Genomic DNA, 127,088 nt, shown 5'->3' on the forward strand with positions numbered 1-127,088 from the left:
GGGGGACTCTCTCTCAGTAACACAGGAAGATGGACACCAGCAGCAGCCGCAGGAGTCGGTGCTGCTCTCCTGGTTTTAATACTTCTCACTGTTGTCTTGTGGATCAGGTGAGCATCACTTCGCTTTGTTTCAGAGTCCTGACATTCACCCTCTAACCTGGCATCACCTATTGATTTTTACATTCATTCCACTATACAGAAGGAAGAGGTCTTCCAGTCAATCTCCCAGAACTGAAACATCATCCAACATGGAACAGGTAAAGTTGGATCACAGAAACACAAATAGGAGGAACACAATCCTTTAAGTGCAGAATGATGTCGAGTTATTTGTTTCGTCTCCTCAGCAGCTAAACCCTGGTTCAGTGTATGAGGAGATCTCAGCTCATCCTACAGAGCAGGATGATCTTCATTACAGCAGTGTTCACTACTCAAAGAACCACACAGATCCTCTCTACTCCACCGTCCAGCCACATCAGACCCAAGATCAGGAGCATGTTCTGTATGCTGCTGTCAACGTTAGTTAAAACTAAACACCTGAGTGAACATCTGTTATAATAATGAATGATTCAGAAAACTGTAAACTTCTTCATAAACATTGAGAGTAATATAGTGTGTTAAGTTCACTCATGTGCAGTGATGATAGCGGCCTTTGGTGGAGTCAGGTGCTCCTATGCACTCCTCATCAGTGCACTATTGTCTCTCATAGCATGTATTAGTTTCATGTTTAATATTTCATGTCTAAGTTAGACTTGTAGTTTTTAGTTTCATATTTAATGTTTCATGCTTGTACATAGAGAGCGAAGTTAAACCAAAGTCTAATTCCTTGTCTTTGTACATACCTGGCCAATAAAGCTGCTTCTGGTGTTTTAATGCTGATTTATTCAAGTTATTTTCAAGAATCTAATGTTGGTCAGCTCAAACAATCGGGATATGACGATCCACGTATACTACATGCATACTTCCTGAAAAGGTTACAATCTTCTCTGAATGTAGTGAAAGTGATTGTAGTGCCTCATTTAGACAAACACATTTTTATCTAAACAGACACTAACATTGAGGTGCGAGTTGTGGAAGTTTCGGACGTGTGCTCAAAGTGCCAAAGTAACAGATTGAATGTCCACATATTCCTTCCATTTGGATATCACATCCAATTATTAAACACGTTTTCTTGAACCACAATGTCCAATAATCCGTCCAATATTCCGGGATAATGCACACAAGCGGACACGGTTAAACGTTCCCAAGTTAACACGACACGGCACGGTCAAAAACTGTTTGCTTCAATACACACCTGCCCACAATCACCTGAAGCCTTGGCTATATACAGAACAAGGCTCCACCTAGTGTTCAGTTACCAAATTACAAATAGATACAGAACGATCTAAGTAACAGGAAATCTCAGGGCAGGAGAAATTAAAGACAAAATAAAAAGCACATTTTGGCTCCAACAGGGATCATCTCGAAGTTTTTCATATAATAAATGTCTGTTAAGTCCCTCTGTATCTCCAAATGAGGTAACACAAAGGTGATTGAACCGATGGTAGAGATAGACCGATATGGTTTTTTCAGGGCCGACACCGATACCGATTATTAGTAGTCCAGGAGGCCGATAACCGATATTTGGAGCCGATATTCATTTGCAGTAAAAGTGAAAATATTGGCGTCAAAATTTTGAATAATACAAACTCCAACACTTAACTTTGTTTAAATGCCTTTAAGCATATGTTTATTAAACAAACAAAAAGCGCAGGGAGTTCCCAGGGTCAGCAGCATCTCTTATAAAGTTAACTGAAAATTTAAATAAATAAATAAATAACTTCCTGAAGTTTTATAAAGTAAATAAAACAAAGTTAAATAAAATTTGCAAAGACATTAACTTTTTCTCCTCTCCGCCGTGTGTGTGAGCACTCTGCATGCACAGCTTTCACTGCTGATTGGCTGTTACCCGTGCCATGGCTAGGCGTGTAACCAATCAGTGCTGTGGGTGGGACAATGCTGGAGACAGAGTAGTGACTGCAGACAGAGAGGCGCGGCTGCATCGGAGCCAAAATAACCCAGTTTTAAATTGATCTCTTATCGGCCGTCGGATTAAAAAAACTAAAAACTAAAATTAAAAAAAATATATATTAAAAAAAAAAAAAAAAAAAAAAAAAAGGCAGATGCCGATATGCGTCAAAATGCCAATATGCGCCCGGCCGATAATCGGCTCGGCTGATAATCGGTCTATCCCTAACCGATGGCCCACTGATGAAAGCCTTTGCACTTGCAGTATACAGTGTTGTCATTTCTTCTTGTCAAGTCAAGTCAAGTCAAGTCACAGGTTATGTCAAGTCAAGTCGAGTCCTTAGTTAAGGCAAGTCAAGCCCCGAATGAAGTCACTTTTTTTCCACCCAAGATACAGCACTCTTGAAGAGACAAGGTATTTTATAACCTATAATTTATATTACCTGGTCAAAAAGTATGACAGTGAATTGTATCTGTATTATCTTGGCACAGACGCAGCCATGATGACGGTCTGGTCTGAGACCGTACTGAGTGGTAAAGAGTACGACTGATGAGGCTTCTCTTTGAGAAAAGACCATCAGGTAACGGCGGGCTTTGATGTAGCGTGTTGCCATAGCGAGGAGCTTGACTGACAGCCAGTCATCCAGTCATGACAATCACATACCGGGGAGCTTTTTGAGCCGTCCAATCATGATTCCCAGTTTGCGCTGCATACATACTTGATAGACAGAAACTTGACAACATTGAATTTTATCATTCTATATTTCACAGCTAACATTAAAACTTATGAACACAAGTCAGGTGAGTCATCATGCCTCAAGTCAAGTCAAGTCTCAAGTCAATTATTTTTTGTCAAGTCGCAAGTCATCAAAACAGTGACTCGAGTCGACTCAAGTCCAAGTCGCCATGACTCAAGTCCATATCTCTGGTATATAGAATTATTATAGACTGGGTGTCTGTGGGAAAAAAATCACCCATAGCCACGCAAAGCCTGCCTCTTAGTCACTGCACGCACGCACGCACACACACACACACACACACACACACGGCTGTGAAGTTCTAAGCAGCTACAATGGTCGGCTATACCATAAACCAAAAATCCATGCATTATCTCACACGTTGTAACTGTTATGAACACCATACATTTATGAACACTGTCTTTTGAATTTTCCTCATCTGATAAAACTGTGAAATTGAGATCAACTGGGCTTGAAGGGGGAGAGTTTCAGTCACATGTCCCATTAATAGCCTCACATCAGCAAACAAATACCAATCTAACTGGATACATACTACTTTGCAAGGGTGCTGAGAAAGGATGATCACCTGTTATACTCTGAGTTTCTCCCACTGACTGCACAATCACCTGCTGTGGTCATGTGCTATGATGATAGCGCCCTCTGGAGGTCAAGACAGAAGGTTGGTTACATTATAATAAGTGCAAACAAGCTGAAGGTTTAAATACTTATTTAAATACAGTTTAGAGATGATGAAGTGTTCACATAAATAGAAAAGAGGAAGGAAGTGTGCTTTCAGTTTCAGGGGTTTTAACGTCTCAAATGTAAACCCACAGACATTCTGCCCCCTCCTCCCTTTACTTCCTGACAGGGAGCTGCTGTTAGGTTTGGTCAGTGATATTTCATGTCCATTTTTTGGATACGTTTGTTTTGACTAAACTGTCGCGATAAGGCTGATACAAACACTTTATACTTCAGGATTACAAGGCGGAGGATCACTACAGCCATGTTTTTGGCAGAAATTGGATTTGTGTTAACGGGACTCATCCTGTGCATCACAGGTATGTCTGACTATTTCTGTTTTCTTTGAAGAAGATAAGGAACTATAAATACAACATGTAGCAATTATTACTTTGAACTGAGAAAAAAACAAAATGCCACAGACTAACTTAAGTGTAGTAGTACAATTGTAGAAAACTGTTTTTAGCTGTTAAACTTACAAGGCAGCCTTCAAGATTGTTACCATAACATTACTATTATTATTATCATTATCATTATTATTATTATTATTATCATTATTATTATTATTATTATTATTATTATCCACGTATGTTGTATAAAAGCACAATCTAAAAATGTATAAACCTGCCCTGATGTTTCCTTCTGTTAAAGGGGTTCTGGGACAAACAAACAGCATCTGTGCTTTAAAAGGTTCGTCAGTGACTCTGCCCTGCTCAGCTGAAAATCCCACGTCGAGTATGAGATGGTACACTGTACACTCGGATGGATATAAGGTTGAACAGAGTGAGATCTCAGATGGAAATCATGTATCGTACAACATGTCTGAAGAGAATCGGCCGACTCTGACAATCAAAGATGTGAGGGACAGCGATGAAAACGAGTATTGCTGCAGTGAGAATACTAAACAGCCACGCCTCTGTTGGATCAACAGAATTCAGCTCCAGGTTGCAGGTACAGTGTGGTTACTAAGTGGCTAATTTATAATATATTATATTTTCTAATTGATTCATAATATATTTTTATTTAAGGGCACGAGTTCTTACTTTACACATCATCATGTCAGACCTGCAGGTGAAGGTGATTCCTGCCACAGAGGGACAGACAGTAACACTGATGTGTAGCCTCAGCTGTCCTCTGACTGAAACCCCTGCAGCCTACGTCTGGTACAAGAACAGAGAGTATCTGTATGAGGACTGGTCTCACTGGTACCAACAGCTGGTCAGCAGTGATGAAGCAGTCAGATACTCCTGTGCTATCAAAGGCTACGAAGATCTCAGAGCCCCTGAAGTCTCAGTGGGTGAGTGACAGCATTTAGCTTCTTATCATGTTATGCAACATCTGTCACATTCAGAGTTTTCACAAAAAGGCAGAGGGCCCAGATGCAGACTCTGCAGATTGATTTCAACAAAAAGTCAAAATCCAAAAGGCAGATGAAAAGGCTTTCTTTGTAATTGAGTCCAGGTAAATCAAAATCCAAAAGGAAATGATAAGGTCCAACTTAAAGTCAAATTACACGGGTGAAAAAAAGAAAGGCAAGAAAGGGCTGACGAAAGGGTTGACAAAAGTTGACGAAGACGAACTGGCAAAGAAACAGGGGAAGACAAGGACTAGCTGTACAGTGCGTTTAAATGTTATTTATTTCATAGTCATTGCCTGTTTTAAAACTCACCATGAGAAAAAGTTTAATGCAACTGCATTTCGGCAAAATGTAAAATACAATTTGGCAAACATGAAATAAAATATAAAGTGAATCCCCCTATTATGGTCAGATCTTGATAATTCTGTCAGGAGGCAGAGAGAGAGCAGCTTAAGTGAAGAGGTAAAGCTGTCTCTCTCTTTCATTCGATTTCTGCCTGGACAACATTATACAACCAGTAGTACCAGACATTATATTTTTTGTTTTCATTTACAAATAAAGACACTTCCATCACAAACTGGGGCCTAAAATAAACCACAAATACAGGAAATAAAGGTTTTGACACTCAAAATTTCCTGGGGGAGACCCCCCAACATACAAGCACACACTATATTTCCTTATCAATATTGAAGTATTCATTATTATTATTGTTAAATAATGAGAGCTCTGTATAAAAGTTATTAGTGCTGTTGTAAAAAGGATTTAGCCTAATTGTATTTTCTTTATTTGATTTGACAGAAGTTCAGAATGTATACATGTATGGTACTATCAGAACGCAGGTCAGACATTATGATGTTCCGGACCTTTGCCTGAGAAAAATAATCTCAAACTGGCCCTCTTTCAAGTTTAATTGAGTTCCCCTGGTCCTTCGGGTCGAAAGCAGCACTGAGATCTAACAGGACGAGTACAGAGAGTCTGAAGCAAAAAGTAGTTCATTTAACTCTCACAAGGGCTGTCTCAGTGCTGTGGTGGACTCTAAATCCTGACTGAAAGTCCTCAAATAAACTGTTGTTTCGAAGAAAGTCACATAATTGATTAGCGACTGCTTTCTTGAGGATCTTTGAAATAAAAGATAAAGCGAGCTGGGTCGTGAAAGGAAACGAAAATAGGTTTGTTTGTAAGTGACATTTAGTTCATCACTTATGTGGTTATTTATTAAAGGCTTTAAGAGATGTTTATGTTTTTGTGACTTTTTTTAGTTTGCTAAAATATGTAAACACTGTAATGTAAGACAAACAAAAACATACTGCAGGTCGGCATTTTTTGTTCTTTCTTGTTCCAGGGCAACTTGTGATGCCATCATAGTCAATCAATCAAATTTTATGTGTATAGTGCCAAATCATAACAACAGTGACAAAGTAAAACAGGAAATGAGGACTGAAGTACATAACTAAACAAGAATAGTTATGAGAATTCATGATGTCTTAATACTTTCAAGAGGAAGTTCAGTTTCATGCCCTTGAACTGGCACTTCACTTTATAAAGCTCACGTATTGGGTTACGTGCAATATATGTTTGTGGTTTTTCACTGGCATGTTCTCTTGTCTACATGTGGATTGTGTTTTGTCTTTAATTTACTGATCCTACTGTATTGGCAGTGAAGTGTGTGCAGCATTGGAGTCCAAGACAAATTTCCTTAAGGGGACAATAAAGTGTATCATATCGTATCGTATCACTGTATACAACAGCAAAAATCCTGTGTCTTTTTGTTGTCCAGATTCTGTCACATCCACCTGCTTCAGTGTGACCTACGCTAAAGGGAGAATGTGTTCTTATAAGCAGAGATCAGTGGATGAGCCCTGCTCCATCACATACCCCAGAGGTTACGTTTTCTCAAACCTTCACACACAAACGCACAAACACTCCTCTCACCCTCACACCTCTGATGCTTTTAAGTTTTTTTCATATAAGAGATGTGTAAGCTTGATCATGTCTTAACTTTTTAAATCTATTTTTACCTGCTCAATGGATCAGTGAGGTCTGTTCTATAAAATAAAAATTACATCAACAAGATGAATAATGAGCAATTTATGTTTTTGATCCATTAAGTAAAATATTTTAACACGTTACTGTAACTGATGAAAAGGATTTTTTAAATATCCTTACAGAACTACAAGTTCAAAAGACGGATGGAGACAGAACTTACTTAGTCTTACTGACATGTCACACCAGCTGCCCTTTGAATGACTCCAAGACTTCCTACACCTGGTACAAAGATGGATACTCAGTTAACACAAACAGCTTAACTCAACTTTATGTTTACGACTTTTATGAAGGAGTCACCTGTGCTGTCAAAGGCCATGAGGATCTGCTCTCTGCTGAATTCTGTGAGTAGAAACTCACTTATGCTCTGTTGTAACTTTGACAAAATAAAAACATAATATGGATAATGGTCAAACATCAAAAGTAGAACAATGATTAACATTGTTTGATTTGTGACTACACTACCAGAGGGGTTGATACAATTTGGTTTTCATTTGAGGCTACAGTTTGTGATTATTAAATATCTTGCTAGCTGTGTCATTGGGTGATGGAGGTGAACGCAGGAAACCGCATGCTCTGATTGGTGTTCGTCTAGATATGACTATCATGCAGCTTTTTCTTCATTTAGAGTGTTTCGTATCCCTACCATATCCGTTCAATTGCTGTAATATTTTGTGGATAATTCAGTGTGTAGCATTGTTCCCATACAGCACTTGAAATGTAGCTACTGCCATCTTGCGCCATTTGTTTGTTAGTACAAAATACAGTTTTGGTGAGAGTTGAGTACAAGTTGACTGCATTGTCTGAATGAACCAGGAACCGCAATAAGAAGCCTTGTGAATGACGCTATCTACCAAACAACTTCCTAGAAATGTAAATAATAAAGTAAAAAAAGAAATGCTAAACAGCTACCCCTGAAACACTTCAAAATAAAAGCATTGTGAACAAATGAGGGGAGTCATAACGCTGGATTGGAGAGATATCAATATTGCTGTCAGAGATCAAGATATTACAATTTCATATTGAAGGCTAGAGCTATATTTTTTTTTATTTTTCATCCTTAAATTTACTTGAAATTGTTCAGTTTGCACTAAAGTTCTCAATAAATAAGAACATACTCAGTACTTTCTATTTGTCAAGTATTTAATTCACACAAGATTATCCAAAAAAGACCATGTGGTTATTTCATATAGACTAAATATTTGTTAAATTACCAGGAAACAATCTATATTGTGGTAAATATCATTATCGAGATATGAAAACTCACATATCATGATATTGCTTTTTTTTTAATAGCCAGCTCAAGCGTGATTGGTCGATACTTCTCTGACTAAAAACAGAAACAAGAGTGCTAACAACAATAAACTCTTGTCCTCCATCTACAGATCCTGCATTTATATTCAGATATCTGTTTAGAGATTATTTTCCTCAACTCAAGCCATTGTTTCACGTTATTGTTATACAGTTATCACCAAAGTAATGGATGATTTTAACCAAGTTTTCTTTTGATCATAATCTGTGCTTTATTTGTTTATTTTTTTAACGATTTATCAGAACGCTAAGAATTATACTTTGTATGTGAAAATAAAAACATTCAAACTTTATTGTTATCGAATGTTTTACTGATTTTACATGGCCATATATTTTCAACAGACATGGTTGCTGCTCTGATTCTGTATTTCAGGTCCTGACTGGTACTGTTGGAGAGTCAATTATGTCAGCAGGAGAATCTGTGCACTGGAAGGCTCTTCAGTGAGAATAGTAAGTGAATATTTGCATCCTAACGACCAGAAACCAACTAAATTTTGGTACAGAACAAAGAAAGGTAGAGTGGAAAATGTTGAAGAGCTGACTGAGGCTGCAGGACGAGTGGAGTATCAGGACAACATGAAGAACCAACACGTGCTCAAAATTACAAACCTGAAGAAGAATGACTCGGCAGAATACAGATTCACACTCCAACAATTCAACCCACGACGGGGGAAGGCCAATATACCCGGAGTAACTGTTGTCGTCACAGGTAACTGAAAAAGTGTTGCTTCCACACAGCTCCTCACTATACACGGCAACGACAGCTGAAAGGTGAAAGCTTGAAATCTGTCATCAAGCCCTTAAAAAACTGCTAACTACCAATCTGCCATTTTCAGATCTGAGAGTGAAGATTACTCCTTCTGCAGTGGTGACAGAGGGCCAGAATGTCACACTGACCTGCAGTACCAGCTGTCCTCTGACTGACGACACAAACTACATTTGGTATCTGAACAGACGACCTCTGACCCCGCCGGAGTACCAAAACAAACACCTGGTTATAGACAAAGTTAGAATACAGCATGCAGGAAACTACTCCTGTGCTGTCACCACCCAGAGAGACATCAGATCTCATGAAAAGACTCTCACTGTCTCTAACGGGGGACTCTCTCTCAGTAACACAGGAAGATGGACACCAGCAGCAGCCGCAGGAGTCGGTGCTGCTCTCCTGGTTTTAATACTTCTCACTGTTGTCTTGTGGATCAGGTGAGCATCACTTTGCTTTGTTTCAGAGTCCTGACATTCACCCTCTAACCTGGCATCACCTATTGATTTTTACATTCATTCCACTATACAGAAGGAAGAGGTCTTCCAGTCAATCTCCTGGAACTGAAACATCATCCAACATGGAACAGGTAAAGTTGGATCACAGAAACACAAATAGGAGGAACACAATCCTTTAAGTGCAGAATGATGTTGAGTTATTTGTTTCGTCTCCTCAGCAGCTAAACCCTGGTTCAGTGTATGAGGAGATCTCAGCTCATCCTACAGAGCAGGATGATCTTCTGTACAGCACTGTTCACTACTCAAAGAACCACACAGATCCTCTCTACTCCACCGTCCAGCCACATCAGACCCAAGATCAGGAGCATGTTCTGTATGCTGCTGTCAACTTTAGGTAAAACTAAACACCTGAGTGAACATCTGTTATAATAATGAATGATTCAGAAAACTGTAAACTTCTTCATAAACACTGAGAGTAATATAGTGTGTTAAGTTCACTCATGTGCAGTGATGATAGCGGCCTTTGGTGGAGTCAGGTGCTCCTATGCACTCCTCATCAGTGCACTATTGTCTCTCATAGCATGTATTAGTTTCATGTTTAATATTTCATGTCTAAGTTAGACTTGTAGTTTTTAGTTTCATATTTAATGTTTCATGCTTGTACATAGAGAGCGAAGTTAAACCAAAGTCTAATTCCTTGTCTTTGTACATACCTGGCCAATAAAGCTGCTTCTGGTGTTTTAATGCTGATTTATTCAAGTTATTATCAAGAATCTAATGTTGGTCAGCTCAAACAATCGGGATATGACGATCCACGTATACTACATGCATACTTCCTGAAAAGGTTACAATCTTCTCTGAATGTAGTGAAAGTGATTGTAGTGCCTCATTTAGACAAACACATTTTTATCTAAACAGACACTAACATTGAGGTGCGAGTTGTGGAAGTTTCGGACGTGTGCTCAAAGTGCCAAAGTAACAGATTGAATGTCCACATATTCCTTCCATTTGGATATCACATCCAATTATTAAACACGTTTTCATGAACCACAATGTCCAATAATCCGTCCAATATTCCGGGATAATGCACACAAGCGACCACGGTTAAACGTTCCCAAGTTAACACGACACGGCACGGTCAAAAACTGTTTGCTTCAATACACACCTGCCCACAATCACCTGAAGCCTTGGCTATATACAGAACAAGGCTCCACCTAGTGTTCAGTTACCAAATTACAAATAAATACAGAACGATCTAAGTAACAGGAAATCTCAGGGCAGGAGAAATTAAAGACAAAATAAAAAGCACATTTTGGCTCCAACAGGGATCATCTCGAAGTTTTTCATATAATAAATGTCTGTTAAGTCCCTCTGTATCTCCAAATGAGGTAACACAAAGGTGATTGAACCGATGGTAGAGATAGACCGATATGGTTTTTTCAGGGCCGACACCGATACCGATTATTAGTAGTCCAGGAGGCCGATAACCGATATTTGGAGCCGATATTCATTTGCAGTAAAAGTGAAAATATTGGCGTCAAAATTTTGAATAATACAAACTCCAACACTTCACTTTGTTTAAATGCCTTTAAGCATATGTTTATTAAACAAACAAAAAGCGCAGGGAGTTCCCAGGGTCAGCAGCATCTCTTATAAAGTTAACTGAAAATTTAAATAAATAAATAAATAACTTCCTGAAGTTTTATAAAGTAAATAAAACAAAGTTAAATAAAATTTGCAAAGACATTAACTTTTTCTCCTCTCCGCCGTGTGTGTGAGCACTGCATGCACAGCTTTCACTGCTGATTGGCTGTTACCCGTGCCATGGCTAGGCGTGTAACCAATCAGTGCTGTGGGTGGGACAATGCTGGAGACAGAGTAGTGACTGCAGACAGAGAGGCGCGGCTGCATCGGAGCCAAAATAACCCAGTTTTAAATTGATCTCTTATCGGCCGTCGGATTAAAAAAACTAAAAACTAAAATTAAAAAAAATATATATTAAAAAAAAAAAAAAAAAAAAAAAAAAAGGCAGATGCCGATATGCGTCAAAATGCCAATATGCGCCCGGCCGATAATCGGCTCGGCTGATAATCGGTCTATCCCTAACCGATGGCCCACTGATGAAAGCCTTTGCACTTGCAGTACACAGTGTTGTCATTTCTTCTTGTCAAGTCAAGTCAAGTCAAGTCACAGGTTATGTCAAGTCAAGTCGAGTCCTTAGTTAAGGCAAGTCAAGCCCCGAATGAAGTCACTTTTTTTCCACCCAAGATACAGCACTCTTGAAGAGACAAGGTATTTTATAACCTATAATTTATATTACCTGGTCAAAAAGTATGACAGTGAATTGTATCTGTATTATCTTGGCACAGACGCAGCCATGATGACGGTCTGGTCTGAGACCGTACTGAGTGGTAAAGAGTACGACTGATGAGGCTTCTCTTTGAGAAAAGACCATCAGGTAACGGCGGGCTTTGATGTAGCGTGTTGCCATAGCGAGGAGCTTGACTGACAGCCAGTCATCCAGTCATGACAATCACATACCGGGGAGCTTTTTGAGCCGTCCAATCATGATTCCCAGTTTGCGCTGCATACATACTTGATAGACAGAAACTTGACAACATTGAATTTTATCATTCTATATTTCACAGCTAACATTAAAACTTATGAACACAAGTCAGGTGAGTCATCATGCCTCAAGTCAAGTCAAGTCTCAAGTCAATTATTTTTTGTCAAGTCGCAAGTCATCAAAACAGTGACTCGAGTCGACTCAAGTCCAAGTCGCCATGACTCAAGTCCATATCTCTGGTATATAGAATTATTATAGACTGGGTGTCTGTGGGAAAAAAATCACCCATAGCCACGCAAAGCCTGCCTCTTAGTCACTGCACGCACGCACGCACACACACACACACACACACACACACGGCTGTGAAGTTCTAAGCAGCTACAATGGTCGGCTATACCATAAACCAAAAATCCATGCATTATCTCACACGTTGTTACTGTTATGAACACCATACATTTATGAACACTGTCTTTTGAATTTTCCTCATCTGATAAAACTGTGAAATTGAGATCAACTGGGCTTGAAGGGGGAGAGTTTCAGTCACATGTCCCATTAATAGCCTCACATCAGCAAACAAATACCAATCTAACTGGATACATACTACTTTGCAAGGGTGCTGAGAAAGGATGATCACCTGTTATACTCTGAGTTTCTCCCACTGACTGCACAATCACCTGCTGTGGTCATGTGCTATGATGATAGCGCCCTCTGGAGGACAACACAGAAGGTTGGTTACATTATAATAAGTGCAAACAAGCTGAAGGTTTAAATACTTTTTAAATACAGTTTAGAGATGATGAAGTGTTCACATAAATAAAAGAGGAAGGAGGTGTGCTTTCAGTTTCAGGGGTTTTAACGTCTCAAATGTAAACCCACAGACATTCTGCCCCCTCCTCCCTTTACTTCCTGACAGGGAGCTGCTGTTAGGTTTGATCAGTGATATTTCATGTCCATTTTTTGGATACGTTTGTTTTGACTAAACTGTCGTGATAAGGCTGATACAAACACTTTATACTTCAGGATTACAAGGCGGAGGATCACTACAGCCATGTTTTTGGCAGAAATTGGATTTGTGTTAACGGGACTCATCCTGTGCATCACAGGTATGTCTGACTATTTATGTTTTCTTTGAAGAAGATAAGGAACTATAAATACAACATGTAGCAATTATTACTTTGAACTGAGAAAAAAACAAAATGCCACAGACTAACTTAAGTGTAGTAGTACAATTGTAGAAAACTGTTTTTAACTGTTAAACTTAAATTAACTTGATTAATTAAAGTGATAAACAAAAATGAAGGGTTACATGTCAGCCTTCAAGATGGTTGTATTGCAACATACCAGAATTATCCACGTATGTTGTATAAAAGCACAATCTAAAAATGTATAAACCTGCCCTGATGTTTCCTTCTGTTAAAGGGGTTCTGGGACAAACAAACAGCATCTGTGCTTTAAAAGGTTCGTCAGTGAATCTGCCCTGCTCAGCTGAAAATCCCACTTCGAGTACAAAATGGTACACTGTACACTGGAAAGGATATAGGTATGAACAGAAAGAGATCTCTGCAGGTGGAAATCATGTCACTTACAACATGTCTGAAGAGAATCGGCCGACTCTGACAATCAAAGATGTGAGGGACAGCGATGAAAACGAGTATTGTTGCAGTGAGAATACTAAACAGCCACGCCTCTGTTACAACAACAGAATTCAGCTCCAGGTTGCAGGTACAGTGATGGTTACTAAGTGGCTAATTTATAACATATTATATTTTCTAATTTACTCATAATATATTTTTATTTAAGGGCACGAGTTCTTACTTTACACATCATCATGTCAGACCTGCAGGTGAAGGTGATTCCTGCCACAGAGGGACAGACAGTAACACTGATGTGTAACATCAGCTGTCCTCTGACTGAAACCCCTGCAGCCTACGTCTGGTACAAGAACAGAGAGTATCTGTATGAGGACTGGTCTCACTGGTACCAACAGCTGGTCAGCAGTGATGAAGCAGTCAGATACTCCTGTGCTATCAAAGGCTACGAAGATCTCAGAGCCCCTGAAGTCTCAGTGGGTGAGTGACAGCATTTAGCTTCTTATCATGTTATGCAACATCTGTCACATTCAGAGTTTTCACAAAAAGGCAGAGGGCCCAGATGCAGACTCTGCAGATTGATTTCAACAAAAAGTCAAAATCCAAAAGGCAGATGAAAAGGCTTTCTTTGTAATTGAGTCCAGGTAAATCAAAATCCAAAAGGAAATGATAAGGTCCAACTTAAAGTCAAATTACACGGGTGAAAAAAAGAAAGGGAAGAAAGGGATGAGATACATATATAAATTTACATATATTTATTAAAGTGGTATTCAAGTTTGAAAAAAAAAAAAAAAACTAAAAGTAGATAAAGCGAGCTGGGAGGTGAAAGGAACTGAAAATAGGTTTGTTTGTAAGTGACATTTAGTTCATCACGTATGTGGTTATTTATTAAAGGCTTTAAGAGATGTTTATGTTTTTGTGACTTTTTATAGTTTGCTAAAATATGTAAACACTGTTCTTTTTTTTTTTTTATTGCGCATCTTGTTCAAGGGCAACTTGTGATGTCATCATAGTCAATCAATCAAATTTTATGTGTATAGTGCCAAATCACAATCAAAGTTATCTCAAGACACTTTACAAGAAGATCAGGTCTAGACTCTACTCTTTGTTCTGTTACTTAGAGAGAGACCCAACATGAATCCACCACGAGTAGCACTTAGCAACATTCTGCACTCACACGTTGGGATTAGACCAAAGTGACAACAGTGACAAAGTAAAACAGGAAATGAGGACTGAAGTACATAACCAAACAAGAATAGTTATGAGAATTCATGACGTCTTAATACTTTCAAGAGGAAGTTCAGTTTCATGCCCTTGAACTGGCACTTCACTTTATAAAGCTCACGTATTGGGTTACGTGCAATATATGTTTGTGGTTTTTCACTGGCATGTTCTCTTGTCTACATGTGGATTGTGTTTTGTCTTTAATTTACTGATCCTACTGTATTGGCAGTGAAGTGTGTGCAGCATTGGAGTCCAAGACAAATTTCCTTAAGGGGACAATAAAGTGTATCATATCGTATCGTATCACTGTATACAAAAACAAAAATCCTGTGTCTTTTTGTTGTCCAGATTCTGTCACATCCACCTGCTTCAGTGTGACCTACGCTAAAGGGAGAATGTGTTCTTATAAGCAGAGATCAGTGGATGAGCCCTGCTCCATCACATACCCCAGAGGTTACGTTTTCTCAAACCTTCACACACAAACGCACAAACACTCCTCTCACCCTCACACCTCTGATGCTTTTAAGTTTTTTTCATATAAGAGATGTGTAAGCTTGATCATGTCTTAACTTTTTAAATCTATTTTTACCTGCTCAATGGATCAGTGAGGTCTGTTCTATAAAATAAAAATTACATCAACAAGATGAATAATGAGCAATTTATGTTTTTGATCCATTAAGTAAAATATTTTAACACGTTACTGTAACTGATGAAAAGGATTTTTTAAATATCCTTACAGAACTACAAGTTCAAAAGCCGGATGGAGACAGAACAGTCTTACTGACATGTCACACCAGCTGCCCTTTGAATGACTCCAAGACTTTCTACACCTGGTACAGAGATGGATACTCAGTTTACCCAGACATCTTAACTCAGCGTGTTAATGTTAACAACTTCTTTAATAAAGGAGTCACCTGTGCTGTCAAAGGCCATGAGGATCTGCTCTCTGCTGAATTCTGTGAGTAGAAACTCACTTATGCTCTGTTGTAACTTTGACAAAATGACATAATATGGATAATGGTCAAACATCAAAAGTAGAACAATGATTAACATTGTTTGATTTGTGACTATACTACCAGAGGGGTTGATACAATTTGGTTTTCATTTGAGGCTACAGTTTGTGATTATTAAATATCTTGCTAGCTGTGTCATTGGGTGATGGAGGTGAACGCAGGAAACCGCATGCTCTGATTGGTGTTCGTCTAGATATGACTATCATGCAGCTTTTTCTTTGATCTCCTTTCATTGTTTACAGTCTGACTAGCAACTTGAGACGTCTAAATGGGTTTGTAGTTGAGAGATTACATCTACAGCCAGATTGTTATCTGCACTCAGATACGCAGATATCTGTTTGTTTAGAGATTTCTAAGTTAAATGGTCGTTAAATAATAGTGGATGAGTCACAGGAATACTTTATGACCAATGCATTCTGCTTCAGCTGCATTACGATTTTTCTCTGCGTGCAGCCGAAGCCAGCTCAAGCGTGATTGGTCGATACTTCTCTGACTAAAAACAGAAACAAGAGTGCTAACAACAATAAACTCTTGTCCTTCATCTACAGATCCTGCATTTATATTAAGATATCTGTTTAGAGATTATTTTCCTCAACTCAAGCCATTGTTTTACGTTATTGTTATACAGTTATCACCAAAGTAATGGATGATTTTAACCAAGTTTTCTTTTGATCATAATCTGTGCTTTATTTGTTTATTTTTTTAACGATTTATCAGAACGCTAAGAATTATACTTTGCATGTGAAAATAAAATCATTCAAACTTTATTGTTATCGAATGTTTTACTGATTTTACATGGCCATATATTTTCAACAGACATGGTTGCTGCTCTGATTCTGTATTTCAGGTCCTGGGTGGTACTGTTGGAGAGTCAATTATGTCAGCAGGAGAATCTGTGCACTGGAAGGCTCTTCAGTGACAATAGTAAGTGAATATTTGCATCCTTACAACCAGAAACCAACGTATACATTTTGGTACAGAACAAAGAAAGGTAGAGTGGAAAATGTTGAAGAGCTGACTGAGGCTGCAGGACGAGTGGAGTATCAGGACATGAAGAACCAACACGTGCTCAAAATTACAAACCTGAAGAAGAATGACTCGGCAGAATACAGATTCACACTCCAACAATTCAACCCAGGACGGAGGAAGGCCAATATACCCGGAGTAACTGTTGTCGTCACAGGTAACTGAAAATGTGTTGCTTCCACACAGCTCCTCACTATACACGGCAACGACAGCTGAAAGGTGAAAGCTTGAAATCTGTCATCAAGCCCTTAAAAAACTGCTAACTACCAATCTGCCATTTTCAGATCTGAGAGTGAAGATTACTCCTTCTGCAGTGGTGACAGAGGGCCAGAATGTCACACTGACCTGCAGTACCAGCTGTCCTCTGACTGACGACACAAACTACACTTGGTATCTGAACAGACGACCTCTGACCCCGCCGGAGTACCAAAACAAACACCTGGTTATAGACAAAGTTAGAATACAGCATGCAGGAAACTACTCCTGTGCTGCCACCACCCAGAGAGACATCAGATCTCATGAAAAGACTCTCACTGTCTCTAACGGGGGACTCTCTCTCAGTAACACAGGAAGATGGACACCAGCAGCAGCCGCAGGAGTCGGTGCTGCTCTCCTGGTTTTAATACTTCTCACTGTTGTCTTGTGGATTAGGTGAGCATCACTTTGCTTTGTTTCAGAGTCCTGACATTCACCCTCTAACCTGGCATCACCTATTGATTTTTACATTCATTCCACTATACAGAAGGAAGAGGTCTTCCAGTCAATCTCCTGGAACTGAAACATCATCCAACATGGAACAGGTAAAGTTGGATCACAGAAACACAAATAGGAGGAACACAATCCTTTAAGTGCAGAATGATGTCGAGTTATTTGTTTCGTCTCCTCATCAGCTAAACCCTGGTTCAGTGTATGAGGAGATCTCAGCTCATCCTACAGAGCAGGATGATCTTCATTACAGCACTGTTCACTACTCAAAGAACCACACAGATCCTCTCTACTCCACCGTCCAGCCACATCAGACCCAAGATCAGGAGCATGTTCTGTATGCTGCTGTCAACTTTAGGCAAAACTAAACACCTGAGTGAACATCTGTTATAATAATGAATGATTCAGAAAACTGTAAACTTCTTCATAAACATTGAGAGTAATATAGTGTGTTAAGTTCACTCATGTGTAGTGATGATAGCAGCCTTTGGTGGAGTCAGGTGCTCCTATGCAAACCTCATCAGTGCACTATTGTCTCTCATAGCATGTATTAGTTTCATGTTTAATATTTCATGTCTAAGTTAGACTTGTAGTTTTTAGTTTCATATTTAATGTTTCATGCTTGTACATAGAGAGCGAAGTTAAACCAAAGTCTAATTCCTTGTCTTTGTACATACCTGGCCAATAAAGCTGCTTCTGGTGTTTTAATGCTGATTTATTCAAGTTATTATCAAGAATCTAATGTTGGTCAGCTCAAACAATCGGGATATGAAGATCCACGTATACTACATGCATACTTCCTGAAAAGGTTACAATCTTCTCTGAATGTAGTGAAAGTGATTGTAGTGCCTCATTTAGACAAACACATTTTTATCTAAACAGACACTAACATTGAGGTGCGAGTTGTGGAAGTTTCGGACGTGTGCTCAAAGTGCCAAAGTAACAGATTGAATGTCCACATATTCCTTCCATTTGGATATCACATCCAATTATTAAACACGTTTTCATGAACCACAATGTCCAATAATCCGTCCAATATTCCGGGATAATGCACACAAGCGACCACGGTTAAACGTTCCCAAGTTAACACGACACGGCACGGTCAAAAACTGTTTGCTTCAATACACACCTGCCCACAATCACCTGAAGCCTTGGCTATATACAGAACAAGGCTCCACCTAGTGTTCAGTTACCAAATTACAAATAAATACAGAACGATCTAAGTAACAGGAAATCTCAGGGCAGGAGAAATTAAAGACAAAATAAAAAGCACATTTTGGCTCCAACAGGGATCATCTCGAAGTTTTTCATATAATAAATGTCTGTTAAGTCCCTCTGTATCTCCAAATGAGGTAACACAAAGGTGATTGAACCGATGGTAGAGATAGACCGATATGGTTTTTTCAGGGCCGACACCGATACCGATTATTAGTAGTCCAGGAGGCCGATAACCGATATTTGGAGCCGATATTCATTTGCAGTAAAAGTGAAAATATTGGCGTCAAAATTTTGAATAATACAAACTCCAACACTTCACTTTGTTTAAATGCCTTTAAGCATATGTTTATTAAACAAACAAAAAGCGCAGGGAGTTCCCAGGGTCAGCAGCATCTCTTATAAAGTTAACTGAAAATTTAAATAAATAAATAAATAACTTCCTGAAGTTTTATAAAGTAAATAAAACAAAGTTAAATAAAATTTGCAAAGAAATTAACTTTTTCTCCTCTCCGCCGTGTGTGTGAGCACTCTGCATGCACAGCTTTCACTGCTGATTGGCTGTTACCCGTGCCATGGCTAGGCGTGTAACCAATCAGTGCTGTGGGTGGGACAATGCTGGAGACAGAGTAGTGACTGCAGACAGAGAGGCGCGGCTGCATCGGAGCCAAAATAACCCAGTTTTAAATTGATCTCTTATCGGCCGTCGGATTAAAAAAACTGAAAATTAAAAACTAAAATTTAAAAAAATATATATATATATAAAAAAATAAAAAATAAAAAAAAGGCAGATGCCGAAATGCCTCAAAATGCCGAATATCGGCGCCAATAATCGGCCCGGCCGATAATCAGCCCGGCCAATAATCAGCCCGGCCGATAATCGGTCTATCCCTAACCGATGGCCCACTGATGAAAGCCTTTGCACTTGCAGTATACAGTGTTGTCATTTCTTCTTGTCAAGTCAAGTCAAGTCACAGGTTATGTCAAGTCAAGTCGAGTCCTTAGTTAAGGCAAGTCAAGCCCCGAATGAAGTCACCTTTTTTCCACCCAAGATACAGCACTCTTGAAGAGACAAGGTATTTTATAACCTATAATTTATATAACCTGGTCAAAAAGTATGACAGTGAATTGTATCTGTATTATCTTGGCACAGACGCAGCCATGATGACGGTCTGGTCTGAGACCGTACTGAGTGGTAAAGAGTACGACTGATGAGGCTTCTCTTTGGGAAAAGAACATCAGGTAACGGCGGGCTTTGATGTAGCGTGTTGCCATAGCGAGGAGCTTGACTGACAGCCAGTCATCCAATCATGACAATCACATACCGGGGAGCTTTTTGAGCCGTCCAATCATGATTCCCAGTTTGCGCTGCATACATACTTGATAGACAGAAACTTGACAACATTGAATTTTATCATTCTATATTTCACAGCTAACATTAAAACTTATGAACACACACAAGTCATGCGAGTCATCATGCCTCAAGTCAAGTCAAGTCTCAAGTCAATTATTTTTTGTCAAGTCGCACAACATCAAAACAGTGACTCGAGTCGACTCAAGTCCAAGTCGCCATGACTCAAGTCCATATCTCTGGTATATAGAATTATTATAGACTGGGTGCCTGTGGGAAAAAAATCACCCATAGCCACGCAAAGCCTGCCTCTTAGTCACTGCACGCACGCACGCACACACTCTCACAGACACGCACGCACGCACACACTCTCACAGACAGACACACACACACACACACACACACACACACACACACACACGGCTGTGAAGTTCTAAGCAGCTACAATGGTCGGCTATACCATAAACCAAAAATCCATGCATTATCTCACACGTTGTAACTGTTATGAACACCATACATTTATGAACACTGTCTTTTGAATTTTCCTCATCTGATAAAACTGTGAAATTGAGATCAACTGGGCTTGAAGGGGGAGAGTTTCAGTCACATGTCCCATTAATAGCCTCACATCAGCAAACAAATACCAATCTAACTGGATACATACTACTTTGCAAGGGTGCTGAGAAAGGATGATCACCTGTTATACTCTGAGTTTCTCCCACTGACTGCACAATCACCTGCTGTGGTCATGTGCTATGATGATAGCGCCCTCTGGAGGTCAAGACAGAAGGTTGGTTACATTATAATAAGTGCAAACAAGCTGAAGGTTTAAATACTTATTTAAATACAGTTTAGAGATGATGAAGTGTTCACATAAATAGAAAAGAGGAAGGAAGTGTGCTTTCAGTTTCAGGGGTTTTAACGTCTCAAATGTAAACCCACAGACATTCTGCCCCCTCCTCCCTTTACTTCCTGACAGGGAGCTGCTGTTAGGTTTGATCAGTGATATTTCATGTCCATTTTTTGGATACCTTTGTTTTGACTAAACTGTCGCGATAAGGCTGATACAAACACTTTATACTTCAGGATTACAAGGCGGAGGATCACTACAGCCATGTTTTTGGCAGAAATTGGATTTGTGTTAACGGGACTCATCCTGTGCATCACAGGTATGTCTGACTATTTCTGTTTTCTTTGAAGAAGATAAGGAACTATAAATACAACATGTAGCAATTATTACTTTGAACTGAGAAAAACACAAAATGCCACAGACTAACTTAAGTGTAGTAGTACAATTGTAGAAAACTGTTTTTAGCTGTTAAACTTACAAGGCAGCCTTCAAGATTGTTACCATAACATTACTATTATTATTATTCTTATTATTATTATCCACGTATGTTGTATAAAAGCACAATCTAAAAATGTATAAACCTGCCCTGATGTTTCCTTCTGTTAAAGGGGTTCTGGGACAAACAAACAGCATCTGTGCTTTAAAAGGTTCGTCAGTGACTCTGCCCTGCTCAGCTGAAAATCCCACGTCGAGTATGAGATGGTACACTGTACACTCGGATGGATATAAGGTTGAACAGAGTGAGATCTCAGATGGAAATCATGTATCGTACAACATGTCTGAAGAGAATCGGCCGACTCTGACAATCAAAGATGTGAGGGACAGCGATGAAAACGAGTATTGCTGCAGTGAGAATACTAAACAGCCACGCCTCTGTTGGATCAACAGAATTCAGCTCCAGGTTGCAGGTACAGTGTGGTTACTAAGTGGCTAATTTATAATATATTATATTTTCTAATTGATTCATAATATATTTTTATTTAAGGGCACGAGTTCTTACTTTACACATCATCATGTCAGACCTGCAGGTGAAGGTGATTCCTGCCACAGAGGGACAGACAGTAACACTGATGTGTAGCCTCAGCTGTCCTCTGACTGAAACCCCTGCAGCCTACGTCTGGTACAAGAACAGAGAGTATCTGTATGAGGACTGGTCTCACTGGTACCAACAGCTGGTCAGCAGTGATGAAGCAGTCAGATACTCCTGTGCTATCAAAGGCTACGAAGATCTCAGAGCCCCTGAAGTCTCAGTGGGTGAGTGACAGCATTTAGCTTCTTATCATGTTATGCAACATCTGTCACATTCAGAGTTTTCACAAAAAGGCAGAGGGCCCAGATGCAGACTCTGCAGATTGATTTCAACAAAAAGTCAAAATCCAAAAGGCAGATGAAAAGGCTTTCTTTGTAATTGAGTCCAGGTAAATCAAAATCCAAAAGGAAATGATAAGGTCCAACTTAAAGTCAAATTACACGGGTGAAAAAAAGAAAGGCAAGAAAGGGCTGACGAAAGGGTTGACAAAAGTTGACGAAGACGAACTGGCAAAGAAACAGGGGAAGACAAGGACTAGCTGTACAGTGCGTTTAAATGTTATTTATTTCATAGTCATTGCCTGTTTTAAAACTCACCATGAGAAAAAGTTTAATGCAACTGCATTTCGGCAAAATGTAAAATACAATTTGGCAAACATGAAATAAAATATAAAGTGAATCCCCCTATTATGGTCAGATCTTGATAATTCTGTCAGGAGGCAGAGAGAGAGCAGCTTAAGTGAAGAGGTAAAGCTGTCTCTCTCTTTCATTCGATTTCTGCCTGGACAACATTATACAACCAGTAGTACCAGACATTATATTTTTTGTTTTCATTTACAAATACAGACACTTCCATCACAAACTGGGGCCTAAAATAAACCACAAATACAGGAAATAAAGGTTTTGACACTCAAAATTTCCTGGGGGAGACCCCCCAACACACAAGCACACACTATATTTCCTTATCAATATTGAAGTATTCATTATTATTATTGTTAAATAATGAGAGCTCTGTATAAAAGTTATTAGTGCTGTTGTAAAAAGGATTTAGCCTAATTGTATTTTCTTTATTTGATTTGACAGAAGTTCAGAATGTATACATGTATGGTACTATCAGAACGCAGGTCAGACATTATGATGTTCCGGACCTTTGCCTGAGAAAAATAATCTCAAACTGGCCCTCTTTCAAGTTTAATTGAGTTCCCCTGGTCCTTCGGGTCGAAAGCAGCACTGAGATCTAACAGGACGAGTACAGAGAGTCTGAAGCAAAAAGTAGTTCATTTAACTCTCACAAGGGCTGTCTCAGTGCTGTGGTGGACTCTAAATCCTGACTGAAAGTCCTCAAATAAACTGTTGTTTTGAAGAAAGTCACATAATTGATTAGCGACTGCTTTCTTGAGGATCTTTGAAATAAAAGGAAGGTTAGAAATACGTCTATAGTTAGCTAAGGTGCCTGAATCAAGGGTAGGCTTTTTAAGAAGTGGCTTAATTAAAGCTAGTTTGAAAGACTGTGGTACATAGCCAGTCGATAAAGATGCATTGATCATATTGTGTAGAAAAGCGCTAATAGACTTCCTTAAGCAGCTTGGTTGGAATCGGGTCTAAAATACAGGTTGATGGTTTAGACGAAGAGATCAGAGAATTTTGCTCAGGAAGGTCAATTGGAGAAAAACAGTCAAGGCCAAAGACACATCTGCACCAGTTAAGGGCAAGAGGTTACAGATTCTGTCTCCAATCTTTAGGATTTTGTCATTAAAGAAGCTCATGAAATCATCACTGCTGAGGGCTATAGGGATACATGGCTCAGTGGAGCTCTGGCTCTCTGTCAGCCTGGCTACAGTGCTGAAAAGGTGCCTGGGATTTTTTTATTTTCTTCTATAAGGGAGGAGTAGTAGACACCTCGAGCATGCCGTAGGGCCTTCCTGTATTTATTAAGACTATTTTGCCAGAGTAAACGAGACTCTTCTGTTTTGGTGGAGCGCCATTTGCTTCAGGTTAAGAGTTTCTGAGTCATACCATGGAGCTAGCCTCTGTCGTGTAATAACCTTCTTTTTTATGTGGGCAATTGGATCTAGAGTACTTCTCAGCGAAGCTGCAGTACTATCAACAAACTGATCAAGCTGAGAAGGACTAGCATTAGCATAAGAGCTTTCTGTAGTAAACAGATGTGGTAAAGAATTAAAAGCAGCTGGCACTGCTTCCTTAAATTCAGCTACAGCCCAACAGACAAACATCTTGTGAGTACATTTTTGTTAACTGGAGAGTAGTTGGTTAATAGGACATCGATTGTTACTAAAAAGTGATCTGATAAAAGAGGATTTTGTGTACAGACAATTAAGTTTCCGGTTTCAAGGCCATAAGCTAGAACAAGGTCGAGGATGTGGTTAAAGCGGTGAGTAGGCTGGTTTACACTTTGAGTGAAACCAATAGAGTCCAAAGGGGACATAAACACCATGCTAAGACCATCATTATCAACATCTACATGAATATTGAAGTCACCTACAATAATTATTTTATCTGAACTCAGGACAAAATCTGATAAAAACTCTGAGAATTCAGTTAGAAAATGGGCCAGGATATATATATATATATACATATATTTTTTAAAGTGGTATTCAAGTTTGAAAATAAATAAATAAATGTAAATAAAGCGAGCAGGGAGGTGAAAGGAAACGAAAATAGGTTTGTTTGTAAGTGACATTTAGTTCATCACTTATGTGGTTATTTATTAAAGGCTTTAAGAGATGTTTATGTTTTTGTGACTTTTTTTAGTTTGCTAAAATATGTAAACACTGTAATGTAAGACAAACAAAAACATACTGCAGGTCTGCATTTTTTGTTCTTTCTTGTTCCAGGGCAACTTGTGATGCCATCATAGTCAATCAATCAAATCAAATCAATCAAATTTTATGTGTATAGTGCCAAATCATAACAACAGTGACAAAGTAAAACAGGAAATGAGGACTGAAGTACATAACTAAACAAGAATAGTTATGAGAATTCATGATGTCTTAATACTTTCAAGAGGAAGTTCAGTTTCATGCCCTTGAACTGGCACTTCACTTTATAAAGCTCACGTATTGGGTTACGTGCAATATATGTTTGTGGTTTTTCACTGGCATGTTCTCTTGTCTACATGTGGATTGTGTTTTGTCTTTAATTTACTGATCCTACTGTATTGGCAGTGAAGTGTGTGCAGCATTGGAGTCCAAGACAAATTTCCTTAAGGGGACAATAAAGTGTATCATATCGTATCGTATCACTGTATACAAAAACAAAAATCCTGTGTCTTTTTTTGTCCAGATTCTGTCACATCCACCTGCTTCAGTGTGACCTACGCTAAAGGGAGAATGTGTTCTTATAAGCAGAGATCAGTGGATGAGCCCTGCTCCATCACGTACCCCAGAGGTTACGTTTTCTCAAACCTTCACACACAAACGCACAAACACTCCTCTCACCCTCACACCTCTGATGCTTTTAAGTTTTTTTCATATAAGAGACGTGTAAGCTTGATCATGTCTTAACTTTTTAAATCTATTTTTACCTGCTCAATGGATCAGTGAGGTCTGTTCTATAAAATAATAATTACATCAACAAGATGAATAATGAGCAATTTATGTTTTTGATCCATTAAGTAAAATATTTTAACACGTTACTGTAACTGATGAAAATGATTTTTTAAATATCCTTACAGAACTACAAGTTCAAAAGCCGGATGGAGTCAGAACTTACTTAGTCTTACTGACATGTCACACCAGCTGCCCTTTGAATGACTCCAAGACTTCCTACACCTGGTACAAAGATGGATACTCAGTTAACACAAACAGCTTAACTCAACTTTATGTTTACGACTTTTATGAAGGAGTCACCTGTGCTGTCAAAGGCCATGAGGATCTGCTCTCTGCTGAATTCTGTGAGTAGAAACTCACTTATGCTCTGTTGTAACTTTGACAAAATAAAAACATAATATGGATAATGGTCAAACATTAAAAGTAGAACAATGATTAACATTGTTTGATTTGTGACTATACTACCAGAGGGGTTGATACAATTTGGTTTTCATTTGAGGCTACAGTTTGTGATTATTAAATATCTTGCTAGCTGTGTCATTGGGTGATGGAGGTGAACGCAGGAAACCGCATGCTCTGATTGGTGTTCGTCTAGATATGACTATCATGCAGCTTTTTCTTCATTTAGAGTGTTTCGTATCCCTACCATATCCGTTCAATTGCTGTAATATTTTGTGGATAATTCAGTGTGTAGCATTGTTCCCATACAGCACTTGAAATGTAGCTACTGCCATCTTGTGCCATTTGTTTGTTAGTACAAAATACAGTTTTGGTGAGAGTTGAGTACAAGTTAACTGCATTATCTGAATGTGGTCTGCAGTATTCAAGACCACCTATTACCTGAAGAAATAGGAAGTGAAAGGAAAACTAACTTGTTACAACTTGTTTCTTTTGTGGGCCTATTGTCTCGTGTCTGATGACGATTTAGCCTCTGGGGCGCAGCCAATATTTCGGAGCTTCCAATAGGGCTGGGCGATATGGCGATATATCTCATCAAAACGATATCAAAATGTCTATCGTATGTGTTTTTCCATTTCGTCTCTATCGTGATGTTGCGAAACCTGCAGCAGATCTGCTGATATATATATATATATATATTGTGATAAATATCATTATCGAGATATGAAAACTCACATATCATGATATCGCCTTTTTTATTATATCGCCCAGCCCTAGCTTCCAAATGAGCCAGAGGATGGTTGGATAACTGGTAACGGATCTCCTTTCATTGTTTACAGTCTGACTAGCAACTTGAGACGTGTAAATGGGTTTGTAGTTGAGAGATTACATCTACAGCCAGATTGTTATCTGCACTCAGATATGCAGATATCTGTTTGTTTAGAGATTTCTAAGTTAAATGGTCGTTAAATAATAGTGGATGAGTCACAGGAATACTTTATGACCAATGCATTCTGCTTCAGCTGCATTACGATTTTTCTCTGCGTGCAGCCGAAGCCAGCTCAAGCGTGATTGGTCGATACTTCTCTGACTAAAAACAGAAACAAGAGTGCTAACAACAATAAACTCTTGTCCTTCATCTACAGATCCTGCATTTATATTAAGATATCTGTTTAGAGATTATTTTCCTCAACTCAAGCCATTGTTTTACGTTATTGTTATACAGTTATCACCAAAGTAATGGATGATTTTAAACAAGTTTTCTTTTGATCATAATCTGTGCTTTATTTGTTTATTTTTTTAACGATTTATCAGAACGCTAAGAATTATACTTTGTATGTGAAAATAAAATCATTCAAACTTTATTGTTATCGAATGTTTTACTGATTTTACATGGCCATATATTTTCAACAGACATGGTTGCTGCTCTGATTCTATATTTCAGGTCCTGGGTGGTACTGTTGGAGAGTCAATTATGTCAGCAGGAGAATCTGTGCACTGGAAGGCTCTTCAGTGAGAATAGTAAGTGAATATTTGCATCCTAACTACCAGAAACCAACTAAATTTTGGCACAGAACAAAGAAAGGTAGAGTGGAAAATGTTGAAGAGCTGACTGAGGCTGCAGGACGAGTGGAGTATCAGGACAACATGAAGAACCAACACGTGCTCAAAATTACAAACCTGAAGAAGAATGACTCGGCAGAATACAGATTCACACTCCAACAATTCAACCCAGGACGGGGGAAGGCCAATATACCCGGAGTAACTGTTGTCGTCACAGGTAACTGAAAAAGTGTTGCTTCCACACAGCTCCTCACTATACACGGCAACGACAGCTGAAAGGTGAAAGCTTGAAATCTGTCATCAAGCCCTTAAAAAACTGCTAACTACCAATCTGCCATTTTCAGATCTGAGAGTGAAGATTACTCCTTCTGCAGTGGTGACAGAGGGCCAGAATGTCACACTGACCTGCAGTACCAGCTGTCCTCTGACTGACGACACAAACTACACTTGGTATCTGAACAGACGACCTCTGACCCTGCCGGAGTACCAAAACAAACACCTGGTTATAGACAAAGTTAGAATACAGCATGCAGGAAACTACTCCTGTGCTGCCACCACCCAGAGAGACATCAGATCTCATGAAAAGACTCTCACTGTCTCTAACGGGGGACTCTCTCTCAGTAACACAGGAAGATGGACACCAGCAGCAGCCGCAGGAGTCGGTGCTGCTCTCCTGGTTTTAATACTTCTCACTGTTGTCTTGTGGATCAGGTGAGCATCACTTTGCTTTGTTTCAGAGTCCTGACATTCACCCTCTAACCTGGCATCACCTATTGATTTTTACATTCATTCCACTATACAGAAGGAAGAGGTCTTCCAGTCAATCTCCTGGAACTGAAACATCATCCAACATGGAACAGGTAAAGTTGGATCACAGAAACACAAATAGGAGGAACACAATCCTTTAAGTGCAGAATGATGTCGAGTTATTCGTTTCGTCTCCTCATCAGCTAAACCCTGGTTCAGTGTATGAGGAGATCTCAGCTCATCCTACAGAGCAGGATGATCTTCATTACAGCACTGTTCACTACTCAAAGAACCACACAGATCCTCTCTACTCCACCGTCCAGCCACATCAGACCCAAGATCAGGAGCATGTTCTGTATGCTGCTGTCAACGTTAGGTAAAACTAAACACCTGAGTGAACATCTGTTATAATAATGAATGATTCAGAAAACTGTAAACTTCTTCATAAACATTGAGAGTAATATAGTGTGTTAAGTTCACTCATGTGCAGTGATGATAGCGGCCTTTGGTGGAGTCAGGTGCTCCTATGCAAACCTCATCATTGCACAATTGTCTGTCATAGCATGTATTAGTTTCATGTTTAATATTTCATGTCTAAGTTAGACTTGTAGTTTTTAGTTTCATATTTAATGTTTCATGCTTGTACATAGAGAGCGAAGTTAAACCAAAGTCTAATTCCTTGTCTTTGTACATACCTGGCCAATAAAGCTGCTTCTGGTGTTTTATATTGGCTCTATGTTAATTAATAACCTAATGTATGCAGATGACTTGGTAATTTTCTGCCCATATAGTGCTGGCCTACAACAGCTATTGAATGTCTGCTCACAATATGGTCTCGACTTTGACATCAAATATAATGCAATTAAGAGTAAGATTATGATCGTTAGAAGCAAAGGTGATAGAAAACTAGTTTTTCCTGAATTCTTTTTATCTGGCATTGCTCTTCATGAATGTAATGAGATCATATATCTCGGCCATCATATTGTAAATGATCTGTCGGACAATAGAGATATTAACAGACAGTGTCGCAAGTTATATGCGCAAGCCAATATGCTCGCACGGAAGTTTAACATGTGCACTGTTAATGTTAAGACAGCTTTATTTAAAGCATTTTGTACCCCTATGTATACTGCCCACTTGTGGCGTGTTTGTAGCAAAAGCAACATGCAAAGACTCAACGTGGCCTATAATGATGGCATGAGAATGCTTTTAAAACTTCCAAGATGGTGCAGTGCTAGTGAAATGTTTGTAAATGTTGGGGTGCCGAACTGCTCTGCTGTGATATGTAATCTTATGTACAGGTTCATGTGCAGGTTGTCAGCTTCAGGTAATGGTATTTTAATGTATTTGAGTAACTGTGAGAGGAGCTCAGTGCGGTTCTCGTCGAGATTGTGGAGCCACTGGCGCTCAAGTCTGTACATACACACAGCTACCTAATGTATGTACCTTTGTGTCATAATCTAGTTGATGCCTCACTTGATGTACTTGTTTATGTATTGCTGTATGTATTATCTGTTATGTTTTATATATATATATTTTTTTTAGTGCTATGGACCTCATGCTGTGTCCTTAAAAAAGTCTTATTAGGGCCCGAGCACCGAAGGCGGTGCGAGAACCTCTTGAAATTGAAGGAATTATTATTCTTTCTTTGTTTGTTTGTTTGTTTGTTTGTTTGTTTGTTTGTTTGTTTGTTTCTGGTGCCAAATGAATTGCATATTTGGCGGCTTTAACATGCCCCAAAACTCATCAAATTTGGACTGTGCATCAGGGCTGGTGAAAAATTTGATATTTTGTGGGTTTCGCAGATGACTGTTGCAAAATGGCTCCATAGCGCCCCCTAGAAATTTTCAAAAACGCCTCCCCATAGAGGTTACTTTCACCTAGGTGTATGAAATTTGGTAAGCATATTGAACAGCCCAAGACGCACTAAAAAGCCTCATGCACCCATACCTCAAATCAAACAGGAAGTCAGCCATTTTGCTTTGAATTTCAAAATAAGACGTGTTTTTGGCGATTTCCAGGGGTCATACTTTAACGAACTCCTCCTAGGGACTTCCTCCCAGACTTTTCAAAGTCACTCAGTTTATTGACAACACATTGAAGATTAAAAGTTATCAAAAGCTTGAGTTTTTGAGAATGGGCGTGGCCTTGGCTGGGGGTCAAAGTCTGATGTTTTTTGGGCAAAATGCCAAAAAATGAAAATCACTGTTACTCTCACATACAGTCTTCTATCCTCTTCATATTTCACATGTATGACAAGAATCCCAGCCCCAACACAATTACATGAAAATATTTCCCATCAGGCCTAGCGCCCGCTACTGGAAACAGGAAGTGACATGTTTTACTCTACAAGCCCCTCCTCCAAGGTGGTAAAACATATTAACCTCAAATTCATGTCAGGAAACTCTTAAGACCTTGATTAAGGTCTGTGAGAAAACTTGGTGAGGTTACAACAGAGGGCGTGACCCTGGCGGCGCCACGAATATAACCTTCGCCATGATGCCTCGCCATAACATTTAGGCATTGATAACTCGTCCGTACTTCATTCTGTCTGCACCAAATTTCACATGCTTGATCAGAGTCCCGCCCTGAACAGATCTACACACTCCTTTCCTTACCAATCCTATAGCGCCACCCACTGGTGACAGCCTGTATCAACTCTCATATACATTGTCCAATCTCCACCAAATTTCACAAGTTTCATGAGGGTACCGCCCTGAACACATCTACATATACATTTCTCACTCATAGTCATAGCGCCACCTACTGGGCAGAGCCTGTATAAAGTGTCATATACATTGTCCAATCTCCACCAAATTTCACAGGTTTGATGAGGGTACCGCCCTGAACACATCTACATATACATTTCTCACTCATAGTCATAGCGCCACCCACTGGTGACAGCCTGTATCAACTCTCATATACATTGTCCAATCTCCTCCAAATTTCACAGGTTTCATGAGCGTACTGCCCTGAACACATAGGCATATTACTTTTTCGCTCATACTCTTAGCGCCACCTACTGGGCAGAGCCAGTACTAACTCTCAAATAGATTGTCCGATCAGCTCCTAATTTCACATGCATGATTATAGTCCCGGCCTGAACAGATCTATATATACATTTTTCACTCATAGTCATAGCGCCACCTACTGGGCAGAGCCTGTATCAACTCTCATATATATTGTCCAATCTCCTCCAAATTTCACAGGTTTCATGAGCGTACTGCCCTGAACACATAGGCATATTACTTTTTCGCTCATTCTCTTAGCGCCACCTACTGGGCAGAGCCAGTACTAACTCTCAAATAGATTGTCCAATCAGCTCCTAATTGCACATGCATGATTATAGTCCCGGCCTGGACAGATCTATATATACATTTTTCACTCATAGTCATAGCGCCACCTACTGGGCAGAGCCTGAATAAACTCTCATATACATTGTCTAATCTCCTCCAAATTTCACAGGTGTCATGAGGGTACTGCCCTGAACAGATCTCCATAGGATTTTGGGTGATGCTGATAGCACCACCTACTAGTGCACATCCCCTGGCTGCAGCACATGCTGTGGCTGATTCACACTCTGCTGCTGCAGCCGTGACCGCGACACGCCCCAACGTGGCCACGGGTGCGAGGGCCCGTTCATCGCCGCTTGCGGCTTTAATTATTATTATTATTATTAGGGCCCGAGCACCGAAGGCGGTGCGAGGACCTCTTGAAATTGAAGGAATTATTATTCTTTCTTTGTTTGTTTGTTTGTTTGTTTCTGGTGCCAAATGAATCGCATATTTGGCGGCTTTAACATGCCCCAAAACTCATCAAATTTGGACTGTGCATCAGGTCTGGTGAAAAATTGTCCGATCAGCTCCTAATTTCACATGCATGATAACAGTCTCGGCCTGCACAGGTCTAGATAATCATTTTTCGCTCATACTCATAGCGCCACCTACTGGCAAGAGTCAGTACTACCTGTCACATACAATGTTATATCAGCTTCAAATTTCACATGCATGATTATAGTCTCGGCCTGAACAGATCTACACACTCCTTTTTTTGACAATGCTATAGCGGCACCCACTGGTGAGAGCTGGAATCAACTCTCACATACATTGTCCAATCTCCACCAAATTTCACAGGTTTGATGAGGGTACTGCCCTGAACACATCTACATATACATTTTTCACTCATAGACATAGCGCCACCTCCTGGGCAGAGCCTGTATCAACTCTCATATACATTGTCCAATCTCCACCAAATTTCACAGGTTTGATGAGGGTACCACCCTGAACACATCTACATAATCATTTTTCGCTCTTACTCATAGCGCCACCTACTGGTAAGAGCCAGTAGTAACTCTAATATGCAATGTCCAATCAGCTTGAAATTTCCCATGTATGATTACAGTTTCAGACTAAACAGTTCTACATAATCATTTTTCGCTCATAGTAATAGCGCCACCTACTGGGCAGAGCCAGTACTAACTCTCACATACATGGTCCGATCAGCTCCTAATTTCACATGCATGATGACAGTCCTGGCCTGAACAGATCTCCATAGGAATTTTGGGTGATGCTGACCAAGCCCCTACTGGTGGACAGCCTGTGGCTACAGCACATCCTGTGCTTCATGCACACCCCGCGTCTGAGGTGCACCCCGTGTCTGCAGCACACCCCGCGGCCGCGACAAGCACCAACGTGGCCACAGGTGCGAGGGCCCGTTCATCGCCGCTTGCGGCTTTAATTATTATTATTATTATATGCTGATTTATTCAAGTTATTATCAAGAATCTAATGTTGGTCAGCTCAAACAATCGGGATATGAAGATCCACGTATACTACATGCATACTTCCTGAAAAGGTAACAATCTTCTCTGAATGTAGTGAAAGTGATTGTAGTGCCTCATTTAGACAAACACATTTTTATCTAAACAGACACTAACATTGAGGTGCGAGTTGTGGAAGTTTCGGACGTGTGCTCAAAGTGCCAAAGTAACAGATTGAATGTCCACATATTCCTTCCATTTGAATATCACATCCAATTATTAAACACGTTTTCATGAACCACAATGTCCAATAATCCGTCCAATATTCCGGGATAATGCACACAAGCGGACACGGTTAAACGTTCCCAAGTTAACACGACACGGCACGGTCAAAAACTGTTTGCTTCAATACACACCTGCCCACAATCACCTGAAGCCTTGGCTATATACAGAACAAGGCTCCACCTAGTGTTCAGTTACCAAATTACAAATAAATACAGAACGATCTAAGTAACAGGAAATCTCAGGGCAGGAGAAATTAAAGACAAAATAAAAAGCACATTTTGGCTCCAACAGGGATCATCTCGAAGTTTTTCATATAATAAATGTCTGTTAAGTCCCTCTGTATCTCCAAATGAGGTAACACAAAGGTGATTGAACCGATGGTAGAGATAGACCGATATGGTTTTTTCAGGGCCGATACCGATACCGATTATTAGTAGTCCAGGAGGCCGATAACCGATATTTGGAGCCAATATTCATTTGCAGTAAAAGTGAAAATATTGGCGTCAAAATTTTGAATAATACAAACTCCAACACTTCACTTTGTTTAAATGCCTTTAAGCATATGTTTATTAAACAAACAAAAAGCGCAGGGAGTTCCCAGGGTCAGTGGCATCTCTTATAAAGTTAACTGAAAATTTAAATAAATAAATAAATAACTTCCTGAAGTTTTATAAAGTAAATAAAACAAAGTTAAATAAAATTTGCAAAGACATTAACTTTTTCTCCTCTCCGCCGTGTGTGTGAGCACTCTGCATGCACAGCTTTCACTGCTGATTGGCTGTTACCCGTGCCATGGCTAGGCGTGTAACCAATCAGTGCTGTGGGTGGGACAATGCTAGAGACAGAGTAGTGACTGCAGACAGAGAGGCGCGGCTGCATCGGAGCCAAAATAACCCAGTTTTAAATTGATCTCTTATCGACCGTCGGATTAAAAAAACTAAAAACTAAAAACTAAAATTTTTTAAAAAATATATATATAAAAAAAATAAAAAATAAAAAAAAGGCAGATGCCGAAATGCCTCAAAATGCCGAATATCGGCGCCGATAATCGGTCCGGCCGATAATCAGCCCGGCCAATAATCAGCCCGGCCGATAATCGGTCTATCCCTAACCGATGGCCCACTGATGAAAGCCTTTGCACTTGCAGTATACAGTGTTGTCATTTCTTCTTGTCAAGTCAAGTCAAGTCACAGGTTATGTCAAGTCAAGTCGAGTCCTTAGTTAAGGCAAGTCAAGCCCAGAATGAAGTCACCTTTTTTCCACCCAAGATACAGCACTCTTGAAGAGACAAGGTATTTTATAACCTATAATTTATATAACCTGGTCAAAAAGTATGACAGTGAATTGTATCTGTATTATCTTGGCACAGACGCAGCCATGATGACGGTCTGGTCTGAGACCGTACTGAGTGGTAAAGAGTACGACTGATGAGGCTTCTCTTTGGGAAAAGAACATCAGGTAACGGCGGGCTTTGATGTAGCGTGTTGCCATAGCGAGGAGCTTGACTGACAGCCAGTCATCCAATCATGACAATCACATACCGGGGAGCTTTTTGAGCCGTCCAATCATGATTCCCAGTTTGCGCTGCATACATACTTGATAGACAGAAACTTGACAACATTGAATTTTATCATTCTATATTTCACAGCTAACATTAAAACTTATGAACACAAGTCATGCGAGTCATCATGCCTCAAGTCAAGTCTCAAGTCAATTATTTTTTGTCAAGTCGCAAGTCATCAAAACAGTGACTCGAGTCGACTCAAGTCCAAGTCGCCATGACTCAAGTCCATATCTCTGGTATATAGAATTATTATAGACTGGGTGCCTGTGGGAAAAAAATCACCCATAGCCACGCAAAGCCTGCCTCTTAGTCACTGCACGCACGCACGCACACACTCTCACAGACACACACACACACGGCTGTGAAGTTCTAAGCAGCTACAATGGTCGGCTATACCATAAACCAAAAATCCATGCATTATCTCACACGTTGTTACTGTTATGAACACCATACATTTATGAACACTGTCTTTTGAATTTTCCTCATCTGATAAAACTGTGAAACTGAGATCAACTGGGCTTGAAGGGGGAGAGTTTCAGTCACATGTCCCATTAATAGCCTCACATCAGCAAACAAATACCAATCTAACTGGATACATACTACTTTGCAAGGGTGCTGAGAAAGGATGATCACCTGTTATACTCTGAGTTTCTCCCACTGACTGCACAATCACCTGCTGTGGTCATGTGCTATGATGATAGCGCCCTCTGGAGGTCAAGACAGAAGGTTGGTTACATTATAATAAGTGCAAACAAGCTGAAGGTTTAAATACTTATTTAAATACAGTTTAGAGGTGATGAAGTGTTCACATAAATAGAAAAGAGGAAGGAAGTGTGCTTTCAGTTTCAGGGGTTTTAACGTCTCAAATGTAAACCCAGAGACATTCTGCCCCCTCCTCCCTTTACTTCCTGACAGGGAGCTGCTGTTAGGTTTGATCAGTGATATTTCATGTCCATTTTTTGGATACGTTTGTTTTGACTAAACTGTCGCGATAAGGCTGATACAAACACTTTATACTTCAGGATTACAAGGCGGAGGATCACTACAGCCATGTTTTTGGCAGAAATTGGATTTGTGTTAACGGGACTCATCCTGTGCATCACAGGTATGTCTGACTATTTCTGTTTTCTTTGAAGAAGATAAGGAACTATAAATGCAACATGTAGCAATTATTACTTTGAACTGAGAAAAACACAAAATGCCACAGACTAACTTAAGTGTAGTAGTACAATTGTAGAAAACTGTTTTTAGCTGTTAAACTTACAAGGCAGCCTTCAAGATTGTTACCATAACATTACTATTATTATTATTCTTATTATTATTATCATTATCATTATTATTATTATTATCCACTTATGTTGTATAAAAGCACAATCTAAAAATGTATAAACCTGCCCTGATGTTTCCTTCTGTTAAAGGGGTTCTGGGACAAACAAACAGCATCTGTGCTTTAAAAGGTTCGTCAGTGAATCTGCCCTGCTCAGCTGAAAATCCCACGTCGAGTACAAAATGGTACACTTTACACTGGAAAGGAAATAAGTGTGAACAGAAAGAGATCTCTGCAGGTGGAAATCATGTCACTTACAACATGTCTGAAGAGAATCGGCCGACTCTGACAATCAAAGATGTGAGGGACAGCGATGAAAACGAGTATTGCTGCAGTGAGAATACTAAACAGCCACGCCTCTGTTGGGACAACAGAATTCAGCTCCAGGTTGCAGGTACAGTGTGGTTACTAAGTGGCTAATTTATAACATATTATATTTTCTAATTTACTCATAATATATTTTCATTTAAGGGCACGAGTTCTTACTTTACACATCATCATGTCAGACCTGCAGGTGAAGGTGATTCCTGCCACAGAGGGACAGACAGTAACACTGATGTGTAACATCAGCTGTCCTCTGACTGAAACCCCTGCAGCCTACGTCTGGTACAAGAACAGAGAGTATCTGTATGAGGACTGGTCTCACTGGTACCAACAGCTGGTCAGCAGTGATGAAGCAGTCAGATACTCCTGTGCTATCAAAGGCTACGAAGATCTCAGAGCCCCTGAAGTCTCAGTGGGTGAGTGACAGCATTTTGCTTCTTATCATGTTATGCAACATCTGTCACATTCAGAGTTTTCACAAAAAGGCAGAGGGCCCAGATGCAGACTCTGCAGATTGATTTCAACAAAAAGTCAAAATCCAAAAGGCAGATGAAAAGGCTTTCTTTGTAATTGAGTCCAGGTAAATCAAAATCCAAAAGGAAATGATAAGGTCCAACTTAAAGTCAAATTACACGGGTGAAAAAAAGAAAGGCAAGAAAGGGCTGACGAAAGGGTTGACAAAAGTTGACGAAGACGAACTGGCAAAGAAACAGGGGAAGACAAGGACTAGCTGTACAGTGCGTTTAAATGTTATTTATTTCATAGTCATTGCCTGTTTTAAAACTCACCATGAGAAAAAGTTTAATGCAACTGCATTTCGGCAAAATGTAAAATACAATTTGGCAAACATGAAATAAAATATAAAGTGAATCCCCCTATTATGGTCAGATCTTGATAATTCTGTCAGGAGGCAGAGAGATAGCAGCTTAAGTGAAGAGGTAAAGCTGTCTCTCTCTTTCATTTGATTTCTGCCTGGACAACATTATACAACCAGTAGTACCAGACATTATATTTTTTGTTTTCATTTACAAATAAAGACACTTCCATCACAAACTGGGGCCTAAAATAAACCACAAATACAGGAAATAAAGGTTTTGACACTCAAAATTTCCTGGGGGAGACCCCCCAACATACAAGCACACACTATATTTCCTTATCAATATTGAAGTATTCATTATTATTATTGTTAAATAATGAGAGCTCTGTATAAAAGTTATTAGTGCTGTTGTAAAAAGGATTTAGCCTAATTGTATTTTCTTTATTTGATTTGACAGAAGTTCAGAATGTATACATGTATGGTACTATCAGAACGCAGGTCAGACATTATGATGTTCCGGACCTTTGCCTGAGAAAAATAATCTCAAACTGGCCCTCTTTCAAGTTTAATTGAGTTCCCCTGGTCCTTCGGGTCGAAAGCAGCACTGAGATCTAACAGGACGAGTACAGAGAGTCTGAAGCAAAAAGTAGTTCATTTAACTCTCACAAGGGCTGTCTCAGTGCTGTGGTGGACTCTAAATCCTGACTGAAAGTCCTCAAATAAACTGTTGTTTCGAAGAAAGTCACATAATTGATTAGCGACTGCTTTCTTGAGGATCTTTGAAATAAAAGATAAAGCGAGCTGGGAGGTGAAAGGAAACGAAAATAGGTTTGTTTGTAAGTGACATTTAGTTCATCACTTATGTGGTTATTTATTAAAGGCTTTAAGAGATGTTTATGTTTTTGTGACTTTTTTTAGTTTGCTAAAATATGTAAACACTGTAATGTAAGACAAACAAAAACATACTGCAGGTCGGCATTTTTTGTTCTTTCTTGTTCCAGGGCAACTTGTGATGCCATCATAGTCAATCAATCAAATTTTATGTGTATAGTGCCAAATCATAACAACAGTGACAAAGTAAAACAGGAAATGAGGACTGAAGTACATAACTAAACAAGAATAGTTATGAGAATTCATGATGTCTTAATACTTTCAAGAGGAAGTTCAGTTTCATGCCCTTGAACTGGCACTTCACTTTATAAAGCTCACGTATTGGGTTACGTGCAATATATGTTTGTGGTTTTTCACTGGCATGTTCTCTTTTCTACATGTGGATTGTGTTTTGTCTTTAATTTACTGATCCTACTGTATTGGCAGTGAAGTGTGTGCAGCATTGGAGTCCAAGACAAATTTCCTTAAGGGGACAATAAAGTGTATCATATCGTATCGTATCACTGTATACAAAAACAAAAATCCTGTGTCTTTTTGTTGTCCAGATTCTGTCACATCCACCTGCTTCAGTGTGACCTACGCTAAAGGGAGAATGTGTTCTTATAAGCAGAGATCAGTGGATGAGCCCTGCTCCATCACGTACCCCAGAGGTTACGTTTTCTCAAACCTTCACACACAAACGCACAAACACTCCTCTCACCCTCACACCTCTGACGCTTTTAAGTTTTTTTCATATAAGAGACGTGTAAGCTTGATCATGTCTTAACTTTTTAAATCTATTTTTACCTGCTCAATGGATCAGTGAGGTCTGTTCTATAAAATAAAAATTACATCAACAAGATGAATAATGAGCAATTTATGTTTTTGATCCATTAAGTAAAATATTTTAACACGTTACTGTAACTGATGAAAATGATTTTTTAAATATCCTTACAGAACTACAAGTTCAAAAGCCGGATGGAGTCAGAACTTACTTAGTCTTACTGACATGTCACACCAGCTGCCCTTTGAATGACTCCAAGACTTCCTACACCTGGTACAAAGATGGATACTCAGTTAACACAAACAGCTTAACTCAACTTTATGTTTACGACTTTTATGAAGGAGTCACCTGTGCTGTCAAAGGCCATGAGGATCTGCTCTCTGCTGAATTCTGTGAGTAGAAACTCACTTATGCTCTGTTGTAACTTTGACAAAATAAAAACATAATATGGATAACGGTCAAACATTAAAAGTAGAACAATGATTAACATTGTTTGATTTGTGACTATACTACCAGAGGGGTTGATACAATTTGGTTTTCATTTGAGGCTACAGTTTGTGATTATTAAATATCTTGCTAGCTGTGTCATTGGGTGATGGAGGTGAACGCAGGAAACCGCATGCTCTGATTGGTGTTCGTCTAGATATGACTATCATGCAGCTTTTTCTTCATTTAGAGTGTTTCGTATCCCTACCATATCCGTTCAATTGCTGTAATATTTTGTGGATAATTCAGTGTGTAGCATTGTTCCCATACAGCACTTGAAATGTAGCTACTGCCATCTTGTGCCATTTGTTTGTTAGTACAAAATACAGTTTTGGTGAGAGTTGAGTACAAGTTAACTGCATTATCTGAATGTGGTCTGCAGTATTCAAGACCACCTATTACCTGAAGAAATAGGAAGTGAAAGGAAAACTAACTTGTTACAACTTGTTTCTTTTGTGGGCCTATTGTCTCGTGTCTGATGACGATTTAGCCTCTGGGGCGCAGCCAATATTTCGGAGCTTCCAATAGGGCTGGGCGATATGGCGATATATCTCATCAAAACGATATCAAAATGTCTATCGTATGTGTTTTTCCATTTCGTCTCTATCGTGATGTTGCGAAACCTGCAGCAGATCTGCTGATATATATATATATATATATTGTGATAAATATCATTATCGAGATATGAAAACTCACATATCATGATATCGCCTTTTTTATTATATCGCCCAGCCCTAGCTTCCAAATGAGCCAGAGGATGGTTGGATAACTGGTAACGGATCTCCTTTCATTGTTTACAGTCTGACTAGCAACTTGAGACGTGTAAATGGGTTTGTAGTTGAGAGATTACATCTACAGCCAGATTGTTATCTGCACTCAGATATGCAGATATCTGTTTGTTTAGAGATTTCTAAGTTAAATGGTCGTTAAATAATAGTGGATGAGTCACAGGAATACTTTATGACCAATGCATTCTGCTTCAGCTGCATTACGATTTTTCTCTGCGTGCAGCCGAAGCCAGCTCAAGCGTGATTGGTCGATACTTCTCTGACTAAAAACAGAAACAAGAGTGCTAACAACAATAAACTCTTGTCCTTCATCTACAGATCCTGCATTTATATTAAGATATCTGTTTAGAGATTATTTTCCTCAACTCAAGCCATTGTTTTACGTTATTGTTATACAGTTATCACCAAAGTAATGGATGATTTTAACCAAGTTTTCTTTTGATCATAATCTGTGCTTTATTTGTTTATTTTTTTAACGATTTATCAGAACGCTAAGAATTATACTTTGTATGTGAAAATAAAATCATTCAAACTTTATTGTTATCGAATGTTTTACTGATTTTACATGGCCATATATTTTCAACAGACATGGTTGCTGCTCTGATTCTATATTTCAGGTCCTGGGTGGTACTGTTGGAGAGTCAATTATGTCAGCAGGAGAATCTGTGCACTGGAAGGCTCTTCAGTGAGAATAGTAAGTGAATATTTGCATCCTAACTACCAGAAACCAACTAAATTTTGGCACAGAACAAAGAAAGGTAGAGTGGAAAATGTTGAAGAGCTGACTGAGGCTGCAGGACGAGTGGAGTATCAGGACAACATGAAGAACCAACACGTGCTCAAAATTACAAACCTGAAGAAGAATGACTCGGCAGAATACAGATTCACACTCCAACAATTCAACCCAGGACGGGGGAAGGCCAATATACCCGGAGTAACTGTTGTCGTCACAGGTAACTGAAAAAGTGTTGCTTCCACACAGCTCCTCACTATACACGGCAACGACAGCTGAAAGGTGAAAGCTTGAAATCTGTCATCAAGCCCTTAAAAAACTGCTAACTACCAATCTGCCATTTTCAGATCTGAGAGTGAAGATTACTCCTTCTGCAGTGGTGACAGAGGGCCAGAATGTCACACTGACCTGCAGTACCAGCTGTCCTCTGACTGACGACACAAACTACACTTGGTATCTGAACAGACGACCTCTGACCCTGCCGGAGTACCAAAACAAACACCTGGTTATAGACAAAGTTAGAATACAGCATGCAGGAAACTACTCCTGTGCTGCCACCACCCAGAGAGACATCAGATCTCATGAAAAGACTCTCACTGTCTCTAACGGGGGACTCTCTCTCAGTAACACAGGAAGATGGACACCAGCAGCAGCCGCAGGAGTCGGTGCTGCTCTCCTGGTTTTAATACTTCTCACTGTTGTCTTGTGGATCAGGTGAGCATCACTTTGCTTTGTTTCAGAGTCCTGACATTCACCCTCTAACCTGGCATCACCTATTGATTTTTACATTCATTCCACTATACAGAAGGAAGAGGTCTTCCAGTCAATCTCCTGGAACTGAAACATCATCCAACATGGAACAGGTAAAGTTGGATCACAGAAACACAAATAGGAGGAACACAATCCTTTAAGTGCAGAATGATGTCGAGTTATTCGTTTCGTCTCCTCATCAGCTAAACCCTGGTTCAGTGTATGAGGAGATCTCAGCTCATCCTACAGAGCAGGATGATCTTCATTACAGCACTGTTCACTACTCAAAGAACCACACAGATCCTCTCTACTCCACCGTCCAGCCACATCAGACCCAAGATCAGGAGCATGTTCTGTATGCTGCTGTCAACGTTAGGTAAAACTAAACACCTGAGTGAACATCTGTTATAATAATGAATGATTCAGAAAACTGTAAACTTCTTCATAAACATTGAGAGTAATATAGTGTGTTAAGTTCACTCATGTGCAGTGATGATAGCGGCCTTTGGTGGAGTCAGGTGCTCCTATGCAAACCTCATCATTGCACAATTGTCTGTCATAGCATGTATTAGTTTCATGTTTAATATTTCATGTCTAAGTTAGACTTGTAGTTTTTAGTTTCATATTTAATGTTTCATGCTTGTACATAGAGAGCGAAGTTAAACCAAAGTCTAATTCCTTGTCTTTGTACATACCTGGCCAATAAAGCTGCTTCTGGTGTTTTATATTGGCTCTATGTTAATTAATAACCTAATGTATGCAGATGACTTGGTAATTTTCTGCCCATATAGTGCTGGCCTACAACAGCTATTGAATGTCTGCTCACAATATGGTCTCGACTTTGACATCAAATATAATGCAATTAAGAGTAAGATTATGATCGTTAGAAGCAAAGGTGATAGAAAACTAGTTTTTCCTGAATTCTTTTTATCTGGCATTGCTCTTCATGAATGTAATGAGATCATATATCTCGGCCATCATATTGTAAATGATCTGTCGGACAATAGAGATATTAACAGACAGTGTCGCAAGTTATATGCGCAAGCCAATATGCTCGCACGGAAGTTTAACATGTGCACTGTTAATGTTAAGACAGCTTTATTTAAAGCATTTTGTACCCCTATGTATACTGCCCACTTGTGGCGTGTTTGTAGCAAAAGCAACATGCAAAGACTCAACGTGGCCTATAATGATGGCATGAGAATGCTTTTAAAACTTCCAAGATGGTGCAGTGCTAGTGAAATGTTTGTAAATGTTGGGGTGCCGAACTGCTCTGCTGTGATATGTAATCTTATGTACAGGTTCATGTGCAGGTTGTCAGCTTCAGGTAATGGTATTTTAATGTATTTGAGTAACTGTGAGAGGAGCTCAGTGCGGTTCTCGTCGAGATTGTGGAGCCACTGGCGCTCAAGTCTGTACATACACACAGCTACCTAATGTATGTACCTTTGTGTCATAATCTAGTTGATGCCTCACTTGATGTACTTGTTTATGTATTGCTGTATGTATTATCTGTTATGTTTTATATATATATATTTTTTTTAGTGCTATGGACCTCATGCTGTGTCCTTAAAAAAGTCTTATTAGGGCCCGAGCACCGAAGGCGGTGCGAGAACCTCTTGAAATTGAAGGAATTATTATTCTTTCTTTGTTTGTTTGTTTGTTTGTTTGTTTGTTTGTTTGTTTGTTTGTTTCTGGTGCCAAATGAATTGCATATTTGGCGGCTTTAACATGCCCCAAAACTCATCAAATTTGGACTGTGCATCAGGGCTGGTGAAAAATTTGATATTTTGTGGGTTTCGCAGATGACTGTTGCAAAATGGCTCCATAGCGCCCCCTAGAAATTTTCAAAAACGCCTCCCCATAGAGGTTACTTTCACCTAGGTGTATGAAATTTGGTAAGCATATTGAACAGCCCAAGACGCACTAAAAAGCCTCATGCACCCATACCTCAAATCAAACAGGAAGTCAGCCATTTTGCTTTGAATTTCAAAATAAGACGTGTTTTTGGCGATTTCCAGGGGTCATACTTTAACGAACACCTCCTAGGGACTTCCTCCCAGACTTTTCAAAGTCACTCAGTTTATTGACAACACATTGAAGATTAAAAGTTATCAAAAGCTTGAGTTTTTGAGAATGGGCGTGGCCTTGGCTGGGGGTCAAAGTCTGATGTTTTTTGGGCAAAATGCCAAAAAATGAAAATCACTGTTACTCTCACATACAGTCTTCTATCCTCTTCATATTTCACATGTATGACAAGAATCCCAGCCCCAACACAATTACATGAAAATATTTCCCATCAGGCCTAGCGCCCGCTACTGGAAACAGGAAGTGACATGTTTTACTCTACAAGCCCCTCCTCCAAGGTGGTAAAACATATTAACCTCAAATTCATGTCAGGAAACTCTTAAGACCTTGATTAAGGTCTGTGAGAAAACTTGGTGAGGTAACAACAGAGGGCGTGACCCTGGCGGCGCCACGAATATAACCTTCGCCATGATGCCTCGCCATAACATTTAGGCATTGATAACTCGTCCGTACTTCATTCTGTCTGCACCAAATTTCACATGCTTGATCAGAGTCCCGCCCTGAACAGATCTACACACTCCTTTCCTTACCAATCCTATAGCGCCACCCACTGGTGACAGCCTGTATCAACTCTCATATACATTGTCCAATCTCCACCAAATTTCACAAGTTTCATGAGGGTACCGCCCTGAACACATCTACATATACATTTCTCACTCATAGTCATAGCGCCACCTACTGGGCAGAGCCTGTATAAAGTGTCATATACATTGTCCAATCTCCACCAAATTTCACAGGTTTGATGAGGGTACCGCCCTGAACACATCTACATATACATTTCTCACTCATAGTCATAGCGCCACCCACTGGTGACAGCCTGTATCAACTCTCATATACATTGTCCAATCTCCTCCAAATTTCACAGGTTTCATGAGCGTACTGCCCTGAACACATAGGCATATTACTTTTTCGCTCATACTCTTAGCGCCACCTACTGGGCAGAGCCAGTACTAACTCTCAAATAGATTGTCCGATCAGCTCCTAATTTCACATGCATGATTATAGTCCCGGCCTGAACAGATCTATATATACATTTTTCACTCATAGTCATAGCGCCACCTACTGGGCAGAGCCTGTATCAACTCTCATATATATTGTCCAATCTCCTCCAAATTTCACAGGTTTCATGAGCGTACTGCCCTGAACACATAGGCATATTACTTTTTCGCTCATTCTCTTAGCGCCACCTACTGGGCAGAGCCAGTACTAACTCTCAAATAGATTGTCCAATCAGCTCCTAATTGCACATGCATGATTATAGTCCCGGCCTGGACAGATCTATATATACATTTTTCACTCATAGTCATAGCGCCACCTACTGGGCAGAGCCTGAATAAACTCTCATATACATTGTCTAATCTCCTCCAAATTTCACAGGTGTCATGAGGGTACTGCCCTGAACAGATCTCCATAGGATTTTGGGTGATGCTGATAGCACCACCTACTAGTGCACATCCCCTGGCTGCAGCACATGCTGTGGCTGATTCACACTCTGCTGCTGCAGCCGTGACCGCGACACGCCCCAACGTGGCCACGGGTGCGAGGGCCCGTTCATCGCCGCTTGCGGCTTTAATTATTATTATTATTATTAGGGCCCGAGCACCGAAGGCGGTGCGAGGACCTCTTGAAATTGAAGGAATTATTATTCTTTCTTTGTTTGTTTGTTTGTTTGTTTCTGGTGCCAAATGAATCGCATATTTGGCGGCTTTAACATGCCCCAAAACTCATCAAATTTGGACTGTGCATCAGGTCTGGTGAAAAATTGTCCGATCAGCTCCTAATTTCACATGCATGATAACAGTCTCGGCCTGCACAGGTCTAGATAATCATTTTTCGCTCATACTCATAGCGCCACCTACTGGCAAGAGTCAGTACTACCTGTCACATACAATGTTATATCAGCTTCAAATTTCACATGCATGATTATAGTCTCGGCCTGAACAGATCTACACACTCCTTTTTTTGACAATGCTATAGCGGCACCCACTGGTGAGAGCTGGAATCAACTCTCACATACATTGTCCAATCTCCACCAAATTTCACAGGTTTGATGAGGGTACTGCCCTGAACACATCTACATATACATTTTTCACTCATAGACATAGCGCCACCTCCTGGGCAGAGCCTGTATCAACTCTCATATACATTGTCCAATCTCCACCAAATTTCACAGGTTTGATGAGGGTACCACCCTGAACACATCTACATAATCATTTTTCGCTCTTACTCATAGCGCCACCTACTGGTAAGAGCCAGTAGTAACTCTAATATGCAATGTCCAATCAGCTTGAAATTTCCCATGTATGATTACAGTTTCAGACTAAACAGTTCTACATAATCATTTTTCGCTCATAGTAATAGCGCCACCTACTGGGCAGAGCCAGTACTAACTCTCACATACATGGTCCGATCAGCTCCTAATTTCACATGCATGATGACAGTCCTGGCCTGAACAGATCTCCATAGGAATTTTGGGTGATGCTGACCAAGCCCCTACTGGTGGACAGCCTGTGGCTACAGCACATCCTGTGCTTCATGCACACCCCGCGTCTGAGGTGCACCCCGTGTCTGCAGCACACCCCGCGGCCGCGACAAGCACCAACGTGGCCACAGGTGCGAGGGCCCGTTCATCGCCGCTTGCGGCTTTAATTATTATTATTATTATATGCTGATTTATTCAAGTTATTATCAAGAATCTAATGTTGGTCAGCTCAAACAATCGGGATATGAAGATCCACGTATACTACATGCATACTTCCTGAAAAGGTAACAATCTTCTCTGAATGTAGTGAAAGTGATTGTAGTGCCTCATTTAGACAAACACATTTTTATCTAAACAGACACTAACATTGAGGTGCGAGTTGTGGAAGTTTCGGACGTGTGCTCAAAGTGCCAAAGTAACAGATTGAATGTCCACATATTCCTTCCATTTGAATATCACATCCAATTATTAAACACGTTTTCATGAACCACAATGTCCAATAATCCGTCCAATATTCCGGGATAATGCACACAAGCGGACACGGTTAAACGTTCCCAAGTTAACACGACACGGCACGGTCAAAAACTGTTTGCTTCAATACACACCTGCCCACAATCACCTGAAGCCTTGGCTATATACAGAACAAGGCTCCACCTAGTGTTCAGTTACCAAATTACAAATAAATACAGAACGATCTAAGTAACAGGAAATCTCAGGGCAGGAGAAATTAAAGACAAAATAAAAAGCACATTTTGGCTCCAACAGGGATCATCTCGAAGTTTTTCATATAATAAATGTCTGTTAAGTCCCTCTGTATCTCCAAATGAGGTAACACAAAGGTGATTGAACCGATGGTAGAGATAGACCGATATGGTTTTTTCAGGGCCGACACCGATACCGATTATTAGTAGTCCAGGAGGCCGATAACCGATATTTGGAGCCAATATTCATTTGCAGTAAAAGTGAAAATATTGGCGTCAAAATTTTGAATAATACAAACTCCAACACTTCACTTTGTTTAAATGCCTTTAAGCATATGTTTATTAAACAAACAAAAAGCGCAGGGAGTTCCCAGGGTCAGCAGCATCTCTTATAAAGTTAACTGAAAATTTAAATAAATAAATAAATAACTTCCTGAAGTTTTATAAAGTAAATAAAACAAAGTTAAATAAAATTTGCAAAGACATTAACTTTTTCTCCTCTCCGCCGTGTGTGTGAGCACTCTGCATGCACAGCTTTCACTGCTGATTGGCTGTTACCCGTGCCATGGCTAGGCGTGTAACCAATCAGTGCTGTGGGTGGGACAATGCTGGAGACAGAGTAGTGACTGCAGACAGAGAGGCGCGGCTGCATCGGAGCCAAAATAACCCAGTTTTAAATTGATCTCTTATCGACCGTCGGATTAAAAAAACTAAAAACTAAAAACTAAAATTTTTTAAAAAATATATATATAAAAAAAATAAAAAATAAAAAAAAGGCAGATGCCGAAATGCCTCAAAATGCCGAATATCGGCGCCGATAATCGGTCCGGCCGATAATCAGCCCGGCCAATAATCAGCCCGGCCGATAATCGGTCTATCCCTAACCGATGGCCCACTGATGAAAGCCTTTGCACTTGCAGTATACAGTGTTGTCATTTCTTCTTGTCAAGTCAAGTCAAGTCAAGTCACAGGTTATGTCAAGTCAAGTCGAGTCCTTAGTTAAGGCAAGTCAAGCCCTGAATGAAGTCACCTTTTTTCCACCCAAGATACAGCACTCTTGAAGAGACAAGGTATTTTATAACCTATAATTTATATAACCTGGTCAAAAAGTATGACAGTGAATTGTATCTGTATTATCTTGGCACAGACGCAGCCATGATGACGGTCTGGTCTGAGACCGTACTGAGTGGTAAAGAGTACGACTGATGAGGCTTCTCTTTGGGAAAAGAACATCAGGTAACGGCGGGCTTTGATGTAGCGTGTTGCCATAGCGAGGAGCTTGACTGACAGCCAGTCATCCAATCATGACAATCACATACCGGGGAGCTTTTTGAGCCGTCCAATCATGATTCCCAGTTTGCGCTGCATACATACTTGATAGACAGAAACTTGACAACATTGAATTTTATCATTCTATATTTCACAGCTAACATTAAAACTTATGAACACAAGTCATGCGAGTCATCATGCCTCAAGTCAAGTCTCAAGTCAATTATTTTTTGTCAAGTCGCAAGTCATCAAAACAGTGACTCGAGTCGACTCAAGTCCAAGTCGCCATGACTCAAGTCCATATCTCTGGTATATAGAATTATTATAGACTGGGTGCCTGTGGGAAAAAAATCACCCATAGCCACTCAAAGCCTGCCTCTTAGTCACTGCACGCACGCACACACTCTCACAGACACACTGACACGGCTGTGAAGTTCTAAGCAGCTACAATGGTCGGCTATACCATAAACCAAAAATCCATGCATTATCTCACACGTTGTAACTGTTATGAACACCATACATTTATGAACACTGTCTTTTGAATTTTCCTCATCTGATAAAACTGTGAAACTGAGATCAACTGGGCTTGAAGGGGGAGAGTTTCAGTCACATGTCCCATTAATAGCCTCACATCAGCAAACAAATACCAATCTAACTGGATACATACTACTTTGCAAGGGTGCTGAGAAAGGATGATCACCTGTTATACTCTGAGTTTCTCCCACTGACTGCACAATCACCTGCTGTGGTCATGTGCTATGATGATAGCGCCCTCTGGAGGTCAAGACAGAAGGTTGGTTACATTATAATAAGTGCAAACAAGCTGAAGGTTTAAATACTTATTTAAATACAGTTTAGAGGTGATGAAGTGTTCACATAAATAGAAAAGAGGAAGGAAGTGTGCTTTCAGTTTCAGGGGTTTTAACGTCTCAAATGTAAACCCAGAGACATTCTGCCCCCTCCTCCCTTTACTTCCTGACAGGGAGCTGCTGTTAGGTTTGATCAGTGATATTTCATGTCCATTTTTTGGATACGTTTGTTTTGACTAAACTGTCGCGATAAGGCTGATACAAACACTTTATACTTCAGGATTACAAGGCGGAGGATCACTACAGCCATGTTTTTGGCAGAAATTGGATTTGTGTTAACGGGACTCATCCTGTGCATCACAGGTATGTCTGACTATTTCTGTTTTCTTTGAAGAAGATAAGGAACTATAAATGCAACATGTAGCAATTATTACTTTGAACTGAGAAAAACACAAAATGCCACAGACTAACTTAAGTGTAGTAGTACAATTGTAGAAAACTGTTTTTAGCTGTTAAACTTACAAGGCAGCCTTCAAGATTGTTACCATAACATTACTATTATTATTATTCTTATTATTATTATCATTATCATTATTATTATTATTATCCACTTATGTTGTATAAAAGCACAATCTAAAAATGTATAAACCTGCCCTGATGTTTCCTTCTGTTAAAGGGGTTCTGGGACAAACAAACAGCATCTGTGCTTTAAAAGGTTCGTCAGTGAATCTGCCCTGCTCAGCTGAAAATCCCACGTCGAGTACAAAATGGTACACTTTACACTGGAAAGGAAATAAGTGTGAACAGAAAGAGATCTCTGCAGGTGGAAATCATGTCACTTACAACATGTCTGAAGAGAATCGGCCGACTCTGACAATCAAAGATGTGAGGGACAGCGATGAAAACGAGTATTGCTGCAGTGAGAATACTAAACAGCCACGCCTCTGTTGGGACAACAGAATTCAGCTCCAGGTTGCAGGTACAGTGTGGTTACTAAGTGGCTAATTTATAACATATTATATTTTCTAATTTACTCATAATATATTTTCATTTAAGGGCACGAGTTCTTACTTTACACATCATCATGTCAGACCTGCAGGTGAAGGTGATTCCTGCCACAGAGGGACAGACAGTAACACTGATGTGTAACATCAGCTGTCCTCTGACTGAAACCCCTGCAGCCTACGTCTGGTACAAGAACAGAGAGTATCTGTATGAGGACTGGTCTCACTGGTACCAACAGCTGGTCAGCAGTGATGAAGCAGTCAGATACTCCTGTGCTATCAAAGGCTACGAAGATCTCAGAGCCCCTGAAGTCTCAGTGGGTGAGTGACAGCATTTTGCTTCTTATCATGTTATGCAACATCTGTCACATTCAGAGTTTTCACAAAAAGGCAGAGGGCCCAGATGCAGACTCTGCAGATTGATTTCAACAAAAAGTCAAAATCCAAAAGGCAGATGAAAAGGCTTTCTTTGTAATTGAGTCCAGGTAAATCAAAATCCAAAAGGAAATGATAAGGTCCAACTTAAAGTCAAATTACACGGGTGAAAAAAAGAAAGGCAAGAAAGGGCTGACGAAAGGGTTGACAAAAGTTGACGAAGACGAACTGGCAAAGAAACAGGGGAAGACAAGGACTAGCTGTACAGTGCGTTTAAATGTTATTTATTTCATAGTCATTGCCTGTTTTAAAACTCACCATGAGAAAAAGTGTAATGCAACTGCATTTCGGCAAAACGTAAAATACAATTTGGCAAACATGAAATAAAATATAAAGTGAATCCCCCTATTATGGTCAGATCTTGATAATTCTGTCAGGAGGCAGAGAGATAGCAGCTTAAGTGAAGAGGTAAAGCTGTCTCTCTCTTTCATTCGATTTCTGCCTGGACAACATTATACAACCAGTAGTACCAGACATTATATTTTTTGTTTTCATTTACAAATAAAGACACTTCCATCACAAACTGGGGCCTAAAATAAACCACAAATACAGGAAATAAAGGTTTTGACACTCAAAATTTCCTGGGGGAGACCCCCCAACACACAAGCACACACTATATTTCCTTATCAATATTGAAGTATTCATTATTATTATTGTTAAATAATGAGAGCTCTGTATAAAAGTTATTAGTGCTGTTGTAAAAAGGATTTAGCCTAATTGTATTTTCTTTATTTGATTTGACAGAAGTTCAGAATGTATACATGTATGGTACTATCAGAACGCAGGTCAGACATTATGATGTTCCGGACCTTTGCCTGAGAAAAATAATCTCAAACTGGCCCTCTTTCAAGTTTAATTGAGTTCCCCTGGTCCTTCGGGTCGAAAGCAGCACTGAGATCTAACAGGACGAGTACAGAGAGTCTGAAGCAAAAAGTAGTTCATTTAACTCTCACAAGGGCTGTCTCAGTGCTGTGGTGGACTCTAAATCCTGACTGAAAGTCCTCAAATAAACTGTTGTTTCGAAGAAAGTCACATAATTGATTAGCGACTGCTTTCTTGAGGATCTTTGAAATAAAAGATAAAGCGAGCTGGGAGGTGAAAGGAAACGAAAATAGGTTTGTTTGTAAGTGACATTTAGTTCATCACTTATGTGGTTATTTATTAAAGGCTTTAAGAGATGTTTATGTTTTTGTGACTTTTTTTAGTTTGCTAAAATATGTAAACACTGTAATGTAAGACAAACAAAAACATACTGCAGGTCGGCATTTTTTGTTCTTTCTTGTTCCAGGGCAACTTGTGATGCCATCATAGTCAATCAATCAAATCAAATCAATCAAATTTTATGTGTATAGTGCCAAATCATAACAACAGTGACAAAGTAAAACAGGAAATGAGGACTGAAGTACATAACTAAACAAGAATAGTTATGAGAATTCATGATGTCTTAATACTTTCAAGAGGAAGTTCAGTTTCATGCCCTTGAACTGGCACTTCACTTTATAAAGCTCACGTATTGGGTTACGTGCAATATATGTTTGTGGTTTTTCACTGGCATGTTCTCTTGTCTACATGTGGATTGTGTTTTGTCTTTAATTTACTGATCCTACTGTATTGGCAGTGAAGTGTGTGCAGCATTGGAGTCCAAGACAAATTTCCTTAAGGGGACAATAAAGTGTATCATATCGTATCGTATCACTGTATACAACAGCAAAAATCCTGTGTCTTTTTTTGTCCAGATTCTGTCACATCCACCTGCTTCAGTGTGACCTACGCTAAAGGGAGAATGTGTTCTTATAAGCAGAGATCAGTGGATGAGCCCTGCTCCATCACATACCCCAGAGGTTACGTTTTCTCAAACCTTCACACACAAACGCACAAACACTCCTCTCACCCTCACACCTCTGATGCTTTTAAGTTTTTTTCATATAAGAGACGTGTAAGCTTGATCATGTCTTAACTTTTTAAATCTATTTTTACCTGCTCAATGGATCAGTGAGGTCTGTTCTATAAAATAAAAATTACATCAACAAGATGAATAATGAGCAATTTATGTTTTTGATCCATTAAGTAAAATATTTTAACACGTTACTGTAACTGATGAAAAGGATTTTTTAAATATCCTTACAGAACTACAAGTTCAAAAGACGGATGGAGTCAGAACTTCTCACTCCTTACAGAAAGTCTTCCTGACATGTCACACCAGCTGCCCTTTGAATGACTCCAAGACTTCCTACACCTGGTACAAAGATGGATACTCAGTTAACACAAACAGCTTAACTCAACTTTATGTTTACAACTTTAATAAAGGAGTCACCTGTGCTGTCAAAGGCCATGAGGATCTGCTCTCTGCTGAATTCTGTAAGTAGAAACTCACTTATGCTCTGTTGTAACTTTGACAAAATAAAAACATAATATGGATAACGGTCAAACATTTAGCCGATTTAGCCTCTGGGGCGCAGCCAATATTTCGGAGCTTCCAATAGGGCTGGGCGATATGACGATATATCTCATCAAAACGATATCAAAATGTCTATCGTATGTGTTTTTCCATTGCGTCTCTATCGTGATGTTGCGAAACCTGCAGCAGATCTGCTCTAAGGCAACTGAGCATGACGCTGGGTGCATGTCAACTGATTGTGTGCTGCGGAATCAGCTGGGCTGATCCTGCCAGGCCTGTCTTTCTACATGAGTTTTACCTTAATAAAGGCCATAAACAATTTGTTCACTTTTTATCATTTATATTTATTATATACAGGAAAGAATGAAGAGGCGCCTGCTCAGCCGTATGAGCCGCGACGGAGAGAGAGAGACTGTACCTGAGTTTAGTCCGTAACCTGTAACCAGGAACCGCAATAAGAAGCCTTGTGAATGACGCTATCTACCAAACAACTTCCTAGAAATGTAAATAATAAAGTGAAAAAAATAAATGCTTAACAGCTGCCCCTGAAACACACAGAAAGAAAAGCATTGTGAACTAACGAGGGGAGTCATAATGCTGGATTGGAGAGATATCAATATTGCTGTCAGAGATCAAGATATTACAATTTCATATTGAAGGCTGGAGCTATATTTTTTTTTATTTTTCATCCTTAAATTTACTTGAAATTGTTCAGTTTGCACTAAAGTTCTCAATAAAATATGAACATACTCAGTACTTTCTATTTGTCAAGTATTTAATTCACACAGGATTATCCAAAAAAGACCATGTGGTTATTTCATATAGACTAACTATTTGTTAAATTACCAGGAAACAATCTATATTGTGATAAATATCATTATCGAGATATGAAAACTCACATATCATGATATCGCCTTTTTTATTATATCGCCCAGCCCTAGCTTCCAAATGAGCCAGAGGATGGTTGGATAACTGGTAACGGATCTCCTTTCATTGTTTACAGTCTGACTAGCAACTTGAGACGTGTAAATGGGTTTGTAGTTGAGAGATTACATCTACAGCCAGATTGTTATCTGCACTCAGATATGCAGATATCTGTTTGTTTAGAGATTTCTAAGTTAAATGGTCGTAAAAGAATAGTGGATGAGTCACAGGAATACTTTATGACCAATGCATTCTGCTTCAGCTGCATTACGATTTTTCTCTGCGTGCAGCCAAAGCCAGCTCAAGCGTGATTGGTCGATACTTCTCTGACTAAAAACAGAAACAAGAGTGCTAACAACAATAAACTCTTGTCCTCCATCTACAGATCCTGCATTTATATTCAGATATCTGTTTAGAGATTATTTTCCTCAACTCAAGCCATTGTTTTACGTTATTGTTATACAGTTATCACCAAAGTAATGGATGATTTTAACCAAGTTTTCTTTTGATCATAATCTGTGCTTTATTTGTTTATTTTTTTAACGATTTATCAGAACGCTAAGAATTATACTTTGTATGTGAAAATAAAAACATTCAAACTTTATTGTTATCGAATGTTTTACTGATTTTACATGGCCATATATTTTCAACAGACATGGTTGCTGCTCTGATTCTGTATTTCAGGTCCTGGGTGGTACTGTTGGAGAGTCAATTATGTCAGCAGGAGAATCTGTGCACTGGAAGGCTCTTCAGTGAGAATAGTAAGTGAATATTTGCATCCTAACGACCAGAAACCAACTAAATTTTGGCACAGAACAAAGAAAGGTAGAGTGGAAAATGTTGAAGAGCTGACTGAGGCTGCAGGACGAGTGGAGTATCAGGACAACATGAAGAACCAACACGTGCTCAAAATTACAAACCTGAAGAAGAATGACTCGGCAGAATACAGATTCACACTCCAACAATTCAACCCAGGACGGAGGAAGGCCAATATACCCGGAGTAACTGTTGTCGTCACAGGTAACTGAAAAAGTGTTGCTTCCACACAGCTCCTCACTATACACGGCAACGACAGCTGAAAGGTGAAAGCTTGAAATCTGTCATCAAGCCCTTAAAAAACTGCTAACTACCAATCTGCCATTTTCAGATCTGAGAGTGAAGATTACTCCTTCTGCAGTGGTGACAGAGGGCCAGAATGTCACACTGACCTGCAGTACCAGCTGTCCTCTGACTGACGACACAAACTACACTTGGTATCTGAACAGACGACCTCTGACCCTGCCGGAGTACCAAAACAAACACCTGGTTATAGACAAAGTTAGAATACAGCATGCAGGAAACTACTCCTGTGCTGTCACCACCCAGAGAGACATCAGATCTCATGAAAAGACTCTCACTGTCTCTAACGGGGGACTCTCTCTCAGTAACACAGGAAGATGGACACCAGCAGCAGCCGCAGGAGTCGGTGCTGCTCTCCTGGTTTTAATACTTCTCACTGTTGTCTTGTGGATCAGGTGAGCATCACTTTGCTTTGTTTCAGAGTCCTGACATTCACCCTCTAACCTGGCATCCCCTATTGATTTTTACATTCATTCCACTATACAGAAGGAAGAGGTCTTCCAGTCAATCTCCTGGAACTGAAACATCATCCAACATGGAACAGGTAAAGTTGGATCACAAAACCTCTGCTTTACTCGAGAAACACAAATAAGAGGAACACAATCCTTTAAGTGCAGAATGATGTTGAGTTATTTGTTTTGTCTCCTCATCAGCTAAACCCTGGTCCAGTGTATGAGGAGATCTCAGCTCATCCTACAGAGCAGGATGATCTTCATTACAGCAGTGTTCACTACTCAAAGACAGACCACACAGATCCTCTCTACTCCACCGTCCAGCCACATCAGACCCAAGATCAGGAGCATGTTCTGTATGCTGCTGTCAACGTTAGGTAAAACTAAACACCTGAGTGAACATCTGTTATAATAACACATTTTCAGCCTCTATTGTTGACTTTTTTTTGTAATATAGTGTTTAAAGTTCACTTGTGCAGTGATGATAGTACACTTTGGTGGAGTCAGGTGCTCCTAATGCATTATGCAAATTTATTCAACTCTTTTTTAAGAATCTAATGTTGGTCAGCTCAAACAATCATCATATGGTGATCCATGTATACTACATGCATACTTCCTCAAAAGGTTTCAATCTACTCTGAATGTAAGGATTGTGAGCTAAACAATAGAACTGCCTTGACTGGAAATAGTGCATTTCCTGTATTTCTTCAATAAATACTTTTACTTATAATTAATAAAAGGAACTTCTGTTTATGAGCTTACCTACATCAGCTTACTTTGAAGAGCAGGCAGACATCCAGCATCTGATGGACACTTCAGGAGCACACTTGAGATGTGGGCTTGGACACCTACCGCCAGTTTTGGGAAATGGAATCAGGCCCATTTAGTTAGTGCTCTGATTATCCCATGGTCCAGTCTGTTAAACCATAGCCAAGTGGTGTCGAGTTTTCGAGATTCACTGTGTCAAGAGAGAGGACACTGATACACTATAAACAGCAACCCTTATACATCTAATACATTTAATTTTAATATAAGAACTTCTCTAAGACTATTAATTATTTACCTGAATAATTCGTCCACAACTGCCTCACATCAGCGGGACATTATACATTTCTCCTTTGTAAAATCTCTCAGGAATCCGCTCTGATTCATTATGAACAGGTTCTATTTAGCTTGGACAAACCATTGAAACAAGCCATGAAATGTAATTGTAAATTAGCAGTGAGGGGAAAAAACACTTTCCCATCAAAATCACAACAATAACTGGTTCTTAAAAGTTAGCGTATTAACAAATTGGGAATCTTGTAGTGCATATTCAGTACATCAGCAACTAAGCTAGTAATGACATCTGCTAGCTAGTAAAATTAACGGTTGGTTCGTGAAGTTATGCTAGCAAACGTTGACTATAGCTGATGATTTGCGATCTACTTCTTCCGCTAAAATTATATCAAATAACTTGTAGTGGTATTGATGGTAACGCTTACTTGAGTCACAAGCTCAGGTTACATAATGTTAATTAAAAAAATACTCACGCCACTTGACCATATTGGTTAACGTTGACACCTTCTTATCACTAACGGCTAAGAACATTAGCGTTAGCCAACTGATGGTGGTCTTTAATCCGGAAGTTTTTCCTATTTTTTTTCCCGCTATGTTTTCCTTTTAGGGGAACTTAACTTTATTATTATATATTCTGGCACCCTACATAATGTTATTTCAGTAGCCATAGCAGTAACATTAAAAATGTATAGGTCTACTTACTTGTTGCGTTGGTCTCCTGGCCGCTAGGGGTCTCTGTGATATGATTCAATGTGAAGATACTAAAACCAGTATTATTTCTGTTCAATCATAAGTTACAGATTTATTCATATGTCTGCCGTACAGTGCAATATTTTATAAAATATTTTGTGTTTTGGTGTGTTTATGTATTTGACAGTATCTAAAATTTTGAGCTTTTTTACTGATCTAACTCGACAAACATAGCACAAACATAAAAAAAAAACATTTACACTTTACTCCTGGATTGCATGTCTCACTTAAATGACTCAGTTATGCCTTGCTAAAATGATTGAAAAATAAAACATTGAGGGAGTAAAGAAAATTACAAACCACATATTTAAAGGTGACTGCTGCTACAAAGAAACAAGTCACGGATCGAGTTTAGTCAATATTAATATATTTTATTATCATACCAGTAAAACCGTCAGTTATTAATCCAAATATGAAAAAAAAACATAGGAAATCATTTGCAACATCTAGTTTGTATTGTGCAAGTAGGTCTTCAATTTATTTCTCTTTCAAGTAAGCTGACAATACTAGATTCAAGTCCAGTTTAAACAGTGCATTTTAAATATGGGTGTCACGACAGTTTCACAGACGGAAAAGACAGCAGTTTTAACTGTGCAAGCCACATATAAATGGGTGTGATAAATATGTGTTAAAAGTCAGTGTAAATAACTCAGACAGTGAAGGCATGAAAATGTGTTGTGGTGTTGTGGCGAGAAGACAGGAAAGAGTACAAATGTGGGTTCCAGACACATAAGGCAGCATGGTTTGTCATTTATCACCATCATCCAAGCTGGGCTACAGTAAACTGCAGATTTTTTTTAGGGGTAGTGAAGGGACCCTGGCCTTATAGAGAATGTCAGTATGTTCATAGTCTTTGTAGCTACTTGGTTCAAAATGAAGATCAAGAAAAGTTGGAATGAGGAGTGTTACTCAACAGTTTTATGAAACAATAAGTGGATTCAAACATACTCTGACTGTATTTGTAACCCAACACTATGGAGAGGAGGACTACATACTAGCAGTGTCAGTCAGTCTGTGTTACTTTTAGTTTGATTTGTTTGATACCTCTCCCTTTCAAAACTCTAAGACACTATGTCCTTCAATGGTTTATGTATAAACAATATAGTTAATGATTTATGATAGTGATGAAGTCAGTGATGAGGTCACATAATGCTACATAACTTGCCATTCAACAGGCTATGTTTGGTCAGTTGCTTTCTGGGTCAGTCTCTTGTTCTTTCTCTCATTTCACACATTTGCTAAAGTCATTTTAGCATAAGAATATGTCGTCTTAAATAGTTTCAAGAAAAAGCACACCAACACAGACGTTACAGTCTTGAAACAGACAAATGGCTCTCTACTCTTTGTTGAATCACTCTTGTCTTTGACTCCACATGTGGGACTCTCATCTGCTCTCATTTGCTCCATCCCTTCTGCTCCCACAGTCACATCTTCGCAGCTTCTCCTTGAGATGTTTTTCTTCTTGTGGTATCAGTTGTTCAGGAGCAGCTTCGCCAGAGATTGGAGGTTGTCCCTCTTCTCGTACAGGTACATCTGGGTTTCCCACAGCATGTCCACCAGGATCGCGTCACTCACCTCATCCAGCATCACTTCCTGAGACAACTGGGGACTCAATCTGCATAGAAGACAACAGACACAGTGTTAAAAGAAACTTCAGAAAGAATAAAGCTATGTGAGATAAAAGCTTATTTGACAAAACGCTGATGAGGTAGGAAATATATAAAATACTGTAGAATAGTATTTCAATATTGACTGTAGGGCATAGTAAGGGATTTTTCGTTTTTATACAAGCAGTGTCTTCAACTGAAGAAACTGGAGTGCTTTAAATAATCAGACTGAACTAATGGATTAAAACATGTCAAAGTAAGTGTGTGAGGATATGACAGACAGAAAGTTGTGGGCCAAAGCTGAGATGGACTCTGGCACTGTGTTGTATGGGCGGGAACAAACCTTTTGAAAACAACGACACAGACTTGTCTCCTCCGACCAACATGTTGTACTTTTGTTACTTACATTAACAGTTCCACCTTGTCAGCAGTCCAAATACTCCAACAAATAAATCTCTGGTCTTACTTTTCACTAGGCTTGGGCAGTATTCATTTTTTATACCTTAATACCGGGGTATAAGGTATATGAAGGTATACAGAGCTGCTGGTTGGAGAGGAAGTCGCAGTAACATGTATGCAGAACCGTTGCAAGAGCTGTGCCAAGTGTGAAACGGCACAGGGCCTCGCACCTCCAAAGGGCCTTGCACAGGGTTCACAGCAACACTTCAAAAGTAGCTCAATTCGCATCCTGCATTTTTTTTTTTTCAAGACTGTTGTTGACCCACGATGATTCTGAAATTAAATTCCTGTTTGTCAATTCCATTATGCATACTCAAACATCTAACCTAACAAATCACTCCATTATTGTTTTTGTCATTTTCAATATTGCGGTGTTACGTAATGTGTGCTCCATCTCGCTGCTTTCTGCAAGGACGAAGGAGAAGGGGAAACAATGTCTCACCACAACACATCACCTCTACATAATATCTACATCAGATTAATAGAAAAATGAGTTGACAATCTGGTTCCTGTTTACACCAGTATGTACATGCCTGCTATAAGTGACTGGCCATGTGACCAATCTTGTGCTATGCTTTTTGTGGTAAGGATCCTTGAATCCGTGAAATGCTGCTAAAATACCCATGCAGTCAGCTGACCTGTGGTAGATCGTGTCAATCATTTCACACCAGGCACTGGCTCTGTCCACTGCACACCCATCTGAGTCTGTACACTGTAAAGTAAGAGAGAGATAGTTTAAGAAGAGACAAGAAAAAGACACTTTCACACTATTATCGGTTGTTATGTCCAATATATCAGGAACACTTAAAGACTCCACAATAAGTAGTAAAGGTAACAGAGTAAATTAAAAAACGTGTTGCACTTACTGATTGAACCATTAAAACAAAGTGCTGTGATCACATCATTGATGCTGCAGAAGTACTCACACAGTCCACCAGCATCTTGCCCAGCTCTTTGGCTCCTACGAAGCTCTTGGCCAGCTCCAGAGGGTTGGAGGGCCGGAAGACATCCACAGAGCTCACCACCACCTGAGGGGGTTTACCTGGAGATACACAGGAGCACAAGGTTGACAATCCCGATTACGTGCTGTGTAACCCTTTCCTGTGTTGTTTTGTGGGAAGAGAAAAGTAACAATTTAAAAAAGGCACTCGTACTGCTGCCACGTCTCTTAAGTTATGTGTAAATGCAGGGTTTTATAAATACTCTAGCAATAATGGCATGATGATAGCTCTTTATCCCTTTTGTTATCTGAACAGTCTTTGCCCAGGACATGTTTACCCCAAACAGAAAAAATGAGTGAATCATGACTGGGGATGTAACGATAGCTCGCAATGCAGTTAAAAATCGATACATATACGTGACGTGTCAAATCGATAAGCTGATACTACTTTTTAAACAGCAGAGGGCGCTATCTGCATTTGGCTTCTCTTATTCGACGTCACCACGTCTTTTGCCTCTGTATCTGAATACAGGAGCAAATAATGCAGCCCTGTAATACAATAATGTGCAGCCCTTCATCAGTGCATCAGAGTCTGTAGCTGTGTCCCAATCCAGGGGCTGCACCCTGTTTTGTCACCTGCATGTAAACTTTTTGCACGCGATGCTGCTGCTGTCAGACGCAATGTCGGCTAGGTTACGCTTTCAGGGCTTTTCAGTTACGCGAGGCAGCTTATCAGTGACTGTATCCCCGTTACCAGCGACACCTCGCCCTGGTGTTGGTTAACGCTGTGGCCACATACACGGACCGTCGGCGGAGCGGACGTGCCCGCAGCATACACGGCGTGAGGCGACAGGAAGTAGGAGACTTGAGCCTTCGTTTCCAAAAGTTACCATCACCAGGCTCCTCGTGCTGATTAAACATACATTTGAACGCCGTTAGAAACAGTAGATGAACTGCCTTATAAATAACACAGCTGCAGCCCACAGGTCTGTTTGTATTTATAAAGAAACGTGTCGCTCCATCTGAACTCTCTCTACCGTTATGCGGGTGTCTGAGTTGGTGGCCCAAGAGTGGTAAAAGTAGGGAGGGGGATTTATTTTGTTTGAAGATAACAGACTAAACAGCGTAATAGAACGTATTTTTTCTTGTTAATTGTATATATGGGCATTATGGCATACTGCATTTATCAAATAGGCTATTATTTCCTGTTTTTTTTTTACATTGCAGTAAATACACTATACAACCTCAAAATTAAAATTATTATTTCAATTTATATTTCAATTTATATTGTGAGTAAATCGTGTCGTGAACCCAGAATCGGGATTTGTATCGAATCGGGAGTTGAGTGTATGTTACATCTAATCATGACATTTGGAGTTTTCAGGAAGTGAAAAAAAGGGAAGAAGGGAAAAAAAACATTTGAAAGGGTTTTTTTTAATATAAAATAGAAATTATTTTGAATACAGTACAGAGTTTAGTTCACAAGAAGCACAAAATGAACTATTTGCCATGTTTCGACACAATGCCGTGGCTTACCTGTACCGAGGGAGACCACCATTCCCAACTTCTTGATTTCCCTCTCTTTGCCCTGAGAAGGAGGAGGGTTAAAAGATTTACAAAAGGAGGAAATAGTTAAATAAATGATCTAATGACATATAAAAATAAATACTGGTAAGCATTTGAATGTGAACCTAACGAGGGACAAATGGAGAAGTGATTCTTGGTCTTCTTCTAATATGATGCAGCAGTCAGATTGCCTACCTCTGCTTTTAGGGATTTATTGTACTGATGGATTTCTGACATGGCGTCTAGCGTCGGGTTGTTGGCTAGTAGTCCTCCATCCAGAAAGCGGCCCATTGGTCGGAAGTAGGTGGGGGCAGCACCGCTGGAGCGGGCAGCTCGCCACACAAGTTGTTCTGGTGTAAAGACAAGGACATAGAGCGAAGAGTTTAGAGGGGCATCACACTATTTGTCGGAAAGAAACACAAAGATTGTTAGAACTCACAGAACATTCACACTCAGTTAGTAAAACACAAGAAAAATTCTAAAGGTTACTTATGAACATGTATATTGTTATTTTGTAACGGATGACATTGGTATCGGCCTTCTTTTCAAACTTCCCACAATAAAGCAAATAAAGTCTTTCACAAAATATCAAGCTAATCCTTTAAACATGTTGTAATATGTAAGTAATGTAAGTGAACCTCTCCTCCAAACTTGTATGGTCTTTCATTCACAGACACACACCTTCATCTGCCACCTTCCTACGCTTTCTGGCTGGCTCCTCTGTGTATCCTACTATCAACACATCCTCATCCTCCCATCCTGCAACAACAGCATGGCTGGCACTCAGACTCAACACAGCAGGACTGGACTTTTACATACATACAGGCAAAGGATGACAGAGACTGACTTTTACGGTCTAATTCCTAGAATAAACTTGGTATTCATTCACCGTTGAGGTAACCCAGCCCAAGAATTATAAGCCACTTATATAGGGTTTGAAATCTGTTCATTTGACGCCATCCAGTGGTATCATCAATGCACTGCACTTCCTCGCCAATACTCTCATGAAGTAGGGCAACAACCATATAACTATTTAAGTACCTTGTGGGATGGTGAGGGGCTTGAACGTGGCAGTGGTGGCGTATGGGGGCACTCTGTGGACGGAGGGAGGGTTATAGTTCCTGAAGATGTGCAGCTCGCCTGGATGTCTGTCTGCTAGAACACTGGTCACCATCACCCTGTGCAGAAATACATAAATGAGCAGAAAGAAAAGGACAAAGAGAGCTGAAATGAAGGCAGATTTTGTGCTCAGAATTAAAACATGTTTGACTTCTCTTTAAAACCAGCATTTGCACCAAATTGGATTGTTTTCAGCAGCTGATTCAGTTTTCCCTCAACAAACCAGGACCTCAAAGGGGAGCTATGTTATGCTGATTTAAAGCTTCATATTTCACTCTGTGATACCTGTGAAGTAGCTTCTCATCATTTACAGTTAAAAAACCTCCTCATGTTTCTCACACTGGTGCTCTGTGCAGACCCTCATACAGCCTCTGCCTGAAACGACTCAGTCAGCTCTGTCCCTTTAAAAATTCCCACCCCTACAAGCCCACTTTCTTCTGATAGGCCAGCCAGGGGCGGATCCAGACTTTTTTGACTGGGGTGGCCCAACTGGGGCACTCACTTATGCATTTATTTACCCTTTCTATCTCCGCTCATCTACCTTGACTACTAACATTAAAGTATTTAAAAGATGTTAAAAAAGTAACACAACAGAGCGGCAACATATAAATCTTCTAAGCTGAATTCTTTAAAGACTCAAAAAGAAGACGCATGTTCAGAGCAACAATTTCAAGTATCAACAAAAGGAAATGTGACACTTTAAAATGCAAAGAAAGCTACTAGCAGCCTGTTGAAACACAGCCCAAATTTTAACATAAGCCTGCTGAGGCTGCACTTTGTGACGTCACAAAGTGCAGCGTGCAGAAAAAACTGTGTGCAACCTGGTGTTCACAGCAGCCTGCAGACTGAGCTGAGAAGCCTGGGTATTACTCCAACATACTTTTACCTACAGATTTGAAACTTAACCCACGTCTAGTCTGGATGTCCAACATTGTAACATTATATACATGTCTTAAAATGTGAAACAGCAGAATACCCCCTAAAGTCAGCCATAGAGTATTAAAAGCTTGTTGATGTATTTTTTTCTGACAGCAGACGTACAAGAAAAAAAACTTAAATTACCACAAGAAATTATTGAAAACTAGATTTCAGGAAGTCATTGGCTGCACACAGAATCATTGGGTCTTCACGAGTTTGGGTTTTATATTTTCTTGTTGCACCATAGTGTTTAGTGCTTATCTTCCAGCTAACATGAGAGCATTTTACCATTTTCTGTTACTCTCTGTTTTAGGGTATGGTTTTCTGAATATTGACATTGAATGTTAACAGTTACCTGGGGTATCGGACGTCTGTCATCTTGGTGTTCTCTCCAAACTCTTTCTTCAGGAAGTCCTCCAGCGGTGCTGATTCATAAGGTCGTGACCCCTTAAACACCTGCTCCTTCATCCTAAAGTACAGGCAGCGCAGGTACTCCATGGACTTACCTGCAAACAGGAGAAAAGTCATTATTGTTTTTATGCAAACTGAAATAAAAATCAAGCTAAAATATAAGAGAAAAGAACACACACCATGGACTATAGCGAGGGCCAGGATGCCCCCAGTGCTGGTGCCAGCCACCCAGTCAAAGAGCTCTCTGGTTGGCCGACCGGCCTCCCTCTCCAGGGCGATCAACATCTGGATCAACACCAGGCCTTTGATACCTCCACCGTCCAGACACAGCAGTCTGTCCAGCCTACAGAGGAAAGGAGTGTTTTGTTGTCTCCAGAACTGCATTACTCATAAATAAAAATTGAATATATTCATAAATAAAGAGACATTTTCTTACCTTTTTCCATCCATTTTCATGCCGTCTACTTCAGACGAGCCTCTGCTCATTGCACTGACTGCAGCCCCCATGAACATGATGTCATCAAACCCTGTCAGCCAAGTACAACAGCTATTGGTACGGGATGAACACATTATTAAATTCATGCATAAAGGATAAAAAGAAAGAGGGGTCCCTGGGTTCTCTACAAGCCAAGAGGGAGTCAAAGGAGCATATACAGTAAGTTTGGTTTCACTGTCTGAGAGCATTTTGCATTTGTTTGCAACCACTCAAGGTTCTCCTTCATGCAAAATGCAACTTCACAGCTAGATGAAGTTTTATAGTATTTTAGGGATTGATGTCGAGCTAAATTAGCAAAAACAATACAACTTGTATTGGGTGACTAAAACTTAAAGTTAGGAAAAATAAACGATAACTTGGTGAATCAAAGAAAGACATTTAAATAGAACAAAAGGGGCACAGTGAGGGGAAGGCAGGAGGAGGGATGTTGGTGTTACCTATGCCTGCAGGCTTGGCTGTGTTGGAGATTGGGGGAGGACTGCCGGGGGAGGGTGGGAGGCAGCGCTGGACCCCTACACTACACAGCATGTCCAGCAGTATCTTTCTATTAGGACCTTTCATGTTAAGACAAACACACACACACACACACACATGCAAGCCGACATGTTAGACATGCACACGCACATCACATAAAGCAGAGAGAAAGAAGAGAGGGATAAAAAAGATAGAGGTAGAGAGAGAGAGAGGCAAGAGCTGTTAGCAATTATCATGCATTTTTTAAATCAATAATTGCACTAAACTCCTTTAACCACCACTTCGGATTCAGAGCCTTAAGTATCTGGTTTCGAACACAATCATCTTTATGTGCAAACAACAAACGTGCTAATGAAAGAATCTTGTTTTGCATAAAGACAAAACATCTTCTAATCTTTTTTCAGGGAAATAAAAGTGACATTTTGATCGTTTATCTTTTTAAAGATTGCAATACATATTCAGTTATCTCTATGAGATGCAAAAACACATCATTTATCTCTTTGACAATCTCTTGAGAGTGAATCTGACTATCTGAGAGTAAGCTTGTTTTCACCAAACCACAGACAGAAGAGTCAAAGCAGCTACAAGGAGTCTTGAACCGGTCATGAAACAAGTCTCAATCAAAGACTTTAATACTGATATGACCTTCATGAGCAAACAAGACATGAGCATAAAGTCTGTTCCTTATAATTATTATCAGTGCCTGTCGGGTCAGATTCCCTGTGAACTCAAACGAAGCTTTGCGGCACACAGACCAGAAAACCTTTTGTTTCCCCAGTACTAAAAACCAGTTTGCATTGTTTCACCATTGTCATATAACTGTTATTTATCTATCATGGCCACAAATAAACCCCATCAAGCAGAAAGCTGTTGAGTAAAAAGTACTAAAAAGAAGTTTCCTCTTTCTTTCACTTGCTGCCATTTATTTCTTAATTGGCAGGGGAATGTAAATAACACCAGACAGGTGTGACAGGGTCATTTAAAAAATTCTCCATATACATCTTCCTCTAATTTTATCACTATGTGGCAGTAAAAACGTTCTTATTGCACCTTAAAGACCTTAAAAGACAGTTAAAGCTTTCTATCCTAACTGCTTCCAGGGACTACGGGCGGAAAATAGCAATTTGCTAAAACCTGGGACAATACATCTTTCCTTATTTTATATAAGGTTAATGTTCTTTGTGCATTGTCCCTGCTCAAATAAAGAAAGATAGCATAACATAAGCAGTCTCAAAACAGGATTTAATGGATACAAAACATTTTCATGCATAAGGTTAACCCGCTACATGCATTAAAATGAATACATGCATTAAAAGTTAACATGTTATGATAAAACAGGCCTGTTAGATCAAGCAGATTGAATTCATAAACTCATACTGTTCATCATTTGCCTCCTCTTCCTTTAATTCATCCTCCATACACCCCCTTCCTTACCTCTCATCTCTTCTCCACACAGTTTGAAGCTCTCAGTCCTTTTCTGTCTGTCTTACCTTTGCTGGTGCGAGCAGCGATGAGTCCGGGTGTTTCTCCCAGGTCGTTGTGGATCTCCACATCGGCCCCAAAAACAATCAGCGCTTTGATCAACTCCATGTGGTCCATCTAATGAAAGGAGAGACTCATAAATGATGCAGCCCTTCCACGTTTCCAGTCAGATAAACCAGAGTTGTCTTACCTCTCATAATAAAACAAATGATCCCCTGACATTTCCCTTTTCTATTACAAACATTGTGATTATCTTGAAGGTATTATCTCTACATGTGGGAAACAAGAGCAAGGAGACACACACCTTCATAGCCAGGTGCAGAGCAGTGTTTCCATCCTGGCCCTTCAGGTTGGCGTTCGCCCCGTGGGTCAGCAGCACCATGGCTGCCTCAAAGCGTCCCTTCTTGGTCAGAATATGGAGGGCGCTCTCTCCAGTCTTACTGAGGTAGTTCACTGGACAGCCGTGTTCCAGCAGCATACGACACATCTGGAAATGATAGGAAGATTTATATAAACATCTGCTTCATATTTCCCCTTGTAACATATCTTACTCATGACATGAAAGTCTTGGTTTACAAGCCAGGAGCAACTGAAGCGACCCAATTACAGGAAACAGAATCTCATAAATGTCATAAATCCATCGACAAAATCAAACTTTTACTTTTACTTTTACTTTTAAAGTGTAATGTAATTTAAACAGCTCATTTTGGATTTCTAACCACAGAACAAATTTCACCTCTGCAGTTTTGGCCCAGTGGAGAGGCGATCCTCCATACAAAGAGTCCTCAGCCTGGAGCTGGCCGGAGTCTGCTTTCAGGATCTCCTCCACACAGCTGATAAAATATGACATAAAATATGGATATTTACTACATAATAATTCAAGAACATCATTATATAACTTGTAAACAAACTTGAAAGGAATCCACGACCCATTATAATTGACAAGAGGCTCTTTAACTTCTCAGTTTTACAATCTTGCTCTATAACTTCTGCAGCTTTTCATTGCTTATAAGCAGTGTGGTATTTTGTGGAAGCTTTACAGCCTCACTCAACAGGTCCCTGTCCAACACAGTTACTCAGGCAATGCAGAGACACAATATTACTAAATATCACACAGTATAAGTTAACTTAGGATAGTGTGTCTAGGAGGTACTCTCCAGATTTCTTTATGTGGCTTTTTACCCCAAGTTAATAAACACAGGCTGCAAAAACTTATAAGAGTTTGAGGATTCATCTACAGCTAGAGGTCCATTTAAAACAGTAGATTGTCAATGCAGTAATTACAAACACCCTTCCCATCAGCGATACTATTTTCTTACAGTAACTTTGGACGATGCATAAGGGCCAATAAGCATTAATAGGAAAACTCCTACATTAAGACTAACTGTCCTGGACGGATTAGAGCCCACAGAAACCATTCAAAATCTTTATTCTCATCTTTAACCCTACTCACCCCTTCTCACTGTACTTCATAGCACTGTGAATGGGGTAGCCAGCGCCACCAATGACATCACATTTGGCCCCACCCCCCAGGAGGGCTTTGACGGACTCAACACGTCCCAGACGGCAGGCCACGTGGAGCGGTGTCTCCCCGTTGTTGTTCAGCTCATTCACCCCCGAGCAGAGCCGTGAGCAGAGGACCTGAATGAGGAGGGGAAGTGTGATGGACGAGATCATAAGGAAGAAGGAAAAACCGTCTAACTATATATTTTAGAGGACATGATGGGTTTTTAGATTTTTGAATTCTGATCTGAATCAGTAACGTCTTTATTGGGCCAAAATTTGATCTCATTGAAATGTAACTGTGACTCTTGATGCTGAGTCTCACCTGGATGATTGCAGAAGAGTCCTGCTTGGCGGCACAGTGCATCGGCGTCTCTCCATGGCGGTCTTTGATGTCTGTGCGAGCCTGGCTCTCCTCCAGCAGCTCCGTCACACACATTGAGTCGCCACGCTCGCACGCAAGGTGCAGCGGCGTCTGACCTGAAGCATCCCGAGCATTGATCTGACTGGATACAGAAAGATGATGTGACGGCAGAGATGGTTTCGCATGATTTAGATGGTTTTACAGCTGTTGTTTATTGGATTTCCCTCCCTCAGGACAGCCATTGTTTTCCAGTCCTATCCCTACATTATGAAAGTGAGCTTTAAAAGACTTAATTAATACCCAAGAGTACATTTAGTCCTCTTTATTGGCTAAGAAAGATTTGTTATGTAATGCAGTTCAGGCAGGGACAGTGTCTTATGTTGTAAGCTTATTTAAGTAACTCCAATTTTTAAGATCTGAGACTTTTGATATATTGAAACATCTCAGGTAGCTTCCAAACAAATGCAAACTGATTGTCATGCTGAAACAAGAAACAAATGCTGCATGGCAAATTGATAGGAGTAAAATAGTGACAGTGATCAAAAGATAGTGTCAAATGATTTGCAGTTAGCAGGTCAACACCTGCAAATCAAACAGGTTTTTAGAGCCCCATTGTTACGTATTAATAATAAAAACTGATTTTTTTTTGCACTATATGCATTTAGCTGCCAGTGTCATACTGACTGCCTCACAATCAGTGTTGCCAGAAGTACGATAACTATCGTATTTGCACGATCATTTTGCCCTTTCAAAGAAACCCACAATAACATTCAGAGATGCATCTGTCACTCATTGAATCTCTGCGTGAAAGCGGCTTGCAAGCAGCTTCCCTAAATGTGCGAGGATTTAGTGATATGGTGCTTCTGCTTTGACGGTTAATAACAGAAGGAATGATTGTGTAATGGGCTGCAAATGACTCTGTTGTATGAGGCATACAGTTGCTATCTTACTCAAGGGAGTAGCATACTATTGGGGTTAAAGGACGGGACCTCCCTGTTGTTAGGCCATAGTTTTGCAATTCAGTATGGTATTTTGACCCTTTCTACTAAAGTAATTCTTGAGTCTTTCTTTCTTCCATCATAAAAAAAAAGAATCAATAATACTTTTGACTATTGTTAAACAGTGTAACAATTTTAGTGATTTTCTCTATTGTGTGTCCTTGCTTGTTTAATGAAAATCTTTAGAACTGTTGGTACAGACATTTAAAAACATAATTTTGGACTTAAGTCATAAGCATTAGCACGAAATTAGCCCTTCCCATCATACCTCTGGACATAGTTGTGTTTGAGACACTCTCTCAGGCCTGTCTCCACGGCGATGTGGGCGGAGCTCCAGTCCGGGTGGCTGCGTATGCAGTCCACGATTGGCTGGGTGGTCTCAGCCTTCAGAGGAAGTGTCTCATAGAAGGGGCGAAGCTTGAGGGCGTATTGGGGGAACCAGTTCATGGCGTCTTCCTCTGACCCCACCTGAAACAGCCTGATTTACAGCGTGCGATGGAAACACACAGTCACCTATCACAAGAACCATGAGGGGAAATCTGACTGACACTGCTTCAGATAACAGTTATAATGAATCAGAATGTCATAGGCGATCTTTACATCAAGCATATTAACTATTATATATTAAACATTTGGTTTTAGTTCTGACAAATGTTTAATTCCTAACCTTGCTTTTCAGATCTATAGATGAAGCCAACCCAACGCTGATTACTTCAAGATAAAGGGCTTTGATTTAGATCAGCTGCTTTGTTGGGAAAAGGTTTGGATCAATGGTAATCAAAACTGAATTAGTTATAGTTCTTATAGAACCAAATCTTCAGGCGGTCATAGAGTCCCAACATATCAAAGTCTGCATCCTATAACACATTATTTCAACTGACATGCACATTTAGGCCTCGGTCATTGTCTGTATTACGCTGCAAATGACACACATGACACCACACTTACTTCCTGTGACATGATCAATACTGACCTCAGAGTCATAGTAGGTGTCTCAGGGCACATGAGCAGACAGTCCCATGACTGACACTGTGTGTTTTTGTACAGGACCATGCGTCCCTCCTCTTTCGACAGGACTTTGCCTCCTCCACCATAGTCGGCCAGTGGCACATCCCGGACCCGGTAGGGGTTAGTGAAGAGGGTTGACACAGAGGACACTGTGTCCAACAGCCGGCCCAGGAACTGCATCGTGACAACCTGAAACAAAGAACAGAGAGCTTGGAAAGGGCTCGGACAATCTGTAGCACAGTCTCTTTGAGCTCTTAATGGTATGAACAAGGGTTTGTAGCTCTGCCCTCCTTTGGCTGCTCTGTTTGGCAGCCTGTGGGATTGTTTTCAACATTTATGAATGATTTATTACACCCCAGGAAAGGATGTAACCACTCCATTATAGTAGCAGGTATAACATACCTGATATGTCACATTATAGCTGCTTACTGTCTTATATTTGTGGTGAGATTGTTGGAGTGACTAATGCACTATTAAAATACATTTCCTGCTAGGTAGTGTTATAGATAATTTTTTTAATCGTTGTTACCTTTAGGCTACCACATTAGTAAACTCTGGTCAACTCTCTACGTCCTATTACACTTCAACATCTTCTAGGTTTTATAATAAATGTGTCTGGTCCTTATATAAATGATGAACAAGTGGCTCCATTCATTCTGCTCACGAGTTCATAGTTGTACTGAATCAATGACATGACACCAACGCTAAAAGCCCGAGGCAACCCACGCTGTCAACAAAAATACATTTACTTCATCTTTGAAATACGAAGACATCTCTCTATGCTACCGTATGCTACTTCTCGTGTGTGGCTAATCCCATTAACTCGTATAAAAGCAGCCTGCAGCCGTCTGTCCACGCTTACCTGCTAGCACTCCACTGCGTTGTATGACTTCTGACAGCTACATCAACAACCGCGACACTGCAACCAAACGTGCTACAAATCTTGACGGACGTGAGTTCCTCCAATCAGAATTGAGATAAAAAAGATCGCCTCGGGTAAAAGGGGCGGGGCTTAACACATTAAAGATCTTTGGGGGTGTTTATTTTTTTGACATCGGAAAGTCCCACCAAAGAGAAAGAGAAAACAGAAAACCTGTGATCGTTAGTACCATAAATTCAATGTGACAATGCTTTATATGAATGTTATATAACAATATATTTACATGACTATCTCTGATGATTGATAATTTAATAATAATAATAATAATGATGATAATAATAATAACAATAATAATAATAATAATAATGATGATAATAATATTTTGTATAGCGCTTTAAAGGGTACTCAAAGGCACTTTACATGAAAAAAACAGTACAACAATAACAAAGACATTAAGAGCATATACAGTGGAAAAACAAAGTCCAAGACTTACAGTTTAAATATACTGTATATAAAGAAAAGAAGTTAAGTTAAAATGACATAACTCTCTCACTTACTTTCATTTTATGCAAATGTTTAAACTGCTTTATATCTAATATCTAATATAATATAATATAATATAATATAATATAATATAATATAATATAACATAATATAATATAATAATAATATCCTTGAATTCTCAGCATTAGCCATGATGAAATTGGGGTTATTTTCCCGACATGGGCTAAATAATGTTGATTTGTACACCCTATGACATTAATTTTAATTTAAAAGAACATCACATGTTGAACTACATAGAAACTATATACATTCATAAGTTTAAGCCACTGGTTCTTTCCTGCTAAAAAAGGTTTTGCGCCATTTCTTGCTTTTCCTTATATGTGCAAGAAATCTTAAACTAGGAAGATTTTGAAGCTGTTAACACGGATTGTTCAGAGAATATTTTGATGGGAACAGAATAGTAACAGGAAATTGTCCAGCATAGTCTGCATGTTTTTTTAACTTTCAAGAACTCAAACTGTTTTTATTTTCTAAAGAGAGCAGATAAGTGTGTTAAACTAAACACTAAAGTTGGGTCCTGCCCTTTCCTTTTTGGTTTGTAGTTGTAGACTGCCATCTCAATCAGAGAGCAACGTGTCTGAAAACACAAGGGAGAAAGTTGTTTAGTTACAGATACAGATTCACAGATAACTTTGACATGATACAGTAGAAATAGCACAGGTATTAATAATAATAATAATAATCATCATAATATTTTTTATTTATATAGCGCTTTAAAAAGTACTTAGAGACACTTTACATGTTGAAAACAAAGATAGAATTAACAGTATAAAACAATCAAGGTGCAGTCATTACAGGTAAATATGTACGTATATAAAAGAAAACAATTACAATTATTAAATATTAAAAGTGCAATATATTAAAAAACAAAAAGCTGTGTTGTATCTCTTAGAACTGTATAAATAGAATACAAATAAATGGTCATGGCAATATTTTATATTTTATTCAACTTAACACAAACTCTTAAAGTTCTAATGTGTTAGAGAGGAGCTATCATGGCGCCGCCTGTTATCAAACGGAGAAGATGAGAGCTCAAAGTAGCGCGCGGTTCTTTGCATCCCTCGTGAGTGTCTTCACCGTTGCCAGGACAACCGAAGGGGGCTGACCCCGGCCACGTGACAGCTAACTACTCCGCTGCTGCTCCGCTGCTGCTGTTGTAGCGGTGTGTGTATGTGTGTCTGCTGTCTCTCTCACAGTTTGGCTGTGGTCGGCCCGAGCACACAGCAGAGCTTGACGTCTGGAGGGAGGAAAACACAGACACAGGTAGCTTACTACGGGCATGAAAGATGGAGCTCTCGGCGGTGGGAGATCGCGTTTTCGCCGCGGAAGCCATACTGAAACGCCGCGTTCGTAAGGTGAGCTACAACCGCCGTCGTCCCGCGTGTTTTGACTTCCCGCAGATGTTGGCCGCGGTCAACATAGCACGGCACGGCACTACTCCAGCCCATAGGCTCGAGTTTGCTTTCTTGCGCCTATGCAATGTTATGGAGGCCTTGTTGGCTGGCGGATGCCTTAACCCGAATAGCCAGAGCTAGCTAGTAGCAAACGAGCGAGGCTATCAGTCATGGCTCGTATGTTCAGACATTAGCAGGGTAATAAAAACAGCCACACAAAGAAGGGGCTAGCTGTAGAACAAGGCAGCCGACGGGACGAGGGCTGTGCTATGAAATGGAGGGGCCCGTTTTCTCTGCCAGCTAATGGTAGCTAAAGCTATACGGCCACTGTCTGCATTTTACAGCCTGTGGAGGAGTCTGTAGAAACCACATTAAAGGCTGTTGCAGACTGCTACTTTCTGCTGCAGCTTGTGAAAGGTGTTCCTCAAAACATTAGTGCGTGCACTCATCTTCTGATGATGAAATAAAAAGTAGTGGTTGCCTAAGGACTTCTACTAGTGTGTCATTGTTTAATCACACAACTATGGTTTGTATACTTGTACATACATAAGATATTAACACCATAACCAGTTACTCAGGCTAGAACTTCATAGTCTCACCCTCTTCCTGTGAAATGAAATCCATGCACTTGCACAAAAGCAGGTTTAGGTTTGAGAAAGGCTCCTCACTCAGATGTTAAGTGACTCATCCTTTATGAAGATGATGTCCAAGTCCCTATATAATGTATACAAAAAAAACCTTGAGAAAATGCACAATATCTGACGTTAAATATGGATGATATTATTGGCAGAGATTGTAAGTTACAGAGCCGGGATGAGCTCACATCAAGATAAGAACAGTGAAGGCACTCTAAGCGAATTAGATGAAATCCACAACGATCAGTACAATTTGTTTTTTGAAACATAATCAAATTCAAGAGTGACATTTTCCAGACTGAACAGCAAAAAGGATGACGCTGCTGCCAGTGCATTTTACATTTAAGGGATTTTCTTCTAATAGTTGTCTTGCATGAGCAGTTTTTGGTAATTCACAATCTGTCTTTCTCTTGCAGGGAAGACTTGAATACCTGGTGAAATGGAAAGGATGGGCCATGAAGTAAGTGCTTCTCCTTACTTTGGCTTTAGGCATCTGTTTACTGTCCTCCCTTTCATTATGATGACTATTGGTAAGATCCACCTTGGTGCATATTTTTTCTTGTAGTAAAGTTCCTTATTTGTTTTCCTGATTTTGCTCCATCATGTTTAGGCACAGCACTTGGGAGCCAGAGGAGAATATTCTGGACGATAGGCTGATACTGGGCTTTGAGCAAAAGTAAGTAAAGCCAGTACATAATGAGAGTACATAAACCATGTGCAGCACTATTGTAAAAAGACTAATGTGTGCTCTAAGGATGCCATTGTCTGCTTGTGACTTCTAATGTTTAAAGCATGTCCATTTTGTTAATTTAAATTAATTGTCAACATTTCTACATATCCATATTTTACAACTTACGTGTCTTATACTGCATGTGCTTGCTTGTGCTCTAAATCTTTTAGTGTCTTTACATTCCTCCTCCTCTTCCCTTCCTGATTGTAAAAAACAACCATCTGAGCTGAAGTCCTTTATGTCTGCTTTCAATCCACTTAAAAGCCTGTGCTCCTCACAGAGAGTGAATGTTTACAGTAAATTTAAATGGACAGGAAACAAAAGTTGACACCATCAAACACACAAAACTAAAAAGACACATCAAAAGGAAACTAAAATGGACACGTGCAGACAGAGAATTGTGATGCATTCCAGTGTGGCTTCAAACGTTCCCTGTGCCTGACTGCTCTACTTTCACACAACCACTGCTTTCATCACTGTCTTTTCTTTTGTTTTTTGTATTTGCTCTTGTATATTTGTTCTTTTTATATACTCCTTTAACTTTTGTAGTCTGCATCGCTGTAACTATCTTTTCCTTTTTATAGGGAACGGGAAAGGGAAATGCATGGGCCAAAGAAACGGGGCCCAAAACCCAAAAACTTTGTTATGAAGGTACAGATTTTGATGCTTGTTCTAATGTTTATGTATAACATGAGCCTTTTGATCTCTATTGGTATTCATGGACACTGCAGCACATCAGCAGTGATTGAAAGGTCAATAATGCACAAATGTAAAACTAGCCATCCGGTGGCACACAATGACCATCGTCTTCCATCTTTGATTAGACACACAGCCAGTTACGTTTTCACACAACAATTTGGAGCAGGCACGGTGCCGTCAGGTACATACAGATGACAAATTAAAGGAAAAACCTGAAGGCTTAAGCCCTGCATTGAGAGGATGTGGTGGCTCTGTTATGCTGTGGGGGGCAATTTGCTGGCATAAGTTTAGTCCACTTGTCACCATAAAGGGAATGGTCCCTACAAATATTATGAAGTTGTTCAGTCTGACCAAATTTATCAAATGAGTGGTTTCTTGGGGATGACAATGCCCCCATCCATAGGGTATGATTGCCCAATGAATGATGTAATAAGTAAGTAAATGACGTGAATAATAGGCTATGGCCTTTTCAATCACAAATCTCAACCTGGTTCAAAACCTATGAGAAATTTTGGACCGTTATTTCCGATAATGCTCTCCCACCAAAAGAGGAAGTGTCTTTTGGAAGAATGGAGTTTATCCCTCCAGTATAGTTCAGCGACTTGAAGAGTCAATGCAAAGGTGCATTGAGGCTGTTCTTGGGGCATGTGGTGGCCCAGCACTCTAGATATTTAGAGCCATTTGACTTACAGCATACAAAAGTTCTTTCCAAGTTTAAAACAGTTTTTCTGTCTATCATGATTGTGCCACATTTTTGGAAGCCAATCAATCTCAATAAGAACCTTTGCTCATACTGCAAAGGCATATAGAGACCATTTAGAATCACAACAACAGATATCTTTGGACCTGCAAAATGTCCAAATCGTGCTTTTAAAGTTGACATGGGTATTGTGCATACTTTATTTTCATATTGACAAATTGTACTAATTGTGATGAAGAAGGTAGGTTTATATGCCATTCATATAATTGCATAAAATATTTTCATTTGTTTTTATTTTGTACCATTTCCAGCAGGCCCGTGTCCAAAAAGGGGGGACCAGCAGCCGGGCCTCAAATGCCCGCCAGACCACATCGCGCTCCTCTTCGTCCACTTCCAGCCGAGCAGCTCCTTCCTCCTCCTCCACTGCCTCACCTCATCATTTAGCTTCTACATCCTCCTCTTCCTCAACTGTAGCACCCTCTCCTAAACTCAATTCCCTTGCAGCCACCCACAAGCTGAAGAAAGACATTCACCGTTGCCACCGGATGTCCAGGCGCCCTCTGCCACGCTCAGACCCTATGGCATCAAGTTTCTCCAACCCTGGGGGCTTCCCCGCCCGCCCGCACGTCTCCCCCTTCTCTGAGACCGTCCGCATCCTCAACCGTAGAGTCAAACCACGGGAGGTCAAAAGGGGTCGGATCATCCTCAACCTGAAGGTCATTGACAAGCCAGGTAGGGGTGGCGCAGCTGCAGGAAGCAGGAATGTTACAGGTGGACGCCAAAACATCCCTTCCCGCAATCGCATCATCGGGAAGAAGGGTGAGGCACCCTATAGACCTTTTCAGCCGCCCCTGAAGATGCTTGGTTTTCCAATGTACGGGAAGCCATTTGGGCTGCAGTGTGGAGGCCCTGTACCCTTTCCCTCCCACCCAGGGTCATGCTCCAGCACAGGGGCCAGGGACACCCGCTCCTCTTCCTCCCAGTACCAGTCGCCTCCATCCCCTTCTAGCTCCAGCGGTTCTGAAGGAAAATCTACCACCAAAGCTGCAGCCGTTCAGTCCCAGGCATCTAAACGAGCCTCTCCTTCCACAGAGGGTAAAAAGTCCAGTAGACCTCACACAGAGACCCAGAAGGTCCAGAGCACCAAGTCGCCTGCTCCTGCCCAATCCTCAGATGCTGACCCCACAGCGTCAGGGTCTCCTTTCCTCCCCTCGTCACCCTCTTCTTCCTTAGAGGATGAAGAGGAGGAAGGGGCTCTGGATTCTTCACAGGGAGGCAGGAAGAATCCTCGCCAACACAGGGCTAAGCACCAGCTGCCTGCCACCCCTTCCTCTGCTACCCCTGGGGACCAGAGTTCCGCCCCAACTGAACCCCAAAGGGTCCCCGCTGAAGGAGACCCCGACTGGCACCCCGAAATGGCCCCGAGCTGCAAGGATGTAGTGGTCACTGACGTCACCACCAACCTAGTCACCGTCACCATTAAAGAGTTCCCCTCCCCTGCCTCTTGCCCTGCCTCACCCTCTGCCAGCCCTGAAGAAGCCTCCTCCCCTCCCCCCAGCATAACCTCAGATGACCCATCCCTCCCCAAGCCATAGGAGATCAGATGTTATGAAGTTGATTGCCATTGATGATGAAAAATATCACACCAGTGTTGCCACCTCAGCCCCCCTCATACCTTCCTGAAAGGTGTGTCCATATTTGTCAAATGAAATGTAATGTGACTTAATACCGCCCAGCTATTGAATAGTAAAAAAGAGCATATTTTTTTTAGAGAAGAGTTGTATAAATTCAAAAGGGGGGCAGCTAATACGCCCTTCGTGTCTCTTAAATTGCCATATTTGACCACTTGCACAGCAATGACTCTTTCGAATCAAACTTTGATGGAGATTATGATGATGGAGTATTTGTTATTTTTTAATTGCTTCAGGCATGCTGAGTTTAGCTTGTTCGGTCACCCATCTTCTTTGTTTGGGGAGCTCTTGTCAAGCACACTTGGTGTATTTGAAAGAAACAAATACTTTTTCGGATTCACGTCCACTTGTGGAGGCGGTCATTGACGGCCTTCAGGTGTTTTGCCAATTTTCTGCCCCCTTGTCTCATTGGAGGTCCAGCTTGTTAGTGATAAATGAGGAGATGTGTTCTTGTACTTAACACAGTTGGACTCTCATATATTGCATCAATACAGCGAGGTAATTGCAATGCACTTGACTGCATATAAAAAGACGACCTATGTTATGTAGTTCATCAATTTTTCAAAGGCCTTTTCCTCTTGCTGTCTTGAACGCACATGCATATACATACAGAATGAGTAAGTATTTATATGCACGCACAACCCTAAAAGCTGCAAAATAATATACAAAAACATTAGTTTTAAGCTGTCCTTGCCGTCTTTCCCTGCTTGCCTTGTTTTCTCAGTGACCCACCTCTTTCTTTGACTATGTGATGTCCTCCAAGACTCTAAACTGGCCTGCAATTAGTTGTGAAATTGTTCCTACATGCCAGATAACTTCTCAACTCGTCAAGGTCTAGAAGGTCCATGAGCTGAGCACAGTTCAGGCTGGAAAAAAAAACAACTGCAGCTAAAAATAGCAGTTTGTTGAACCCTTGAGCTACTTGGCAGGTGTTTGAAGGTTGTGGAAAATGTATCCAGGCAGTTTGAGCTTGTAAAAATCAATAGCGCTGGTGAGTTTGTCTGTTTAACTTCCTCTTTGGCAGGAAGTGCAAACTTGTTCACACCCTGTTTTGCTCATTTGGATGTTTCTGCTTCGGCTCTTAATTAACAGTGTAAGCTTTTTTTAAAGTTAATAGAAGCAGCTTATGTAGCATTGGACGGTTTATTTTGCTATCAACAGGGCTAGAGAAACCAAACCAGCCCAAGACTGTGCCAATTTAGGACAAAGGTTGTAACTAACCCTGTTTTAGGCATGGTAATGGGTTACTGTACCAGTTGCTTTTGGATGTGAACAGATATCCAGTTGAAGTGTTGGTATCTCTGAAACTAAGAAGGAAGGAATGTCGTCTTCACACCTGAAATGTAAATGTTTTTGCAGATGATGTGGTTCTGTTAGATTAAATAAACTGTGACCTCCAGCAAGAACTGGGGTGGTGAGCTGCCAAGTAGGAAGCGTTCAGAATACGAGTCAAGCAAGTCTGAGGCCATGGTTCAGTACAGGCAAACGTTTAGGAGTGAGTTACTGTCTCATGTGAAGGAGTTCTTGGGTTCTTGTTCACCAGTAAGGGTCGACTGGATTGTGAGATAGCCTGATGGGTCGGTGCACTGTCAGCATCAATGCAGACGTTATACTGAACCGCCCTGCTGAAGACGGACCTGACCCGTAGGGCAAAGCTTTCGGTTTTCACGTCAATCTATGTTCCAACCCTCACACATGGTCATGGGCTTTGGGTAGCGACCCGAAGGATGAGATTGCAGACCACCAGTCAAGCTACTGTCAATTGTCATCCTCCCATTTTGTAATAACATGCAGATATGCCTTTTCGAAGGTCAGCCAATGTCTGTAGCGATGCTGCTTGTAGCTTCAAACTGTGTCCTATATCTTTGATCTTTGTTCCCAGCCAGCCAACCATGGCCTCCTGAAACAGAAATTCAGAAATTCAAGTAAAATTCAGTAAAACTTTAACTCGCCTTTTGCACTGTGTTTCAGCCACGAGGGCTTGCGTGAATTCATGAAGAGTAACAAGAACTTCACAGAACCAGTCCACTCCGTTGTGTCTATGTATTTTCTGACTCTGTGGGCGAGGCACCATATCTTGGCGTTAGAGCCTGACTTTGAACCTGGTCGCTTCCTGACTTGCAGTTTCAAGGTGCTTGTGATTCGTGAGCATGTGCTGTGGAATCTACAAGGACTTAGACCCAATGTAATTTCTAAAACACAGATATCTGTACATGAATGCTGAATCGGCGAGTTATAAGAGTTTTTGTGTTGATCGCATCTGAGTAGGCTTTGGTTGATGTTTCCAAGAAGTCAATACATTCTGATTTGCAATCTTGGAACCCGTTAGGAACCCACCTGCTAACTGATGTAGATTTAGCTTTATGGTAATTCTGTAAACTCATATCTGCAGAAGAATGCAGATACAAATCCTATTGTTGACGTAGTCTCTCAACTCAGACTTTGCGTCTCCAGCTGCTTAACTATAAAGATTGGCCAAGAAAAAATGAGCAAGTCTTGGCCTGGATTTCTGTTACATGTAATCCTGATGTCTGATGGCAAAACCGGACGCCCAGGAATAGTGTCCAAATGACAAGGGTTCTTAAACTCGTCCCGGGGGTCTATTAATATCCCAGACTCAAACATAAACATTTCAGGCAAATTATATTTGGTCTGTTCCTAATGGGTTGATCCACTCTGTACTTCTCCAGACACTTTAAGTTCAAGTATTATGTTTCCTGCTTTGCTGCTTTTACATTTTTCCGAGGCAAAAACCTACGTGTTGCTTTTTGACTACATGGCAAAGGATGTCGGCACAGTTTTTCTGTTTCTTCAAGTAATCTGGTGGTTAGAGAGAACTCCTGATCTCAAAGTGCAATCAGTCGCCCTCGTGTTCTTGACCATGAAGCTCATCCGAGCTCCTTCACTGTAGGTTGTTTCCAGCTACTTGCCTGAAAGCTTGAAATTGTTGAAAAAAATGTTAAACCTTCAAGTGCGTCTGAAGAAACTAAGCCCTTTATACACCAACTCTGAACCCTTTTCTGGAGCGGCCTGCTCTGTGTACACTTTTCCAGACCATGGCTCTTTCTGTGGTGCACCTTTTTTGTGTTAGAATATATTAAAATCTTCCGCATATGTTGCCTTATAGCTGCTCCATTCAACCCCAGCTGCAATCTAGGTGACGTTTACCTCGTCTTACTCCGCTCTTACATGCTGAAAAATACATTAAACCTCCGTACCTGCCATGACTGCAAAGGTTAAGATGAGAGATCACAGTATCACTAACATTAAAAGCCTTCACGGGCTTCTGATGTCTTATTTTCCATAGTTGCAATCGCAACTTTCTCTGTGTATTTGTTCACTCAGACAAGGAGGATTTCCTCTCCTGTTATGTACTGGATGGTTCTACTCGTTGTTGTCAAACTGTTTCAATACTCTCATAGGTTACACGTGGAAGGATTTATTCCAAAGTGGGACATCCATTATGTGAAGAAAGTGAGTCTCTCTTACGTAATTGGTGGATTTAAATTGAGGTACTTTAAAAATGGTCAGTTCTTAATTTTAATCCTCAGAAGTGAAAAAAAGAAACGAATGAAGTAAAGGATTATTTTCTTCTCTAATGGATGAATGATTTGGAATAGATTTTTTCATCTACTATATCTTTAATATCTTTAAGTGGTGGATAGAAGTGACTCTTGCAGTTGGTAGATGTGTAAGGTATTAGGCTGCTAGGCAATGTGTCCAACAGTTGATAGCAAAATGTCTTTTCTTTTTTTGTTCTCATATGGGGTAGCACAACTCAACTTAGTGGCCTATCTTTCAACCAAATAGGGCTCTTGATTTTATTATTTTACTTTTTTAAGCCTTTTTTCCCTCTTTGAATCGTTTTACATTGATATGTGATGTAATTTCAAGTGCTGCATTTATTTGGCACGAATTGGAAAAAAAGGAAGGATCCTCATTTTAATGTATGGGAAAAGATGCTTAATGAATTGTGCTTTTTAAGGTTGTTTTTCCTTTGTACTGTACTTTAATACTTTTTTTGAAATATGCATAATGATGTTAATATGACGCTGTTTATTTGAACGCCATTTTTTTAAAAAAGTCGATTATGGGTTTGATCAGAAGGCAAACTGATTTTAATGTGTCAAGACTGCAGTGTTGTCTGCTTTAATGCTGATATGAATTATGTACATTGTATTGATGGTAATGAGGAGGAGGTGGAGGATAATGATCACATTCTAATGTATCTGAACTTCTGAAGCATGTTTTGCAAACCCTTATTGTACAGATTATGTATTCAGTGTCATGTTACCTGTAACTATTGTTGCTTTCTGTGTGTGTTTCTTGTACAAAGCTTTTAATTAAAAGCTCTTTAAAAGCATTCGGTCTCGTTGTACTTTTGTGTTGTCTCATATTTTGATGTACAGTGTCGATTTCTTTCTCTTTCGTTGACAAATGTTCCTAACAGTTTGTGTTATTGGTTACTTTTCTGTTTCTGTCTTTCATTTGTATCATGAACAGGTTCAGCCAGAAAGGGAACGTTACACAGTTTGAGGCCGACCTGCATGTAAGTCCAATATTCCCTCTCCTCTTAGCTCTATTGTTCGTCTCCGTTAACTTCCAGGCAACTTGTATATGTTGTAATGGTAAATACATTAAAGAAGCCAGAGGCAAATGTACTCGATATAAAATACTTAATAGTTATTACTCTCCGACAAGGCTCTATAATAATATGGGTCTAATTAAATACGGTTTATGTTGGAAAATACAAGGCGGTATGTACATGCACGCTTTATGGGAATGCCTCTTGCTTTCCCCTTTATGAAGGAGTGTTTTGGATTATGTGGATGAATGGTTGGAATGTGAACTTCCCAGATCACCAAGGTTGAGTCTCCTTGGGGACAAAGCCTTGGTGCCACAGTTAAGTAAATTTGCATTTAGAGTGTTAACAACTGGCTTAATAACCCGTGTTAGACTGATTCTGAGATGTTGGAAAGAACCTGAAACCCCTACACTGAACATGTGGAAGGAACAAATGATGGGAATCGCTGCGTGTTGAGAAGATTGAACTCAAAAAATGATATGATGAAAGAACAGTGGGATAGCTGTAGTGGGTTTATATCTAAAAAGGAGCAGCCTAACCTTATCATGAACCTGGTGGTCCGATACATTACATATGAGTTTGTTGTGAACTATTGCTCGCTGCATTGTTGTAACTAAATGATTGGCCTTCTTATGTGAATGTCTGCTAGGTGTCCTGCCTGGTCCTTTTGTTTGTTAGTTATTCTTTTCTTTTGTCTTAGTTTGTTTATTGTTTTCTTTTTAATTTTGTTGTTGTGGGCTCAGTGTTAGAGTTGGTCGCCTCTCAACTGCTACAGTCACATGTTGAAGTGTCCTTGGGCAAGACACTGAATCCCACGTTGCTCTCTGTGGCGTAGGTATGAATGGGCATAGATCTGATTGGAGATTGCCGCTTAGGCCTTTCCCATCAGTGTGTGAATGTGACATGTGGTGTAAAAGCAGCTTTGAGCAGTCGGAAGACTAGAAAAGTGCTATGTAAGTACAGTCAATTTATCGTTGTTATAAAGCTCAATAAAATCTCAAATTATATTTTAAAAAAACTTCCAGGGAACTCCTGGTGGAAAGATCCGTCTCTAAAGGAGCTAAATGCTCGTCTATGCTTACCATCTAGATGCTAGCTGTGTCTGTTGGCCGTATGATGCTGAGCAGGCATTGTACAGTTGGTTTATCAGAGCTCTCATGCTCATATTATCTGCAGCTTTGTGAGAGACGCATTTCTGCTCCTAGAGATCTCTCAATCGAAATGATAAGACATTTGATGAAGTAGCGTGGGAATAGGAGTTGTTGTCCTCATTCATCCAAAACTGAAAATCAAAAATGACTCTTGCAGGAATCATGTTCAGACGTGGTAATCTTCTTCATGTTATGTTTATTAATGCTGTTTAATTTCACTCTATGAAGTAGCTGAAGGCAACATTAGCTGATGTAAACAGTTCGTCAGCTTCCTCCCTCCCTGACGTATCACCTGATGTTTCCAGTGTTTCCATGGAAGACAGGCGACCGCATGAAATGCCACCTTTCCTTGGGATTATGTAAGTACACAGCTCAATAACTTATATGATACAGGTCTCGTCTTTTGAAGGCACTTGTATTAGGAAATGTTGCATATTTTACATTTTAAAAGTGAACCGAAAATAAAAGAAAACAACAATAAACTGCTAATAGGTAGTCTCCCAAGGTATGTTAGTACTTCTAGTAAGACCTTTCACATTACACATAGTTATTTGATCTATTTTTATTATAAAAATATTGAATACTGCAGTTTTAAAGCCTGAATCTGCAGGCAATGCACAGTGTAGACAGGATTTATAAAAAATATACAACTTTTTAAAACATCCTGGAAAAAAAAAATAGAGTACAAATATTAAAACATTCATTCTTATATTTCTTCTGCTACTCACGATGTAAAACTCCTTGTGTAGTTCCCAGGTGTCCCACAGAGAGGAGCTGTTGAGCCACTGGTGCATCACAGCGACCTGTGTCCGTGTTTTCAGAGGGATTGTGAAGGCTGGGGGTGATTTTGAGGTCATCACGCCCTGGTGTTCATCGCCGAGGGCTTTGATGCTGTGATAAAGACATACATCCAGTTCAAACAGCTTTCTTCTTTGCACAGACGGTGTTTTATTTATTTCTCTTCTGTTCAGATTGCTGTAATGGATGTAAAAAGGCGAGAGTTGACACAGAGAGGTGATAGACAGACAGCCCCTTGTCAGGTTTCCCGTGCTCCCTCTCTTTATCTTTCTGGCAGGGGACCGCTGGGCTTACGAGCCAGATGGAACTGAAATAGTCATCGTGGTTTGAAGCGAGTGGCCCACATCTGTGTGTTTATGCATGAAACATCAGCCACCTCTGGAGATTAATCCACAATCTGGGCTGCTGGTCTCTGCAGGGAGGCCTGACAGGAGTTTAAACCTCTGACTGACCGTGTTAGTTATTGAAGCTTCATTTCAAGCCAGTGATCTGAACATTTTCATGTGCTGTTTTTTCCTTTAGAGCCTGACTTGTATCTAAAAATTTCAAAGACGTAGTCTGACCCTTTTTGCAAATAAGCATGTTCACTTTATTGTCTTTAACAACATAGTTCTATGATCAAATCTCCATAAAGCACCTCAAGTTAACACATCTTGTTTGTAGAATCCATACAGAAACCAAAGCCACCCTAGGCAAAGGTCTCGCCACCCAACTTACCATCCGACTGAGCACGACGTTTTGGGTCATTCATCACCAATGCTTGTTTGGTGATTATGGACAGTAGAAATTGGTTGGCTTAAAAAAAAAATCGCATTGAATAAACATTAGGACTCTCAAACAGGTGTTGCAGCTCTTCACAACATTCTTTCATCATTTAATCTAAAGTTTGGCCTTTTGAAAGAAAGAATAAAAATGCATTATTTTTTATCTTTGTTTTGGGACGACAGTATATTTATATTACAGTACATCAATGCAGAGTTTTAGCTCCCCTGCCATCCACACATTCTTCTGATTTAAGAACTTTGTACAAATGGGAGAGGTTAAGGAGCGCATTCAGAAGCAGTTAGTAATGTAACTGGGGGAGACTTAAGAGAAGGAAAAAAAAAGAAAAGACAAAAGCAAAAACCAACCAAAAATTCAATCACTGAGACTTTCCAAAAAAACACAATATTACAGAGTTATTCAGATGGATAGATACTTCTTTATTGATCCCCGAGGGAAATGTCGGCATCCAGTAGCTTATACAAGACATATGACATCACACATCTGTCACCCCAACCCCCCACACCCCCTTAAACCCGTAAGAAATAATAATTAGAGACTAAATAAAATGGAAATAAAAATAAAGGCTATTAAAATTACAACTAAACACTGCAACATTGAGTAGTGGCTGCATGGAGGTAGTGCACATTTAAACATGATGAGCAGAGTAAGTGCAAAAACAATACGGTGCAAATGTGCATCAAGATTTATAACTAAGTTGGCGTTATATTGTCATAATGCTTTAAGTCCTGGTGTTAATCCACTTTTCAGTCTGTGCGTTGTTTGCTTGCTTCCCCCTTGCCATCACTGAGAGTTGTACAGTCCTATGGCCAGGAGGACAAAAGAGTCAGGAAGCAACCAGCACCTTGTGATCGCTTTACCAGCTGAGATCAAAACACCAGACAGATATTTATCAGGTCGCTCTGCCTGAAAATCCACCCTTCCTTAAAAACATAATGTGAAAAATTGCAAGGGCAGACCAGTGTTAAATACGGTTTCCAGTGCTTTGTGAAATTCTGTCCATAAAGGCCTCATTACTGGGCACCCCCGAAATACATGGCAGTGATTGGCCTCTCGAGATCCACACTGTCTCCAACATTCAGCATCTCCTCCGGCAAAATGAGCCTTCTGTTTTGGTGTGATAAAGAAACAGATAAAACGCTTCCACCCAAACTCCTGCCACATGTGAGAATGTGTGCATACCACTGGAATTTACAAACACCCAAACAATCATTAATGGATATTCAAAGATTCTTTAGAGGCCTTTATACAATATCAAAATGCATTTTTATGATAGATTATGCTTACAAACCAATTACTTGAGACAAGTCTGTAAACTCATTTTAAAAACATGTTAAAGTAAGAAGAAGGAACATGAACCAAACTAAAATAACGGCAGATTTTAGGGTAAAACGCTACAAAAGTATTGAACAATACAGCTGCTAATAATAATTAAAGCAAAGAAATAAGATAAGATAGAGCTTGATTAATCCTGAAGGAACTTCTAGTGCCAGATTGCTCCAAAAATACAGTGCAAGATTAGAGAAATACAAAAAAACCCTCAAATATAAGTGAAAGTATAAGAAATAAAGTGTATGGGTTAATGCAAAAGAGACAGTGCCTAATAGAATATTACAATAGATCATCTAAAAGTAAGAAAGTAATGGTGGCAATTAAATTGACAGTTGTACAGTAGTAAAAACGTATTGCACAAGATTATGAATTGATCAAATGAAAATCTGTCACTTTCTCAATGACTGAACATCCACAAATGTATCATTACAGTTTCATGCCAAGCAGAGCAAGACCGGACTACAAATCTCAGTCCTCATCTTAAGCAGCCCTATGAACATTATCTGACTCACCACTGACCAAAGTACAAGTAGAACATTCCTTTCAAAGACCTTGGAGGGAATAAAGTCAGAAGTAATAAAGATGAAAAGGACTTTTTATTTTGCAGTTTTTTATTCCAGCCTCTTCACTTTAAAAACTCATGTCTCATACTGAAATATTCAGTCTTGTTCACAAGGTTAGGCTGTGTCAGGGAAAAAAAACTAACTCTAAACTTCTAAAACATCAGTCCTTCAAAATCAAACACTGACAGCATCCTTCCAGACTTTAAAAATGGAGAAATGAATCAGAGAAGATGAGGCGAAGTTCTTTACAGCTGGATCAATTGGAAACAAGTGCAATGCAGTCACAAAACATGTACTTCACATTTTCTTTTTAGCCATGTGAGTGAAGCTCTATAGAGAGGTTGGACAGTCCGTTGGCTTGTCCGGATATTACCTCTAGCAAGCTGACTTTGGCGTTTGAAATCAATGTCTCAACAACAATTGCATGAATTGCCATGAAACTTGGTACAGAACAAGTTCTCGAGCAAAGAATGAATTGCACAAAAATGTTGTTGATCCCTTAATTTTTCATCTTGCTCTTGTGCTCGCAATTATTTTTCAATGCCATTATTTTGAGATCACAAATGTATCATTTTATTATCTCCAATAACAAAGCTGTTATCATGAGGAAACAAAAGGTTGTTTCTTCTTATAACAATGATAATCAGAGAAAAGGAGTACCTTGCATAGCAAATGCATATCGACTGATTTAAGCTGAAAACGTCACATCAAAGGCGAGCCACAAAAAATGTGCATTAGGATGTGGTCCCTTTTTAAAGGAGCAATTCACCCCTGGAAAAGGCCGCTGTCAGTCAAAGCTGGTGTTCTCTGTAATCGATAGAAGCAATAATATTTGAAATTGGCGCCATAGCTGTGGGGAAAGTTGTACAAACAGCTCGTGGTTTCACCCATCCTACATTCCTACAACACCCAGCAGGCATTGCGCCCCTCCCTCTGAAAGGAACGGCCCAGCGAAAGATGCTGGAGTGAAATACTACGGTTTCGATGCAGGCAATGGCTCAGAGCGGTACAGAATCCTAAATGCGACCAGAATATGCCGGTGGATCGTCTAAAAAATCGAGACATGACATCAGGGGCGGGCGTCCTAGACTGAGGAAGTGTAGTTTAGCGAGCTCCCTGGCCTCCACCAGATGACGTGTTTTACATAGGCTGGTGGAGGTTTTCCAGGGCCCATTTGAGAAGCAGATAGCGTCCTCCGAAGGCACAGAGGGACACTGCATTTTTGTTTCTAATATAATGGCATTAGCTCCCCATGATAGCATGATGGGACTGATGTTGACAATCAGCGAACTGGCCCTTTAATAAAAGCCTTACAAAGGCAGAAAACTGCATTGTGTCATTTTGTTCAAAACATTCAGAGCAGTCTTTGTCATTTAAGCAGAACAATAGTTATGTATCCTCCAAGTCATGACAGTGATCTTGAGGGAGGAAAACAAAACAGATAGAGAGATAGATAGAAAGATAGAGTACCTTGATGATATCCAAGGGGAAGTTGGGTTGTAGTAGCAGCTTACAGTATCATAACATTATGTTGTTAGCAAGAAAAGGAGCCTTTTGTTGTCTTGAGATAAGAAGATTAATTAACCCGTCTTCATGAGAAAATGAGCTTTGTTTTCTCTTGCCAATGAAATAATTAATTCATGACTATGAGATAATGGCATAAAAAAGTAGCCTAATTGTAATCTCAGCCATGATGTGTATTGATTGTAGGTTCATAATCAAATACCTGAAAAAACTAAAGTCATTCCCATCAGATTCATCCAGACTTTGTGTTCTGTAAAACCTAACAGGCTATCTTAATAAATGAAGTAAAAAAGAAATTTGACGTAACTCACTGAATTAGCAGTAACTCAATAATGATTGTTGTGATACATTATGAGTGATACTTTGGAACAGTTTAAGTTGTAGTAATTGATTACAATTAGTTACATTAACTTAAGAAGTGCAGTAACTAGCAGTAGCTGGCTGCCTACAGTTGCGTTGACTGTTGTAAGTGTGGCAGCTGCAATGGTGATCATGACGGTGAATGTCCATTGACAAAAAAACAAAAAATTGTTCATAAAAATTGTAATATAAAATATTAGCAGCAAGAAAATCCAATGTAATAAGGTGTGCCTAATTTGTCCAAGTGACTATTAACATCTGGCATGTGACATGACATGGAAGCTATTGAAAAAAAAATATGTTTCTATAAATAGATGAAATAAATGTATTAAAAGTGCGTCTTTTACACCAAATTTTACGGTATTTACGTTAAACATTAAAGGTTTAAGGTAATTGGTTTTCTCAATTGAAAAGAGTGTTTTAAGTTGAGATAAACTACTTAACTCAGTTCATCTGACTTAATTGATGAGTTGAAAATACTCATTTTAAGTTCAGTACACTGCATGGCATGGGTACTGTTTACATAATTTAACTAAGTTACCGTAACAATAAATAAAGGAGTTGGTTTCCTCAAATGATTTGAGTTGAACTAACTTGTCAGATTTTACAGTACTTGGACGCATTAAGAGCTCACATCTTTAAAAGAAAAAGTACAGCTTACTCGAACAACGCATGTTCATTCTTAACACATCATCATTTCACGTTAAGTTCTTTTACTTACTTTTCCAGAGGTAATTGGTAATTAGTAAATATAAAAACTCTAATGGTGAAAATGAAAACGGTCATTCCTAAAATTAGCATTGTTATTGTGAGCATTTTAGCATGCTGACATTAGCAGTTAGCTCAACGTAAAGCCTTACAGAGCTGCTAGCATGGAACACAAGGTCCTTTTGTTGTCCGTCAAAGTTGTTGACATGTAGGCTATTGAGGCAAAGTTACGAAGTGAAGTTGTACTTTGTTTTTTGTGTTTTTTGTTTTAAAAGCTAATAAGAAAATATTGTAAGGCTAACAAGCTAACAGTGAACATAGTAGGCTAGCTATTATCCTTAATGTAAGCATGTTATAATTATATTAGGGTTAGGGTTATTATTGCACATTACATCTAGCATGCTGATACTCACAGTTAGCTTAAAGTAGATTCTTGCAGATCTGCTCGCATAACTGTAGACTTGTTTAATCAGAAGCGCTGTGTTAAAATATTGTTAATCAAAGATGTTGAGATATTTTGCTGGAAGCTTACAGAAGTGTAGTCGTGCTGAGTTAAAGGCTGATAAGCAAATATTGAAATGGTAACAAATAACGGGGGTGGTTGTTACTATTATCCCCAACATTAGCATGTGAGCATTATTGTGTAGGCTACATATAGCATACTGCCATTAGCGGTTAGCTCAACGCACAGCCTGACAGAGCTGCTATAGCATGTTTGTTCAGTTAGATACACTCTGCTGTACTGTCATTGATCAACAAAGTTGTTGAGATGCATTGGGAGAAAGTTACGTATGTAGGAGTTACGAGTTATGTAGGTGGGTTGATGCAGAGTTCACCGACTGTAAGTTTTGCACTTCATCACGAAAGAAAAAATTTTGAATTCGTTTAACATCACAGATTCATACTTAAGGTTAGGGGCAGGGGTGTTCTTTTAAAGTCTAAAGTTAATGCGCACATTCACCAACCTAATTGGCAGTACTCCTGTGATACACCTTTTCACGGTGAACCTGTTGCTTAGAAAGATCTGCCGTGCATTGAGAGTCTGTTTTTAATTTGGATTAATATCAAGAGCAAACATTCGAAAAGTGGTTTATCCACTCTTTGAAGACGAGCTTTTGAGTGAGGATGTTTGTTTGTTGAACAAGGCCACAGAGGACTTCTGTGTCAGGGTCGGACCATTTCTGTTGGCGTCAGTGGGAAGTTTTCGTTTGCAGTGTCTCTTGGGCAAAGCTACTTCCTCCCACTCAGTCAGAAGCCTTACAGTCGCAGTTTTCAGTATTTTTCCTTCCTCTTCTTTTTCTCTTCTTCATCTTCTCTTCCTATCTCTAACTCTTACGTGTAAATGTTCTCGTTTTTATTGTTACTTCTGTGAGGACATGCAAGCTGCTGCAGGTATTATATGCTCGAACAGATAAAAGTATTTTAACGCAAGGTATGTTGAACTGTGTCATTGCAGATGTCTGCATGTATTATGCATGAGTGATGGTGTGCGCTGTGCATATAGGACTTGCAAGCTGTTATTTATTTAAGATTTGATGTCTGCATTGATGGCTCAATGATAGATTTTTATGAAGAATCACTAAATAAAGTGTTTTTTATTATCTTTTTTTTTTCTCTAAATCTCTACATTATTTATAAATATAAATATATTTGTATTAAAAATATCGCAAAATCATATAAAACCACTCAAAAATGTAGGCTATGAATGCAAACATGCCTCACAGACAAAAACACACACAACTCTTCCTTTTTACCCTTAACCTTCTTCACTCACCTTCTCTTCCTGTCTCTTTCTTTCTTCCTTACACACACAAACACACACACACACTGCACGCATCGATCCATCACCGCCTTGTTTGTTCACGCTGCTGCTGGAGCTTCACCTCTCGCTCTGGTTGACGCATGCCCACAGCCTCGCTCCTCCTCTCACGCGCGGTCCCCATGGTAACGCACGGAGGAGAGAGCAGCTTAGCAACACCGAGCCGGAGAGGGAGCATCTCTGGTCCAGACAGCGCGGTGCCATCGATATTACACACAGAGGAGAGGGAACCAGCAGCGCCTCAGGCAAACATCCTCTGTAGGTAAGTGCCTCATTTTCACAGCAAAGAACAGCCGTGGTAGTTAATCTGAGCCGTCAGACTGAGTTCAGTTAATCGACTAAGAAGATGGTGTTTAGGTTATGTAGTCCAACACGCTGCTCTCCGAGAAGAAGACATTTTTCTATTTCCAGTTAATGTCAGTTACTCTTATCTGAACCGTAATCCTCTTTATCGATCTCCACAGTCATAATGAAGTTCGTGGTGGTGCTGGTTGGAGCGGGCACCCTCGCCTTTCTCGGCGCGGTCATCTGCATCATCGCCAGCGTTTATCCCCGGAAACGCGCCGCGCCTCTCAGCGACAACGGCACCCTGACATCGGAGGAGCTGCTCCAGCCTCTGGAGCCCGGATCGGTGGCTCACGCCGGGCCGCTGGGCGCTCTGCACGGCTCCGAGTCCTTCGGCGGAGGGAACGGACTCAGTGGCATCGGCCTGGAGGTTCCCACTCTGAACGAGCTGAATCTTGGGGAGGAGACAGGAGGGTCCGCGAAACAGTTCAGCTTCAGCCGGTTGATCTGCACACCTGTACCTGTCGGGGAATGCAAGACGAAAGATTTGAGGCAGCGGAGGGAACAGCAGCAGCAGCAGCAGGCGGATGATCCGTACGCAGCCGGGGATGAAGACTGGACTTATCTCCGGACCACCGCGGAGGAGCTCCGGCAGACGGTCCTGCAGCAGAACGATCAGATCCTCATGGACCACAGGACCATCCGGGAGCTGACGGGGAAGCTGAGTGAGTGCGAGAGCGGCCTGGAGGACGAGAGGAACGTCCCGGAGCGGAGCATCGGGGTCTGGAGCGGCAACCGCCGCGTCATGGCCGGTGATGATGTGAGCTCTTCGGCCGCGGCGCAGCTGCAGACGGCGCGTGCTGTGGAGGAGCTGGCCCGGGCCATCATGGACCTGAAGGACCGCATTGAGAAACTCGAGGTAACTGGAAAGATACTGAGTAGGCTACAGGCTAAAAAAAAACTTTGGCAGAACCTGTTGTCCTCGCTGTTAATCCTCCTGTGTGAGTTTTGTTTAACAGCAGGAGACTTGAGCTGATACCAAAATCATGAATTAGGCAGGTGAGTCAATGTTTCCAGTTAGTTAATTTGGCCTGTTTCTTGTCCATTAATCAGCAAGTCCTCCCATTGTTCTTATCCAAACTGAACTTCAGTTTAATACCTATCTGGTAAAAGCGGAGAAATAATCTGCTCAAAATTTCTCATTAACTCTACCACAAATGAAAATAATCAGATTAGAAAAGTGCCAGAACCCATTGCTGCAGCAGAGATATTGTCATTGATTTAAAGACCTGTGCAGAGGTGTCATTGTTCATCATCTTAGGTGCCTGAATCTTTCTCTCACCTCCCTCCCTCCCCCTCTTTGTCTTTTCCCTCCCTCTTATATCTTCACCTCACCTCTCCTCTGACAAGCAACTCGTGACACAGGCGCTACTCATGTCTTGCGCACACTCCCCCTGCACCCATGGGAAATCTCTCCACCTGCTGGTCCACCCTCTACCTCCGCATAAGACAGCAGGATAGAGACATAAATAAAAGATGAAGCTGGCTGGACAGGAAAGAGGGAGTGGGGGGGGGGAGTCAGGTTCTCAGCTTGTGTGTGCGCTGAGATTGAGACACAGGCAGGCTTATAAACACACACTCACACTGCTGCATCCCTGCCAGCCCTCTCCAAGCACACTCAGTTACAAGGTTGTCTCAGTCAGTGTGAATTTATGTCCCGGACGTCCACATCCACCACTGCCTCAGCAACTCTCTTGATATTATATATCACCCTCCCAGCGTCTCATCCGCACTAAACGAAGCAATCTCTCTCTTTACTGCCGCTTCACCAACACCTTATTTTTCCAACTTCTGCTATGAATACTAATGCTGCCACTGCTGAGTTACTACTATCATCAATACAACACCTCCTGCTGTGTTGCTGATGTATCATTTTCCTCATTTTTATTGACTAACGTGGATAGTAAAATGCTCTTATTTTCGCTAAGAAGACAGAAATGGGCTCTACTCATTGCCTTGTAGGTCCTTTCTGGTGTAACCAGGCAGGAGAAAAATTCCAAACAGTTCAAATCAGTAAGATGAGCATGTATATTTTATTAATACCACAGACTGTGAGAAGTGGATGTAGCCTCTTGGTTTCAGAAGAGAAGCAAACGCAGAACTTCATTACACCTGCACCCCTTTAAAGGCCAGAAGCGGGCGTCTCTACTGGTGGCAAAAAGAAGTCTGACTGTATGAAACCAGTTGAGAAAATGAGCCTATGTGTCAGGTGATTTTAATACTTATTTAAAAAAAACAGTGTTAATTGATTGCTTGACAAGTCGCTACTACAGCAGCCTGTAAACCAATGAGCATCTATCCTGTCATCCAAATATGGTCACTTCTGGTTTAAACAAGAAAAGGTCAAAACCTTGTATGTGGCTGACCGCATCAGGTCAAAGTGTTACAAGGACTGTCCTTATGAGACCGAAGACAACATGTTTGAAAGCAGGTGCACACTGCGGATGTAGGTGAGGACAGCGGACAGCCAGCGGAGGAGCAGCCCCGCCTACTCCCCTGAACAAAGTATCCAGAGCTGTATAGACAGAGAGTCGCGTCAGTGGAGGTCCAACATGCTCCATGATCCGCCATTGCAATGTCACAACTCTCTCTCTCTACGGCTCTGAAAGTACCATCACTCACTCAGTCAGGCAGTCAGTCAGTCACATACAGACCCATCTGTAGGTCCCGGCGGTCAGCCCAAAAAAAACAAGATGGCGATGGAAGAAATGCCACACTTGAGGCTTCAAAAGGGAGCTTCACTTCACTGTGACTGCATCCACTCTTTTTATACAGTGTATGATTACCACTGGCTTACATAAAGCCCCAACTTATTCTCTGCCTTCAGCAAACAGATGTTCCCTTTCTAAGATTATATCGACCCCAGCTCTGCCCATCAATAGTCAATCAGGACAATCTCAACCTTTCAAACAGACTATACTTCATCAGATTAATCAATATCATTGATAGAGAGCACTTGGTCAACATACACTCAGGGAAGGCTGAGCCTAATGTGTGTGTGTGTGTGTGTGTGTGTGTGTGTTGAAGTGGAAGTTTGCTTTTCATCTATTCTAGAGACAGAAAAGGTCGACAAGCTTAAGTCTGATAAAAGTATTTAAATAAAATGCCAAGCTTTTGATCTGGAGATCCTCCTGAGAGCCAAATGATAAAAGGCAATCTCAGAGCTCATAATGACATTTAAAGAGCACACTGTGCTTTCCATACGCTAGGACACATGGGAAATGCAGTTACTAGTACTTCCCAAGATTTAAAGACCCCCTCCATTGAAAATCAAGTGTTTAACGTCACGTGGTGTTCTTCATGTACTACAAGACATATCAGGCACATCAGCAGTCATCTCCATGGCTGGGCCTGTCTGCTTTTAAACTGCCTGTACCAAGGACAGGCTGAGCAACACCTTTTCAGGTTGGCAGGTTTGAGCCAATCCTGTTAAAGGACGGGGTGGCGGCATATCATGATGTGTAACTTATGGCAACCACTTCAGCGATGCACGAGCCAGCTGTAACTGGCATCTTAGTTTTTGCAAACTCATTACTGACTACTAACGTTAACGTTGCTAATTGCTACATTTCAAGCTAGCCAAGTTTCAACAAGTTGCCACTAAACGATGGCAGAGACGTGGTTTCACGCTGGAGGGGACGGTTGGAAATTTGCATAGTGGGCGGGGCCAATGCAGACGGGAGGTAATTGATAGTTTTTTGCAGAAAAAACATCTCAGACACAATTTATTACTTTAAGCAAAGCATTTTATACGTCTTAAAACTTGACTGGAGCTGCTCTTTAATGAATGAACACACGAAGCAACCCGGGAAATCAATAGAAGGCCTATTTTTTTTCCTTCTAGCAGTGTCACAAGCAACAAATAAAAAACAACACAAGATGAACAATCTATGATTGTCCCCTTTACTGAAGTGTGAGTACTTCCTTGAAAACTACAACTACAAAACAAGGCCAACAGCTACCAAAAACAAACTTTGAGCTAAAGGCTAACATCAGCATGCTAACATTCTAAGTATGTGTTAATGGGCTGATATTTAGCAGGAAGTATAATGTTTACCATGTTCACCATGTTAGTTTACTGTTCTAAGTGTAGCTAATAAACAGTAAAGAAGGTAACACCTGGGCTGATGGGAATGTCATTCATTTGGAAGTACTTGATTATTTACCAGAGTGTTAGACTCATTTACATTTTGTCCAGTGAATGACACCAAATGTAAAGGCACAGGGAAACCAAAACTCTTACAATTCAACCTGATAGTGACCTGAACATCTTAAATCCAAAATATCAACCTCTATCACAAGAGTTTTATCTTCTGGGGACCCTGTAGGTCTCTACAGTGTCTAGACCTTCTTCCATCTCCAGCTCTACTCTACTACAAAATCCTTCTATGAAAAGTCAATTCGATTTTCTGCCCAAGCTGCTTCCACTATAGATCTCTGATAAATGGATTAGTTGTTTTCTTCTCTCCACAGCATCTCTTTTATTATCTATCTATCTCTCTTTGAGTGTATAATTCTATAAATCTGATCTTTTCTTCCCTCAATTCCAGGCGGAGATCGGCCCTGCTGCCTTGAACCTCACCGACACACCCGTGGGTACAGGTAGCAGCAGCAACAGCGGTGGCGGCAGCAGTGGCAGCAGCAGCCCAGTTGGAAACACAGGAAAGGCTCCCGCCCCGCCCACCGGCAGTGCCTCCACCCCACCTGTTGCGGCTCCTCCAGGGGGTCGCCGCCCTGCCTCCCCCGCTTCCCCTGCCCCTAAGCCCCCTTCTAAGGCCAACCCCGGGCGCGGAAAGGGCACCTGGAGGGTGGAGGACCTGGAGGGGGAGCTGGAGCGGAAGATAAAGATGCTGGAGAAGGAGCGTCAGGCCATGAGGAAGGAGACGCAGGGCCAACATGAGAAGATCAACCAGGGCATCGACACCGTCAGCCACCGCGTCACTGAGCTGGAACACAGTGAGTCCGGGGGAGAAAGGGGAGGAAGAGGAGGAGTGTGGAGACATGGGCTGGTGGTTTAATAGGTGAAAGAAGGGATGTATGGATGAACTGGCGCACACAGGGAGATAAACAACTGCATTACAAAGCTGACGTACACGAGAGCATGGCACGAGGAAATGAAACTTTAATGAGCGCTGTGGGTGAACTGGGTCATCACAGCAGTAGAGAATAAGCTGTAGATTAAAATAAGATGATTAATGAGTGCTGAAGGTTGTGAAATGTCAAACAGGGCTTGGAGCCATAAATTAGAGTAATACAGCGAGGACTATATTAAATGAACAAGAATTTTTCTAGAACTTTAACTGTAACCTTTAAATCTTCATAATCATGGGGGAATAATAAGCATCCTTATTTTAGGCTTGGTAGGAAGTCCACATTGGTTTTGACTTTTATTTGCTGTGAAAATTCCTCTACTATTAACAATACAGGCATTTGGAAGCTTGCTTATGGTACTGACGGTGAAAAGATACTTGAAACAGGTGAGAGGAGTTTGATAAAAGGAGTGAAAGTCTAGATGAGAGATTGAGAATTCATGAGATGCCAAGAGGAAGGTTAAAAAGCAAAGCAAAACCACTTCTGTATTCTCTTTTTAGTTCTGTCTTTATCCCAATCTCAGTGTCTCTACATCATCTCTGCCTTAAGAGCTGCAGTGTGGCCTCGAGTTAGAGAGGCTGATCATTAACTGTAGTGCTTGAGCTCTTGCCAGACACTGTGTGTGTGCATAAACTGACAGGGACAAGTGAGAGGAGAAATACCAGTGTCTATGTAGAGATCGCTCTGTGGGCCTTCCTCTCCCTCTCCGCCTTATCTGACTTCTTCTCTTCTCTCCTTTATCTGCGCCTTCCAAAGCGCTGACAGAGCCATCGTTCCCTGATGGTTTCGTGCTCTCCTTCCCCATGCGGACCAACTACATGTACGGTCTGGTGAGGAAAGAGATTACAGAGATGTACGCCTTCACCGCCTGCGTGTGGCTGAAGGCTAAAGAGGGAGGCATCGGCACCCCCTTCTCATACTCGGTCCCTGGGCAGCCCAACGAGCTGGTGCTTCTGCAGGGAGTCCACAACCCTGTGGAGCTGCTCATCAATGACAAGGTAAATTTTTCACGTGAAAGGAAATCATTAGCCTAATTTGCTGTTCCAGAGAAAACTGCAAGCTAGTGTTGGTAATTGATTAAAATGAGGGATGAAATCACCTTCATTGTTGTGACAGAACAACCTTGCTGTGATACAGGGGTGGAAAGAAGAACGAATAGTGTTTAAATTATCACAGCAATATGGATTCAAGTTTATATAAGGTTTGGGGTCAATTCTCTGCATGAGTACTGATCATCTCAGCATTACCGTCCATTTAATCATGGGGGGAAAAAAACACGTGTCCTATCTACAGGAAAGAAGGAACCAAAAAAGATGTTGCCCTTGAACAACGCGTTGAATATTCAAAACTACTTAAAGTTAAAACTAAATGTTCCATACATTGATTGAACACAGCATAAATATAACAGTAAAGGACAAAATAAATAATGCTAAATAAAATACCTTCAGTCAAAAGATGCTGAGACCAAGAGAAGCCCGAGTTCTTGCGTTATTTTTGTATTTCTGTGACCCACAGTAAACATACACTATTGTGGTGAGATGGGAACAAGCAACCTTTTTTCAGCTGTGTTTTATGTTGTACAGTAATGCTTACCTTTTATAGAGAGGCGGAGAGGAGTGGGGGTTTACAACTGGGATGAAAGGAAGGCTTGTACTGTCCACTGGGTGCTCTTTTGACACAGCATTGTGGCCACATTCTGCCCTGATTACAGCCCACGCTCGTCCAATATCTGATCATAATTCAAGCTTACAGTGTCATAGATCAGTGAACTTGAAATCTCCCAGTCATCTGTGATTATAAGCTGTAACCTCGGCCCCTGTGTCCTCTGACCTGCAGGTGGCCCAGCTGCCTCTGTCCCTGCCGCAGGACGAGTGGCAGCACATCTGCGTCAGCTGGACCCTGAGGGACGGGGTGTGGAAGGCCTACCAGGGGGGGAAGATGAAGGGGAGGGGAGAGGGACTGGCTGCCTGGCATCCCATCAAACCAGGGGGAGTCCTCATACTGGGACAGGAACAGGTGAGACATAGGGATGAATGGATCTATAAATAAACTGATGGGTGGATGGATGGATGGAGCATCAAAGGATGGATTGACAGCTAGATGGATGGAAAGAGCTGGAGGGATTGGATGGATAAATAGATGGATGATGGACAGAAAGATTGATTCACAGATGGATGGATGAAGAATGGTTGGGTGGATGGATGCCTACGTTAAAGGATGACAGTTGGACTGGTGGATGAATGGACATATGACATGGATGGATTGATTGATGGACAGATAGGTGGGTGGATAGATAGAGAGCTTGTCAAATGGATGGATGGAGTTGATGGATTGATTGACAGAATGATCAATCGATAGTTGGGTAAACAAACCGATGCATCGGGGAATGGTTTGTGATGGATGCACAACTTGATGAATGGATGGAAGATGGATAAATAGATGGAACCATGTCTAGATAGATTGGTGGATGGACAAATAAACGATGGATGGATGGATGGATGGATGGAGTTAATATAAACAGATGGAAGGATGATGGACAAATATATGAATGCATTAATGGATGAATGGACAGATACGTAGATGATGGGTGCTGTTAGATGGAATGACGAGGGATGGATGGTAGATCGATGGATGGATGGATGATAGGTAGAGAGCCGTTGGTATGGATGGATGATGGGTCAATAGATGGATGCATATCTGGATAGACGGATGAAGTGAAAGGTGGATGCATGAACAATGGATGGACTTAAGAATGAGGGTTGGATGTATGATGAATGGATGGCTGCTTGAATAATAGACGAATGTAATGAATGGATGCATCAACTATGAATGGATGAAAAGATGGTGGATGGATGGATGGATGGATGGAAGATAGCCAGCTGTTCATATGAAAGGATGACAGATGGATAGATGGATTAATGGATGGATGGAGGGATGATGGACAAACTGATGGATGGATGACTCTCAGATGGATTCGTGGATAAGGAGAGCTATTTTAAGGCAGCACCATTAGCTTTTCACACGTGAACAGACAGAAACCTAATTGTGTTCATCCTCACGCTGAGCTGTCTCTGTCCTTCATCAGCGAGACACCCGCATTATGTAACCGTTATGAAATCTGACATTATCCTTCCTCCCTGGTGTCAAAAGAACAAGCCAAAGCTCATTCCGCAGCCTGTCGTCCTTTCATTAAGGATGAGAAGCAGCGGCTGGGAGTCCAATTCTACAAGATAGAGCAGTGATGCAACTTGATTTAATGGATATTTTCATAGAGGGAGAGCTACTGCTTTCATAATCTCTGTTGAGGATGTAAGATAAAATGCTGTTGTGTGGATGTGTTGACCAGATTTTATTGGGAAAATCCCAGGACATCCCCTTTACAAGGTTTCTCCTTAAGGGGATAGAGATTTTTAATCTTTTTTACCAGGGAATCATCTGAACACAATATTCCTGTGTAGTCCTTATTTAACTATCAAGTATGAGATTGCAGTCATTTCAGTATGCTACTCGTATTAACCAAAAAAAAAGAGCATATTTTGAATTCTATGTCTAAAATAATCCAGAAGTTGTATGGCTCCCAGTGGTCACAGTGGTCAAAGAAATTGAGTTTCCAATTAGCTGCCATAGTGATAAGGTCTGTTTGAACTTCTGTCAAACGGGATTCCCGTCCCAATCCTCATATTGACACAAGCAATGACTGATGCTTGCTAGCTGGGCTGCCTCTAGCACAATCACTAATAAAGTAATTCCTGGGCCATTGGAAAGTAATACATCTGGAGGCAGGACCTGCAGCCTAGGAACTCAATTTAACCCTTATCTCTGAGGCGCTCAAGTTCCGTAAGAGTTCCTGTAAAATGTTCTTGAAATGGAAAAGTCTTAGTACATAACTATTGAACGCAATCCCAGCAAAGCTTGATCTGTTGGCTATTTATGTTAGCATTCTGACATTCAACCCTTTGTTTTCTCCAACTCCTCTGGCCAAGGATACATTGGGCGGGCACTTTGATGCCTCCCAGGCCCTGGTCGGGGAGCTCTCCCAGTTCAACCTGTGGGATCGGGTCTTGAAGCCGGCAGAGGTGGCCGCCCTGGCTGAATGCAGCTCCTCAGCGCTGGGCAACATTGCCCCCTGGACCGACCTTGATGTAGACGTCTACGGTGGTGCCACCAAGGAGTCCCTGGACCCGTGCCACGCTGCCCAGCGATCCAACCCCTCCAGCCCCAAACAGTGAAGGGTGACTGGGAGAGGTCAGCCAACAATGATTGTGTTTCATAGGTCAATTTAGGAGACGATGTAGACGATAGGATGTATCACATTTGGGTTTACAGTGTATTTGCCGGGGTCGGGAAGCTTGCTGGTGGACAGAAATATGTTGTGGAGCTATTAAGCTGTTAAGAGAGTTATATCTGTTTTGTTTTTAGTGTTGGTGTCCACACTCATGTGTTAACTTTTGCAGTTAGATACAGTGAGTTTAGCCACAGAAGGACCTTAGTGAAGGCTGCATGGGTGGATCAACTCGTGGCATGAACAGAACTCATGAGGAAGTCCTTCAGACTAAACAATGGCTCTGATTGGGAACCACCAACTAGTATTAACTTTAGATAATACTAGGTAATATGTTGGAGCAGTAAACCACACATGGTTACTTTGGCTTTGATGGGTTTGAAAACAGTAATGAAATGAATTGATGTCGGATATAAGGGTTTTTTAATTTTTCAACAAAGTGACACAAAGTTCTGTCTTTGTGTGTTGTTGGTTGTGTTCAACACTAACACTGAATTCTGAAATGTTGTAATGGTTATATATTGATTCCAACACTCAATGGGACACAAAATGAGCTTTGTTCTAACTGTATATGAAGCTGTTGAGTAATGTCTGTGTACTTTTAAGTTTTTCTACATTGCTTACCATGATGTGGTAAAACAGTGGTCTTATAAGTGTATAACGTGTAATGTATCTCTGCTAATGTTGCTCTGTGCCAGTCTGCTCCCCATGCTGTAGCCTCTCACAACACTCACGGTCCAAAAAGCTGAGTTGCAGCACTAGTTTGCAATCAAGACAAAGGAGTGCTATCAATTAACTTCAAAAATAAACACTTGATGTAAATCCAAGCACCATTCAGGCACTGAAACTGTGACAGACCTGAATGAGTTTGGGTAACTTGTGTTGTCCCCTGGAATGTAAAGCAGATGGAGTCTACGTGTATTTGCATGACCAAAGTCACATTTCCTTTAACGAACTCAAAATGTGTAAATGACGGTGTTGGTGTCCCCAAACTGCCCCACATTCTGAAACACACCAATGTCTCTTTAAGTCAGATCCCCACTGAATCCTTGACAGGACGAGAGGTGTTGGAAATAGATTGATTCTACGGTGGCCATTTTGTACTTCACAAGTACAAGTGCTTAAGTGTTTCAATCTTATTGAAAATAAATACCAATTTTTTCTCGCTGTCGGAAGAAGGCCGAAAGTAAAGTTTGGTAAAACAAAGGTTGCGTTTCCACCAAAAATATTCAAAACCTTTAGTCCCAGGAACTACTTTTTAAGAAACTTAAAAGGTTCCTTCAGCCAGCGGATGTCTGCGTTTTCACCACACTGTGACTCTGCAGCTGCATACCGGTATCAGAAATGTTCAGTGCTGTAAGCCCCACCCCCAAAGTTCCTGTTCTTTTGGAAAGTACTTTCCCCCAAAGCAGGGGCTTTTTGGGGGACCTTGACTTAGGCGGTGGTCCTCCAATGGTTCCTAGTGCCTGAGGAAAATTCCCGCCATGGAAAAGCAGCTAAAATAAACAATGGGAGCAAATATGTGAAACCAAAATACAGCCTCAGATCTGGTTGTTCTGTTTTCACCCAAGAGACTGTAAGATAATCATGTTTCTAATGTGCTTAATCCCTGGATTCGAGCAGAACGGGACACCAACTGTCAGGGTTGAGGGTTTGATTCCCACTTTGGCAAACCACACTGACCATGTATCCAACACTGTGCGTTGAAGTGAAATACAGTCAGTGCTTCTGTCCACTTATTACCTCAAGACATCTGCCCCCACATGCGATTTGACACCCAGTTGTAAAGTGCCTGCCTGGGCTCCGACGCCCACCGATGATAGTGAAATGTTTTTATGTTTTCTCTGTGTCGTCTCTTTCTTCTCCTTCTCTCTGTCACTCTCTCTCTTTCTCTCTGTTGCTTTTGGTTGTTGAAGGCTGTGACAGTGTTGCGCTTGTCCTTATTTGCATCTTCATGGAACTTCTATGATATTGTGAAATAGGTGGATTAAAAAAATTATTAAATGGTTATGATGCTCAATATCCCTGGAGTGTTTGTGTGTGTTGGATGTGAGATGTCTGTACACTTTTCCGCTCATCTGAATTACACCTCAACTCAGCAACTGAAGGGATACTCCAAGCCTACTCACAAACACAAACACAAGCAGGCATCTCGCCTAATCTCATTTAATCAAAGTCGAATTAGATCAGCTGCATCTTTGCAGTCAGATGAATTCGCCTCAGGCTCTTGTGTGTGTGTTCATAGAGATGGAGAGGCGAGTATTCAGCAGAGACGCCACAGAAAGTCTGATCTTGGATGTAGACATAATAGATTACTCATACTTCTAAGTAAGACCAGGTTGATTCGTGACTGCCGAACTGCCCACGCACACGTTTCTTGCCGTTTGGCTCAACTGAACTGTGATCTGATGTGTAACCTCCCACAGATAACGTTTCATCTGATTCTTTTTCTAACTTGTGCTTGATTTCCTGTCTGTTCCTCAGAGTACTTAATCCCTGTTTGATGACAAAGAAAAATGATTAAACTCTCAGTATTTGTATCAAGAGATACTCGTAGAAATCGACTTAAACCAGTGCTGTGAAGTAAATCCATCACTTTGCTTTTCTAGCTTGTAAAATTAATAAGAGATAAAGAGGTGCTAAAAGAGTGGAGTGACAACACTGCCGACCACTGATTGGTCAAAAAGGAATCATTAAATCATCATCAACTATAAGTGTACAAACAACGCAAAATGGAACTTCCTGCCCAAACCTCCATCCATCCATTATGTACACCCATTAGGCCCCCTGGACTGGTCGCCAGTCAGTCACAGGGCTGACACATAGAGAAAGACAACCTCACGCCCACACAAATGACTGTATATTTAGATGGATGACGCGTCTCCATCTGCTCCCATTGTACGCAAGTGATGCCAAAACAGCCCCTGTGATAGGCGCTGCCATCTTGCGATGGTGACGTCATTTGGAGCCAGAGTCTGTGCCGTAGCCACTTCCTCTAACCAAAACACACACACTTAACTTCCTGACAAAACAGCAAGGATCCCGCACGCCGGCGTGTTTAACAGCAGAACAGCTTCTTTCTGTCGGTCTGAGGTTAACGTTCACAGGTATGGAAACTTAATGACTGTAGTGATTGTTTTAGTTACGTCTCCTCTCGCTGTTCGTCCTCCACTCTGCTAATCTGGAACAGATCGGCTGCAGGAGCCGAATTTGTCAACAGAGCTGTCAATCATAACTTTTACAGCATAAAATAACTAATTAAAAATAACCTAGTCAGAAAAATTAACACTTGGACTTAAATCAGCATGAGAAGAACTAACTATAAAGACAAACATTTATAGGGCGTGTATTTTGATTTTATAGTTTGACTCATGTCCCATCTGTTAACATGGAGGAGGCGGGCTTTATGACCTATACTGCAGCCAGTCAGCAGGGGGCGATAGAGAGGGTTTGGCTTCACTCTAAGGGAGCTGTCATGTCGTCCATCTGTTATACAGTCTATGGCTCACACCCACACCTACGGGCAATATAGAGTCACCACTGAAGCTAACGAGCATGTCTTTGGACTGTGGGAGGAAGCTGGAGTACCCGAAGAGAACCCACACATGCACGGGGAGAGCATGCGAACTTCACACAGAAATTCTAAGCTGAATCTGAAAGGCAACTGGACTTGGCTGAAGTTCTTGACCCACTGGTGGACGGAGCTAGAAATACAAGCATATAAGCAAGCTTACATTTCCAGCAAAACCACATTATGGTCACCTGAACGAGTTTAATGCAAAAAACCCACGAAAAAACATTGAACGTGTCTGTTTTAATATCATCCTGGTGACAAGACATCATGGCTCATCACCTAGCTACCCTGTACACATTATCAGACACACACATGCGCCATAACAGCGCTACCCAGAGGAGATCCAATGCTTCCTGTACCTCCGTTCTCAGAGCATTGACGTCAGTCCTTGAGTGTGCTCCAGTACATTGGCCCCAAACAGCCTCTCCCATGCTTCCTGATATCTGTTATCAAATCTGCCAGGCTTCCTTTCCCAGGTAAACTTTAAGGGCAGATTTCTCCCAGCACATTCGGCATTCATGGCCCTAACAGTGATGATGAGCCAAGAATCCTTGTGGTGAATGTGGCAAGTCGAGCCACAGAAGTTTTACCTCGGATGTGCGTGTGTGTGTGTGTGTGTGTGTGTGTGTGTGTGTGTGCAGCAGGTCTATAACTTCTCTGAAAAAGTCATTAATTCCAACCAAGAGTAAACAACTAAATTGACAAATGCATATAAGCTGCCTTGAGGATGATAAACCCGCCCTGCACAGGTATAACGTGGTTTGTCTGCCTGGAGTCATTGATCAATTACAAAATCAATCATCCCCGGTTCAATGAGTTACTGAGTCAGACACAGAGTCATCAACCATGCAGTCAATTAGACAATCAGTCAGTCAGTGAGTGAGTAATGCAGCCGGAGAATATTTCTCTTTTTTATATTCTCTGCTTCGTCTCCGTGTTGCTCGCTGTCACAGCTTGTTAGCAGAGTCACACGGGGTCTTCATCTCCCCTCCCCAACAATCTGCTTCCTCTGCCGTTGAATTATAGATACATCTTAATTACCTCTCTCTGAGGCGGGCGCAAATTATGAATATCCTTGTGTGACCCGCCACCACAAACACCGGCGCACACACAAATTATTTTCACTCCTGTTTCGTGATTTTTCTCACCTTCTTTTCACCCCCCTGCTCAGTGATCGCTGCGTGTACCAGCCTTCCTCGTTACTACAACATCACATAAGTTATTCTCACTGCACTTCTTTATTTCCACCAGAACTTTCTTCTTTATCTCATATGTGCCAAAAAATGTTTACAGAATATTTCCCGTCATGATGAATTCTTTCCTCAAGGTCTTCATATCATCACCTCCTCCTCCTCATCCTCCTCATCGTCCTCCTCCGCCTCCTCCTCTTTTCTTTCATGCACCTCTCGCCACCAGTCGGCATCTTTTCACTGCACCTGCTGTCAAAAACACCTCCATCTCCTTTTCTCCGTTCTTCCGCTTTGTTGTGACATTCTTATTTCAGCTTTTACCTTCCTGCCCTCTGGCTCTTTTCTTTGACAGTCTCTCACCTGGGTATTAAACGCCTCCCCCTCCTTCTCCTTCTCTCTCTCTCTCTCTCTCAGTGTATTTTCAGGATTTTTTCACTCTGTAGGATGAGTGCACATCCTCCTGCAAAAGTTCTTATGTAATCATTGTCGTTTCTTTGGTTTGAATTTTCTTCTTAAGTCAAATTCATTAAGATCATCATACCAATCTAACAGATCCATCTCTCTGTATTATAATGCATTTCACTGACCTTAGCTTTATTATGTGCTGCACTAGAATAGTTATCATGTATGTATTGAATACTTTCTCTTCTCTTTGACCTTGCTCCTCTGTTCTAAATGCACTATTATTTCTTTCTTTTTGCAGGTTCAGCAGCAGCTTTCATTTCACATAAACATCTTCACAAACCAACACAAAATGTGGAAAAAGAAAATGAACACAAATAAAACAATTCCACATGAAGAATAGACGGGCTACATGAGAGCACAGATAACGATTAAACTTCTGTCTTCATTTATGGAAATAGTCGGTAGACACAGAACTTCTGAACCCAGTATCCATGACGAATAAGACCAAAATAAGAAGGTTGAACTAGCTTTGGTAAAAGTAATAACCTCAAAGATTTTCATGTAAATAAATTTTGCTGAATGACGTAACCACTGATGAAAGCCTTTGTATTTGCAATATTACAGACTGGCTGTCTGTGGCGACATTCGCAGAAAAAATCACAAGCAGCGCCCAGTTAGCGACGCGTTTTCCATCAGCCAGCAGTGGTTGGTCTGCCAGAGAGGGTAGGCGGAGCTAAGCGGCTGCTTTTCCGCTCTCTGCAAGTGTTGCGAGTAAACAGTAATCTACTATGGCTGAACAAACAAAGAAAAGATGGATGACTACAGATACAACTTCAACAATAAATGAAAATCCAAAGACAAAGAAACAAACTCAACGCTCAGATGAAGCAAACAGTCTGAAAAGGAAAATCAAGAGTTACAACTGTTACAAAGGGAGGCAGCTGTAGACGTCTGATTAAATGGGAAAGTGTCCTCCTGCAATTACCATATATTGCCATTAGCGGGTGCCCAAGAGAATGAAACTGAAATCTTCGAGATTGTCAGTTTAAGTTACTTATACGATTGTTTTGTCAATTGCTGTGTTCGAAATGCCGTACTATACTAGCAGTACTGATTTCACCAAAATGTAACATGTAGTAAGCAAACAAAAGTAAAATGTGCAGTATGTCAAAAATGCCTGGATGTCGTACTGATTCGGAGAAAACCTCCAGGATGCATAGGACCAGTCTGCCTCGCCTGCTGTATCCCACAATGCAAAGCGCTGGAACGTCACAGCGGCAGTTGAAATGACGGACAGCAGCAGCATTCCAGCAGCAGGGGGTGCTATAGCTGAAGAAGCGGCGGTTATTGTTTACTTCCACCTGGCAAGCTCCTCCATACTACATACTACCGCCTGACGCAGTATGTAGTATATAGTGCAAAGTATATAGTATGTAGTATACAGTATGACATTTCAAACACAGGCCATGTAATATTTCCAAGGACAATTTTTTTATTTCAATAACCTTTATAAAAAAGGAAATCGTTTGCAATCACAATATCAGCTGATGGACTGGTTTTAGATAGATCACAGTTCTGCACCACTGCCACCTGCTCTCTCACAGTAATTTTCCTCTCACCCCTCCTCTGCTCTGCTCTGCCAACCTGCCACTTCCACCTCATCAGCCAACTCTGCTCACCTGTTCACACAGCTGCTCCTCATCAGTAATCACGCCAGTACTAAAGCCTCTCCTGCTCACCCACGCTTTGCCAAATTGTTTTTTTTAGCTGTCCCAAGGCTTTCCAGCACTCCTCTGTACTGCTGTCTGCTGCCAACTCGCCTACCTTGTTGAATTCCTGAAAGTCGCCTCAGCCTTTGTCCCTGACTACGAGTTCTGCCTCAGGCACGTTCCTGGTTTCTGTCTGCCTCTTCCCTTGGTGGTTTGGCAACAACCCCACTGTATGAGTTTGTTACGACCGGTGATAAAAGGATCCAGAAGCAGAACACGAACTTGAGGTATAGGCTTGTAATGAAGTTTTATTGCAGGAAAAGGGAGATGGAGATGAGGGCGGTTGTCCAAAAGTTTGCAGAGGGAAAGGTGATCTGGCAGAGATGAGGTGAGGTTGTGAGCGGGGCTGGTGGAGTAGGGAAAGGTGAGGAGTTATGATCCTGTGGCAAAAAGAGAACAGGATGAGTCGAGCAATAAACAGCAAAAATCTTCTTTCATCCAAAATCTGAGAAAGGTCTGATTGTTTTCTACCACAGATGAGTGGCTGGAGAACCGGGGTAAACATTACTGTTGACTTGATGAGTAGATGCAGGTGTGCAGGTTTCCACAGATGTGTTGCATGAGCAGCAATCAGGAGGGAGCTGGAGAGTGTCACTGGGGAAGCCACGCTCCCCCCCACACACACACACACACAGACAGGGGAAAACAAGAAGACACAAAGAAACAGGAGGAACTGGCCATTACTTAGTGGTGGATCCCTGTGGCGCAGACTCTCACTGTGTTGCCACACTTGTCACTGTGTGTGCGTTCTGTCGACATTTACCTGCTTGCTCATCCAACCTCTGCCTGGACCTGACTCACCCGGTTCGTGTCTTTGGCCCACTGACTCCAACGGCTTCTGCTCTGATTTCTGTATTGTTATTACCTGCCTGTTTGTGCTGTACCTGCTGAAGCTTCAAGTAAAGGTTTTCTCCTCCCAACAATCCCTGTTTCCCCGAGTGCTGCAGTTGGGTCCAAACTCACCCCGTTACAAATACAAACTAGAGCGTGTCAAAAACAGCGTGGGACAGTTTCAAAAGACTAATGGAGCATGTAGGAAGGAGACCAGGAACAACAGATGTCCTTTATAATAAGAGATCCATCATAAGAAGTCTAGGCGCGCCCAGGTCGCCAAATTAAAAAAAAACATACCTGCAACATTTGTGTTTCTATTCAAGCCAAAGACTTGTGTTTAATGTTACACAGTCTACAATATCTCTTGTTGTTAAAGAAACATATGACGTCCTAAAATGTATGTGGATTAATTAATAACTTCTGAGCTTTAATTTAAGCCACATCTCTTTGACAACTCGCTGTGTAGACGGAGTGATATGGATTGAAGTTATTCTGTCAAACAGTTTTTATTTGGCTCATGAACCCATCTCGAAACCAAACTGGGTCGAGTGGGTTTATAAGAGACAATTTCGTAACATAATCTCTTGCGGTGCAATTAGTTAATGGCTCACTGTTTCTTTTGGGAAGAGGTGGCAGCTGAGGTGATCGAGGGGCGGGGTTTTCTTCTGGTTGGGTTGAGAGAAGGCCAGAGAGAGAGAGAGAGAGAGAACAGAAGGAGAGAAAGATTATATCTATTTGTCTGCCTTCACAGGGATGTATAATCTGCTCTAATCCAGCGGAGGGTCAGTGTTTAAAATCAATCCAGATGCTCTGTGGTTGTATTTCAGACTAAGTTATTCCAGCAGGCGTGCAAGGTTAAATGCACAGTCCAGGTTAGCAGACATAACTCCCACTCAGGGTTTTTGTGATTGTGAGAGTGAGTCTGTGTTTGGAGCAGACTGACGATTCTGGGTCAGAACTCTCCGCATGGGGATTCCACCACCCAGATGTTTCCAGCTGAATGTGGGTCGGATTCAGTAAGAGGGCTGATTAGGGAGGGATTTAAAGGGTTTTTACTCACAAGCGGCCTGATAGATAGTGGTTTAATTTTAGAACAGAGACACAGGAGTGGAAGTACATCTACAGCTCATGTAGGTACAATTATTAGATTTCACCTTTTACTTATATTTGACTACATTTCTAAGATGATTATTGTAACCATTGTTATGTGTTTTATTTGATTTACAAAACATCTTTATGCTGTCTTGTTAAAGTATAAAATGCTGCATAAAAGGCAGTTTAGATAACATTTACTCAACTGTTCTTCAATAAACATACTTGCATATGACTATTTCGAATTTACGCTACTTTATTTTTGCACTCCGTGGGCCCCCATTTTAAAATATTATTTTGAACTCGAAAAAGAGGGATACTGGGTGCTCGCCAAAGGAAGTTGTTAAACTCCAGGTGAATGCCAGGTGCTCTTAAAGGCTAAAAAGTTAACTGTCGAAGGAGGGAAGCCAGTGGGCTTTCTTCAGGCACACTCGCACCGAGACAAGGCCTGAGGAAGGCCGGTCGGTGTTTACTTCTGTAATATTTTTGTTTTTTACGAGAGCTGCCCTGATTCAATAAAGGCATTTTAAACTAAATCCTTGTCTCGGTGCGAGTGTGCCTGAAGAAAGCCCAGTGGCTTCCCTCCTTCGACAGTTAAAATATTATTTGTTTATTATATAAGATCCTCCCTGCCAGAATTTAAAGCAGTTAAAAGCCCCACCTGAACCAGCTGCAACATTAGTGATACTTCTTTGATGAATTAATTTACTGAATTGAAACTCAATTTAACTGAAATTAAATGTATAGTAGGCCCATGAAAAACACTTTTGGGTTACAGCTGCACAATCAGTTGTTCTCCAGTACCTGTGCCGTCATTTAAAAAGAACTACAGGCTGTTTCAGTTTGGATTTTGGGTCTCTGCCCTCGTCTAATCGGCAAAATAACTACAAAACTACACTATGAACAACAAGAACTGAACCTGAAATTATGAGTGCAGAGGATGTTATCGGCGAGAATTAATACACAGTTTTTTGGATGACTCAGATATTCAACTTCATTTATTTAAGCCAAAGTAAACAGCCATAGAAATGCAGCAAAATGAGGCCATGGCCAAGGCTGCTCACGTGCACTGCATTCTGGAACATGTAGGCGCTGCTTTCTCAGTCAGAAGGCTTTTAATTTAATTGCTTCAATTGACAACATTACTATAAACACTAGTTGGACATCAAAATAAAACTCCTCTCAATTTTACTGAAAGCATCCATTCTGCAATCTACATAACGAGTTGTTCTTACCTTAGGTATTTGTTGCCAAGACTTGTATACCTTTATAAGTACTTTTATATGTATTTTAGATTTTACACTGTGGTATTGCTACTTGTTGATGTTTATTGTCACTCTGGTTATACAAGTACAACTGTGTGAAATTCTTATGCTGGGAGGCTCCATTAGAAAGTGTAAATATTAAATATAAGAGACATAAAATATAATAAAATGTAATAAAGAAATAAGGAAGCAGCTATGAAACAATTGAGAAATATGTACATTTTTCATTTTTATAGGTGCTAGGACATCTTCACTATTTCTTCAATCACTGTAAAAGTAAAAGTTATGTTGTTGCATAAAATATAATGACCCAATGATGTGACTGTACAAAAAACCAAGACCACGATGAAAAAGAGAACTTTTCTTGCCAAATCTTCGGCACTGTCGCTTTAAAGATAGCCTGTCAGTTGATTGACATACTCTGAACCAATAGGGAGGAAGCTAGGCTGTAGTAGGCGGGATTTTCCCTGTACGGACATCAGTTGTTTAAAATGTCTCCCTAACAACCGAACTGGGACCCAAACAGAAGTTTTCGCTGGACAGACGCCTCGTAAGTTACTCACATTTGTGTATTAACCATTACGCCAGTTTATTTATTAACTATTGTCAAGACGTTATTACTCGTTATTTTACGACGGCTGATTAAAATGAGTTAATTGTGGGGTAGAAAACATCAACCGGTAGCATCAGCTGTTTGCTATCAAGCAAGCTAAGCTAATTAGCTCGCTAGTAAAAGCTGGTTCGCTAGTGACGGTTGATAACCTCATTACAGCTGGTCACAATAACGAACCAACCGTTATGTGCGGTATCTGTCGATGTTGTCCAAATGAGAAAATAGCATTTCCGGTGTTAACTACGCCGAGATATTCATTGTTGCTAGCTAGCATTGGCTAAGTGATTTTTAAGCTAGTGATCCTCTCCCCACTCGTGTAATGTTACAGTGTTGTTAGTTACAGATGTGGACTTGTTCTGCAAGACAGGACTTGCCTTGCTTCTTTTTAAATACTTTTACACTTTTTAAAGACATTGTAATTTGGTTTGATACATTTTTAACATGTTAATATCCTTTAGCAGGAGTCGGAATGGCTGGGACTGGCGAGGGAAAGAAAGAGGAGGCCGACTACAAGAGGATGCACAGCTTCCCTCTCATCAGGGTAAGTTAGGAAAAACGGGACACTTCCTCCGGGTCCATATCCATACCTCTAGGTACAGGTCAGGGTCATCCTAACTGCAGTTGGCAGCATCCTACTCTGCAATGACAACATTTTGATGGGGCTCTTTTTCTGTGCAGGCTGCTGGGGTTCAGTTGAGATGCATCAACAGGCTAGAAATAACCTGTTTAGCACTGTCACTTGAGTCTGATTGAGAACATTTAAAGGGCCAGTTCGCTGATTTTCAACCTTAGTCCTATCATGCTATTATGGGGAGCTAATGCCATTATGGTAGAAAGAAATGCAATTGCCCTCTGTGCCTTTGGAGGATGCTATCCACTTCTCCAGTGCGCCCTGGAAAACTTCCGCCAGACTACGTAAACACCTCATCTGGCGGAGGCCAGGGAGCTTGCTAAACTACACTTCCTCAATCCAGGACGCCTGCCTTCAAGAAAACGGTAGTATTTCACTCTAGTGTCTCTTTTCCTCTTGTTATCCTTACAGAACCAGAACCAAGCAGGGTGAGGCAGCTTTTAGTTTCTGTACTCCTCAACTATGGAACAAGCTACCAGAGTACCTGAGGCTTTGTTTCAAACACTTCTGAGGCATTCCCATATCGTCTTATATAATTGTACTACATTCTTTTAATTGAATTGATATCTATTTCTAAATTATTTTAGCTCAATCAATATTTACTTTGCGTCACATTTCTTCTAATGTTCTTGATGCCCTGTTTTTAACTGTGTAAAGCACTTTGAATTGCTTTACGTAGGAATGGTCCTCTATAAAGAAACCTGCCTTGCCTTGCCTTGACTTACACTCCGGTAAAACGCAGGTGGACACCATGATGTTCTGTTTCTGTATAGTTTGTAGATGTATTTGGTAGAATTTTGTGTCAGTTTTACATTAAACAGAGCTTGAACAGATGTGTGACAACTTCCAAAAGACACAAACCTGTACATTGTGTGCTGATCTAGTCACCTGCAAGTTTGCAATAATGACTGATCTGTACCATGTGAGTGTCTAAACCCCACAGATTCTCATAGTTGGCAGCTCTCTATTATTAGCAACGTGTTTTAATCATAGACAGGCAAACATATGATTCTTTGAAAGCATCCTCACATATTTTTTTTTTTTTTAAAGATTATTTTTTTTGGCTTTTTGCCTTTATTCATAGGACAGCTGAAGACAGACAGGAAATGTGGGGAGCAGAGAGTGGGGGATGACATGCACCAAATGGATCGGCAGACCGGGAGTGGAACCTGTGATCAGTGCGACGAGGACTGTAGCCTCTATACATGGGGCGCCTGCTCTACCAACCGAGCCAAACCAGCGCGCCCCCTCACATACTTTTTAATTCAGCATCCTTATTATTTTTGTCTTTTTGATTTTCTGTTTCTCCTCTTACTGTCAGGAAACAGGAGGATAAATACTCTACACTTCACTAATTCACATAGCTGAAGTTCACAAGATACTCATTTTTAGCTAATATGGAATAAACATTAGATATCATAAGATATCTAATCAAATTAATGTGTTGCACTACAGAAGAGAAAGCATTTAGCATTCACATGACCCTGGTCTAGCCATGAGTGTCTCAACATAAATGGGGTGTTGTTTGCAGTATAGGATCACCAGAAACCTGGACTAACCTACTGGCAGCATAGTGGTCTGTTTGCACAATCTTAGTAAGACAAATACAAAGAAGAATAACACATAATGAAGGCAAAAAGCAACCCACAGCTTTCGTTGTGGTATGGACAGCTAAATCAAAGGCTTATAATATCATTGCCCCATCAATAGATCACCTGTAGATCTGACTATAATTACATCTCAACATTCAGAAATGGTTGTTATGACATGTTCGGGAGTCGACTAAAGCAACAGACAGATTCAGACAGGAACATGTAGACCCTTACCATTTGTGTTTGTCTCCAGCATACAGACATGCCTGAGGAAATGAGGGTTGAGACCATGGAGCTTTGTGTTACAGCCTGCGAAAAGTTTGCCACCAACAACGAGGTAAGTGAATATTACGCTGCCAGTCTACAGTGAATGGCTTTTGTGCGTGAATTGAAGCACACTCTTGACAGCAGTATTGTTGAAGGCTTTGGTTCCTGTATCATATTTTTAGTTGGTTGACAGTTTCTTTCCTCACTGTCTCTCCCAGAGTGCAGCCAAGATGATCAAGGAATCCATGGACAAGAAATTCGGCAGCTCGTGGCACGTTGTGATCGGCGAAGGTTTCGGCTTCGAGGTCACGCACGAAGTGAAGAACTTGCTCTACATGTTCTTTGGAGGGAGCCTGGCAGTGTGTGTGTGGAAGTGCTCGTAGCACCTTCCTTGCCGTCCCTCCTCCCCTCCTCCAATGGGCTGGGAATGAACACCAGCTACCAGCCAGACGCTGGTTACACTTTGGTTGCGGCAGGTTAGTTTGTCCACACTACCAGCCTCAGTGGCAGAAAATAAAGCATCGCTTGGAGATCGCGTCCTGATAAAAAATGTTGTTTGCAGGGAAAAATAGCAGAAAGGGAATTTTATATCAGGCAGTCACTTTGGCTGGTGGGCATAAAAATAGCTGGCTGACCTATCTGTTACGTTTCTCTTTGTTTCTGACTCTCCGTCCGTTTTGAACGCCGTATCCATAGTCCCAAACATTTATGAGCGTGCGTGTGCGTGTGAGTACCGAAGATCAACTTTTACAAAAAAATACAGCCAGCCAGGGTCTCCAAAGTCCTTTCTCCTCATTCCTCTTCAGGGAGCGCGTGCATGCGTGAGTGAGTTTATATGTTTGTGTGTGCTGGACACACACTGTTTTTTGAAATACACATTTCACCGTCTCCTTCCTCGGCAGTTTGTGCAGCAGTAAACTGTCCCGCACCATCTGAATTTTTCACGAGTCTTCTTTTCTCTCTCCAAGCGCACTAGTCTTTCAATAAAGTTTTTAATATTTTTTACGTGTACATAGTTTGAAGCGACTTGAAAAAAAAGTTCTTTTTAAAGACCAGTGTCATCTTCTTACAACTACAGGCTCAGAATCTCCTGAGCACAACAACACTAAACCCGATCCACCTTTTCTCCCTGTAAAGGTGTTTGTAATAAGCCCTGATGATATTCCCTCGCTGGGTGATATCAGCAATGTGATTGTTCTCATGTTGATGCCAGTTGTAATGATCCAGTGAAATGGATCATTGTGTGAATTGAACTGATTGTACAATAAACTCTGAAATGTGGTGAAATAGGGACTGAAACTGCAGTCTGTGTTCTTCATGATATTTATCAGAGGCTAATGTATTTATTGCATTTAAGGCAGAGCATTTTGAGTCACAGTTATCATGAGTAAATGCATTATTTGTATCATTGCCAGGATAAAGAAAGCGTGCAAAGGGTTTCTGGTAAGTTCATGACTAATTGCAATGATAGGAAGGGGCATGTGTTTTTGTTTGTTAATGGCCCCAGCATTGCTGTGAGTCAGAAGAGACATTTCCCTCGAGTTGCAACAGAATTTGAATGCCTGATTTTAAAATGTTTAAAGAGCAAGAGTATATGCTTCGCACAGAGGAATAACATGCCTGCAGCTGCCTTTGAAAGGGCTTTTTATAGCTAAGAAATACACAGAGGAGGAGACTAACAAAGATGCTTCTAAAAACACGACAAGGGTTTTATGTTCGCACACAAGGAGAGAGAAAAAAGGTAAATGGTGGCGTGTGAGGGAGTTGTCACAGCAGATGATGAAGATTGCACGAGGCAGGTTTTCCCTGAGAAGCTGAAGAAAGTTGTGTTGAAGAGATCTTTCCCTTAAAAATGTAGATGTTTTCCACTAAAGAGGATTGACATATTTTTGGGAAACTTTCTCAAACTGCCAGTTTTGGTTTAAGTGTCTTTGTAAAGTTCCTCACTGACACAAACAGGCAGACAAACACTTCTGTGAGGCTCCAGCGAGGAATACTCTTTTTGATGCAATCCATTTTAAAGGCATTAACACAGCACTTAAAAAAGTAAGGCTCGGTAAAACCATAATCTCCGCACACCGGGCTACATAATGAAGGGAACAAATCAAAGACATATGGCTTGCCAGGTGTTTCATCATAGTCAAAACCATCAAATCAAAGATGAGGATCTTGTCGAGAAGGAACAATAATTAAAGGTAATATGAAGGAAGTAAGTGACTCATCGGTTTGCTGCAAGATGACGTAAAAGCTTCAAAGATATTTTCCCTCAACTTGTACATGTTGGTTTAAATCACTCTGCATTAATTAATCATTTACATTTCAAGCTGATATTTTTCAGATTTGTATGTGAACAATTAGCAAACTGTTGTGACACTCGGAAGAAATAAACAGAATACAACCTTTATTTCTATTTAATCCTTTCAACTTGCTCTATCACTATAACTATCTGCTACCAAAAAGACAGGAGTGTATCATCACTTTGCTTCTGTGTTGTAGTCGAGTCACCAAACCTCAAGTCCGAGTCCCCAGTGTTCAAGTCCTTTTCTGAGTCACCAAAGAAGAATCCGAGTCGAGTCTCGGTTCCCGTGTCCGAGTCCGAGTTAGCTAGCAGCTAGCTAACAGTGATGTTATCAACAATCCAAGTAACTTTAGAATCTCACTTATTCTTCTGGGTGCATCCTGGACAGATGTCTGTTAAAGTCTGAGGTTGTCCCGTCTTCTCCTCGATGGTTCGTTTGCATATCAAACATGTTGCACTGCTGTTGGTTGCATTTGCTGTAAAATCTTTGAAAGCAAGCTACACAATTTTGTGTCTTCTCCCGTCCCACAGGGAATAAAAGTTATTCTGTTGTTTAGTAGGCTGTTAATAAAGAGAGGCGCAATGCGCATACCTATCGGTAATGACATACCGCCTTTATGTTCTCCTCCTTTGCATTTAAACATAACACTTGTATGAGTATCCATTGCAATGCCAGTTCCTGGGTTCAGTAGTTCACCATCATGTAGGTAAAGAGGACTTGTGAACAATCTGTTCACTTGGTGTTAATTCTTAAATTACATAACAAGGTTATTTCAGGAGTGTGTCATTAATTGACATGCATAAAGGGACTAATTTCTACAATTTTCATCCCACAAAAATCCTGCGTTTTTGTTTTTTTTGACCCCCCGCACGCTGCAAATTGGGTCCCGGGCAGTCCTCTAATTCATGCCGTCTCTTTATGCATCCTGACAGGAACTGTTGCTGACTAAGACGGCGTGTGAATGCGCAGGCAGGTGAACACACATGCTTGAAACTGAATAAATTGTTTGGGTCTCCTTCTCTCCGTCTTCCAAGTCTGAATGTAGTCAATGCTCGAGACCAAGTCCAAGTGTTAGTCATCGGTGCTCGAGTCCAAGTTGAGTCACGAGTCCTGAAAATCAGTACTCGAGTTGGACTCGTACTACAACACTGCTTTGCTGCATAGGCCTCTATATATTTCTGTATTGATGTATATATAGATCCCGAACCTGAAATTAACCCTGTTTCTAATTATGATGCGATTTCAATCCCTAACTCAAACAATTTCCAGTTTTAAACCAAGACCTAAAATAATCCACAATCTTGTCATCAAATATTTATAAAGATATTTAAACGCATCCATGAACCCTGATGTAGACTCTCTCTTACTCAAAACACACTGGTTTATCTGGGATTAAATAAAGGATTCATATATATTCAGACTTCTTCAGAATCATTTTAGACTGCCAAACGACAGTTCAAACAGCAGCAGTAGACGAACCAAAAATGTGACCACTTTTTCTAATGTTTACAGATTTACTGTGTTGCCACCCGTGAACAAATCCTGTGCACCGAAACGCAACACAGCTGATAAGAACAGCACAAGTCTCCAAACTAGTGCAGATTTGAGTAGCGAAGATGTGACACGCGTCTGCTGAGGATAAACAACTACAACGTGATGTAAAAATGTGCCCTTGTTACTCCGGGACAGTGCAGAGGGCTTTGTGACCCAGCAGGTAAGCGAGCCAGAATGCTAATATTGACAGATGATCAGAATCTGGCAGCTTCCATCTCAACATTTGTGTACAAAAACTTCATGACCCCGAATCAGGTCAGGCTGCACTCTGGCTTCACACATGAGACAACTCTCGTCAACTCCCTTTCTCATCTCTTCCCTCCTCGTGTTCTCTTGTCACCAACACCTCGTATGTGTAACAAAACTCTGTTGTTGTGCAGAAAATAGTCAGTGACAACAATCTGGCGGTGTGTCACCTGATTAAAGCCACAACTTGAGAAACCCAAAGGGATTTTACATGCATATATTCAGCTTGAACTTTATCTGTGAATCTTGCATTTACCTGTAGATTGATACATATCGTAACAGGCAGCATCTCTTTTTGCTCTTTGTGTCTTTGTGTAATTGTGAGTCCTGAAACTGCCTCCTGGAAAGTTTGCTCTTTAAGCTGTCTGAATCATCCCACTGTCCAAAGACATGCTCGTTAGGTTCATTGGTGACTCTAAATTCCCCTTAGGTGTAAATTGTAGATGATAATCATCCTCGTGATCTTCAATGTAGCCATGTGATCAAGGAATCCACATGAATGCCGTAATCTATCTTAAAGACCCCCTCCAGTGAAACTCAAGTGTTTAACCTTGTAAACATCTCCATGTGGTGTTCTTCATGTGCTACAAGACATATCAGGGACAACATCAGCAGTCATCTCCATGGCTGGGCCTGTCTGCTTTTAAACTGCAGTGTACCAAGGACAGGCTGAACAACACGTTTTCAGATCGGCAGGTTTGAGACGTCACAAAGCTAAGGAGCCAATCCCGTTAATGGACGGGGTGATGCATTATGTGTAACCTATGGCAACCACTTGGGCGATGCACGAGCGAGCTGTAACCGTCATCGTAATTTTTGCAAACTCAATACTGACTAGTAACGTTAATGTTACTAATTACTACATTTCAAGCTAGCTAAGTTTCAACAAGTTGCCACTAAACGATGGCAGAGACGTGTTTTGGTCTCGCGACGGAGGGGGCGGTTGGAAATTTGCATAGTGGGCGGGGACTATGCAGACTCTTGGAGGAGGAGAAGACTTTTACAAGGTAAATATGTTTTGCTGAAAATTCAGACACAATTAATTATTCCAAGCAGAGCATTTTATAAGTCTTAAAACACGACTGGGGCTGTTCATCACTTGATCGCTCTTGTCTGTTATCTTCTTGTAAAGATACAAAACAATTTTCAGGGCAAAGCTAATTTCCTTTCTCAGCTAACACACAAACAACCACAACGGTTTCAATCCCCGATCATGTTTTCCAGAAGTCAGTGAGAGAAAAGTTCTTCACTTCACTTTTTCGAATCTTTATTTCAGTGCATCCTGTTTTAATATGCCTTGAATTTGCCACCTTAGTTACTCTGCAATTTAAATTTCAAGTCAAGGATCAAGAAACATTTTCTGTAATTCTTTTAAATGAGCAGACTGTTCCTTGTATTATCTAGTTTTGCAGTGTCACAGGGCTAAATTGTCATGGCCTGCAGACACATACAATGTCTGCAACACTAACAGGTGCTAACAGGAGTTTTTTAATGCAGTTTTTGCAGGAAGGTCCCTGACAACAACATAAACTCACTCACTGTATGTCTAATATTTACAGAAAGGTGGTTTGTGAACTGCTTTGTAATCTTTAACATGTATCCATAATGATGGAAGTGGATTTGACAGGCGTACATGTGGATAGGTCTGGCTCTCTGCCGATGTAATACACTGATAACGTTCACCTGGGTTCACCGCGTTGTCTAGTTTATGCACAGCCTGCACATTCAGCAATTATTGTAACAGCCCTCTGATTAATCCGGTGGGTCCTGTGTCGGTAAACATGGTTCCACCCTGCGATGCTCCTCATTCATTATTCACCTCAGACACTCTTTATATATCTCCTCCTCCCTCTCCCTGTCGCTCCTTGACGTTGTTAAATATTCATACAGGGAGCCACAGAGCAGAGTCACAGCGAAGACTCTGCTCAATCTTTACTCCGGAAATCTTCCCCCCCCAAGTGCACGTCAGGACGGCTCATTATCCCACAAGGGGCTCGTATTAACTCTCAGAGAAGTTCGGGAGACAATACCTCAAGGGGGAAAATGTTAATTGTCATGCACACGTCTCTCTGACACCACACAGGCCACGATTGAGGCTTTTACCGCTGGTGTTAGGAGGTTGTTGCTGTGGTGTTGCAGCAGTGTCCTACCCAGAGATCAAACAAGACGCCCGGGACACATTTTCATTACATATTCCTTTAGTAGTGCTGCACTTGCTCAACCCTTGTAAGCTCCTAAAACTTGAAATTTATCACATGGCCAAACATTTTACAGCAGGTAAAGGTGTTTGTATTACAATGTTAAATGTGATGCATAAAGAAAAGACGGCAGGAGCAAACACAGTGTACTTCTGAGCAGGCCCAACATTTTATTCAGCACTAAAGAAAGGCTGTTACAATCATTTACACATGTACTGATTTTGCTCCTAGTTTGAGGGCACTTTCACTTTGCAAAATGTACACATGTCTGAGTGAGTTTTGAGGCAAACAGAAGCGCCATACATTTCTGTACATGCAGGCTGTAAACAAAACATCATCATATTATCATATCATAAAGTTTATAGGTAGAATGTGTTTATATTTCCAGCTCACATGGGTCAACATTTACCTCCTAATTTCCTAACCAGGTAGTTTTGGTGTCCAAATGTATCCAAAATGCGATGGTTTAGTAGCATTAACCACGTGTTAATGATGGTTGAATGCACAAAAATCATTAACTCAATCATTCTAAAATGTGAAGCGTTTGTCAGCAAGGTTTTTTTAATCCAACCATATTTGGCCCTTTCTCTAATGTTTACTAGACAGCTTTATTTTGAAAGTCTAACCAGACTTTGCATATTTATTAAAGCTCCATCGACCGATTACTAGGGCCAAAATGAGGCTATTTGGGAGCAATGACTTTATATAAAGATGGACGATGCGTCTCCACTACGCTGCCATCTTGTGCATCGGCTTGTGGAGCTACAAGATTGCTGTCCCGCCCCTTCAGCTAACAAAAACACACATTTAACTTACCGATTTAACGGCAAAGATCCCTCATATCAGCGTGTTTAACAGCCTAACAGCTTCTTGTGTTTCTCTGAAGCAGCTGTTCACAGAAACTTCAATGACTGTAGTGATTATTTTTTTCCCCCTCTCACTGATCCTCCCTCGCTCTGCTAATCCAGAACAGATCGTCTGCAGGAGCCGGATTTTTCAACAGAGCTGTCAATCATCCTTTTTACAGCCTCAAGTAACTAATTAAAAATAAACTTGCCAGAAAAATGAACACTTGGACGTAAATCAGCATGATAAGAACTCACAACATTATTTTGATTTTATAGTTTGACTCATGTCCCATCTGTTTACATGGAGGAGGCGGGCTTTATGACCTATACTGCAGCCAGTCAGCAGGGGGCGATAGAGACGATTCGGCTTCACTTTTAGGGAGCTGTCAGGTCGTCCATCTTTTTGTAAGGTCTATGGTTAGGAAGGTAACTTATTTGGGGCCTTAAAAAAGGAAAATGGATGACTGAAACAATTTAAAATGTATTCCTCACCTAAATTTAATTGGTTTCTTACCATCAAACCCTGGGACTGTTTTTAAGTGAAAAAAAAACGATCCTGAAACATTGTAATAACAAAAAATACTTCTCCCTGCAGTCGGTGTGGAGGCCACTGGGACAACAAAGCTTTTCTACAGCACGCCACAGCAACAGGATTCAGATAAATAGACTTTTTATTAGTGTGGTAATACTGTTGAGAAGAACTTTTTACTGTTGATGTTAAAGTTCAATCACAGTTCTGTGCCTTCATACTGTGTCCTCATTGGAAAAGCTCAGTGCTGTATCTTAGCAACCTCTGTACCACCAACTATGATGGGTGGAAGGTTGGAGCCTCCCAGTGTGTGTGTGTGTATGTGTGTGAGAGAGAGAAATATATAGCAGGTTAAAAGAGCAGACATCATTGGCGGGGTTTAAGATGTAGTGACTGACAACTTGCAGAATTCAGTAGCTGGTAAAGGAAAAAGGAGACTTGGCGATGGAGAGAAAGCTGCTTTTTTAGAGTATAGAGACTAAAAAGTCTCCGATTTCATCAGTCGCACACGGATACAAAGAGCTGGAGAGGAGCAGAGAGAGAGAGAGAGGAGTGTGTCGGGCTGGCAGTAGTTAGAGATGGAGGGTGACAGAGGACAGCGGCAGCGACGAGAGCAGAAGGGATGAATTTTACATCACAAGAGCGCTTTTTTTTTGTGTTAAGAAATGAGAAATAATCCAATATTAATATGTTTTTGTGTCTTTCTGCAAGAGAGTGCACGAGGAGACCATCAGCAGCTGTGACTGTGTTTCTTTAGCTCATTTTCAGACTGAAATAAAACAGGCCTGTACGTTTATTTTGGGGGGGGGAGCAGAGGAGAAATGAAGCGAGAGTAAAGAGGCAGAGGGGAGAGCGGAGGGAGGCCCGAAGCAGCTTGTTTATAATACATCAGAGAGGGACGGAGACAGAGGGAGTGCATTAGGCAAAAAGTGAGACACTTTGCGAGAAGGCCCAAAGAGGAGGGAGGATGAGCTAACGTGAGAAAAATAAACATGAGAAAGACATGGAGATGAAAGTCATAAAACTGCAGACATCCTTGAGGACTTTTAATTTCACGTTTTATAATTGAGAGTGAAAAAAACAGATTCAATCTCGCAAAACCGCTCGGAGGTTACAAAATATAATGAGCACTGGATGTCAGCTTTTATGATTGTTGGGATGTACTTACAGGCACAATAAAACCAACAACAATTGAGACGCCCTCACAAAATAACAAACAAAAAACCCCACAATAAATATAAGGTGACACAAGACATTGCTCGGTAATGACAAACACAGCGACAAAGTGTAAGGGGCACTGTAGGTGGTCCCTCTGCCACATAAACAAAAGATTCATCAAGGACTTGATTCTTTAGGCCCCTCCCACTCCTACACCTCAGTCTGTACCTCTGATGGTGGAGAGGCCGCTCTCCCGTCTCAAGTGTTTACAGTGCACTCTGTTCATGCGTCTATATTGATGAGCCTTCCAGCGCTGACAAACAAATAACAATAAACAGGAAGCAACCAAAGTTAAATGAGCAGCAGGGCCGACTAGTTCAAGCAAACACTCGTTTTGATGTACGCATTAAAACACTGCAGTGATCAGCACTGCACCACCAAGGTGCAGGACTGAACGCTTCCGTCCTGTTAGCTGCCGTCAGACTGTTTAATGTGCAGTTATAAAAATGAACACTCATGTACAGGAAACAGTTGCATATGCTTATATCATACATACCTTTGTACATATAAACACTTCTTACATATCTTTTATCGTCTCATTTTTAAGCTCTAGTCCGTTTAATGAAACCTATTTTATTAGTATTTTTATGTGCCTAGATGTTTTTATGTTCAGTGTTCGATGTTGTGTCTTGTCTGTGATGGTAGCTGCTGTGACGGTGTAATTTCCTGTAAAGGACTGATAAAGTATAATCATCAGTTATCATCATCATGCTGCAGACAGCAAAATTAATTAGAGTGTCAAAGTCGAGTCTGTCATGCACCGAGACAAAGACGACTTGGGGCTTTCTTTAATAATTTAAAGTGTCCTTGCACTGTAAAAAGAGCTAAAACAAAAAGCTTGGGCTGCCTTAAAACTTTATGTTGACTGAGTTTGAGAAGATAGTGAAATTAACCTCTGTTTATAATCCTAAAGTTTGCTTAACTTTGAATTAGAATTTATGTCAAGTTGTTTATTTTTGTCTCTTAATCTCATTCATGGTCAAACCAGGCTGCAAACCATTGATCTTGTAGCTTTGTGCTGTGTAGCCACTTTATGTAATATCCATCCATTCACCCATCATGTATACCGCTTATCCTGTTCAGGGTCGCAGGGGGGGCTGGAGCCAGTCCCAGCTGTCATTCGGTGAAAGGCTGGGGTTACACCCTGGACTGATCGCCAGTCAGTCACAGGGCTGACACATCGAGGCAGACAACCTTTCACGCTCACGGCGATATAAACTGTGTCCTGATCCACGGGCTGCAGCCTTCGAAGGAGGCGGTCCACAGAGGATGCTCCATTCATAGCCTGTGTAGACCGTTAAAGCCGAACTGAAACCAAACGCCACTCCTGATGCCTAGCAACAGGTAGCTAGCAGGCTAACTAGCTAGCATAACTAACATTGCGTAAGTTAACCTCTTATTTTAAAGATAATTTGTTTTCTCAAACATGTGTAACACTGGCTATTCGATTGAGTTGAAACCAAAATCTTTAACAGTTTAAAGTGTATTCCTCGGCTGTTTAAAAGTGCAATGCGCGCAATGCATCTTGGGATACGGTGGGCTGTGAAGGATGTACCTGATGGATCCTTTGTGGCTGGGGAAACGGAGGACGCATTTGTTGGCCGCATCTGAAGTAGCAGCAAATTGGGACAGCCTTCGACGCGCTTGTGTGGCCTTCGACGCCAATCGGCCTTCGACGACTGCAGCCCCTCGATTGGGACACAGCTATAGACAACAACATCACTGGGACTTTTCTCTCTGTGTATCACTCCGCCTCAGCCACGTGTACTGAATACTGTTAATTAAGATTACAGCAGACCGTGTATGTCGACATTGATCAAGCTGGTACCTCTGAATCACACAGCAGACTCTTATTTCACAGGTTGATTATAAATTAAATCAAACAGATAAATGTACATGATACAAAGTAGCTGCTCTGTGGTAACTATAGACACAAACCAAGTAGCAGAGTGCAGGAGAATGTTTGTGTTGCTTGGCAACAGTCCAGTTTCAGTTAAGTTGTGGAGCTACTGGAGTTGGTGGAGAAAAAAACATTACTTTTGTCTACTATTTGCCGCTTGTATAACTGTTGTTTAAAATATCACACTGCAGGCGGACGAATCACAGCAGTGCTGATATTCAGCACATCACCACCTTGAGTGTGATATTGCTTAATGGTAGCTGTGGCCTTGTAGGCAAACAGACGGGAGATAGATTAAAGAAAGAACATAGTGGAAAGAAAAAACAAATGAATGAAAGTTATGCAAATTGAGTGATGCATCAAAAATGATGTGTGCTTTTTAACATTTTATTATTCAGTCAACTCCAACTGCAAAACCCAGTGGTAGTCAACTGATGAGTGCAGATGTTCTTCTGTTCGTCACAGCAGTCTGCCATAAAGACGTCTAAAAATCCCCCTACATAGAGAGCGATATGGAAATGAGGCATAAAATCATCCTTATAGAAAAATATGCTCAAAACATTCTCCTCCAGCAGCTCTCAATCCCTCTGCTGTTTCCATGGTAAACTTTATTTGCTCATTTGCATGTAGCTCATGTTGTAATCCTCACCATCCATGTTTTATGAGTGATGATGAATAATAAATGGATGTGACCACCTGCATGAACACAGGAAGAAGCTTGCACTTAAATCTGTTCACTGCTCTCTATGAAGCCGGTAGAGATGAGTCACTACGTTGTTTCTAAGGTAGGGGACTCTTTTCTCTGCGCTGTCAATATGCACCATACTGACGGTCACATGGGTTTCTCCTCCTTTATGTCACATTGGTCTCAGATCCGTCACGTGGATTGCCCTGCGTGAGCACACACACACACACACACGGAGACACCATGATGAACGTGCACACACAGACTTTAAAGATCCATCCTTCACAGACTCGATGTATCCTGCGGGACGCTCTATGAGGTGCCTCAATCAAAGTCTCATTTCAAACACTGACTCAGAATGTGAAACTTCTGTCTTGCCAAAGCCTGGTTAAGAAGTTTCCTCCGTCAAAGCGTCTTACAGACTTCACATAATTTATTGTTTATGTATGTACAGTATATTTTATGAGTAAAGCTTCCTTTCCGCTTCTCTTTTTTTCCCCTTCTTGCAAATGTGTTGGATTTACATGAAATACAGCATCTAAGCCAGAATATTCTCTGCTTCCAGACTTATGAATCAGTGCCTGTATTAACACGATTTAAGGATAATTAAATATGATTAAGTTGCTGTGAAGAATAGTCAAAAAGACCCACTATCTTAATGCACCAAATATGACCCAAATGAAAACAAACTAAATACTGTTGTAACACTGATTAGGTGAAGCTCTGTGTAATTTCATTACAACACACTGTATCGCTGCTCTGATTAGGTTTTAATGGAGCAATATGGCGTGGGACACTTGATTCAGTGGGTTGTGTGAAGCTTACTGGAGGGTGTTTCTAACATCAACGGAGGCCCTGAGCAGCAAGATAGAAAATAGTTTCTGGTGATCCCTCTTCTAAGTCTGAACTTAATCGTTTTCTCTCCTGAGTTATGACCTAAGAGCAGTTGAAAAATAAAGTTTTGCCAGCATAAACTTTCTTATTTTTCACACGTGAAAACAGAATATTTTTTCGGGGGGGGGGGAGTGATTCTTTTTAGGCTCGAGTTTTTATTTATTGTAACATTTATTTTCGTCAAAGAGGACTGAGAACAATTGTGTTTTCTTTTGGTTGAGTTTTAACTTCCTCATGCACTCCACACACATGCTCGCTACCTTCTGTAGCGT

General features: G+C 40.8%; 9 protein-coding genes and 3 long non-coding RNA genes across 16 annotated transcripts in view; 11 read left to right on the forward strand and 1 right to left on the reverse strand.

The window, feature by feature from the left end:
- The window catches only part of LOC138595038 (contactin-2-like), an 11,910-nt gene extending 1,768 nt beyond the window's left edge, over positions 1 to 10,142 (forward strand). The window contains exons 4-11 of the mRNA XM_069666355.1: positions 1 to 107; positions 199 to 256; positions 344 to 514; positions 6,967 to 7,222; positions 8,563 to 8,898; positions 9,026 to 9,392; positions 9,484 to 9,541; positions 9,629 to 10,142. The exon at positions 1 to 107 is cut by the window's left edge and continues 260 nt beyond it. Coding sequence (XP_069522456.1) covers positions 1 to 107; positions 199 to 256; positions 344 to 514; positions 6,967 to 7,222; positions 8,563 to 8,898; positions 9,026 to 9,392; positions 9,484 to 9,541; positions 9,629 to 9,808 — 1,533 coding nt within the window. The 3' untranslated portion in view covers positions 9,809 to 10,142. The remainder of the gene's footprint in view (positions 108 to 198; positions 257 to 343; positions 515 to 6,966; positions 7,223 to 8,562; positions 8,899 to 9,025; positions 9,393 to 9,483; positions 9,542 to 9,628) is intronic.
- LOC138594945 (uncharacterized) lies at positions 3,631 to 4,741 on the forward strand. The gene is made up of 3 exons (XR_011308449.1): positions 3,631 to 3,798; positions 4,130 to 4,429; positions 4,542 to 4,741. It is a non-coding gene; the product is annotated as an uncharacterized lncRNA (long non-coding RNA).
- A 5,244-nt stretch (positions 10,143 to 15,386) lies between the features above and the next one.
- On the forward strand, positions 15,387 to 17,979 carry LOC138595283 (low affinity immunoglobulin gamma Fc region receptor II-like). Its single transcript, XM_069666649.1, has 5 exons — positions 15,387 to 15,747; positions 16,650 to 16,985; positions 17,113 to 17,479; positions 17,571 to 17,628; positions 17,719 to 17,979. Exons 2-5 carry the CDS (start codon positions 16,853 to 16,855, stop codon positions 17,899 to 17,901), a joined length of 741 nt encoding a protein of 246 aa, XP_069522750.1. The 5' UTR covers positions 15,387 to 15,747; positions 16,650 to 16,852; the 3' UTR covers positions 17,902 to 17,979.
- Positions 17,980 to 21,105: 3,126 nt separating this feature from the next.
- Positions 21,106 to 22,161, forward strand: LOC138594199 (uncharacterized). The gene is made up of 3 exons (XR_011308432.1): positions 21,106 to 21,268; positions 21,558 to 21,857; positions 21,970 to 22,161. It is a non-coding gene; the product is annotated as an uncharacterized lncRNA (long non-coding RNA).
- A 3,489-nt stretch (positions 22,162 to 25,650) lies between these two features.
- On the forward strand, positions 25,651 to 28,762 carry LOC138595338 (low affinity immunoglobulin gamma Fc region receptor II-like). The gene is made up of 5 exons (XM_069666709.1): positions 25,651 to 25,891; positions 27,391 to 27,726; positions 27,854 to 28,220; positions 28,312 to 28,369; positions 28,460 to 28,762. Exons 2-5 carry the CDS (start codon positions 27,594 to 27,596, stop codon positions 28,634 to 28,636), a joined length of 735 nt encoding a protein of 244 aa, XP_069522810.1. The 5' UTR covers positions 25,651 to 25,891; positions 27,391 to 27,593; the 3' UTR covers positions 28,637 to 28,762.
- A 7,039-nt stretch (positions 28,763 to 35,801) lies between these two features.
- Positions 35,802 to 36,779, forward strand: LOC138594207 (uncharacterized). Its single transcript, XR_011308435.1, has 3 exons — positions 35,802 to 35,969; positions 36,283 to 36,585; positions 36,698 to 36,779. It is a non-coding gene; the product is annotated as an uncharacterized lncRNA (long non-coding RNA).
- Positions 36,780 to 39,017: 2,238 nt separating this feature from the next.
- LOC138595329 (low affinity immunoglobulin gamma Fc region receptor II-like) lies at positions 39,018 to 42,249 on the forward strand. Its single transcript, XM_069666697.1, has 5 exons — positions 39,018 to 39,378; positions 40,878 to 41,213; positions 41,341 to 41,707; positions 41,799 to 41,856; positions 41,947 to 42,249. The coding sequence occupies exons 2-5, from the start codon at positions 41,081 to 41,083 to the stop codon at positions 42,121 to 42,123; spliced, it is 735 nt and encodes a 244-aa protein (XP_069522798.1). The 5' UTR covers positions 39,018 to 39,378; positions 40,878 to 41,080; the 3' UTR covers positions 42,124 to 42,249.
- Positions 42,250 to 49,287: 7,038 nt separating this feature from the next.
- On the forward strand, positions 49,288 to 56,098 carry LOC138595190 (low affinity immunoglobulin gamma Fc region receptor II-like). Of its 2 annotated transcripts, none has more exons than XM_069666539.1 (8): positions 49,288 to 49,455; positions 49,769 to 50,071; positions 50,184 to 50,417; positions 52,268 to 52,889; positions 54,538 to 54,873; positions 55,001 to 55,367; positions 55,459 to 55,516; positions 55,626 to 56,098. In XM_069666539.1, the coding sequence occupies exons 5-8, from the start codon at positions 54,741 to 54,743 to the stop codon at positions 55,803 to 55,805; spliced, it is 738 nt and encodes a 245-aa protein (XP_069522640.1). In that variant the 5' UTR covers positions 49,288 to 49,455; positions 49,769 to 50,071; positions 50,184 to 50,417; positions 52,268 to 52,889; positions 54,538 to 54,740; the 3' UTR covers positions 55,806 to 56,098. Both variants share the same exon structure in this region; 1 of them encodes a protein (XP_069522640.1).
- Positions 56,099 to 57,594: 1,496 nt separating this feature from the next.
- pla2g6 (phospholipase A2, group VI (cytosolic, calcium-independent)) lies at positions 57,595 to 71,488 on the reverse strand. Of its 2 annotated transcripts, XM_069666755.1 has the most exons (18): positions 71,441 to 71,488; positions 70,544 to 70,767; positions 69,839 to 70,048; positions 68,534 to 68,714; positions 68,159 to 68,346; positions 67,442 to 67,538; positions 67,010 to 67,192; positions 66,714 to 66,822; positions 65,187 to 65,303; positions 64,690 to 64,780; positions 64,433 to 64,596; positions 64,198 to 64,348; positions 62,847 to 62,983; positions 62,001 to 62,155; positions 61,776 to 61,827; positions 60,226 to 60,341; positions 59,938 to 60,011; positions 57,595 to 58,848 (listed from the first exon to the last, which is right to left on the reverse strand). In XM_069666755.1, exons 2-18 carry the CDS (start codon positions 70,756 to 70,758, stop codon positions 58,704 to 58,706), a joined length of 2,385 nt encoding a protein of 794 aa, XP_069522856.1. In that variant the 5' UTR covers positions 70,759 to 70,767; positions 71,441 to 71,488; the 3' UTR covers positions 57,595 to 58,703. The 2 variants fall into 2 exon arrangements, with proteins under 2 accessions (XP_069522856.1, XP_069522857.1); XM_069666756.1 differs by lacking the exon at positions 65,187 to 65,303.
- A 1,749-nt stretch (positions 71,489 to 73,237) lies between these two features.
- Positions 73,238 to 82,234, forward strand: cbx6a (chromobox homolog 6a). Of its 2 annotated transcripts, none has more exons than XM_069666667.1 (5): positions 73,238 to 73,377; positions 74,468 to 74,511; positions 74,662 to 74,727; positions 75,366 to 75,432; positions 76,492 to 82,234. In XM_069666667.1, exons 1-5 carry the CDS (start codon positions 73,309 to 73,311, stop codon positions 77,773 to 77,775), a joined length of 1,530 nt encoding a protein of 509 aa, XP_069522768.1. In that variant the 5' UTR covers positions 73,238 to 73,308; the 3' UTR covers positions 77,776 to 82,234. The 2 variants fall into 2 exon arrangements, with proteins under 2 accessions (XP_069522768.1, XP_069522769.1); XM_069666668.1 differs by having other exon boundaries at positions 76,495 to 82,234.
- Positions 82,235 to 91,666: 9,432 nt separating this feature from the next.
- Positions 91,667 to 103,234, forward strand: nptxrb (neuronal pentraxin receptor b). The gene is made up of 6 exons (XM_069666589.1): positions 91,667 to 91,756; positions 91,959 to 92,698; positions 96,390 to 96,795; positions 97,687 to 97,928; positions 98,767 to 98,946; positions 100,914 to 103,234. The coding sequence occupies exons 2-6, from the start codon at positions 91,964 to 91,966 to the stop codon at positions 101,157 to 101,159; spliced, it is 1,809 nt and encodes a 602-aa protein (XP_069522690.1). The 5' UTR covers positions 91,667 to 91,756; positions 91,959 to 91,963; the 3' UTR covers positions 101,160 to 103,234.
- Positions 103,235 to 111,826: 8,592 nt separating this feature from the next.
- LOC138594805 (dynein axonemal light chain 4) lies at positions 111,827 to 115,730 on the forward strand. 2 transcript variants are annotated; one of them, XM_069666038.1, is made up of 4 exons: positions 111,827 to 111,891; positions 112,413 to 112,495; positions 114,431 to 114,514; positions 114,663 to 115,730. In XM_069666038.1, the coding sequence occupies exons 2-4, from the start codon at positions 112,424 to 112,426 to the stop codon at positions 114,825 to 114,827; spliced, it is 321 nt and encodes a 106-aa protein (XP_069522139.1). In that variant the 5' UTR covers positions 111,827 to 111,891; positions 112,413 to 112,423; the 3' UTR covers positions 114,828 to 115,730. The 2 variants fall into 2 exon arrangements, with proteins under 2 accessions (XP_069522139.1, XP_069522140.1); XM_069666039.1 differs by having other exon boundaries at positions 111,861 to 111,891; positions 112,416 to 112,495.
- Positions 115,731 to 127,088: the final 11,358 nt, after the last annotated feature.

This window comes from Semicossyphus pulcher, unplaced genomic scaffold (genome assembly GCF_022749685.1).
Source record: "Semicossyphus pulcher isolate SPU_LCO1_2020_fin unplaced genomic scaffold, fSemPul1.0.p SCAF_17, whole genome shotgun sequence".
Lineage (NCBI taxonomy): Eukaryota > Metazoa > Chordata > Actinopteri > Labriformes > Labridae > Semicossyphus > Semicossyphus pulcher.

Bases quoted from the DNA above. Each gene is read 5' to 3' on its own strand.
- LOC138594805 (XM_069666038.1), top strand. From the start codon at position 112,424: ATGGCTGGGACTGGCGAGGGAAAGAAAGAGGAGGCCGACTACAAGAGG. The intron at 112,496-114,430 runs GTAAGTTAGGAA...GTTTGTCTCCAG, and splicing joins ACAGCTTCCCTCTCATCAGG to CATACAGACATGCCTGAGGA. The intron at 114,515-114,662 runs GTAAGTGAATAT...TGTCTCTCCCAG, and splicing joins AGTTTGCCACCAACAACGAG to AGTGCAGCCAAGATGATCAA.
- LOC138595190 (XM_069666539.1), top strand. From the start codon at position 54,741: ATGAAGAACCAACACGTGCTCAAAATTACAAACCTGAAGAAGAATGAC. The intron at 55,368-55,458 runs GTGAGCATCACT...TCCACTATACAG, and splicing joins ACTGTTGTCTTGTGGATCAG to AAGGAAGAGGTCTTCCAGTC. The intron at 55,517-55,625 runs GTAAAGTTGGAT...TCTCCTCATCAG, and splicing joins CATCATCCAACATGGAACAG to CTAAACCCTGGTCCAGTGTA.
- cbx6a (XM_069666667.1), top strand. From the start codon at position 73,309: ATGGAGCTCTCGGCGGTGGGAGATCGCGTTTTCGCCGCGGAAGCCATA. The intron at 73,378-74,467 runs GTGAGCTACAAC...TTTCTCTTGCAG, and splicing joins TGAAACGCCGCGTTCGTAAG to GGAAGACTTGAATACCTGGT. The intron at 74,512-74,661 runs GTAAGTGCTTCT...CATCATGTTTAG, and splicing joins TGGAAAGGATGGGCCATGAA to GCACAGCACTTGGGAGCCAG.
- pla2g6 (XM_069666755.1), bottom strand. From the start codon at position 70,758: ATGCAGTTCCTGGGCCGGCTGTTGGACACAGTGTCCTCTGTGTCAACC. The intron at 64,781-65,186 runs GTAACACCAACA...CTTGGCTGACAG, and splicing joins AGCCAAGCCTGCAGGCATAG to GGTTTGATGACATCATGTTC. The intron at 60,012-60,225 runs GTGAGTACTTCT...CTTACTTTACAG, and splicing joins GCAAGATGCTGGTGGACTGT to TGTACAGACTCAGATGGGTG.
- LOC138595329 (XM_069666697.1), top strand. From the start codon at position 41,081: ATGAAGAACCAACACGTGCTCAAAATTACAAACCTGAAGAAGAATGAC. The intron at 41,214-41,340 runs GTAACTGAAAAA...TGCCATTTTCAG, and splicing joins AGTAACTGTTGTCGTCACAG to ATCTGAGAGTGAAGATTACT. The intron at 41,708-41,798 runs GTGAGCATCACT...TCCACTATACAG, and splicing joins ACTGTTGTCTTGTGGATCAG to AAGGAAGAGGTCTTCCAGTC.
- LOC138595283 (XM_069666649.1), top strand. From the start codon at position 16,853: ATGAAGAACCAACACGTGCTCAAAATTACAAACCTGAAGAAGAATGAC. The intron at 17,480-17,570 runs GTGAGCATCACT...TCCACTATACAG, and splicing joins ACTGTTGTCTTGTGGATTAG to AAGGAAGAGGTCTTCCAGTC. The intron at 17,629-17,718 runs GTAAAGTTGGAT...TCTCCTCATCAG, and splicing joins CATCATCCAACATGGAACAG to CTAAACCCTGGTTCAGTGTA.
- LOC138595338 (XM_069666709.1), top strand. From the start codon at position 27,594: ATGAAGAACCAACACGTGCTCAAAATTACAAACCTGAAGAAGAATGAC. The intron at 27,727-27,853 runs GTAACTGAAAAA...TGCCATTTTCAG, and splicing joins AGTAACTGTTGTCGTCACAG to ATCTGAGAGTGAAGATTACT. The intron at 28,370-28,459 runs GTAAAGTTGGAT...TCTCCTCATCAG, and splicing joins CATCATCCAACATGGAACAG to CTAAACCCTGGTTCAGTGTA.
- nptxrb (XM_069666589.1), top strand. From the start codon at position 91,964: ATGAAGTTCGTGGTGGTGCTGGTTGGAGCGGGCACCCTCGCCTTTCTC. The intron at 92,699-96,389 runs GTAACTGGAAAG...CCTCAATTCCAG, and splicing joins ACCGCATTGAGAAACTCGAG to GCGGAGATCGGCCCTGCTGC. The intron at 98,947-100,913 runs GTGAGACATAGG...CCTCTGGCCAAG, and splicing joins TCATACTGGGACAGGAACAG to GATACATTGGGCGGGCACTT.